This window comes from Taurulus bubalis, assembly GCF_910589615.1.
Source record: "Taurulus bubalis genome assembly, chromosome: 17".
Classification (NCBI taxonomy): domain Eukaryota; kingdom Metazoa; phylum Chordata; class Actinopteri; order Perciformes; family Cottidae; genus Taurulus; species Taurulus bubalis.
In genome coordinates this window covers 16,279,102-16,421,280 of record NC_136605.1, presented here as the reverse complement: position 1 = coordinate 16,421,280, position 142,179 = coordinate 16,279,102, and the positions used below count along the sequence as shown (strand labels likewise).

The following is a 142,179-nucleotide window of genomic DNA, read 5'->3' as shown; positions in this document are numbered from 1 at the left end:
GACTTCAGTTACATACAGACATGTGCATGCATCAACCAGTAATTCAGTAATAAATCACTACAATTGACCAACCAGCAACTACAACCGGGGGAAGAAAAAACATTTACATTGGGAAATCACTTTTGCATAAAGTATTAAAGGTTGTTCTCACCCGTCAACAGTCCAAGCACTGTTGGTACCTGCGCCAGCAGAAGTTTACGCAACTCATCTTTCCTGGCGACACTCAGGTCTTCTCGAGGACACGCAAGTTCTTCCGATGTGGTTTTCAACATCATCAACCCCAATGAAGCCAGAGCTGGGGACTGGATCAACTGTAGTTTACAAGAGATTAACAGACATTAGCTTATCCACTACGAGAGAGAAGCATTTTTGTATTCTTTTTTAAATGCTTTACATGCCACCAAATGAACAATTCTTCACATTATTTTACCAAATTTGCTCTAAACATTCACAATACATTGCAACCATATATACAATAGACATAGAGCTTTCAGACCAACAGAAGCTATGGTTTTGTGATCTTGTTGTTTTAATGTGACATCTGTGTCAACTTTTTTTTTGTATTCAAGAACATACAACCTATTAACTGATGATTGATGCGTACGCTAAACCTTTCAATAGCATACATGACATCAGCAGGGCTTACCTGAAGGGTGTTTGTAAAGAAATCGTGGTAAAACATTGGCCAGTCTTGGCGACCGATGTCCACAATGACTTTGCACAGTTTGTTACGGATGAAATAGGGCACCGATTTGTGCTGAGCAAGTAGGAGTTTGGGCAGACAGCTGCGAATCTCCATCTTGTCTTGTGAAGCAACACCGATCCACATCTTGTTCACCAGGTTCTGAAAGTAAAAGGGAGCAATCAGTGGTCAAAGCTGTGTCTGAAAGAGACTACAAGTTGATACAGACAACATTTTGTTCCAGTTCTTAACAAACTTGTTTTGCAGAATTCAAGAAATGAGGAAACTGGAACAGTGTGAAACAAATTCTGTTCTCAATACCTTTCTTTGTGTACTTTCTTATTTTCAAAGTATAAAAAACTCAAGAGGCCTCTAAGCAGTGCTCAGAGCTAAAAATATGAGTCTCCTATCGCAAGGACTTACTTCAAATACTGTTAGGCTGTACATCATTACGTATTCATTCCGAGTATTGGAGAGAAAGACCAAGCACTGGCGCCACGCTCCAGTCTGCTGTGCAAAGTTATTCAGCAGCTCTTCTGCAGAAAATAGGAAGTAGGCATGACCGAGGTACATGACATTGAAGTAGTTCACTTACAGACAGACCGAAAGTAATGCGCCACAACACAGGAAGTGTATAAAAAGTGACGCAAAAAATACTTTTAATAGAAAGCAAATAACTTCAGGTCACATTAAACACTCTACAGTGACGACGAAACCTATGTATACAGTACATGGTATATGGGGATCAGGACTTGCTCAGGCAAATGTGTGTCAACTTCGAAAAAAAACCTAACTGTATGACAAGGTTTTACGAGGCCACACTTACCTATTTCTCTCTTTCGCTCATTGGTTGTGCAGCTGTGAAAGAACTCAGTCATAAGGCTCTCCAGTGCACGCAGTGATGCCTCCTCTGAAGCCTATCAGATGACAAAACAAAAAAAAAGGACAAAAAGCACATTTAGACAATCTATTTGACAATATGCAAAATCCAAATCTCTGAATGCCTTATTTGTGTCAACATCATCTAGCCATTAGGATTACAAAGTTCTCACGGACCAGTATCTGTCAGTTTGACAGACACATTTTGGTTGTGTGCTTGTCCTTCAGTATACATAAACAAAATAAATAAACAAACAAAATGTATAATACTGTGCGCGCTTGTTCCTGTTATTCCGCTCCTCAATGCTTATGACGGCTCAAGAATAGGGTTCAATTCGCAACAAAAGACCAATCATAAGACACTAAAAACCCCTCTTTATGAACAAGAAATCCATTCTCAGTGAAGAGAACAATGCATTAACATTCAAGTATCCTACATACCTCATATCTATTTATTATGCCTTTAACTTTTGTATAAGTTCTTATCAATTAATGTGTTGATAAATAATGACATGTTGCCAAGTAGGTTGATTTGAAGGGGAAACATTTGTGATGTTAGTGAGATGTCAGTGCTTGCAGCCTTATCCACCATCTTGCTCAAGTGGGTCACTCTTGGATCTAGTGAGTTGGAACCTTATCTTCACATGATGCCATAGTTGGTCATTAAACACGTATCACTGATTGTTGTGTATGTACTGGTATAGTCTCATGAAAGAAATAATTCACACAGATTGGCACAACTGCGATCTGACTTGCTCATATATATTAGTTCAGCATTGAGGAGTGCATGATAATTCCATACAGGTCAAATCTAGTTGTGATTTAAACAATTGCATTATCGTTATATCAAAACCAGGTGTCGACAGGTATAAGTAGAGCCCTGCCTAGCGTAAACAAGATAGCACATTGAGATGTTAAAGAGCAGCTATTGTGACAGGCACGTCTGAATTCCTCAAATAAGCCACAACTTGCCGAGGCTCAACACTACTTCGCTGCAAATGTTCTGTTTTGCAAGATGGGCGTCTTGTACCGTGAAATGGCTTAACGAGCTGTCACATCCCGTGAAATAACGTTACCTGCCCTCACATAAACCGTTATATTGCAGGGAGGACAGCAAATGCATACACGTACAGTTTTAACGACACGGAAAGACAGTTGAACACATTACAAACATAACTTTGGATATTCCTGTTCAAATGTATGAATCAAGCCCTTATGCACCCACGTTAGCTGCTAGCAAGAAAGACAGGACGACAACGTGACTAACTAGCGTAGCTAACCAACACGTTACAAAAAAATGATACTTACCATGTTTAGTTGACCGAGATGCTTTCTTCAGTTTACTTGTTCTCGGATTAATCACAGTAATACGACAACATGAGCTCTCCGGCTCGTCAGTTCTGCCGCTAACGTAAGCTAAGGTGTTGCTGGCTAACGTAACCGCAAAGGGGGCTCATCGTGGTCTGCCCTCCTGCTCGGGTCGACACGCAACACACCAACCGCCAAGCTAGCTTCTCGTTGACTTCACCTACAATAACAACGTTTAACACAGAGTTAATTTACGAATAAAACGCGTTTTTTTTACTAAGTTCGGTTTAAGACTGAATCATCTCGTGTTGGTCAGTTATCTTCATTATTGTTGTTGTGATTCTATCTCCCGTTTAGTTAAACGTGGACCATCTAAACGTTAGCTAAAACCGGGTCCAGCTCGGGAGAAACGTGCAACGTTAATTAGCTTTCTATGTCAAGCGGTCCGGAGTGAAGTTACCCAGCTGCTAACGTTGCAGCGGATGGCTAACTCGCTGCTAGCTCCTCCAGAAGGATGAAGACACACTTCTGTTAGCTAGCTAGCTGTCAAACAGACATCATTCTATGGCCGGTTGTCACGGCCTTTATCGTTTGTACTTTCACAACGGGTGAATATGCACACTTAGCATGTACAGCTGACACGTGATTTTTGAAAAAATACACAAAATGTATAATACTGTGCGCGCTTGTTCCTGTTATTCCGCTCCTCAATGCTTAGGGCGGCTCGAGGATACAGCTAGCTCGCTGGTTGCAGGGTTCGATTCGCAACTTCCTCTTTTGCTGCAAAAAAATAACCAAACCAATCAGCTCGTGTCAAACCGGTCACAATAATAAAAGCACGATCTCCGGTTACAATCTTTTAAAATTGACGCATTGTTTTGTTACCAATACTGACAGCGTTTTTGTAACACTATGCAAATACAAATGAAAAAGTAAGCAGCAGTGGTTTTAAGTTAAATATATTACATATTTACGTTTCTATATTTTTGTTAAATCTTAAAAGCATATACACATAGCTCATATAATATCGTCTATCTGCTAGTAGCGTGGAAACGTTTACTCCCTCAAAACTGATTTATTATTTACAGGACCTTCCAAACATGATTTGATGAAATCTACACCTCTCAGAACATTTATATTTCTCGCCCCTTATTGTCTTTTCTTATACATAACATACATATGATTAATGATGATACTTAGTTATATTCTGGAAGGACGTGGATCGTGTAACGAATGCATAATTTTGTTTAAATTATTTATTGTACACAATATATTACAACAATGAAATGTTTTAGTCAATGTATACAAATATTGAACGTCAGCCAAAGTGGAATTTCTATAATAATAATCATTAAGTAATAATATCTAAAACCAATAAACACTTAAAAAATAAAATAATCTTTAATGTTGTGACACATACTGAACACAGCAGAACAAATACAGGTGATACAACATTGTTAAGCTTGCTCCCTCCAGGTATGTCATTCTTAAAAAAATGACAGTGTTTTTGAGGCTCTGAAGATTCTGGTTCAAACAGGGTTCAAACTTTGCTGATAACAAATTAAAGAATCCAACTGACAGTCAAGTTAGCATAAATGTCCTCAATTTTCCAGGAAAGGGTATTGTCATCGTATAAGGAGTAAGTTAATGAGTTACAGTACGATTTAATGTTACTATTATAGAGTGCAAAAGATGAAGAACATCCATGTTCCAGTGATCCAGATCCAATTCAAATGGATCCTTTGTCCTTGTTTAGTTCATTGTTGAGGTTGCTATCTGTGGGCATGTCATTTTTCTTGAAGGTGTGCTGTCTTTGTGCTTGTATTCTATATGCCCAGGCTCTGTCCACACCGTCTCCCTCAATCCTGCAGGGTGTCCAAGCAGGGAAGGGAAAACGACCAGCTACCACCAAGGCATCATCAGGAAGCTCAGTCTCCAACTTCTGCTGCAGCAAAGAAAGCTAGAAACACAAGAGCACAGTACAAAATTACTGTAGTACGTCAACAGAAATTTACTGAAATTGATCCATAATAATGAATCTGAACCATGTGCTGAAAGATTATTCTTAGATATGTTTTTTTGGAATCAGGAATCTTACATTTTTTAAAGCTTTTAATAAGATACATTTCCTCTTAATTTCTGCATTATTTTATTGTCTGTGTGCTACATCGAGATGGTCTTCATATTTTAGTTTTATCGGTTCTTTTACTCACCACGCTAGGAGCCAAAAATACTGTGATATTCTTGCATTCTGTCAAGTCGACCTGTGATGAAATACAAGGTAAGTAGTTAATAGGCCATTTTATTTACAATTAATCTTTAAAAACACACAAATACAATGATAACATGCAAACCCCCCCTGCTTTTTTGTACTTAATAAATAATAAAGTTAACCCTAAGGGCATCCTATACCACTAGGTACCTGTATGTGTATTATTCACAAAGATGTTTGTTCAATTCACATCCATATTTGCTAATATAAAAAATATTTTTGTCAGCAATTTAGATGGAAAGAGTCTGACTGTGTTGTTCTTGCTAACTTTTTCTTCTCGAAGTGGAGACATTTCCAATCCAACTATAATGTTCAAAGAGTGTTACTAATGCCATAATACAAGTGATGTCAAACCTTCCAGAGATCTTCCCGTCGGTACGACACTTCCTCATGATAGCCTGCTCTCCAGGCATGAAAGCGGGCCATGCGAACAAGCCAAGGGTTGAGCTCATAACCAACCGCAGGAGTGAAACCCTGTCGATGTGCTTCCAAGACCTTGAGGGTTAAAAAGGACCACGGTCAAAAACCATTGCTCACCAGCGCAAAAAAAAAGGCGCCAAAATAACTTGCATATACTTACAATGCGGCCATCACCAGATCCCAAATCCACAAGGCCCCCCTTTCGACCTTTAAACAACGCCATTACATGATTTACTTGAGTTTTACTGGCAGGAATGTACGGGACCTGAAAGGAATTTAAAGGAGCTTCAGATAAAAACAATTGTTGTACAGATTGTACAAGAATAGTTAATACATAGTTATTCAAAGTGTTATTAAGATGTAAACCATACCTGTAGCCTCAAGGGGACTCTTCGGAAGCCAGGCTGGAGGATTCCCACCCACATGGCATATACAGCAAGCCCAGTGCCAGCAGCTATCTGAACCACACCCCATCCTCCTAGGCGCTTTGTCTTGAACTCAGCTAAGGCCTCATCTGGTGCATCATCATCCATTCCTGCATGGAATGTGTAGTTCGGGTTTAAGTTAATATAAAATACTAAAACTTATAGGGAAAGGGTTATAGAATATTTATTATTTTCATTGTAGGACATTGTATATCCTGGAGCAAAGGGGCTTGGCCTTGAACAAATACATACATTTAGTATCATGTATATAATATATGCATTGTATAAATATGATATAATCAAGGCAAACAGTAGTACACATGAAGTGAAGTTAAGTAAATACACACATTTATTGGACTGGCTCTGTGATTGCAGGCTATACCTTGAATTATTACTACATAATATCCCTTTTACTTTTTGCTTCACTAGGTTGATTTTATTAGTTTTACACACACACACACACACACACACACACACACACACACACACACACACACACACAATAAAGTGCCTCTTCTACTACGGATTTGTTGTGATATCTGTCACAGACATGGGTCACGGACGGGTTACGTGCAGCAAATTGAGGGTCACATGCATGCAGTTATTATTTTGTATCCAGACGTTGTCCGAAAACAGTACTGACACATTTATTAGCATCAACACAACATAATGCTGCTGTACTCGGACAAAAACGCAATACGTGACATTAAAGTAATTAACAATAAATATGTCATTGACCTGTAGTGCTTGCGGATCATAGATGTACGAAGAGAACGGTAAAGACGGAGCGGTCCGTCTGCGAAATATTCCGTACATGCAAACCTTCTTACATTGGTTCCGCCGCACACATTTCCTAAGACATAAGACACATTTCCTAACACATTTTAGGCAGTGGCCGACCAGTGCAAAGCATTTTTGGTTGGTAAAAAGATTTAATATACAGCGCTGTGCCATCAGGGTCTGATTTAATATAGAATATACACAATTCAGTTTATTAACATATGTTATTGAATATTTATTAAATAACTATTTTAAAAGTTTTTTTTTAATGAAAGCTCATATTAAATATGTATATTTTTATATCTCACATACCCCCAGAGGTACACATATCCCCATTTGAGAACCACCGTCCTAAGGTAACAATATAAAAGTTGTGTAGCTCAACTCAGAATTACTGAAATCATTGTAATTTGCCATTTTTATCTTTACTAGTGTATTACTTTGCTGCCTGGTACCTGTAATTAATTGTATGTCTTCTCCCTGTTCTATATACCGTTTATTTGACACTATGCTTCGGTTCCCTGGTTAAAAAAAAGTTGTTCCATAAGATCACAATAACTTTATTTGAAATATAACATCGATGTTCATTTAACAATACAATACATTTGACCTAAAACATTTTTTTTCCTTTTTCGAAATACTTTAAAAAAAAAAAAAAAAAAGTACAAAAATAACGGATACACCCAAGATGTACAGAGTAAAGGGAATGTCCATATCCAAATGAAGTCTTGACACAGCACAAGAGGAGGCATCACTGTCAGTTGCTGTCCGCATCGTCACTGATGACCCCCTGCAGGTTGGCCCAGTCGGTTGCTCGCCTCCGCCCTTTGTGTGTATTGCTTTCCTCGTCACTATCAGAGCCGGAGTTAAGGGAGTGCAGATATGTAGAGGGTGGAGGGTTATGTTGTTCCTGCCATGCTGAGGCTCCTCTGCGTTTCGGTCGACCTGGAAGAGGTTTCCACATTAACTTTCTTTATAAATATTTTCACATTATAAATATACTATTTTTCAGTGTGTGGTGAATGCAACATATTTGATATTGCTTTGGATGATGAAGCGTTTTCTATTTGAGAAACCAGTAAACGTCTACAATTCCTCTCAGTGCCAACTATGTTAACGTTCAGTGCGTACTCGTTACATTAACAATGTTATAATTTCCCCCCACCAATATCCTATAATTGCCAAGCCCAATGCATTTTTCAATGTGCTTATCTAGAACTCAAATTGATCCAGACGTAAAATCAACTACGGGGTTTACACTAATTTAGGGGAAACGGAGCTTGGCTACTGAGAAAAACTAATTAAAAAAAAAATGACACTTCCTCCAGAAAACTGAAAAAATAATAATAATCTAATTCACATTGGTAATGGGTGTCAACACTCAAGAAAAGACACAAATAGTTACCTTCGGTGGCAATGATGTTGCTGACATCAAGCTCAGCTAGTTCCTGAGATTCCTCTCTTTTCATTCTGACTTTTTTGCATTTCACAATGGATGGCTGACCTGTGCGCGCACGCACACGCACACGCACACACACACACACACACACAGTTCCGAGTTAAACAAATAAATAGTGTCAAAATATCTTGGCAGCCCGAAGATCTTTTTGTGTACGTTGTGTATGAAGTTGGCTTTCTGGTGACACAACATTAGGATTCCCAAAATATCGCCTTTACTCACCACTGAGAATCAACTAGAAACATGTAGGAACTATACCCAGAATGTGTAGTCTGTTGAAAAGGTGAATGTCCCACTGACCATGGACACCAAGACCTTCAAGCTCCTTCTTCAAAACAGCGACCTGGGAGCGAACAGAGCGACAGCCATCCAGGAGCTTCTTGTAATTCAGCCTCACACCACATAGAGAAATGTACCGCTTGAGCCTCACAACAGCTTTGTCGTCATCCTGCAGGAGGAATCCGAGGAGAGACAGGTAGTGAAGAGAAGATACGTTAACCCTGACTCCATTCAAAAACACGGAGAGGGATCAAATTAATTTAGAGGCACCTTTACTCAATATAAAGATTCTGGAAAAAGGGTTGGACAGACTATATTACATTTATACAAAGCTTGATAACATCACTCATCGGCTCACCTTTTGTCTTTTCGGGCTTTTCTCTTTTTTCTCCTCTTTTTTCGTGGCTTTCTTCTTTTTATCACCGTGTGTTTTTTCTTTTCTACGATGCTGTTCATCATCCAATGAGGGGAGTGACGATGAATCCGAGTCCACTTTGTTGTTTTTGTCTTCCTCCGAGACCTTTTCTTCTGCATAACACAACAAAAACTCATCAAGTCAAACAAAAACATGAACCTAATAAACATTTAAGTACTGGTTATGCAAATATAAAGTTGTAGTCACCCTTTTCACTGTCGTCTGAGGAGTCATTCCCGTTGATTTTGTCACTCTTTTCTGACTTGCTATTCGTGTCCGTTTCATTCTCATCATCGCTCTGTGGGGTTTTCTTTCCTCGACTTGTATTGCTGCTTCTTTTCCCTCCATTCTTTGTCGCATTAGCTCTCTTCATCACCTTTTCTTTTGCGGTGTCTTCACAGTCACTCTTCTCTTCGGATTTATTAATTTCCTCATCGGTTGAGTCTTTACTGCTAATCTGTTGTTTACCGTTTGCATTTGTCTTTTGCTTTTCTTCTGCATAACACAACAACAAAATCAAATCAAGTCAAACAAAAACATGAACTTAATAAACATTTAAGTACTGGATAGGCAAATATAAAGTTGTAGTCACCTTTTTCACTATCGTCTGAAGAGTCATTCCCGTTGATTTTGTCACTCTTTTCTGACTTGCTATCCGTGTCCGTTTCATTCTCTTCATCGCTCTGTGGTGTTTTCTTTCCTCGACTTGTATTGCTGCTTCTTTTCCCTCCATTCTTTGTTGCATTAGCTCTCTTCATCACCTTTTCTTTTGGGTTGTTCTCCTTTTTTTCTTCCGATTTATTAATTTCCTCATCTATTGAGTCCTTACTGCTAATCTGTTGTTTACCGTTTGCATTTGTCTTTCGCTGTGATTGTTTCCCCTCTTGCTCTGCATCCTCAGATTCAGAATTATTTCCCTCTTCTTCCTCACTCTCACTTCCTGTTTTGCAGTCGTCTTTTTCCTCAGATTCTGTCATTAACCGCACAAGAACAGACAATGGTTTACAACGGAGCAACACAACTCACTGAAATTAGAATTACAGCCTCACGGCGGTGTGCTTCTGCCAAACAGTCATGCTGCATCACCTAATTATTTCATCATATTAGACATTTGTGAGAAAGTGTCCTAATTAGCATATTTATTTTTGAGTTATGGCCAAAACATGTTTCGTTAGGCCTCAGTGACCTTTGACCACCTAATTCATATAAACTCAAGGCGTCCCTGAGATATTGCAAATGTCAACTATTTGTTGGTTCTGGCTTCTCACATGAGAGGTTTCTATACATATCTCTTTTTCATTTCACAGTAAACTGGATCTCTGTATGTTTTGGACAGTTGGAGGGACAAAAGAAGACCTTTGATGACATCACCATGGATTGATGGGTTCTTTTTCAGACCAAACAATTATTCAAGAAAAATGATCTAAAGTTTAATCCATAATGAAAATAAAAATGTCTTGCAGACCTGGTCCCGTTGATGACGGCCCAGGACATTTTTTTATTAAGTAACTTTAAGGTAAAACACGCTGTAGATTATTAAAGTTACAGGCATCTAAACTCATAAATAGACCACAGAAACCTACCCGATGACGAGTTTGACTGACGACGTGATTTCTTTGCCGTTGACTCATCATCATCTTCTTCTTCCCCACTAATCACTTCGTCCCTTTCTTTCTCTCTCTTCCTTTTGTTTTGGGGCTTCTTGCTGGTCTCCAACTCACTTCCAGTTTCATCATTGTCCTACCAGGAAAAAACAAATTTGTATATGGTGACAATAATAACTACATAACTATAAATTATCTACAGACAGAAAAATAAAACATTAAAAGAAACAAGCTGTGAAGGAAGAATTCAGATACCTGCATTTCCATCAGTTGCTCTTCAACCGCCAGCTTCATTATACTTCTGGCTTCTGGACTTAATGATTCACAACGCACCTGTGCAAGATATCGCCTTTTTAAAATCCCTAAGGTCAGCGTGCTGCAATAAGACAATAGAAAGATGACATATCGCGAGAGAGAGGAATCAATTACGGTCTTTGGGTTTTTGAACACGGATCAGGATGGGACTGACAATTTACACACCCACACTATACTGATTTGAAATCATATTAAAACAGTAAACGACAAACCATAACAGGTGCCATGTGCGTCAGGTCACGTATTGAGTTGTCTTTATGAGAAACATGGCGCATTAAAGTTATAGCGACTGCAGTGTTAGTGTTATAAATGAGTAACATGCAGCTGGTTAGCTGATAACCCTGGAATCATTCAACGGGTAACCTAACGTTATATGCCCGTGTGCACCAAAGTTAGCAACATTAACTGTCAACAAACACGCAAACAATCGAGGCACAGACCAGTGAACTTAAGTCTCAGTACAAACAGTTGAAAACAACTATACCTGAGGTTCGGCTCACCGCGGAGCTGACCACACACAAACTTGCGGATAGCCGTTGCCTCCTTCTCTGACACCATCATTACTGGCTATGGTGGCTTCTTTTTGGCGCCAGCGGAGACCCCAGGAAGTTACCGGAAGTGACATCAGACCAGACCAGAGCAACGCCCTGTCAAAATAAAATATAAAAACTCACCTCCACACACATACATATAGTGTGTATATATATATATATATATATATACACGCACACATATACTAATATACATATACACTAATACACGTGTGTGGAAGTGGGTTTATATATATATATATTTTTTCTCACTCTCAAACGTTTTTCTCAAGGGCTACCTTTATTTAGTAATTTCTTTAATTATCAACAGTTTTCCTACATTTCTAAAAAGAAAAATGGTATAGCACCAAAGAACATTTCCACATTCATTACATCTTCTGAAGAGATTTATAATTTAGTGTGCCTTAATATTATTGTACATATGTCCATTAATTCAGTGCAGTGACAAATAAATACAATCTTGACTTTTGAGGCCTATACACAGTAATGCTGAATCACATCCAAACAATTCATGCCACTGACTTGAGCAACGGCTTCTAAAGTAATTAAGTCTTTTCAGCAGTTTAAATGAATGAACAGTTTGGGAGCATATCAGGTAAACACAGTAAGAAACATCCTGTGGGTAACATCCATTTATTTTCTGTTAACAATGTATGTTTTTGAGTCAATTTCTTTATTATACTTCAGGTAAAAAGAGAAAGAAAAACCAAGAAGTTAAAGTTTGATTTCACAAGTAATTTATTCAGAACATTCCCATGACCACAATAGGACGGAAGTCATATTAGTGCATATTTGAAGGTATTCAAAAGGTGATATTATTAAGGGTCTGAGATACATATTGTTCTCATTCAATGCTATCCCCCCCCCCAATATTCAGAGAGATCCTGTTTACTCAAGACACTGGTGAATATCGGAAAGAAAATGTGTATCCTCTCCCAGGGGGGAATAACAATAAAAACAAGTATTAATTGCCTTTATCATCACTGTATGGTCAATTACTTGCAGCACATTTCAGTGGTTCAGTATAAAACATAAAGCGAAAGTGAAAGATCATGGCTCAGAATAAAATACAATATCAAAGAAATGATCACGGTTCCTCATGAAACATTAAACTGAAATGTAAGTACACTATTTAGTCATTTACAGGAGTACATTATAAATCTGGTGTGTGCTATAGAGTGCATCATATCATTTCAAAAAATTTAAACTCACTTGAGCACTAGTTAACACAAAGATTGCATACAATACAAAAGTTAAATACCAAACAATAAATTAGGTTCATAAATTAATTAATAAAAACATCTTGAAGCAACAGCAGTAATAATTTAAATAAAGAAAATGGAGCTGCTCAACAATCTCATTCATAGACAACCTTCCTTAAATGGCTACTCAGTTTTATTCCAGTGTTAACATATCTAGGCTAAACTTGACCATCCTCTGTTCATTTCTGCCAGACAGCATATCAGTCCAATTTATGGATTTATGAACTTAGGCCACCGATGTTTCGCAACCTAAATAAAACAGACTGATGGTGTTTCCTATAAGTCAAACAGAGGAGGTGCCAGTGCATATCATTAACACCCACTATAACAGGTGGGGATGGGCTTTTAAGCCCATTCGTTAACATACAGGAAGTTCCTTAACATTTGAAAAGCAATATTTATGCCAGTTTCATGTCCCAGGTAATTTTACACATTTCCTATTTAAATAATGTACACAATTTGTCTTCTTGTAAACAGAAGCATTTTTCATGTCAAAACAGCTCTTACTTCAGTTCCAGATCAGTCATCGACTCCTACATTTCTGTGCAGTGACGCATTAAGATATTTTAATGACATAACTAGCTACCGAGCTATTGCTATGATCAAGGACATCTCTTTCATTCTGGCAGTCAAGAAAAAAATGAACGTATATAAATTCACTCTCCTGAGCCTTATGCTTCACATTATTAGTCCTTATACACAGTTTGCTGACCGGGCCCTCTTTCATCATGCATTATATGCCTCCTTACGTGGATCCGTCTTACTCGCCTGTCGCCTCCCGTAGCACCCTCTTCATCACCTCCCAGTGACGAGCCTGAGCCTCTTGAATCTAAAAGGTGCAAGCCTCCTGGACCAGATCCTCTGCCATTCTCATAGATGAGGATGTTAAGGGTCTCTTCAAAGATTCGAGCCTCAGGAAACTCAACCTAAAAAAAAATAAAAAATTCAGCCTTGGCATTTAATGATATATTTCACATCAAAAGCAGTAATTCATACTAGCTAATAAGGTCCTATCAAATATTCTATTTACTTGTTTTTGTCAAAACAGTTTCAATGACAAAGGGAAATGTTTGATGAATAAATATGTGTAGTATATACACACACACTAATGTTTATGAGTAAATTCAATTTTCCAGGCTGAACACCTATGTGCAGTCCTCTTTGTTCACCTTTTTTTTTTAACGCTTCCATGGTTCCACTGGTAATCCCATGTTTAATGTCACATTGCTATGAATTGTGGGTAATTCCCTGAGGCAATGCCTGCAGAAATGTGAATTTAAAGAGAGGGTTCATAAAAGGCTAGAAATGTCTGCCAGAGAACACGCAAACACTCGATGATTTGACAGTGAGACAGAACTAAACACTCTCAGACTTTGCGGGATTGTGCCTCAAAGTCTGTGAGTAGGCGAGTGTGGAGTTTTGGGAGATTGGGATTGGACACTCAAGCAGGTTAGATCAGCTCAGCATGCAGACTGGTATGTGCCAGATATGCGTTAGTTAGTTATCTTTAGAGGTGCTTCTTATCTTTGTGCTAAAATGTCTAAAAACGATTGCTTTAAGGACTTGGTGTACACAATATGTCCCGCTTACTTTGGTCTGCTTCTTCTCTGTGGCATAGACAATGGAAGTGCAGCATACTTCAGCAATCTTGCGGCCTTCACCATAGAAAGACCAACAGCAGATCTCATCCCCAAGCACATCTTTGACAAACAGGACGCGGCCATTAAAGCGTAGCACGAGTTTGTCAAACAGTTCGATGTTCTTCAGCAGGTTATCATCAGAGTTGCTGGTCACAAGGGAGAGAGAATGAGGAAGTGTCAACTGAAAAGAAGAATAAGCACTTTCCCAACTCCAAATAATGAAGCTAAAAAATCAAGGTCAAGTGAACACATGAACCACTGATAATTTGTTATGGCAGCATCTGGCTCTTCAAATAGTTGTTCATACTCTTTTACAGTCTCTGCAGGACACATGCGCGGTCAGCCGTATTATTTTACCTGGTGTAAGAGTATTTGTTGTTTCCTCTGTTGTTCTGCAATTTTACTACCGGCTGTAGAGACGAGACACAAATACATCCAAGTGATTACATAGACGATAAATGGAACATTGTCTTCACAAATTGTGTGCACACACATATACATAAAGAGACATATTTCCTTGAGACAAAAACAAAGAAGACAACCATTTGTATGGCTCATACGTCTAAATCAATTAAAACCATCTATTATTTTTAATTCTGTACAGAGAAACAGTTTAACTCCTGGTACAAAGGAGCCTGCTGGACAATTAGGCAATTAGCACAGCTGATAATCTGAACACATTTGTCAGTGGTTTATTTGATTGAAATAAAATGTACCTTTCTACAAGTGGCAATCATCTTCTGTTCTTCTTTGGCTGAGGTGATCATGGGGATGCGACACACAGTTTCAAAGACATCCTTTTGTTTCTGAAGGTAAACAGAAAGAAAGTACATTAAAACACAGCTGCAACACTGGTTTGTAAATACTGATTATCCCTCATGGATAACATATGAAACACCTATCACAAAACACCAGGGTCCAAACTAATGTCTTTAAGTTTCTTCTTTAGTCGGCCAAGTAGCTATTTACCTGCAGGGCACTGAGGCAGTGCTGGACTAGTCCCTGCACCTGATAGTACTGGGCCTCCTTTAGAACCTCATCCAGTTCTCTGTGGTCCTCTGGAAGTGGTACTGAGCCATCTCGGAGGAAGTTCAAAACAAGTGCAAAATGTCGGCCACACCTATCCAAAACTACCCAACCTGTGCAAGCAGGGGGAAAAAAAAAGTGTTCAGTTATTGGCAACTTTCAGTAATCTTAATTACTTTTTCTTTGGATAATGGTCCCAGTGTGCACTGAGTCCTTTACTATGGAAACAGCCAACATAGACACACCTTTCGCATATAACCAGTACTAAAGGCCACATAAGATAAAGTTGGTAATAACAGTCACTGCAGACAATCCTGTCGCATGTAAGAGTGAAACATCTTGCCGACAAATCTCTTTTGTGCTGTAAGTTGATTTCTTACAGCACAAAACTGGATGACAACACAAGTGTGATACTTGTTGTCCAAGTTCACAAAGGTTGCACAATGGCCCTCCATTGTATAAATCATGTTTTACATCTGAATAAAATACACACTATGATGAAAAGTTTTTTTAGGAATTTAGAAGTAATACAAATTGAAAACAAGGCACCTGAAATAAGTACATTATTAAAAGGCATACAGAATCATATTGCATACTGTTCAAATTCAAGATATCACTGGCACAACCTTCAAGACATCAACAATAACAATGTCGATCCAGTAAAAATCGTAGTGCTCAGACAACACATCCACTCACCTTCTGAGTCTATGGAAACCTCCGTTCCTCCATTGCATATGCTCCGCAACAGACTCTCTTCCTTGCTTAATGTCTGAACAGTGGTATAATGTAGTGAGCCGCCCACATTTAATTTGACATACTTGCTCCCGAGAAGACCTCGATTTCTAAACTCATCTGTGTTGTTGAAGTCAGGCTGGGAAACAGCAGACTGGGCAGAGTCAGCAGCATGACTGCCTACTGAAGCCTCAGCAGACATGGGGCTGAAGAGTCACTTCCTGACTGTAACACAGAAGAATATGATGACTTGTTAGTGTAGGTTTGGACCAGAACAAGTGATGAAGGATTATATATTAATGTGAAAGTGCCTGATAATTTCTTCAGTTTCCCATGTATAATGGCTGAATCGGAAGTACTCTTTTGAGGATGTGGTTATTTGTATTCACGAAAGCAGTCGACATCAGATGCGGTACAACATCCAGTATGAAATATAATGGCTTAAAAGTTACTTTTAAGTAACTGTAAAGGTTGGGAATATGGAGGTAAAAAGCAAATTGCAGTGAGAACAATATTTGAGCAAGAAATTGAGCGACCACAATATATCCTTTACTATTACAAAAATTGATGGGTCTTTTTTTTAAGATGGGTGTGAAATGATACCCAGAAGCACATATTTTTCAGCTTAACTTTATGGAAATTGAGCTGCCACAAATGACTGAAGAACCCTCTTCAATACAGAGTTTCTACCACACCCATTCAGTGTCCTGTACTTAAAATACATATATTTCGTTCTGTACTAACATGAGAAAAAACAAGGATGTGAAAATAGCATAAATGGACATTCAATGTATTTCCAAACTGAAAAAACAAGTATAATTCAACTAACTAGCAATGACGAGGTCCTTGTGTGTAAAGTGCATCAGTTGTCTGTCGAGCTTTTTACACACAGAACAGCCCCTAATCTTTAATGTAATACACCTCCATAACCAGCTTGCACGTCCTGAAACTGACTGAGGCGTCTGTTGTCTCTCAGTTTGCCGCTGAGCAGTGCGATCAGGTGTCAACATAACACAAGCACCGTTATCTGAAAAACGACTGAGATCTAGTTACTTGTTGAGATAGATGCTAACTGATGAGGCTAATATATTACAATAGTGATAAGTTAACGTTAGCTTATAAAACAAGTGTACTTACCACACTGAACATTCAAGGGAGCTGCAACAGTGAACCTAGCTAACGTTGAGCCAAGATAGCTGGATGTGTAAGCGATAAATTAGCTACCAATCGATACTCAGCTAATACTCGCAGCCCAAAAAACACAACGCAGCTAACGTTTGACAACTCATTTTAATCGCAGCCAGCCTCGCTAGCTGAATCAAAAGGGCTAACGACGGCCCGTCTATTTAGTTGCGATTTAAGCTCGTAATGCTCATTCGTTTTTAATCGCTTCTTGGGGGGAAAAATTTTAAACTTGCCATCAAAAAATGCTAATCGCTATCGTGAGAACGGCCAGTTCCATTGTGGGAGAAACCGATTATTAACTGATGCTAACAGGAGAAGCTAAGTAGGTCACTCGGAAACGAAACTCGCACATCTTCTTCCGCTGCTTTCTTCTTCTGCGTCACAAGCTGCGCGTCAAACAGCAGCGTGTAACGTGCGCTAGCGCCACCTGTTGTAATGGAAACGTTGGTTCATATTCCGGTAAATACTAAGAAAGTGGCCAAATTTAAGCAATCAGAAACCAATTTACATAAATGCTAATGTCATGATCACGGTCGTTGTCCTCTCCTATTCACTGTAGATACAACAGCTCCACATTACTAGAAAGTCTACAGTATCGTTACACTGCTACATAAACAGTATGCCCATATAAACGTTGCCAATATTACTTTTTTTTTATTTTTATTTTTTTTTACAGATGATAGACTGGGACATTGGCATAATTGTAAAAACTTACAGAAATGATCACAACACTCGTATTCAATAACGATTCTTTACTGGCCCCCAATGACCAACTGTGACTATTGGGGTGACATTTGTAATGTTAATATAATACACCTTTTTCTATTGTGCTTACTTAAATGACAATTGTTACATTGTATCAACTGCTTTCTGGTGTAAAGATCAGTCTTTGCTTTTAATAATGTTATTTTAGCAACAAGCGGGATGACATATCCCTGAATTTATTTAGAGTCATAGGTGTTTACTGCTTTCTAGTGGTCATTGTGAAGATCTATCTATATATCTAATTATCAATTGGTTACTGTGGAGACACTTTACTGGACTGTCTTGACAATCATGTGTCTTTACTGCCCTCCAGTGGTCAAAACGAGCAACTGCAAATGTGGTAATGTACCCTAATATCAGTATAAACGTGAGTAATATGTGCAAATGATATAAGTAATAACACAAGTTCCATTTGATCAATCCACACATGTTCTGTGGTGGAGATCAGTCAATCCTTTTAATAATGTTAATTTATCATCAAGCGGGATGAGACTGACCTGCATGCACCTGGAGTCAGGGGTGTGTACTGCCCTCTAGGGGTCACAGTGAGTAACGTCAATATTACATTTGTCAAGGTCTATGACGCAGATGTGAGAGTATGCTACCACTTCTGGCAAATACAAAGATAATGTGGCCAAACTGAAACAACCAGAAACCAATTTACAGAAATGATCGTGAAATGATCATGTTCGTTATCCTTTATTGGTCACTGTAGATACAACATCTCCACATTTTTCAGGGGGAATAACACAGATATGTTTACTCTGATCTATCATTAATCTTTAGGGGTATCAACAATGGTTTTCAAAATCAATCAAAATTATAATTTCAATGTTTGTTAATGTCATGCTCACACTTCCGGTGAATACAAAATAAAGTAACCAAACTAAAGAAATCTAGGTGGAATAATGATACACAAACATTATCATGACTACTTAAAGGTACATTTTCATTTCAATCATATTATCGAGTGTGTATAACCTAAAATATTGGTGTTTTTTTCTCCACTTTGTAATTTTATTTCCTTTCCTTGTCTGTTAGACATGAAGAAAAATGCCAAAGTTCAAAGATAACATCACTTTCCCATTGTGATTATTTTTCTCTCCATTGGACGAGTTGTATATGTATCAATACAGTGCCTGTTTTGTGTGCGCACAGATGTAGGTATAGCATTGTTATTCAGAAAAAAATATTGCTAATCTCTACAAGTTTTACACCATTCAACAGAAACTTTATTTCCAATTCAGCAATTAATTTACTGCCTTCAAAAGAGTTCATATATGAAGCAAAGAAATGCTACTGATGATAAGAGAAGAATTAAGTCTACAAAGCAACAGTCTCCAGGATCCTTCATTTGGCACAGAGAATGAGACTACATTCACTGTTGAAACAATCAGTTGTAAATAAATACATAATGCATCACAGCAAGCAGCCAAGTTTGTTATTTTTCATCAACATAGTGCATACAACATCAAATCTGATAACAATGATAACTGTCAATAACTATAATGATAATGGCAAGATTGAGCAGAAGCAATATAATTTACAATCAGTGCATGCTCTAAGCATAATGACATTCATGTCCTCACCTCTTCCTCGTATGTCATGTGACACTGGGTGACAATACACTCCAGAAACAGCGAAGAATAAAATAAACTGCCTTTGTAAACAGTATTGCAACAACAGATGAAACACGTAGGGACATTAAATTATTTAACATTATATTTTGGCACTGAATTTTCATTACATATATAATGAAAATATATAACCTCCCGCCACCATGTATAATTGTATATATGAGGGTTTTATATATCATTTAGTATATATATCAACCTCAAGCAATATTACGTCAGATATTTACATTCAATTTGTGTGTGTGTGTGTGTGTATTTCACAAAGAGAGAGAGAGAGAGAGAGAGAGAGAGAGACCAAGTGAGGAAAGAGAAAAAAAACTGCTGATTTTAAACTTTGATTGAAATAAAGTATTCTTCCCCTTTTACTTCAACTTTAACTTAGTAAAATGTAACATGAGCCGCTCTTGAAATGACAGAAAAACATTCAGTGAGTACGCTCATGACTGTAACTTTTGATAGTTACAAATAAAGTATTCCCAAATTCTCTAATATTTTGACCTCATAATAATTTAATTAAAAAAATAAATGAATCAATTTCCCTTCACACTTTTCCCCTCCGTTGTTCTTATTCCTCGCACATTGTTAGTTGTAAATTGTTATCAATTTCTTACCCATCATAAGGCACCAGTCCTAGCGATACAGAGAGTTGGACCGTGAAGTAGGACCACCTTTGGCAGACCACTATATCAGTGCAACAAATCAAAATAAAGCACTTCCACAAATTGATAAACAAAAAATACAGTGATGGAAAAATAGAAAGATAAATATAAATGAATGATGAAAGGGGAGTGAAGCCTTATCATACGAAGGAATTTGTCTTCCCAAAGAATTTCATCTTTCTCTGGTTTTCAATTCTCACCGAGACATTTTCTCCTTTAAATGGATACTTCATACTCCCGTGTATCCTGTAGGCAGAGTAAGAAATCAATCACTAAAAAGACTCTTTAGTTTAGATAAAAACACATACATAAAAACAGAAGTCTAAATGAAAACAATTATGAATTACAGAAAAAAGTATCAGCCTTGTACTTACCCCCGCCTCATAAAGAGGGTTGTTAAAGTCGGACTCGACCGTAATGGGACTGTAGGAGTGTGTGTGAGAGAGAGACTTCCAGAAGAGGGGCTTCCATTCTAGTCTGCATATGCTGTGAGGGAGAAAATAAAAGGACATATGACCAGATGGATAACGGCTACAGTTTATACATTATTGTGAACTGAGGTGAAGAAAAGTAAAAGCAGTCTTACAAATTAATTACGGTTTAAAAGGTGCAAACTGGAGGATTTGGGGACACCTTGTGGCGAGGTTGCAGTTTGCAACAAGCTGAAACTAATCCAGAGGGCCGAGTGTGTCGGAGAACTACAGCGACCTACTCGACAACATGAACATGACCCTATGGATAGTCAGCGTTTGGTTTGTCTATTCTGGACTAGTGTAGAAACATCATATATATATATATATATATATATATATATATATATATATATATATATATATATATATATATACTTACCGCTTATTCTAAGGTAATGAAAATGCAACAATTCTTATTTTCAGGTGACTATACACAAAAAAAATACATACTTGTTAATATGATATTCAATATCTGCCAATATGTCCCCCTAAATGTTTCTTTAAATGTCCCTTTGGTTACATAGGATATACTTACTTTGTATAGTACATGTAAATTCCTCCAATCAGGAGGATGACCAGGATGATTGGCAGAATTATTGCCAAAGCAATGTTCTCACTCAGGATCTGATGGGACGGCTCGAATGACTGGGACACTGTGAGACAGCCACAACAACAACAAAAAAGGTTTTTTCATCAACCGTAATGCTTTTCTGTTCATAATGCACTCTGGATTTTGTTCTTAATCTAAAATGTCAACACACATTAAAAAGAGACACCTTCGTAGTACACCAATACATTTCATTTGACTGATTTTTTTTCTGACTTTTTCTGCATGCACATACATTTTTTTGAGGAGCTATTTAACTTTAAACACATCACGAATTGGAAAAGAGTAAAGAAATCACCTTCTAATTTGTGATCATCCAAAAGATCATCATATGCCACTGTGTGAAATGAATAAAAGAGAAAGAGAAGTAAAATAAATGATTTTAAATGATATACCGAAGTCCAAATCTACGTTCTGTTACTAAAATAATGTCAGACAAGAGCAAAATATCTTCATAATCCACAAACGCTGAAATACAACAAGAAAGCTAATCTTAAAAACTTAAAAAAAATAATTCAATTATTAGGTTGTTTATTAGATGTTTCATAAAAATGTTCCTGTTCTGTGTCAGAAGGTCGAGAGACAATGACCCTTTACCTTTGCAAAATGGCGGAGGGCTGTTCCACTGAGAGGGATGGCCGGGAACGCAGCTGATAATGACCTCGCCGATAAGTTCGTAGCCTTCATAGCAGAAGAAACGCAGAGTTTCTCCCGCCTGGTAGCTGTGCTTGTACAATGTCTGGTACCCGTTGTCAGGGACACCCGGGTTTGGGCACGGGTCATACTTCACTGTTCAGAGCACACAGAGAGAGGGCAGTTATGCATTTGAAGTTAATCTCTAAACGTGCAGCCGTAAGCATCGCACAGAAAGGGACTCACAGACACACTTTGGGCTGCGGTCGCTCCATTTGGGGGTGCCGGTGTCTCGACCGTGGCAGGAGATTTGGCTGGGACCTTCCAGTTGATAACCCTGGTTACAAGAGAAACGCACGACTGTTCCAACGGCAAAACCTGCTTCTGGGCGCACAGAGCGCGCTCCGTTGACCACCTCTCCGGGGTCAGTACACTGCTGGACTGTGGGGCACAAAGTGGGACACACAGGACAGCCTTTAGACTTCATCAAATACAGTTAAATACGGGTGCAGACGGCGTTGAATGTTTTTGATCAAAGTGAAAACCTAGATGAAACCCGAATGTGTTTGGTCTAAGAATACAACTAAAAACCTCACAACCAGCTTTTACATCTAACCATCTAATCTTAACTTTACATACAACGGTTATGTTTTAAAAACGGTACAGCTAATACAGTGTGGAGTTAGGATCTTAAGTATGTCCCAATAAAACACCTTTGGCACATGTAGGTGGACTGCTGCTCCAGGAGAGGTCCCACTGGCAAGTGATGATGTCAGAGCCACTGATGTCATATCCCGGTTGGCACTGATAGGTCAGCACACTGCCTCTCACAGGGGAGGAGTGGGACGAGCTGATCCAGCCGAAGTCAATTTGAGGGAGAGTGGGGCAGGTGTCGTTCGGCTCAACCTCTGCACGGGCAGCGAAATAAAGAAATAAAATAGGTTGTTCATGATCTTCTTCAATAATGGCAGCCCTCACATGCCCTGATACATATTTACCAAGTTTGGCTGTAGGTTAAACATTGTTTTCACGTTGAGCCATGAAAGCAGTGATGTAAGATGTGCACTTACCACGATAATGGATGAGGAATCCCTGACTCAGGATGAAACTGGAGTCATCTGGATCGCTCTGAAACTGAATAGTGACTTCTGAGCCCCCAGACACAACCTGGAAACGCTCTCTGGACCCCAGGTATTGTCCGATCACATGGGACATGAGGTCACGTCCGTCAAAAACGGTCAGCACATCGGTGTGGCGGATATTTAAACTTTAAGAGGGAAAGATGAGAATAACAAAGGGACATTTTCCTTCAGACAGATTCTGTTTTTTTCTTAAGATGAGCGGTCTACCCACCTGATGCATTTTATTAGTCAGTACAGGAGAGGCAGAGGATTATATAAAGCTGCAACACGTCATCTTCTTTTCTCTTTTAGGTACAATTTACATGCGTACAAGAAGTTTAGTTTCGTATAAATATACATTTTCCACAATGTAAACATGCTATCAGATTTTGATTGGGAAGAATAAAATAGAATAACAAAACACAAAACTGTTTATATGTGGTGCACACGGGTTGGATTTGACACCATTATGCTGGTATTTATAATATAGATATACATATATATATATATATATATATATATATATATATATATATATATATATATGTATATCTATATTATATATATATATATCTATTATATATATCTCCAGCACTCCCTTGGTATAACTGGCACTGCCCTCTCCTGGTTCACCTCGTATCTCTCAGACCGACATCAATTCATTGCCATATATAACTGCAAATCCTCCACCTCCCCAGTGGCCCACGGTGTCCCCCAAGGTTCTGTGCTTGGTCCCCTTCTCTTCATCATACATCCTCCCCCTTGGACAAATCATTCGTCGTCATGGTCTTGATTTCCATTGCTATGCTGACGACACCCAACTCTATTTCTCCTCTAAGACCATCACCTCAGTCACCCACTCCACTCTCACCTCCTGTCTCACTGATATACAATCCTGGATGCAGCAGAATTTTCTTAAACTCAATTGCAATATATCTGAAATGCTCATCATCGGCCCTAACTCCCTCACCCGCTCAGCCCAGACCTTCTCTCTGAACATTGATGGCTCCATCATCACCCCCTCCACCCAGGTCCGCAACCTCGGCATCATTCTCGACCCCACCCTCTCTTTCCTACCCCACGCCAACCACATCACCAAAACTGCCTTCTTTCACCTCAGGAACATTGCTCGCCTCCGGCCCTCCTTGTCCTCTGCCGCCACTGAAATTCTCCTCCATGCCCTCATAACATCTAGACTTGATTATTGCAACAGCATCCTCTACGGCTCCCCCAACAAAATCATCAACAAACTTCAGTATGTTGAGAACTCTGCCGCTCGACTGCTCACCTCCACCTGCCGCTATGACCACATCACCCCAGTCCTACGCAACCTCCACTGGCTCCCGGTCAAATACAGGATTGACTTTCAAATCTTACTCACCACTTACAAAGCCCTAAACAATCTGGCCCCTCCCTACCTTTCAGACCTCCTCCCCCTTCACAACCCTACCCGCTGCCTCAGGTCTGCCAATTTGAACACTCTGAAGACCATCAAGACCAAGCGTCGGACCTGGGGTGACAGGGCCTTTTCAGCTGCTGCACCTCCCCTCTGGAACGCCCTCCCCATCCACATTCGTCAAGCTCCCACCCTATCGCCATTTAAGCAAGCCCTCAAAACACACCTCTTCAAACTCGCCTTCACCTGCTAACCCCTGCTCCCTACCCTCCACCTGTTAACCCCTGCTCCCTACCCTTCACCTGCTAACCCCTGCTCCCTACCCTCCACCTGTTAACCCCTGCTCCCTACCCTCCACCTGTTAACCCCTGCTCCCTACCCTCCACTGCAGGACTAATTCTGTTGCAGCTTCTCCAGTTTTTTCTTATTTTATTTTTTTGGGATTGTTTGTTTTGTTTCTATATTTTTGTTTTGTTTTGTTCTGTTTTGTCTTTGTCAAGCGTCTTTGAGCATCTGGAAAAGCGCTATATAAATTAAATGTATTATTATTATTATTATTATTGTTATATAATATCCTATCCATGGCATCTCTTGGGCTCAGTGAGAATTGTAAACAACATCTGTGAAGTGAATGGATTTTGCTTCTATATTGAGGAGTACTGTGTTTTTGCACACACACACACACACACACACACACACACACACACACACACACACACACACACACACACACACACACACACACACACACAACAAACACATGGTTGGCTACTTTATATAACCAACAACTTGAATTAGCAATACTCACATCTGGACATCCAGTTCAATGCGTTTCTCTTCGTTGCCATGGATCTGCCACACACAGTCTAGTCCCTTGGAGTAGCTCTGGGGCCAATCAGGAGACAGGATGGTCCCCGCCGGCTCAGTCAACTCTCCTCCACACAGTGCTTGCAGAGCACAAGAGAGGAGAGAACGTGAGGTAAGGAAAAAATTAATTGATAATAAAGGGAGAGAAAACAAATAAAGCCACAGTAAAATAATCAATGAGATATTGTAAAGATTTCAGAGGGCACACAGAGAAAAGAGGTGTGGTGAGTAAAATATGGCAGAGAAAACAATGGGTTACAATTGAACAATTCAGGAATATAAATCATAAATCAACATTGATAAACCTTTCCTTGCAGACATGCAACACAAACAGCTGAAGGCGTGTCATTAGGAAAATATCAGCTGGAGAAAATTGCAGCGATGAGAGCCAAATGCAGAACTTCTAATTCCATGCAAAGCCTTTTGCCTGCGAGGACACGTTCAGTTTAATTGTGTTTGCAGGATGCTCCTCACTTAACATACAATGCGAGGAATCGCTCTCATGCAAGCATGTCCTATTAAAACAGAGGCATGAAACTGTGACGCTAGACACACACACACACACACACACACACACACACACACACACACACACACACACACACACACACACACACACAGTGGCCATCGGTTGTGGAGTGAGGACTGTTCATTTGCATTGCAAAAACACACACTTGCTTAGGGACATTTTAACCACAACATTTGTAAAATATATTTATTTGAGAGCATAACGAGCAGATATGAGAAAAATCAACACTACAAAATATTATACTCAAAGATACAACCGCACCAAACCACAAGTTAATCACTTTCCGCTCTGAGAGACACAAGCTTGGGCCATACAAGACAACCACAGAAAGACCTCTTCGCCTTGCGGACCACTTACTGATATCCCACCATGCACCTCCCTCTTCATCGCTGTATTTAAGCAGAAATACTAGACAGCAAATGGCTTTCAGAATGTCTTTCGCTTGGTTGAAAATAATGTGTGACCCAGTGCAAGGTGTCTGCCAGTTTTATATCTGCCTCCGTCTCTCTGTTTCTTCCACTTTTCACAGCATAAGTTCAGCAGATGACACAGTCATCAGACTGTAGTCTTCAAGCTACAACTACTTGCTGCTTCAGGCATCCATCTCAACACACTACAATTAGAATATTAATGAAACAACTGACTCTCTCACTTCATGTAAAAACGTCAAAAAATCGGAGTGTTTTGGAAATATGGATAAGTAGGAGATTTAGATTTAATTAAATGAAGAAAATGAAGAATATGAAGCACAGAAACAACAGAAGAACAGACAAGGAATAAGAACGTTTTTCATTCTGACTAAAGAAATAAAAAAGCATCCGATTTCATTCTCTTATTTGAAACCCAACCGAAACTCAACCCTGAAACCTACCTTTGCACATGGGCTCGCTGTCATTCCAGTGGGGGTTGCTGGGGTCGACGCACTCAATCGTCCCAGAACCTTGCTCCATGACGAAGCCTGGAGAGCAGGTGAAGGTAACGGTGGTGCCCAGCTGATATGTGATGTCACTGCTGCTGAAATTTCCATGGGGCATGTAGGGCTCCCAGCAGTGTTCATCGTCGAAAGCTAAAACAAAAAGATGCAAAGAAGAAATTAAAATTAGACACAGCCTTTGCATGTTAGCACTGATCAGACAAAAAGCATTTCCCTATTCCCTAGATTGTTTGGGGGGTATTCTTCTAATTGCTCTATTGCTCGACAAAGTTAAGCTCGGCTAGAACAAGCCCAGGTGTATGACGCTAAAGGCTTAAGTTGTGAGCATCTCCAAAGCCTAAAATAAATGCCACAATTGTGTGGGCAGACTGTAAACACTTACTGCATGTGGCTCATTGTGGCCCTCTTTAACACAATGAGAAGAAAGTTTAGATTTTCTAGACTGTCTATTAAACTCTATTCTTACTTCAGATATACTTTATAACATTTTAATATTTAACTAAAGTATCTCTAATTTATCAAGATTTGAACGTTCAACCTTCTGAGAGGTTTTTCGAGATTAAATGTCACCTTTAAGGATTTTTAATTTCTAGTAATGAATCATATTTAACTACATTTGAGGCAGAATACTGATCCATGTATGAACTATTATACAACAATGAGGTCAAGAAGGACACACTGTCTTTGTGTTTTGCTGACTGTGGAAGAGACCTCATGACAGGCTGATATTTGCAACGTCTCTCCGCTCACCCTCGTATCGCAGAGCCAGGAGTAGAGGGATGGAGGAGGAATCAGCTGTGAGCTCCAAGTACAGTGTTGAGCTCTCACTCAGCAACCCACGTTCAGGGACGTCATCCAGGTCTGAGTCAAAGAGCGGCGAAGACAGGGAACTGTTTCCACTGCGCACAATTAACCTGAGAGGAACAAACCAGAGAGATGTAAACTCCAGAAGAGAGGGTCATGTTATGATCAGTGTCTGAATAAGTTCTAAATGAATATGCATGGAGAGCAGATTAAAGGCATCAACATCAGCGTGTCAGCAGTACAAAACAAAACTATTGTATTGTTTTCTTTTGTCATGCTTTAATGAAAGTTGTCATTTAGTTAGAAGATAGAAGTTTGTCAGAAGTTTTCTCCATTTTCATTTTTTCTTTTTGGAGGGATAATGCTTTCCTATCATTAGATGATGATGAATAAAATTGATGACAAATAATAAATAAAAAAAAAAACAAGCAACATCTACCTACATGGGACAGGGGATTATGCAAAAAACACCAATGCATTATGTGTATAAGGTATTACCCCAAATTTCCGCGCAAAAAAAGAAAAAAAGGGAAAGTAAAAGATAGGGAACCAGTGCATGTAAATACAGTATAGGGATGTAAAATGTTTTATTGGTTTAGTTCGCTTTACTAAATCAACAAATAGAACAGGGATTTAAATTTGTTCCAGTTCAACTGCATATTAAATGAAGGTAGGAACAAATAAAGGGAATGTTGTACTGATCGGATTCGAAAAGGAACATACGCTTCTGGAAAGTTACATGAAGAAAACATACAGACCTTTGTTTTTTTTTGTTTTTTTTAAATCAACAGGTGTACTCTCTGCAGTCCTAAACTAGAGTCTAAACTGACGACGTGATACACAAAGTAGTGGAAACACAAACTTACTTATCATCATCTTCATCCAGGGCAATCCTCTCAAAGTGTAGGTGGAGTCTGTGTCCCTCTTTGGCTTCTATTAGCCAGTGACAGCTCAGGTTATTTCCATTACTGTGGTTGCTGACAGGAGGGGGTGGAGACAGTATCCGGCCAACTGTTGCATTACGGATCCATCCTCCACAAGAAACAGCTACGGAAAAATAATATCCCACATGTTATTTTCCATATTCCATCACCGTAACAAGCACACCGTAACCACAGGCAGCGTTGTGTCTAAATGAGTTTACTAACCGACACATTGTGGCTCCGGAGTGCTCCAGTGGGGTTGTGTTGTGTTGACACAAGTAGCCACCTCATGACCGCGGACCTGGAAACCTGGATCGCAGTGGAAGTGTGCCTGACCTCCAGGATGGATATCTGTCACAGTCACTCCACCGCCCTCAGGAGACAGAGGAAACGGGCAAGACAGCAGGAAGGCTGTTGACGGAGATAAAACAGAACAGGAATTAAATTGGTTTTGTTTGGTGGAAGATAACAAGTTGAGGTTTCAAAAAAAAAGTTCCTAAAGGACAATTTCAATCAATTATTTTACTGGTGAATGTTAACTCTGTGCAAGCGGATCATTTTCAGCATCTTACACTTAACTCTGCCGGTCAAAACCCTTTCAATCACTATTTTCATGTGTCTTTATTTCTGACCATTCAGCTTTCCCTCCATATTCAATGAAATAATCAGTTGGATGTTGATCTTTACATATTTAGATCCCTTCATTCTGTCTTTACCTCCACCTCCCCCATCAGTACCATGATCAGGAGATAAGGTGACTCAGCCGGGCAGGTGCCATCTTCCACCAGCAGTCTCTTAACCAATACCAGTATCAGCTATCATCACGGGTCCTCATTTCATGAGTTTAATCAACAAAACCTTTCTCTGTTGCTTTCTTAATTCCTATAAATGTTGAACCGAATCCACAGTATAGAACTCATTGTTCTTTGGCCAAAACCCAAATCTAAAAACGTTCAAAGGTCAAGAGTTGAAAAATGTGAATTATGTCCATTTGCCTCAGATCTGCCATGCTTGTATGCTTTCGAATAGGCAAGTTAGGTTTTCATTTAAACCTTTACGCAAAGAGGAAACTTATCTTAATGTTAAACAAGAAAATAGATCCAAAGAACTGATGAAAAGACCTGCCATTTCTAGTTAATTTATGAAATCAGAGGGGTTCATTTACCTTGGTAGTGGAGGCTGAACACGCCATGGTTGTTCTGCTGGAGACTGCGGTAGTGAATGTACACCTGATTGGTTGTACTGCGGATCACCTGACCCGCTCTCATCAGGGTCTCATTGGCTAAGAGCTCTGGTACCAAACCTCCATGGCCCATGATGGTCAGAGACTCTTTCTTAGAAAGGTTAACTTTCCTCACCTGCCAGGAAAAAAGAGGACATATTGACGTGAAACCTGTTCTGTCAGCTGTTTTGTGCCAGACAATTCAGCAACAAATGAAGTACCCATTACACCTATGATATTGCATCTTTAAGATGAGTAAATGAAAAATATAAATAGATAGCGATCTTTGTGAAATGGTCTAAATGTAATTTAATAATAAGAGGCATTATGTCGCCATCTTTTGAATTGTCTATGTTTTGGCCACAACTAACTAACATTCCACTTGGACCTCATGAGCTTAAAGTTGTAGCTGATAACCATATTGCTGCTGCAGCATTATTACAATTAGAAATAAACTCCACTCCCATGATTACTGTTACATCTTTTTCTCTACAGCCAATTATAGATGATTTACCTTTTCAGAATGCACCAGCAAAAGGTACAAATGTCATTGAAAAAAGTTAAATATTTGAACAAATTATGGATTCATAAGATGATAATGCACATTACCTGAATTTCCACACCATAACCTGCATACACAGTGATGCTGTAGGTGCATTCCAGAGGGGAAAAAGATGAGGACGATGATGCAGGATCTGGTGACTCGACAACATCCTCCATTGTTGACAAAGTTGCATTGCATTGTACTGTGAAAAGAGGGAAAGGGCAGGAGAAGAATGATTGTGTTGAGAAATACAATTAATGCTTATAAAATGACACAGAAACTAGCAGACGAGGCACAATGCGTTTGCATCCCAGTAACCTTATGTCTTTTGGATGAGGATTGGTGGGAGTCACTGTTGTTGTGAGCATTCAGCGATGTGAATATGAGAGATAAATTACAATGTATGTCATTGAAGTGTGTGAACTGTGTGTCCACTGATTCTCAAAGAGGCCTCCTATACTCTCCTGACTATCTACACTGAATAAATGACAAGTTATGAAGAATTACTAGTTATCAGATGTTGTTTGTATATTAGATGTGTGCAGAAGCACAATACTTGGTGCTGGTATATAGATCATCATTTATTCAAGGTTCCGCATCAATTGAAGCATGTGTGCTTGTGCAAGAATTAAATGATTACTTAAATTAGAGGGCGCAGATGGGCCACAAATACCATTCTCGGGCGGAAGGGCGATGCTGTTGTGATTTAGTAAACTGAAGGGAAGATCTTGATCCTGCAAGCATCTGGCTGATGCTGACAATAATTACATGCATAACCGTACAGACTCTGCTATATGAATATAATTAAATGAAAAACTGCACTTGCGGTGTGCATATATAAATGCATTTAATGGCTGGGGAATGTATACAGACAGACAATAATAACGTATATAGAAGAGTTTTTTTTGGTAATTATTTGGTCTACTTGGGTGTGCATCCTTTAACATAAGTGATAAAAGAGTGGTATTGCTCTCTTTCAAGTAGGTCAGTGGACAGAAATGCAAACCATGGTCATTCATGAAACCAAATAAGCTATGCACTGCTGGCTAGCCGGGGTAATTACATCTACATTTGGACAGGTGCTTGAATGGGAATGTAAAAAAAGTGTAAACTGTAAACTGGAGTCTGCAGTTTATGCATGTTTTTGTTAGGTTAAGATGAATGACCAGCAAGGCCTTATGACACATACGTTGGCTGGGCATTGGTATACTGGTCCTTGTGTAATGGGGACCAGTCCCTTAGACTGGATATTGTGGAGCAAAACTCTCTTAGCTCAGCTAATTTGAGAAACATCTAAATTATGATTTGATAAAAAATACTTGTCCCACATATCCACATATTATTTGTGTAAAACGAATATGTTGTTCGTCATAATAAACTACATTATGAAAGCATATTTCATCTCAGGCTAGGTGAAGCAGCTCATTTCTGCCTCGTCTTTGGGCTTAAGGACAGGGAAATACAACCTGAAGCCAATAATAAAAATATCCTGGCTCATCATCACTAAGTGGCAGTATGCAGTTGTCAGTAACAGTACACCAATTAAGTTGGGTAAAATGGAAAGTAATTGCTACCAGTGAGCACTGCTGTGGGTGAAGCTGTGGTGTATTGGATTGCCCTGCACTAAATTATTTTATTGACCGCATGACTGAAACTGCTGCTATGCTTCAGTAGAATCAAATTATTGACCACCCCTTGTAATACAAATGGTTTTTGGAGAGGAAAGGGTTTTACAGTCCATTTGGCTAACAATGAATAGAAAACAAAAAAAGTAAAAGAAGAAGAGAACGGAAAAGCAATCCAACACTTATATGACAGATCTTAAACAGTAAAAGTAATTCAGCTGACAGTGTTAACTGATTATGTCCACAAGTAAGAGTACATGAAAATGGACAGTTTGAGAATTAAGCTCATTTGCATTGTGTAAAGACGGGACACAGCTACTCTCCGAAAGGTACAACATCTGACTAGCAGGAACTCTAAAACTCACTAATTATCAGATTATCTTTTGTGTTTAATACTCTTTACAAAAATGTGGACAAGTTTTTCAGAGATTATGTGCCGGACTATTTATTGGCTACAAGTTACTTCCTGGAGTCTCCCTGCTGGTTGCCTAGCAGCTGGTCAAGCAACCAATAAACAGTCAAGTGCAGAACTCGCCTTAAAACTGTTTCTTGTTGTGTTTAAAATCTGTCTTTTGTATGTTAATAAACATGTTTGAGATATTTAGATATTCACTTCGCCATATCATTAAACACAATGAAAACAATGGAACCATCTCCATGCAAGTCTTGTCCTTTGTGACCGATAAAGATTATTACGGAATAAATTTGTCATCTTCAGTGTCTACTCTCGGTTCTCTGTGTCCCTCCAAACATTTAAAGAATTGTAAGAACAGGAAGCACATTATTCCTGCAGAAATATGACCAGAAACGCAGACAGACGTGTACTTTTGACATTTTCAACAAATTTTGTAACCAAACAGAAATGTTAGAAAAAGCTGTGCAAAGACGAATCTAAAATCAATTCTGGATACTGAAGATGTTATCGAAGGTCACATGACATTATTAGCAGGTATAGCTATGTTGACTAATTAGCTTTCTTAAAAATGAGCATTAAGTCACTAAAGACGAGTTATGTAACAAGGTTGCAATTTTCTAAAAATACAAAAGTATACATACAGCTCTTTCTTTACCAGTAACTCACATTGTACAGCAACCTGTTTATGTTTCATCATTAATATTTTATGACTGTTTCATGTTACGTTGTCTGTCAAGATCTCCTTGTTACTCTTTCTTCAAAGAGAGGCGGAGAAGAGACATGAATGAAGTTGCAACGGGAGCCAAAATAATTCAGTGGGAATTTGCCGTCACTGCTGGCCCCACTAAAATCTGAGCAGCTCGAAAGCAACTGGCTGAATTATTTGCTCAAACATTTTGTGACTTTATGAGCACCATATTAACTGGCGTCATTAAACAACACAGACTCAGGGGAAGCCAAGGAACCTAAGGGAGCTGCACTGGAGCCGGAGACACCAACAGACTTAACAAACTGGTGAAGAAGGCCGGCTCCATCATTGGCTGCAAACTGGACAGTCTGGGAAAGGTGGTGGAGAGGCGGACACATCCATATTAGATATCCCGGACCACCCTCTCCACCACCCACTACAGGCTCAGCGGAGCACTTTTTAACAGGCTCATCCAGCTCCGCTGTCACAAGGACAGATACAGGACATCATTCCTGCCCAGTGCAATAAGACTTTATAATGAATCACCTCCGGCCAAATCAATCACACAACTATAACACCGTTACACTGTTGTTTGTTTGTTTGGTTAGACCTTTGCACTATTGTTTTGTTAGTTAATTTAATACTATTGTAAGAGCCATTTTGTTATGGTTCGGTTTTGTTAAACCTCCCACCACTTTGGGGCGTAGGGCCGCTGTCAATTAGGCAAAAAGGTCAATATAATTAGGAGGATCACTAGACCGGTGTTGCTGTATTGGCAGGAGCAAACAGTTTTTATCCGTGTGGTAACGTGTGCCAATGAATGTTATGATTTATTTTAGTCTATGGTTCAGTAAAAATGAATTATGACGGTGTGTTATGTGGCTGTCTTCTGTTTATGTTGGAAAAGATGCAATTGTAAGGAACAAATTGGACGTTTCGTCATTAATTGCACGCGTCTAAGCGAGCAGCAACCCATAGTGGCCTTTTTTTCATAGGCAATGGGGCCACTACAATTATTCAATTATATTCGTATATATTTGTTATATTGCTTTACCTGTGAGAAAAATGCCCCCTTGCGGGATTAGTAAAGTAAGTATCTATCTATCTATCTATCTATCTATCTATCTATCTATCTATCTATCTATCTTTTGATGGCATGCAGGTACCTGGCATGTGCATTGTGGTTATGGTGGTGGTGGTGATCAGGGTGGTGGTTGTCTCCTCCTCTATGGGCAGCGAGGACATGGTATTCCTTGATCCTCTCTGACTGGCAGCAGAAGAGGAGCTTACAGCTGTGGTGAGTAGTCCTGTTGATATGACCGTTGCTGTGGACTCGGTCTGCCCAAGCCCAGGCACAGCCTGTGTCGGGTTGGTGGTAGTACCTGTAGAGTCCGAAAGTTAAATTCAAAGTGTGTCCTTTCCCGTGATTTGTCACCCATACTGTTCTTCGGGTGCATGAAGCCCCCCACAAAAAGAAGCAATGCAGGCCTGTGTAAATGTACCTGTGCTCGCAGAAGCTTCTCTTAAGTATTCCTTACTCTGCAGGGCAGCATGGATCAGGTCACCCAGTGGGTTAGTGTCTGGTATTGATGTTGGTGGTGTATCAGGCTCAGGAGTCATAACGCTCATACCTGACATAACCAGGAATAATCACGTCTTTTGTTATTTGAATGAACATAAATGACAACAAACATAATTAGCAGGACATGGAAAGCAAATGCATAGCAAATATTGCATTTGTTTTAAAGATGTAAGATAAATACAGTCTGCATTAGTCCATGTGTGTGGTGGAACAACAAAGAAGCATGCTTAGGAAAACACACATACAGTACCTGAAACTAGGTGGATCATGGTGACAGAAAGCATCACAGCAAGGCGTGTGAACCCCATGGCTTTGGATCAAATGTAATGACTAGAGAAGGTAAAGAGAGCAGATGGATTAGCAAACTGTAATGATAGAATGCAAATAGAACAATTACTGTAATTCAATCACTATTACGTCCTTATAATTAATGCAGGGAATAATCAATGCTGACTTAAGTGCTAATTAATAGCACATTATTTGTCATATCCTTTAAAACATTCTCGCAATTCAGGTAGATTACAGAGCACATGTTTACATCACGCAGGCCACAGTTACTGATACGGTTATCATTGCGATGTGATACTGTCAAAGCTCAGCTCATTCAATCTGGTAAATATCCATTACATTCATACAACGAAGAAGACGCGAAAATGACAATACAAGCATGTTTTACAGGTATAAGAAAAAGGGCCAGGTACACATCGCACACGGTGAGAGGTTAAATATTTAGGCTTCCCCCCTGCATTTTCTCACCCAATCTGCAACAACATGCCCGAAAATGCGCTATTCCAAAATTCACCAAAGGAGACCATGCACCCTCAGCCCAGGTATCCTCTAAACATGATTCTAGTATCGACCTGTTATTGGCAACGTGTCAAAAAGCACCTCCGCTGTTATTCGAGGCGTTTCCTCGGTGAAAATGCCAGCCTGGTGTGTGACAAAATGATGGGGCTATACGAGGCAGCAATGCTCGCACCTCCCCCGGCCCTCTTTGTGCGGAGGACGATTTGCTCTCTTTTTTTGGCATCAGTCATCACCACTGTGAGACCAACAACCATCACAGCAACGTTGAAAAGGTGCCTGCTGCTTACCTTTATCTGTCAGGCTGCGTCCTGCACTCCTCTACTTGGACTGTATCCTGTTGCTTTAGGCCCCGAGAACACGGCGGGGTTAGTGCTGGTGAGATGCCCCTAGATGGTTACCGTGTGGTTGACGCATTCGGATATGATGTGAGGGCATTTGCGTTGCAGCTCTAGGTGCGCCCTAGCGGTCGCAGGCGGTAAGTGCAGCGGCGCGCGGGCAATCTCCACATTGAGTCTTGTGAGCGCTGGAGAAGCTGTCCACCAGCACGGTGCTGAAGTGAAGTGCGTCCGACAAAGCGCTGCACGGTAAATCAAGGTAATCAGACAGAGATGTGAGACGCATCCCGCAGTGGGTAAATACTGTATGTTTGCTCATTTAAAGGCCTGCATGTGCCGTATGCATGGCGAACATTTGTGTGCCCCATAATGGGTGTGTGTTTGCGCTAACATGGAATGCGGGCATTAAATATGAGCCAGCTGAGCCGTGGGGGCTGGCGCAGTGCAAAAACAAGATGAATGCTGAAGCGATTGCAAAACAAACGATCCAAATCCACAAATTATGGAACACCTTGCGTAACCGTGCAATCGCCTATAAGTGTTTCTAGTGGGCAGTATCATCACACAGCATGTAATAGATGTAACTACAAAACAAATACGTCAGAATAAGCCTATTAGGAAAGAGCCCTCCCACTTAAAACACACACGTGCACACACTCGAGCTCGCACACATGTTTTGTGTGGGTAACAGTACAAAAAATAGGAAACTCTTTATCTGTCTGTCTGATTCTCTCTCTCTCTCTCTCTCTCTCTCTCTCTCTCCCTCTCTCTCCCACACACACACACACACACACACACACACACACACACACACACACACACACACACACACACACACACACACACACACACGCACACACGCACGTTGATCAAATCTAATTAATTCTCTGGATCAAATGCTCACAGAACAGAACTTGGCCTGCTCTGTTCTACTTTTGTATTGACATTTATCATTTTCTAACATCTGGTCTACTTTGGCAAGGCTGGCAAGGTCGACTAAGTGTCCAAGTGGTTTTCTTAAATTACATTAATTCCCCCAAAAGTCAATATTGTAATTGACATGTTATTTTTTGTCAGCAACAACAGCTAGAAGTAAGTGAACAGAGACACATTTTCAACTAATGAAGGAAAGACAGCACTCAATTCAATTACTTTGTTCATAATATGAGTTATTAAAAAAAAAACAACCTCCAAATGAGTCAAATTCCTCATCTTTGACTTTCCTGATAAAATATAATTAAAGTCTACTCAGTGATTCACAGCTGATTTTATTCAAACAAAATAAGGTACAATGTAATTAATAAATAAACAATATTTCTTGAATTCAGCTTTAGGTAGCCTGTTTACTTTGTAGACCCCACTGTCACAAAAGAAAATAAATAAAAAATTAAACGAATTAAAGGGAATACACAGACATGTTATGAATCAGCAGCCAGGATGGAACAGTATAGAAGCCTTACGACTTCAGAATATCGCCTGTTGTGACATCTTGAGCTACATCCACAGCTATTTGAACGGAGAGGTCAGAGATCAAGACTTGCATATGACCCCACAAAGTCAGTATCAGAATGAATTCTAAACCATTATTTTACTGTAATACTTCAAAATTAGAGAATATTTCATGGCACTTTGCCATATTACACATGTAAGCATTACCATAATCTCTCAATCTTTTTCTGTTTCAGTTTCTTAGCGTCTCACCAATTTAAAGGATGCACTGGTCAATGAACACACTGCTATTGCCTCCATATGTTGAGCTGGGTGTTCATTCACTCAGTGGCCTTCTGTGGACTGTTCTGCTCCTCTTTCTGTGGCACTGTTACCGGATGGGCTCCGACCTGCCAATCCCAGGCCACGCACACGCTGGAAAGCTCAAGTCAGGCTCAAGGCGGTCCATGATGTCCCGTGGCGGTAGCTGTGCTGGAACAAAGTGTAGTGCACGATCCAAGCTGTCGAGAAGTGATCAAATTACTCCTTTTATTTCCATGGAAACAGAGGAGGATGAGGAACAGGGACAGGGCTACCTCAACCCGGTGCTGAGTCATGCCTTGTTCCCAGCCCAGACATCTGCAGAAGCCAAGAAACTGTATGCAGCACTGCAAGAGTATGCCAAGCGCTACAGTTGGGTGGGCATGGGCCGCATTCACAAGGGCCTCCGTGAGCAGGTGCTAGTTTATTCCATGCAGGCCATACACAGAAATACATGATGGCTAATGCTGGTCAATTTTCTGTATCTGATGTATTCAATAATTGAATACCCTAAATTCCATTAGAGTCAACGTTTTGTTTTCATAGCATGTACAACTGCATAATCTTGTGTAAAAGTATCTTAACACCTAATTTGGAACTACTTTTGTTCAAGGGCAAATAGTGGAGGACAGGATTGTCAAGAATGAATCATTCATTTCTCATTGTTCTCTCTTTAGGTCAGACTGAACGACCTCTCTGCCATACAGAAGCCTCATCTCTTCTTCTTGCCAGATGTCCCAAGTGTTCCTTTCTTCCCACGAGATGCTCACCGACATGACATTGAGGTCTTGGAAGCCAACTACTCTGTAATCTTGGCTGAATTTAAGGCTGTTTACCAGAGAGGCATTGATTCAAAACTAGGCTGGACCAGTCTGGGACCAAAGGTACACAATAAAGTCTTTCAAGCCCATCATAAGTCAAGGGACATTTCAAAAAACACTTCTTTATGAAAATCATCACTATCTGTTTTACTGTGAAAAGAAATTGATGCAAGTAGACAACTTTATCAGTATTCATCTAAATTATTATCAAGATATTAAAATAATTAAACCTTTTTTGTTTCAAGTTTCTAAATCACCATGTCATTTTATTTACATGGCATGTCTCACCAGTTTGTGCTGTGGTTCCAGAGACTCTTGTCTTTTATGATTAGTATTATCCACTGTTTCTCCAATAAAAGCCTACCTATGACTCTGATTCTGATGTATGTGTCTCATTTGAGTCATATATAACTGCAGGACATTGTCTCTTTCAGGGCCAGGCAGTGTTTCCTTTGTACAGTGCAGGTGTCTCTGTGGCAGGCAACTGCCGCTCCTGTCCCTGCACCTATCGGACACTTCGCTCTCTACGTACATTCATAAGCAGCAACTCGTTGGGATCTGCTGGATTTTGGCTATTGGGGGCAGGAGCTACGTTGGGGAGCTCATATGGACCCACTAATACACGCCTACGCTGTCACCTCGGTGAGTAAAAGGAGTGGAGGATAATTTATTGTCATTATGCAACACAGTCAACAAATAAAGTCTATTTGTCAAATGTAAAAACCACAAAAATCTAAAAGAGTAGTGCATTTTTTTTATTTGCATCAGGAGGAATGTAAACAACAGCAACAAAACAATTCTCTGGGCAGACAACATTGCCAGTACCTTAACATAAAACATACAACAGGGAAAACATTGTGGTTCATCTGCATTTATCTGCATCTTAGACACATCTGAAAAATGTGTCACTGACTTCTCTGACTATACCAGAAAAAGAAAATGAAAAATGACCCGATAAACACCATTACATAATGTGTTACTTTGTGGGTCAGGGTTGAGGTTAATTTCTTCCTTAGCCCATTTTTTTGTGCAATCCGTCTGGCTATAATCCTGTCTGTTTTAAACACAGACAGGAGTGGAGTGCATGGCCTTCTAAGCTGAGTAAAACCAAAATATTTAATTTGCAAAGTTTAAAAACAGACATCACTTTTGTAGGTCTGCAAACGCCACCTCTGTGTGAACTGGTGGTGGGAGGGGAGCCTCAGTGCTGGTCAGAAGGACACTGCCTCCTGGTTGATGACTCGTTCCTCCACACTGTCTCCCACAAGGGTTAGTGAATAACATACTGTTCTGAAAAACATTTTTACTCTTAATTGTATCATCATTGTTAAACATGCAAACAAATATACAAATGTAATTCAATGCATGATCTCTGTGTATAAAACAAGCTGCAAGTTGATTTTAGATTTTTTACTCAATGTCATGAGTTGGTCCAAACAGTTGAACCCAAATGGTTACCACACTTTTCCCTAAAGTTGTATATGTGTCTATTTCTGAAGGGCCTCCAGATGCAGGGCCCAGAGTCATTTTGAGTGTGGACGTCTGGCATCCAAATGTGGCTGCAGCAGAGAGACAAGCTTTGGACTTCATGTTCAGTCCTGACCTCTGAATTTCTTCCTGCCAATAATACACAACATGGCAGCAGGGATGCCTTACCTTAGCCCTGCTTGTTGTGGGTCATGCATCTTATTCCAGTTGATGAATCACTGTGGGACTCTGCCCTAAGAATTACACAAGCTATTGGCCACAAATTCAAGTGGTGTTGGATTTATGGTCAAGTGCCTCAACAGTGCATTATTATGGATGGTATAAGAATTACATCGGTTACAATGCTAAATGCGAGACAATTTGGCTACGAACTACAAACTGACGTCGCTTAAAAGCACAAGATCAAAGGTAAGAAGAGCAGATCTGGTGTTAACTATTACAAATCTTATCTTGATATCATGTGCTTTTGAATACTATTTGCATGTGAAACCAATCCGTCCTGATTGCTGGACTTTGTTTTAAGCTGCTGATGCATGTGCACAAGCGCACCAGTCAGCCTGGGATGCTTTATTTTAAAATATAGTTTTGATAAGCTTAACCAAAAAACTGTGAAAACATGAAAATCGTATACATATAAATCTCAATTTATTTTTGAATGCCAAACATATAAAAACTTTTGCATTCCGTGATTATTCTGTCTCTTCTTATTACCTTGTATACTTGTATTTTTCTGTTTATAAATCTATACATGTTTTTTCTTTGTTTATTGATATAATTGGTAGTTTGCTTGTGTTTTAAGCATACAAGTTTATGCATCAGGTTATTTGTCAATTCTGTTTTGCTTGGAATCCCAAAAAATAAATAATAATAGATAAATCAGTAGTGGCTCAGTGTATAAAATAGCAGAGTAGACACATGTTTGCACATGTGATACTGTATGCATGCATCAGAACTAGTTGCTTTGTAGGGTTCTCAAATTACGCAATTAATTTGTATAGGATACATTTATCCTAAGCTAATAATTATTATCTTGTTTTTATTGAAGAAAACTAGCCTGACTACGTGGCATGTAAAAAATGAATCTAATAAAATGTTTACGTAATTCACATGGAACTGGCCAGAAAATGGCCAGTGCAATTGTTTGGGGGATAAAAACAGTTGGTAGCCTGCAGTGAATTTGTCTTTTGATTTAATTAAAGAGACTAAAATATCATTCTAAAAACACATTCTGGTTCATTAAGCTCCTTTTTTTTTGTTGGAGGAGGAGTTTTTTTTTTTCAGTCAGTAGATGAGAATTAGAGTGGTGATTTTGTCTTATCTGCCATCTGCTCATCCATGATGAGGATTACAGAGATTGAACTAATCCACCCCGCAGTAACAGATTATTCCTGAGATTCTTTATTTGTAGTTCAACATTTTATTCTGTGAGTTGTTGGGGATTTCACAGGAAGCTAAACATCATTGTAACATTCTCAAGCAAATAATATAACAAATCAAATATTGAGTATTACTGTCAACGGTATTAAGGGATGAAAGTATTGGAATTTTAAAAACTCTCAAAACTTGAATTTGCTAAACCGTCCAGCACATCATGAGAAGGTGAGGTTGCACTTTGCTGTGTCGCTGTGATGTTTTCACACCAGTAGTGGCATTATGCAACTCTTTAACATGATGTGGTATTGAATACACAAATGTTTTTCATGGACAATCTTGACATTAGGCTCCCGCCTCGCACATTTATTTAAAAGATAAAGATAGCGATTGTCACACTCAAACATTCCCATTATGGCCTTTGTGTCATGCAACAGCATTAGCAACCTTAGTGGGATTATTTTCAGTGAAAGTTGCCAAAGGAACAAAGGGGTCGGAAAACCAATCTGTTGGTGTTATTATCAGTGGCAGTATGCCATTCATGAATATCAATCATACTTGTTCAAGTATGAATTAATAGGTTTTTTATATGGAGCATTTTGATTCAGATTTAGTTAAGCCGTATTTTAAGGCCTAGACAAATACAGTACAGTATACAGCCCATGAAAGGACAGATCAATACTTCAGTAACCATTTGTACTCACAAGATTCACATTGATGAAAAGACACACATGCCCTTCAACAAAAGAAAATACACACATGCACTTAATCAGTTTGTGACATTGCTGTCCACACTGCAGACTTGAACAAATATTGTCAAATATTGTCAAATTTTGTCTTTCGATTTTCTCAAAACTCAAACATTGCAAATTTAGGCAGCAAACGTCCAGAAAACACATTACATGCAGTGGTGGAAGAAACACTGACATCTTCAGTCAAATTACCAATACCACAGTGTGAAATTACTACAATTAAAAACAATTAAAAGCTACAATTAAAAGTCAAAATCTCACTTAAGCAAAAGTACATGGCATTAACATATACTGGCATATAGCAGTAAAAGTAGTCGTAGTAGTAGTAGTTAGAATGACATATACCAATGAACTATAAGTAGTGGTGCATTAATTTGGAAGCATCACTGATGTTGTAGCTGATGAAGGTGGGGCAAATCTACAACTATTAATGAAACAATAAAATGTTTTTATTGATAAATATTTTCTATTATTAATCTGATTCTGAAACGTAACATAGTGACATATGTTGTCAAATGAATAAAGTGGAGTAACAACTATAATATTGCCTTCTAAAATGTAGTGGGATAGAGGTACATAAAGTAGCATAAAGTAAAGTAGCATAAAATAAAGTTAAATAAAGTAAGTACAGTACTTGAGTAAATGTACCAAGCCACATTCCACCACATAACATAGTTAAAGAAACTTCAAGCAGATGGTGGGATGTTTTTACCCCCTAGTGAGACAGAAGCATGAGAGGCCAAGAGGTGGCAGTAGAGGAAAGACCCTGCTGAGATCTTGCTCTCCAAGTGTCACTGATTGTATGCCAGGGTCAAGACTGCAGTCACACTAAGGGCAGAGTAAAACATTAATTGTTGGAGGTTTTCGATGAACATTCTCAGGTGATTGATAATGTCTTTTGAATCAGATTCAAATCACTGCAGCAAGCAGGGAGCTGCATTAAGGATTAGCTGTTGTCATTGTCCGCCACCAATAAACACTGATCATGCTTAGGAAAAAGCATGCGCATAGTGCCTTCTCCCACGCTGCCTACACATTGTTCTTGGTGGGGTTTGCCCAATTGTGATTTATAAGGAAAAGCTGGGGATGACAGAAGCAGACTATTCATGACAGATTGGTCCTCAGCCCTGCAACTGTGTCCTTGCAGAAGTCTGGGTCTACTAGCTCTTGTGGGCTAATACTTTCATGTAGCACTGGAGTCAACAGCCAAGTCGTATTTGTGACTGAGACACAGACCTGCCAACACATTGTATGCGTGTCATCAATGAATAGCAACTACATTTGCATACCAATTGGTTTTTACTATAGTTCTCCAAACCCAGTCCACAGTGCAGTACACCCACAGCATCTCCACAACACAGTGACAATTGTTGAAACTGTGGATTTGACACACAGATTTGATGAGACTCTCTGTACTTCAGCTTCCTACTGAGCTGGACATCGCAGACCTCTAATTTCACATGTTTATTTGTTCAAACAGTTGTCAAAGACTCACTGCTCTGTGGGACAGGTCTGGAGACCTGATGACAACACAATTTTCAAATTTGCTGAACTGAGATATCAAAGAACTTAAAGGACCAGTGTGCTGATTTATTGGCATCTAGTGGTGAGGTTGCAGGTTGCAACCAATTTAATACATCTAAGCTCGCCCCTCCCTTCCTAAGCGGTGGCCTTCAGGTAATGTAAAAACTCTTAAGGTCCTCTCTAGAGCCCCTGTTTGGTTTGTCCGTTCTGGGCTACTGTAGGAAAATGACACTGCAACACGTCGGATTCCGTGTAGAGGACTGGCATCCTAGATATGAAGGGCTCATTCTGAGCTAACGAAAACAAACAATCCTTAGTTTAGGTTATTTTACACTAAAGAGAATATAGTTATGAATATACAATTCTATTTCTGCTAATAATTCCCCTGAAATCCTACACACTGGACCTTTAAGAGTGTGGCTGTCTAGACCTACCATTCAATATATTGATATGCATGAATATTAACGTTAAAAGTTAAAATGAATGAGCTCCACGTGATTGTGTATGAGGCAGATGCCACTTAAATAACAGGAAGAAATGTAACATTATTCATAAGAAGTAGGCTATCATCAGCATAATTAGATAAAAGGGCATCCTCTCCATTCACAGTCAACCATTAATTCCGTTGTCCTCATTTCTGCGACATCATCTTCACAAACTCTGTAAAGAGAATAGACAAGCTATTAAACGGCTAAATTCTTTAGGAGGGTTATAGCAAACGAAGAACTAGTACAACTCCTCATACATATTATACTTTCATCTCTGGCATTGAATGTAAATTATGCATAAAGTAATACCAGGTAAATTACACGTGTTTGAGAGAATAAAGAAAATGTGATTACTTCAACTCCTGTGTTAGACAGAGCTACTCAGCGGTCTAGCATTTAGAAAGCAGAGGATAATGCAAGGCTATAAAAAAGTCTACTACTGTTTGTGTGTGCTTGTATATCTCACCCTCAAAGTCAACTGTTCCATCTCCGTTTTGATCAACTTCTCTGACCACTGCACCAATTTCATTTTTGCTAGTTTGTTCTCCTAGTAACTTTGTCATGGCATGTCTCAGCTCCACAGTTGTGATCGTACCATCACCATCTAAATCAAACTGAAGGAGAGGGAAAGATTTCAAAGCTTTTAGCCATTTCAGACTCATTATGCAATCACAACACACTGTTTTGCAATATTTCAGCTTTTATAGTATGTTCATTTAATATCCACCGTGGAGTGCCAAAGACCAAAAAGATGAGATGAGCTCACCTCTCGAAATGCATCTTTAAGTTCCTTCAACCCAATCATCCCTGCAGTTTCAGCCAGGAGCTTGGGCGTCATTAGTTCCACAAAATCGTCAAAATCCACCCGTCCCCCCACTGTAATAATACACATGATGTCACTAATATAACTATAAGCAGGCAGTAGTCGGAGAACACAACTGAAGCAAAGTGTGAGTGCTATAACGCCATTGTGAATTCCTCAAAAGATGACATGCTTTTAGCTTGCTATAATCATTGATACGTTGCGTTCCACTCTGCTGCACCGTGAACAACTTTGACTATGAATTATTTGTCTTCTTGGTTTTAAATATCAGACTTAATTCAAAAGCTCAGTGAAGTGGGATACTTCATAAATGTGCATTGCTTGGTTCACATTCAACTGTCAAATGTGATACATATCCAAGATGATATCTTGCTGTAAAATGAGTGTGACCCACTGACAAATGATAAGCCGGAAGATGAAATATACTTGTGATTATTCCTACCGGCAACTGGTCGGCTAAGTTAGAAAACCAATGTGTAAATATGCTCTGTGTCTCAGGAGACCATTTGTTAAGAAGAGTGTGAAAGACACATTTCCTGCCTGAAACAAAGAAACAAATTAGTCTCGGAGATGTTTTTCCTAATATTTTGAAACACGTTTTGGTAAAAGATAAAAGAAGTACATGTTTGAAACACAGCAGTAGAGAGGTAATGAATTACCTTTTTAAAATTTAATATTTTAAATTCTCCATAACCTGCAAAAAATAATGGCTGAAGAAAGGAAGAAAGCCGTATCCAAAACGATGGATATTACTCACGATTCATATTGATGTTCTGACTCAGTTCTATGAGCTCCATTTCAGTCGGCATGTAACCCATGGTCCTCATCAGGTTACCCAAGTCCTTACAGGTTATGAAACCATCCTTATCTTTATCAAACTCTATAAATGCGTCACGTAACTCTAAAGAGCATACAGACACAAAATATGAGATGACGTTTGACAAAAAATGTATAAAGATGAACAATATTATACAGCACTTTATCAAGCACATCTGAAAGTATGAAAGCCAGTCAGTAAAATTACGTTACCGTCAATCTCATCGTTTGTAAGAATTCTTGTCTGCAAAACAATAAATAAATGGATAAATATGAAATTATTTTAGTATGTTTTATATATAGTACTTTACTACAACATGTACAACTATTATTATAGCCACAATAATCTACATTGTATCAAGGCAATGACCTCCTAAACTCCATATATAAATATAAAGATTTGTATTACATATGAAATATAAAGTCTTTGTGGAATGAGCACACGCAAAACACACTTGTTGAAATATTAAAAGTGCACTTAATTGTACCTTTGTTTATTATGTCACATGGTTTCCCAAAGTGTCTTAATTAATAACATCATAATATGTACCCGCACCATCCACATTATTAACATTTGTTATTTACATTGAATTAAGTTGTTTCATATTTTGAATAGGTTTCAAATTTGTGTGTCCCCGTTTTATTGTTGTGCACATGAATGTATTGTATATAATGTTAGTATATCATAATTGAGAACTATTAAAAAAAACTTGTATTAATTTCTGAAACATATGGGTCGGAATTTACATTTGTAATTAATTTAGAATCTAGGACATTGTGTCGGACATATTATGTTTTAATATTCAAATTAAAGAACAATTCTGAATATCTATGTGGATTAAAACATTTTATCTGCTTTTAGCTGCACAGGATCCTGGACTATTATACGTCATATATATATATATATATATATATATATATATATATATATATATATATATATATATATATATATATATATATATATATATATACATCAATCTGCTGTTTCTGATTTTGCACATTAATGTGCTGTATTGTTTACAATTTTCAGAACACTTGTCTTCTATATAGAGTTTTTTTTCTTCTTATTTCATTGTTGGTCCTCAGTGTTTTTATATACAGTATATATATATACATTTATAAAAAATACTTTCACCTATTTTCTATTACTTTTTACTACGTTGTGTGTATATTCTTTGTCTTTATCACCTCAACTTGTCATTGTCCCCATGCAGGTGGTATTTATATTTACGTGTAAGTACATGAGAGTAGCAAATGTCACATTCCTTGTATGTGCATATTCAGCAAATAAAGCTGATTCTGATCTCTGGTGGGAATATGGTTTGGCAATAGTGCCCTGACACATTACTGTTTGTGTGCCTCTAACATCTGTAAATACGCCATGTTAAAACCTTGCTTACATTTTTTTTATCTTATCTGATTGATCCCAGGTCATATGTACAGTGTATGCACTATGGGATTACAACTACAGCAAAGGTTGTCAAAAAGTGGTAAAAGGTTTACCGCCCCACCTCTATTCCATATTGAGATTATTCTTTTAAGCTTCTTTTGCCATTTATCTAAAATAACATCATATGAGGATGACAAAAGTAACAAACCAATATTTGTTTCATAATTGATCAACAGATGACAGTAGGATTTATGTTCCTGGTAAAGTTAATCATAATATATGAACATACATATATTGTATCATATATTCAGAAAACTCTTAATCAAAACACATGCTGTTAATACAAAATACAAATAAACATTAAATAATAAACTGTCAAACCATAATAATTTTGACTTACGGGTCTTTTCGCTCCACTCCTGAGAAAGATGCAGGCTTGTTTAATGCTCATGATGATGGCTGTCGTCGAGATTGTGGATACTTGTGTTTGAGAAGTTATTTTTTAAAAGATTATATGCCGCTATATTATTCAGCTTCTTGTTTTCTGTGTGAGTCTGTCTGTGTGCGATCAGCAGTGAGCTGCGTATGCCAGAGAGGAGGGATGAGGTCCCATTTGGATTATCTTTGCAGCTTTGGTCTAGAAAAGACAGATAAGCTTAATGCTGTACATATACACAATTTCACATAGAAAGTCAAACATTATTTGTGTTTTTTTTCAAAGCATTTACTAGAATATTATGAAGATGCTAAATGCTGTTAATTTATAATACAACTATTTAGCTCACTTCATCTTTGGATTTCAATCCATATTTATTTGGAAAAAGGAAACCAATGGAGAATAGACTGTGTTTGCTTATTGGTTGCAGTCATTGCATTCTTTCATGTGGTGCAAGTTGAGTAAATGACTGTCTGGATAAAGCTTTCTATCCATTACCACCAAATGAAACAAAACAGAATGCAACAGATGGGAAAGTGAAGAGGGAAAGAAATCCATATTAATAGGATTGTGAACCACATGTCTATACATGCAATTGCTATTATTGTATGTTGTTTATTAATCCTAGCATTATCTGATTATTAACAAATGACAAATGAAATGCTCTCAGAATGCTTGTTCACTGTATTTTCATATCCTTCCTCTTGTGTTAGGGTCGGCACCGACCCGTTTTAGGTTTTAAATGCATAAAAGAAGCACATACAATTTGTTTATTGCATCAAGGCTTTTTGACGTTGTCAGGAACCTCTATTTCAAAAAATAAAACAATTTTCACTAAATTATAAAATGCTCTGGTTGAAATTATGACCTTTGTGTTGTTAGGGTCGGTTTCGACCCAGTTATAAAAACAAGATTTGCTTGATTGGTTGTTGTTTTTTTGACCTTGCAAATCTATATTTTGAATATTTTGTTCTGCTTTTCATTTTGTGTTTGTATTTAAAGTTCTATTGCTGGAAAACATACTTTTTAGCCTTTTTCTTGAAATAAATATACATGGGTCGAAATTGATTAAAATGAAAAAATAAATAAAACAAATGTATTTAAGAGATGTGTTCTAATACCCCTCAGTAATAGTCAGGTAACACACCAACCTTTTATTTATTTATATGATTCTTATGAGGTCCATTTTACCATTTTTTAAATGGAAATCGAGGGATATACTGGCAAAGAAAAGGCCCAGAGGCCCACACCAAACATATTAAAACATACAACAATATTTTCATGGATAAGGAAGCCTAACAAGGAAACCAAGAGATGAGAAACAAATTGGATGATAGACAATTGTTTTTAGTGTATTTTACAGCTGATTTAAGACATGGTTCAAAACCGACCCGTTAACACAAGAGATGGTAACAAAAAGCTAACACAAGAGGAAGGTTAAGAGAATAAACATCAGCCTATTGCATAACCATATATGCATTGGTCAAATTAAAGCTCCTGTGCAATTTAAGAAGATATTCTAAATCTATACACGCAATGATCACATTTAAAGCTGAATTGTTTGTTGCATTGCATGAGAAGCCGATGATTAAAATAAATGAGCACACAAGCAATTTGATCAGACAACATGACAACAACGTCTGTATACTAGCAGGATCAGTATTATCTGACATCACAAGCAGGACACAGACTGGATTTATCTTGCTATGTAAGTTATATCATTCATTGTTAATGAAAGTGGCATTTCACTCCGAGTTATATCATCCTTATGCTTGAAATATTCAAAGAGTAAAGTGTTGAATAGGCCTAGTCCCTTTAAAGAAACCATGTCACATATAACCCAGCACAATTACATTTTACAAACCTTTAATGTCTGTTGAGGTGCTGGTTATAGTATATTTGTTGATTATAAACATAATTTACTAAGCTCACAGGGGTGCTGTTGGATTGATTACGGTATTTTCGAAGTGTTCCTGTAGTTCTTGTCAACCACCTGTCTCCTTCGTGTTGCAAATACTGTTTCAGACAAGAGGTTGCGGTTTGTGACTTCCTCTTTTCCCTGGTTTCTACCAACATGTGCTGCTCTACAACAATGTAGGCTACCGGTTAATACTATTCCCATCTGTTATTTTGTAAGGCAGATGTGAGGCATTTTATACTACGTTATACTATATTTAAACTGTAGAAAAATAACAAATTGTAACAGCTAAATAATGATTGAAAGGACACAAAATGAAAGAAGATAACATGTGTTAAAGCTACGCAGGAATTCTCTAAAAAACAAAGTGCATATAAAAAAGGTTTCCCTCTTAATCATCGCTGATGACCCACTAGGTGTGTGGCGGTGTCTGTGTCTGCCAACACAGCATCATGGCAGTTCAGGAAATACTCACGAATTGCAATGTATTGGTTTGTACAGTGGCATAAATTATGTTTTTTGTGTGTGTTGCTCATCAAGAACATAATGCCAATGAAAAGTAAATTAGGAGCCTTATTTGGGGTGGACACACAAATCAAAATGCATTCACGTGACTAAACAACAACAATCAGAGTAAGTGACGTACTTTACAATATCCAAAAAGTTGGTGGGCGGGAGTGGAGGCAGATGGGTCCCACAAACAGGACTTTTTACCAGAAGACCTCTGGCGGAAATTACAGTTGGGTCAGGGGCACAGAGAAAACCAGGTGGGCATCGACTTTCCTAAACCAATCATATGCTACTTAATAAGTAAAAATAGGTCATCACCACTGTACTTGCCTAAATGCACCACAGTTGAATCATACAAGGCTTATACATCTTCATCAGAAGTTATAGGCATCAAAAAGAGATACATGAGCAGCATTACATAGCCTGGCAGCAGCACACACGCACACGCACACACACACATGTTATATTAAATTACATTTCATTTAGCTGACTTACAATAAGTGCATTCAACCTGGAGTACAAACTCACAATATGTCACACACACACACACACACACACACACACACACACGTCTCGCATGCACGCATGCATGCAGACACGCACGCACAGTTGGCAGCCGTAGCAAAATCAGCAGAAAAATCCAAGCGATAATATTGAAATAGGTCACTACAGTCCGAAATTATTCATTAATTTACTTGTGATAATTACAGCAGGGCTTTGTTGAACACTGAAATGATTTAAAGCTTCTTTCAAAGGAGAGTGGGGACAAAGAGTATGTTTCTATTTGAACTGAGCAGCTTGTAATGGGTGACGAGGGGCCACACACCTGATGTTTGGTGCATAAGAAGGTCTTGAGAATGATGGCTGAGCTTGATTCCCCTTTTCCTGCTCCTCAAACATCCTTTTGTCACAAACTACTATTTTTTTTATCTTAACCCACATTAAAAGTGGAATGTAGGCTTCTGGTATTGGATGCGTTGGTGTTTTGGTGGCCGTGTGGCGACTTACAGCCAAATGCATCCGTGCAGCGGCCAGCTGATGGCATAGAAACTCCACGGAGAATTTTTTGAAAACTACTTTTGAATTACCTCGCAATATGTTCTGCATTCTCCTGCAAGACATTTAGAATTATTTTGCGAGGTAATGCAAAAGAAGTTCTCACAAAAAATGACAATAATATAATTGTTATTGTTATTATATAACTGATGATATAGCTGGAAACTCGAAATTTTGAGCTTTTACAAACACAAACAGCTGACGACTGTTTTGTTTAGTCTTTTTTACTTGTGATATTACATTACATTTCATTTAGCTGACGCTTTTATCCAAAGCGACTTACAATAAGTGCAATTCCAACATGAGTAGAAACTCAGAACAAGAAGAATCAAGAAAGTACAATTTCTTCAACAGAGTTAAACTACAAAGTGCCATCTAAGTGCTACTAAAGTGCTACTACGGTGCTACCTTCCCTATTCAAGGTATAGTCGAAAAAGACGTGTTTTTAGTTTGCACCGGAAAATGTAGAGACTTTCTGCTGTCCTGATGTCAATGGGGAGCTCATTCCACCATTGAGGAGCCAGGACAGCAAACAGTCGTGACTTTGAGTGTTTAGCTCGCAGTGACGGAGCTACAAGCCGATTATACTTGTGGTATGAAAGAGCACTTTCATATATATTATTTGACACATGGCAGCAGATGTTTTCCTGTATACTACTGCGAAGAGTTTTTTTTTTGCATACTGTATCTCAGGTTTCACTTCCAAAGTAGTTTACTTTCTTCTGGAGGCTCCACGCTTCTCAATATGTCTGTGGTTTCAAACAGCGGAAATTTAAATTCTGAAACCTTTAAAAGTAAAAAAAAACAGCCGCAGCTAATTCAAATATTCATTTTGATTATCTTGCTTTCACTTCACTCATGTAAATGCAAGAACAATAGCATCCAAATCCGCTACAAGCACAATTGATCTCAAAATATATGAAAAAAAGATATGAAATCAACCTCACTAAACTCTTCAAATATAGATTTTATTTATGTTTGTATTTATAATGAATATTTGATATGGAATCGAGGCTTTGACAAGAATATTACAAAACAGCATTTTTTGCTAAATAAATAAATTGATTCAAGACTCTAAGCTGATCAACAGCAGCTCATCTTAAGCCACTGAGGTGCAGACACACCTTTATTTACAAACTAACTAGCTATTTGTCCTTCAATCATAAAAACATCCCTTGAGTCTGTCAGGGAAGGCATCAGAAGCTCATATCTTTTCAGTTTCAGCATAATCCATGTGAGTTTCTCTTGATTTATCAATGTCAGCTGTTTTTATTTTACAGTATAACTTAATGATTAGTGACCAAAAAATACATGTTAACAGTAAAACGTGAACAGTTGACACAGCCAGCCTCTGCACTGTTTATACACTGCTAAACATTAAAGTTTGCAAGCAATGAAATCAATTCATCTTATTTTAGAAGCTTCAAGACAAAAGATAATTGAAACATATTGGCATTTTCCTTGAAACTAAATTATGATCATGAATGTAATACCATCCTCTCTTTAAAATTCAGTAGAAATTACAAGATCATGTTCATAAGAATGACAGCTATGCAATACTTCCGTTACACCAAAGAAACATTTCTGATCTTCCTCTAGATCCTCAAATCTCTGGCTTTATTCATCCCCCGCTCCGACTGTAAAACAAAAGGCGATCGCGCCTTTGCTGTTTTATCCCCAACCCTCTGGAATCATCTTCCCCAAACGATCAAAGCGGAGAGTTTTAAAAGGCTTCTAAAACACAACTTTATAGGCAAGCCTTTTATAGATCTAATCCCTGTTTTTGTTCCTTCCAGTTTAGTTTGATTCTCATTGAGCTGTGTTTAAAATCTCAATCTATTTTTACATAATTATTTGACAGTGTATCTAAAACAAGCTATACAAATAAAGTATTACATACTTACTTAGATCAGATTAACAATTTAAACACATTAGAGAGTCATCATATGAAATAAGCTCTGAGGAGAGATTGAACAGAAGAGATCAATCAAAAAGGAGGAGTCAATGCAAAGCTCAGATGTCTTCCACCTCTTATCTGGGTGCAGAGAGGAGGACAGAGAACAGTGGACACACAGTTCAACATGATGGACTGTAGGACAGGAATGCTGATTCTAGCTATCTGCTGTGCAGGTGTAAATATCTACAGTTACTGAGTTAAATCTTTCTTGAAAAAATTACTAACTTATAATAAGTGACTAATTTTTGGTTTGTCTTGACAGGTGTTGATGGTCAGACTCTGACAGAATCTGAACCAGTGGTTAAAAGGCCTGGAGAATCCCCCAGTTTGACCTGTACAGCATCTGGATTTTCCCTCAGCAGCTACTATATGCACTGGGTCAGGCAGGCTCCTGGTTCACCATCTCCAGACACAACAGCAGAGAGCAGCTGTATCTGCAGATGAACAGTCTGAAGACGGAAGATTCTGCTGTTTATTATTGTGCTCGACAGTCACAGTGACTGGAGCTGGTTGAGCAGCTGTATAAAATCCTAGAGAACACACATGATTCATAATTAGTCCTCACTTACTAAAGTAAATACAGTAACAGCAACTATGTTGTGAGAACCACTAATGTTTGAATAAACAATTCTAAACAGAGATAAGAATGTAGAAATACTAAATAGGCAAGTCTTACTTATAGCATAACAGAGCTTCATTAAAAAGACGCCCTACAGTAGCAGGTGTAGTGAACTGGTTTAGATAATGGTTCACCCTGACATTTACAAGCCTTCTTTACTGGTATTAGTTTGCATGACTTTGGGAAGGAGTTAAAATATCAATACACACAGAGTACTGTAAAGACTGTGGATTGAGAGAATACATAAATGTTCAAACTTTTTTGACTGTACACTCACTGAACTGTCCAAGTTTACCATTTTGTTTACTCTTCTTCATTGTGATATAAAAGCTTATATACATTATTTGACACATAAGCAGACCATTTCCGGTTCACTAAAGTCATGAGTATTTTGCATATCATCACACAGTTTCAGTTCCTAAGTCGTCCATTCATTCTAGAGACTTCATGTTTCTCTGTGGCCTAAAACAGCCACAACCTGAAACTGAAAGCTGGAAAAAGCTTCAACCAACTGCAACAAATTTAAATATTAATTGTATTAAATTAATACAATCATTTTATAGCCATTCAAATTCTTCACACTCATCACATTAATCACAAACCTTTATTTTTTTACATAAAATAAACTATTCAGCACAAACTTAAAGACATTATTTGAACTGGTTTATTTAAGGAAATGGACGTCCCTAAAGTGGTACTGCACACTTAAATATGTTCTTGAGCTGTAAGCTAAATGATAAGACTCTACTGTATTGAAACAGTTATCTGTTAACAGTTAACTGTTATCAATGCTGGAGTCAATATTTACATTTCTTACTAAATCTATAAAAATAGGCATTTCAAGGATTGAAAATAGCTAAACACAATGTGCACTGTTTTAAATCAGCCATGAACCTATAGAACCAATGGACCGATTGACTAATGTATGAATGTATTACAACACACTTTAGTGTATTTAGTATATTTATGTACTTCACTCTCCCAAAATTGCTGACAATTTAAAACTCACACTATATCATTAGAAAGGTAAAAATGTTTAATGAGCTATAGATTTAGCATAGCAGTGTGTAACCGGTTCAAGCAGAATCATTTTATATGAACAATCTGTGTGCCATACGCTGACAAAATTGGGTTTTTAAAATGATTGTATAGTTTTGAGAGAAGTGCATTGTTTAGCAACAGGTTGGATGTGCACTGCCACTTGTGTGTGTGGTTGTGTGAAGTGTTCTGTTACAATGCCCTGTTTTTAAAATTGTGCTTAAGCAATTGTAAAAGACTGGAATCACAAAACAGCAGTTTTTGCAAAACAAACCCAATGAAGTCGATTCAAAACTCCAAGCTGAACAACAGCAGCTCAGTTTAACAAAATGAGGAGTTTTTATTCTGTAAATTGTAATAATGATGATTAAAATAGTAATGATAATCATAACAAGTGCCTCTACTTTGCTCCAGTCTAATCCACATATGCCATGTATGCAAATTAAGTAACTTCCTTGTGATGCAGTTTCAGTATAAAGACATCACATGAGACTCTCAGTGGAGGTTGAGGAGCATCAGACGCTCACATCTCTTCACTTTCAACTTACACCATGTTCTCTGCAGCTCTGCTGCTGCTGTTAGCAGCTGGATGTGAGTCTTTATTGATTTGTCAAAGTCAGTTGTTCTTATTTCACAGTATAATTTAATCACTTGTTTATTAACTTTATTAACAGGTGTGAAGTGTGAACAGTTGACACAGCCAGCCTCTGTGACTGTGCAGCCAGGTCAACGTCTGACCATCACCTGTCAGGTCTCTTATTCTCTTAGCAGCTACTACACAGCTTGGATCAGACAGCCAGCAGGGAAAGGACTGGAGTGGATTGGATGGAAATATACTGGAGATGCACACTACAAAGATTCACTGAAGAACAAGTTCAGTATCGACTTAGACACTTCCAGCAAAACAGTGACTCTAAACGGACAGAATGTGCAGCCTGAAGACACTGCTGTGTATTACTGTGCCAGAGACTCACAATAACACAAACCATCAGTAGAGCTGAACAAAAACCTCTCAGGGCCTGAACACTTGTAACATGAAGCCACCAGAGGAGGAGCCCTCGGACCGCTCATGATATTATCACCAGCTCACTGTCACATCAGTTCAAATACTTAAAGGTTACTAATTTGCATTATATTTCCACTACTAAAACTGAATTACACGTTCATTATTTGCTAAAAACTGAACTTTACAAGCAATGAATTCAATTCCGCTGAATTGTCTTCAGGTATTGAGGTAGAAGCTACATTCCAAAACTCAGCTCAGCTAAAAGGTGTTGTCAGAGTTTCCCCTGAAACAAAAGCATGACATTCTATTCCATCACACTGAATCTCAATTTGGGAAAAAATTAAAAAATAACTTTTGGAGACATGGGATGTTGTTTGTCTCTTTTTACACTACATGAACTGAAACAATGAAATGAATAAACTGTATTTATTAAGAGTATCAATATTCCATTATGCCCCGAGTTACATTTCTAATGCCATTGTTATTTTTTTTTTAAACAATCAAACGACATGAAGTTATCATCTGACTCATCAATGCATTAGTGACTGAATCAGTATATTTAGCCAACTTCATGTAAAGTTAATTAGTACGAAAACGTTTGTTTTCCAAACAAATTTAAAGTGTGTTTTCAGAGATTCAAGTTCCACCTTTGTTCTGTGAGAAGTGAAGAACATAACCTTTCATCTTAATTTTGAATTATTTAAATATATGTTAGTCAGCTGATTTACTATAATCAATATGCAAATCTGCCTCCTAGTGTGTTGCCTCATAAAGAAGTGAAGTGTGTGTGTGTGTGTGTGTCAGTGAGAGGACAGAAGAGCTCTCATCACTTCAGCTTCAACATCAACATGTTCTCTGTAGCTGTGACTCTGCTGCTGGCAGCTGGATCCTGTGAGGAGCTTTCAGTGGATTCACACTAATAAACACATGAGAAACTCTGAATAGTCAGATGTCTGATGGAGATCATGTTGATTTGTGTTTCTACAGGTGTGAACAGTCTGGATCTCATCCAGCCAGACTCAGTGGTTGTGCAGCCTGGACAGTCTGTGACCGTCACCTGTCAGGTCTCTGGTTATTCTTTGACTGATAACAGCTATGCAACAGGTTGGATCAGACACTGTGGAGGAAAACCAATGGACTGGATTTTACATCGGTGGGGTGGAGGAAATTTTCACCAAAACAATGCTCTGAAGAACAAGTTCCTTTACTACACACACACTAGCTCAGTAACATTAACAGGACAGAATCTGCAGCCTGAGGACACAGCTGTGTATTACTGTGTACGTCTGAGCTCCACAGTGATAAAACCACCAACAGACATGCACAATAACCAGCAACCGTGTGACTCAATCACACACACATTCAAAATGTGAACAATACCAAAACTCTGGTGAAGTCAATAACATTTAATGTTCAGGTCTCATTTGACTTCCACTGCAGCCGGCATCAGTATAGAAGAGACAAAGAGAAGCTTCATTTTCACATATAAAAGAAAACGTTTCTTTTATTTATTTGTATGTATTAGGGTGACTAAAAAAATATGGGGACAACATTTGTCCTGTTTTTATGCAATGGGATAGAAAATAAAGTTGAATGTAACTATAACTTAAATATCTATATGTCCCATTATTTTCCATCAGTGCATAAATGAGATGATTGATATCTTACAGTTTCCTCTGCTGTTGTAGAGATTCTCTATGGAAATGTATCAGTGTCACATCCCCTTTTAAACCTGTAGTAGGAGGTCTATGCAAACTCTTCCTCTCTTATAAAAACATCAGCAACTTGTGGCAGAACACCGTTGCAGTTTTATATATTTCTGAAACACTCAGATAAGAAATAGTCTGAACTACAGTATTTATCCCAGAATGAAAAATACAATAATTTTGAGTTTATTACTTGTAGTTACTATTCAAGGTGAGGGGGGAAAGAATTGTCTTTATTGCTTCTGTAAATGTCTGACCTGTGATATATTAGTGTGATGGATGATGATCACAATGTACTTACAGGAGTTTGCAGTGAGATCAAACTGGACCAGTCTCCCTCTGAGATGAAAAGACCTGGAGAGACAGTGAAGATGTCATGTCTCATATCTGGTTTTGACATGACAAGCTACTATATTCACTGGATACGACAGAGGCCCGGGGAAGCTCTGGAGTGGATTGGGAGGATGGACGCAGGCAGCAACTCTGCTACTTATGGCAGCTCCTTTCAAAGCCGTTTCATCATGACTGAAGATGTGCCCAGCAGCACTCAGTACCTTGGGGCCACGGGCCTGAGAGCAGAAGACTCTGCTGTTTACTTCTGTGCTCGACAGACACAGTGACTGAAGAGAGGGGAGCAGCTGCACAAAAACATCCACAGACAACAAACAGCAATGTGAACTTAATGAAATCTGGGTTTTCTCACAACCTGCAAAAGTGCTTTGATACATCCATATTATATCTCTATATATTTTACTGTAAATTCACAAGTACATATGTATTCTCCTTGTGATGTTACATCACTCACAGTTATAGAAAGAATGGAGTTCTCTCAGTTGCTAAAGCGAAGAGGATCAGAACATAATAATAAAGGTGAAATGTCCACAATCTAAAATATGTTCAAAACATTAGTAAATTGTAGAACACAGTGAGATGATAATGAATACATGTTCATGAAAGCCAGTAGATGTTGGTGATCTGAATGAAACTGTAGATTATTAATATTATTGTTAACACTCTTATGTGCTGCCCATTATGCTTAAAGTGACTGGTGAGTAACCTTGCTCACAAGATGAACTTTAAATTAACACATTTGGATAAACCTTAATGTACTAGATGTCTGAACTAAAATTAACATTTCCGTATGATCAGAATAATATGGATGTAGTGTTACTGATGATGAACATTGTCAGACATTAAACTGCTGACTTGCAGGACTGACTCTTGGAGATTAATTCCACAGTTTTATTAAATAATCCAGTCGTCTCCTCCCTGTGAGGAGGAGTCAATGCAAAACTCAGATGTCTTCCAGCTCTACTTATCTGACTGCAGAGAGGAGGACAGAGAACAGTGGACACACAGTTCAACATGATGGACTGTAGGACAGGACTGCTGCTTCTAGCTATCTGCTTTGCAGGTGAAGATTTTCTCTGATCTTTATCTTTCATAGATTTTATTTGTGCCACCACCTTATTTCACATATTCTATTCTCTTGACAGGTGTTGATGGTCAGACTCTGACAGAATCTGAACCAGTGATTAAAAGACCTGGAGAATCTCACAGATTGACCTGTACAGCCTCTGGATTAAGCTTCGGCAGCTCTTGGATGGCCTGGGTCAGACAGGCTCCTGGAAAAGGACTGGAGTGGATGGCGACTATCGAATATGACAGTGACCGTATCTTCTACTCTCAGTCAGTTCAAGGCCGGTTTACCATCTCCAGAGACAACAGCAGAGAGCAGCTGTATCTGCAGATGAACAGTCTGAAGACGGAAGATGCTGCTGTTTATTATTGTGCTCGACAGCCACAGTGACTGGATCTGGTTGAGCAGCTGTACAAAATCCTACAATCTACTCATTCATATTGGGACGGTAGAGAATAACCATGAAATGTCTTTGGCCCTTGTTCATAAAAGGGCCAAAGACAGCATAACAATCTGGGTGCTGAAAATAAACTTCTGCAAATACTTTTACATTTCTACAAATATTGTATTCTTATCTAATTTAAAATAATAAAACACTCAAACGTTCGAGTACCACTATTGAATGACTGGCGTTTAAGTTACATTTCATGAATAAATTACTGTGAAAAAGATTCATATTGCTCTAAAATACAAACCAACTTAAAAGTATGAGCATTTCACTCTTTTCATCACATATTGTACTAAACTGTTATGTAAACCATTTCTGACACAAGACAGCAGTGATCTCTAAAGTGAAGGAGAAGTTGAATAATGACAGAATTCTATGAATACTTATTTTAGCACGTTTGGTCATCTTTAGGAGGGTATAACATAGGATGGGTAGAGAATAATGACTGTTTTATGAAATAAAGTTATCTGAATAAAAAGAAAAAGTACCCAATCTCCCTATTGGCAGAAATAAACCTGATCTTTCAAATCTATTTCCATTTTTGCCAACATTTCTATTTGATTTGGCCCTAATAGAAATAATATAATAATACTGAATTGTGTGTATGTCTGACACAACCACATACATGAAAGCAAAACTATTTTTATCATTACATAATGTCATGGAAGCACTGAACAGCTGTTTTCCTCCAAAGGCTCCATGTTTCTCTGGATGTGTCTTCAAACATCTGCAAACACTGAAACCATCAGAAGTCGTTTCTTCAAACCTGCAAACCAGCATCAGACTTAACTTTTCATCCTAAACTATTCAGATGATCCTGGCTGCTGTCACTGTATTTCTGTTTCCAGCAAATACAGTCAGGAAGTACAGGAAGTGATCAAAAAAATGAAAAATTAAGGACTTCCAAAAAAGCTAAACTCATAATTTATACACTTAAAAAGCAAAGTTAACGGTGGTTAGATTCTGTAAACACAGAGACATTTTCAAAATGTTACAATTTAGTGTGTAGTTAAATATCAAATTTAAAGCAGAGGTGATTTTCAGGCATGAAAACTATGTTTTCACTTTGCAGATATTAACACTGAACAGACTCTTCTATTGGCTGCAGTGTTGATGCTTCATATATTTGATTATATGTAAACTCAGTGACCTCCCTAGTTGCTCAGCTATAAAAACATCACATCAGTCTGAACTTCATCTCTCTTCAGTTTCAACATCAACCATGTTCTCCGTAGCTCTGCTGCTGCTGTTGGCAGCTGGATGTGAGTCTCTCTGGATTTATCAAAGTCAACTTAATGCTTCAAGTGTATTTTGTTAAAAACATTTCCTTTATTTAACAGGTGTGAAGTGTGAACAGTTGACACAGCCAGCCTCTGTGACTGTGCAGCCAGGTCAACGTCTGACCATCACCTGTCAGGTCTCTTATGCTCTTAGCAGCTACAGAACAGCGTGGATCAGACAGCCTGCAGGGAAAGGACTGGAGTGGATTGGAATGAAATATACTGGAGATTCATACTACAAAGATTCACTGAAGAACAAGTTCAGTATCGACTTAGACACTTCCAGTAAAACAGTGACTCTAAACGGACAGAACGTGCAGCCTGAAGACACTGCTGTGTATTACTGTGCCAGAGAGCCACAATAACACAAACCATCAGTAGAGCTGAACAAAAACCTCTCAGGGCCTGAACACTTGTAACATGAAGCCACCAGAGGAGGAGCCCTCGGACCACTCATGATATTATCACCAGCTCACTGTCACGTCAGTTTTAATACTTAAAGGTACACCATTGTATATATTTCCACAACAGACAACTGATTTGCACATTTATTAATTGTGAAACACTGAACTTTACAAGCAATTAAATATGTTAAACTGTATTATCTTCAGGTATTGAGGTAAAAACTACAAGCTCAAACACAGCACAGCTAAAAGGTGGTGGATGTTGAAGTTTCCCTCAAAACGAATGCATGACATTCTGTTCCTATTATCAACCTTGAAATCTCAACTTGGACAAAAAAAAGACTTTAGGAGACATGGGATGTTGTTTGTCTCTCAAACCAAATCTGCAATGTGGTTTTTACACGGCATGAATTTACCCATGATAATGAAATGAATAACTTTTATTAACAGTATCAATATTCCATTATTTGTAAGTTGCATTGAACCAAAGCATCTGACGAGTAAATAAATGGGGTAAAATGTCACACGTGGCGTTTCAGTGGATTCACGCTAATAAACACATGAGAAACTCTGAATAGTCAGATGTCTGATGGAGATCATGTTGATTTGTGTTTCTACAGGTGTGAACAGTCTGGATCTCATCCAGCCAGACTCAGTGGTTGTGCAGCCTGGACAGTCTGTGACCGTCACCTGTCAGGTCTCTGGTTATTCTTTGACTGATGACAGCTATGCAACAGGTTGGATCAGACACTGTGGAGGAAAACCAATGGACTGGATTTTACATCGGTGTGGTGGAGGAGACTTTCACCAAGATAATGCTCTCAAGAACAAGTTATTTTAAAACACACACACTAGCTCGGTTACTTTAACAGGACAGAATCTGCAGCCTGAAGACACGTGTGTATCACTGTGTACGTCTAAGCTACATACTGACAAAACCACCAACAGCTCGGCACAAATACTCAGCAACTATGTGACTCAACCACTAATTTTACATGATATTCTACATACATGATATGTCATTCTTTCTATTTGTTTTTGTTATACGATAAGACAAAAAAAAAAATAATTGCCCATGTCTCTGGGTGTAATATTGTAATCCACATCGAAGGACAAGCGACAAAAAATAAATAAATTAGAACTATAACAGAGTTCAGGAGCCACTCCTCCTCATGACACCCTGATGCAAATCTCCAGTGGGTGCAGAGTACTTATGTCCTGACTGCTCTTGTACTTTGTGCGGAGCATCAGAGGTCACATCTCCAGCCTGAGGATGATTAACGCTCTCACTCTTCTTCTGGTGGCTCTCTCTCTGCCCTGTGAGTTCTCCTGTTTGAGCTTTTATCAGACAACATCCACTGATGATCAGTCAGTGATACCAGAAAACGTCCCTGATGACTGTTTGACTTTCTTCTGTGGTTTCTCCCTCCTCTCATCTCACCAGGTTGTTCAGGTCAGAGTATGGAGTCCATTCCTTCCAGTGCTGTAGTGCAAAAGCCTGGGGAGACTCTCAGTCTCTCCTGCCGGGGATCTGGCTTCACATTTAACTGCTGTACAATGAGCTGGATAAGACAACCTGCAGGAAAAGCACTGGAATGGATAGGGGTTGGCTATTCTAGTGCTAGTAGCAACACTTATGCCAGCAGTGTGCAAGGACGTGTAGCAATCAGTAGAGATGATAGCAACAGCATGGTGCATCTGAGACTGTCCAATTTGAAGCCAGAGGACTCTGCTGTGTATTACTGTGCCAAAGATACACACTGGTTAAAGGAAGCAGAGAGGCTTTACCAAAACCTCAACTATATATTTTCACAAGTACCTACAGGTGGCAGTAGAACATGTGAAGTCAGATGACACTAAGAAGAGTAACTGTGGTGGAATAAAATCAGTTCACAACTCAGTTTTAAAAGCTTGTGATATAACTCCAGGAGAAATGAATCTTCAACAATTAGTTTGTCTTACACTACAATGTGAATAAAACATCAACAACAACAACAAGCATCTGAATCCCAGAGGCTGTTGTTTAGTCAAAATACAGAATAATTTGTGCTAATTAACAATCCAAAATGTTTGTCAGAGATTCAAATTTCCACCTTCTCTTTTTGTGAGATGAAGAGCACAAGAGGTGCAACGCATTGTTCAAAATACAATCCCGGAACCTGCTGGCTATCGTCTGACGATGATTTAGCTTTTTATTGGTTTAAAACTTTACTTTTAAAACAATCTGGTTGTAAGGCGTCACTCAACTCCAACTCCAGTCTTGATTCTGAATTTGCTAATCAGACTGTAAACAATAAGCAGCGCATAGAAATGGAAGTCTTTGAGTCATAACTGCGAGCTACAATGGAAAATATACCTGATGGGTTCCGAGATTGACATTAAATATGAAATATGAAATAAAGCCAGCACTCTGATGACTTGATCAAAATGTATGTTTAAGTCTCATCATCTTGTGATGTGACTTAAACACTATTTTGTTAGGTTGCCATACATTGTGAGAAGTTTATTATTGTGAGTTACTCCTAATGGTGAGAAATAAACTCTGCTTCATTGCTTCTGTAAAAGTCCAACCTGTCATATACAAGTGTGATGGATGATGATCACAATGTCCTTACTTACAGGAGTGTGGAGTGAGATCATCCTGGACCAGATTCCAACAAAGAGCAAAGTGATCTTAATAAAATCTGGGTTTTCTCATTACCTGCTAAAGTTGTTTTATCGATCCACATGTCTACATATTCTAATGATGTTTCATCCCTCAGTTATTGACAGTTATTTAAAGCACACTGAATGTTCACTGTGAATACACGTCTGCCTGCAGAGGAAGGAATCGTGTGGATTTGAATACAATATAGTAAAGATTTATACTAGAAAGATTCCTTAACAAGTTCAATATCGGCCATTCTTCATCTTTTTCTTATTACATAGGAGGCAGAAGCCTTGCAAAGAACCACGATATGTCAAATGACATGAACACTACTACACAACTGATGATGCTGTATTTGTCCAAGTCAAATCCCAGTTACTTTTTTGACCTAATCTAATGATCCAACCATCGATCCATATAAAAAGTTGATCTAGATATGCTCTGGGAAAAGTAAAATCTGAAATTTGTTAAAATAACATATCATAAAACATCTGAAAAGACTGAACTATAGTACCGAATTGTGGAGCGAGACAGTTTAACAGTTTTTCATGATTTTTGTACAATAAAAAAAAAACTGAATTTACTACTTGCTGGTTTTTTTGGATCATTCAAATATGGCGAGCTGGTTAATAATACATACTGTGATGTTACAAACTCAGAACGCCAACCTTGAAATGTCCCTCTTTAGTTACTTGATTGTGACTTGTATCAACATATTACAACTCAAATGTATTCATAAATTATAGGAAAAGATCCAAGTCCGATCCAGTCGTATTCCGTCCAGCTGATTCAGACTGTAGTAAATAATGAAAGGCAAAACAAACGTAATTTTGTGTTTGTCAACATGCATTTTAGTGAAAGAAGCAACCATTCATTCTCCAGTTTCACCAATTAGTTACTCAAATCAAAGTCAAATCCAGTTCCTCCATGTGAGGAGGAGTCAATGCAAAACTCAGATGTCTTCCAGCTCTACTTATCTGACTGCAGAGAGGAGGACAGAGAACAGTGGACACACAGTTCAACATGATGGACTGTAGGACAGGACTGCTGCTTCTAGCTATCTGCTTTGCAGGTGGAGACTTTCACTATTGTTCTATCAATGCTAATTTAGTTATAGAAATATGTCAACTTTGTGTGGTTGGCTCGGTTCTGATTAAACTGCTTTTCTCTCCAGGTGTTTCCAGTCAGACTCTGACTGAGTCTGAATCGGTGGTAAAGCGCCCTGGAGAATCCCACAAACTGACCTGTACATATGCAGGAATATCAGATGACGATGCTGCTATCAGCTGGATCAGACAAGCTGAAGGAAAAGGACTGGAGTGGGTTGCACACATTTCTGCTCCGAGTGGAAGCAATAAAGCTTATTCCACGTCCGTCCAGAATCGCTTCACCATTTCCAGAGACAACAACGTGGACCAGGTGTCTCTGCAGATGAACAGTCTGACGACTGAAGACTCCGCTGTTTATTATTGCGCTCGAGAGCCACAGTGATACAGGAAGTCACAGAACTGTACACAAACTACTGCATCAGTCACTGATATGAATTCTGAATGTATTTTAAAATACCCCCTATATTAGAATATATCTTGCATATCTTGTGTTTCTTATCTTTATTTCAAGCTTGTTTCAATCTATTGAAAATTGATGTATAACTCATTTCTAATTGAATTACTGATGAAAAAAAAATAGATACAAAATATTGAGTTATATTATCTATGAGATAAGATAATGATAACTGACCACAAATAAAATGATGAAAGTACAAAATCAACACATAAAACATTGGGTTTTGAAGAGGATTTTTGCAACTGTATATATGCTTTCTATATCATTATATTTAATACAATTTATTTGTAAAGTCCAAAATTACAAATTTGCCTCAGGGTGCTTTAGCAGCATACGACATCTTCTGTCCCAGGACCCTCACATCAGAACAAGTAAAACGTCTCAAAAAACACTCTAACATGGGAAAAAGAGGAGGAACGGGGAAATGGCAGGACGAACTCATTCAACTTAGTTGTTACTTGACAGCAACCATCACTTAGCCATGTGAAAACGATTGTGTGCTCGTGTTCAACAGAAAAGCTTCTGAAGATGTTGTCGTTACAGATCAACACACATTTTTTCAGTTTCCTGGTATTTCTAAACATGTCATCTTTAGACAGTCACTTTCTCCCTCTCTGCCCCTCTGGGACCACACCGGAAACTTTTTAGAAACTGTCAGAACTACAAACAATCTTCCTTGAAGCAAGAGACACATTTTCCCGTGTATATTGTAAAGCTCTCCGAGGCAAATTTGTATTCGTTGAAATGATCGCGTGAAGTGCAATATACTGATAATGACCATGATGAACATGATATTTTATGATATCGTGTAAATAATCCAGCGCTTCTTAAAGCATTTTATAAATACAGTTACAGGTTACAGACTATCATATTTAAGCATATTTTGAGGATAATTCATTTGTAACAAAAAGAGACAATATGCAGAATAAATAAATTTAAAATGTTCTATAGATCCTAATATTTAAGTTATCTCGAAATCTTTTGGTCACGATAATCGAGTAATTAATAACTGGTATAATGACAGCCCTACGTGAAGCTATGCATTATGGTACGTTTGGTTTACATAGTATTCTTACATGGATGTACATTATTAACTAGATTGACAGCATGTGTTGTTTTCTTACACAGCGCTTGTTGGTATATTATTGGCAATGAATCACTAGCAAAGTCAATAATAAAAGTTCACATCTTCTCTATTTTCTTTTAATTCATCAATTTTACAACAACATTAACAAATGTCAGTAATTATATTATTGATAGTTTATTTCATTTATGTGTTTGGTTCAAAGTCTAAGCTGTGAGTGTAACAGCTCCTATTATTTCTCAAATATCTTAAAAACATATTAAGTATTTTGAAAAGAAAATGTTTTTTTTTAACCAAAATAGAACTATTATAGCAGATTATGATGCTACAGGTGTATCCAACATTATGATCTGAATACAGGATTTTGAACGTCATTCAGTGGGTTGGTGTATCAATATACACTATACAAAGTGTTGTTATGTTTCCTTTTTCAGATATATACATAAACCATGTCATGGTATATTAATGAAATATATATATATATATATATATATAAAATTGGCTTTAAAAACAATGACAAACTGATTAAAATATATGTAAAATGACAGCCATGAATATAGTTTTGTTGTATTCTTACCCACTGCAATACTCCAATACATCTCCAGTGCAGGAAACTGTTTGGTTTTTGTAGCAATGTTTATCACAGTGATGGCGTGGGGTGGGGCACTGCGATATAGAGCCATACAAAAACCTAAGAGCAAAAACTTTACACTCGTCCATTTTCATAATGATAAAAGAAACAGAAGAGAACATTTTTCATTGGAATATGAAGTAACTACAGTGTTTATCACTTTAATAAAAGGAGATTTGTAATTAAAGTTGGTTAATACGTAGATTAAAGTCCCAGTCAGTGCGCAGACGTAAAAGTCATCTTCCAGTAAACTAACTTTCACAACTGATTAAAAATCAGCGAAGAAATACAAAACTAAGAGGATACAATACTGGCATTATTTTGACCAGGATTTCTGTGTATTTCAGTCACTTAATGAGGTTTTAATGCATTTTTCTGCTACATCAAGTTTTTGTTCAAGCAGTGAGTGGAGATGCAACACTGTGATGCTTTTGACTACTGGGGACAGGGGACTGAAGTCACAGTATCGTCAGGTAAGTCACCTTCAAACATTATATTTTGAGTGAAAAGTACATTTGTATTATTTAAATTGGATTATTAGTGATTAGAGAAGTTTACCTCACAGTCTTATTTAGGTTTACATTGATGTTGGACAAACTAGAAAGCAGAGCAGGGAGATGTTTGTAACACAGCTGTTTCTTAGAAAGCATTTAAAAAAGTAATTATTTGGCATTACCACTTAATGATGGACTCTAGTTACGGCTCATGAATGTTTGCGTCATTGTATTCACATTATTATCCAATGTATTTTTAATTACTATTTTGTACTATTAATTATACTTTACATTTTTGAAATAGGATTATATAATATTTACATTTATATTTATTTGTTCCTTCAAAATGGTTTGTGAAATGCTCAAATCCATCAACAATAAGCTGCATTTGAATTATTTACTGATACATGTCTGATTTTGTAGTTGCAAGCTTTACACGGTTATAACGATAACCAAAAGCATTTTCAATATTATACTCAAAGTATTAAATTAATGAATAGGCCATAATAAGAATAGGTTGCAATAATTGAATAATATAAAAAGTATGACATAATATTTCATAACAATGAGCTCTGTAGTTATATAACATATTTCGTTATTTGAATGATTATTTATCTTATATCGTCTTTTAACACCAAACACTTTGGGTCCCACTAACTTTGTTTGCTTTTGTCCGGTGCGACTGAAGATAAATGGTTGGAAACGACTTGTATCCAAAGAGTATCGGACCAATACAAGACATGGCAATATTTTTTTAATTGATTAATTGTGTTACAAAACAGTGCAGTAATACATATAAGTGCCGTTGTAGAAACTCATATCCAGTATATGCATAGCTGTGTGCTAAACAGATATGCAGAAAAATGCAGAAATATGTGCAGAAATATATGCAGAAATAACTAGTATTATTTATTTAACATATTTCTCTGTCTTCAGCTTCATCATATAATAATGTGCAATAGTTTGATAATTCACTTCTAGACAAGGAATTAGTCATCTCTGTTTATTTATTCAACCTATATTGGAATAAAATGTTTTGACACTTCCACAGAAACTGCTGCATCACCAACTCTGTTCCCTTTGGTCAAGTGCAAACTTGACAATGCAGAAACAATCACTGTTGGTTGCCTTGCACGCGACTTCTACCCAAAGAGTCTTACTTTCCAGTGGACCACTACCAATGGGACCACATTGACTTCTGTGCAATATCCTGCAACTGAGCAAAACAACAGATATACAGGAGTCAGTTTGCTCCAAGTGTCAACGTCTGCCTGGAATTCAAGGGAGCCTTTTATTTGTTCTGTGACTCACCCTGGTGGCTCCGAAAGCGTGACAGTGGGAAAAAGTATGGGTATTTTTTTTACTTACCATCATTACTGTATGTCTGAGAGTACACATGCATCATCTTGTTAATCTTATTTTTTTCAGAAAATGTTCTGTAAATATTTCTGTTTCTCCTATTTAACCTAATCTGTCCGCTTTTTTACATGTTAAAGGAATTATTACAGCCTGATCTCTATTTCTGCTCTTTCCCCACGTGCTTAGAGGCATTAGAGGCCTCCTGTCCTCCAACGTCGGAAGCTCCTATCACAGTGACACTGAAACGACCAATTCCCAAAGATATTTTCATCAACAACCAGGCAAAGTTGGAGTGTATCATTACTGGACAGGCCCAGATCGATCTAAATAGCATTCGTATCACTTGGCAAATTAATGGACACAAAGTGCTTGACAACATCACTGAATCAACAAATTCCGGAAACAGCAAAATTAGCAGGTTGACCCGTAGTCGCTCTGAGTGGGAGCGAGTCAGCAAGGTGCGCTGTTCTGCCGATAGTGACGACATGACACCAGTTATTCAAGATCTGAGTATTCCCAAAGGAGGTATGTTACTAAGTGATGGAGACTGATTAGTAGAACAGTAATATGCAAGTCTGGGGAGACAATTTCCACACACAATCCTGTCATTATCTGCAAAATTTAAATGTGAACCTTTTCGGTAAACAGAGTTTCTCTTTCAGATGGAAGAAAGCCAAAAGTGATTGTCCACATCCTCCCAGAGGAAGACATCAGCAGAGCAGCTGAGGTCACTCTGGTGTGTCTGGTCACTGGTCTCTCTGATGTGCTGCAGGATTACTACGTCACTTGGTCAGAACACGATGGACAACATGTCAGCGTCTATTCTGATGGCGTTAACTTCCCCCCTCAGAAGACCAAACACGGCTTCTCAGTTACAAGTATTTACACCACCACCAAGGAAAAGTGGAACAAGTCCAACATGTTCTCCTGCAACCTCTGGCATGCTGGTAGCGAAAAGTCGATGAAATCCAGAGACGTGTCAAAGGCTCTCAATAGCTCTACTGAATGTGAGAAATAGTAGATTCAGCTTTAAATGTGGCATTTTGTGCTAATGTGATGTTATGTCTGCGTGTACTCTCTGTCATGTGAACCCGTCTCTGTCACGTAAAAAATATTGTCAATTGTCAATTTACTTTTGTTTGTTGTCATATTGTGTTTTAATCTGTCTTTGTCACATTGTCTAACAGCTTGATATGTGTGCTGACTGTTTCAAATAAATGTTGCATCTAAACATCACTTTTGTTACATGTCAATCAATAATTCAAAACAAACGTATGAGTTTTCAGTGATGGTTAGTATACTGCTGTGTTCCACTGTTCAGATGGATTAACGTTTGCATGGCATATGATGAAAGTGAATAATGCTGAAACTGATTCCAGTTTATGAGCTCTAAAAAAGAGAAAAAGGGCATCTACCTGTTATCTTAATGAAACACCTTTGTTAACATACACACAGACACACACACTTAACCTGCCTATACCTTCCTCTTCTTAGGTGGTATTCAAGATCTGCTTCTTGCTATGAGCTGCACAGATGATGCCATTGAGGAGGATGAGTACAGCAGCCTGTGGTCCACAACCTCCTCCTTCATATTCCTCTTCATATCCTCTCTCGTTTATTGCATGATAGTCAGCCTGGTCAAGGTAAACATGCAGGTTTTCTCTGCATTTCAGCTGCATGAAGACTTAAGATTAAATTATATATATTATAGGATGCTTACATTCACTGAAAATGAGCTTAACCAAGTTTGTCGCAAGTTATAAAGTAAAGCACAGTCATGTCAATAATAAAAAATGCCACACATAAAGGTAACAACATTTTGACCTAGTGATCTTTAAATAGTTTATCTGTGGGTGCGACTGCTTCTTCCCATCTTCACAAACAAGAATGTGGAAGAAGAAGAGAAGACTCTAAATTTCCCAGATTTAAATGTGAAAGTTAGTCTAGTCCACATGATCCCGAAAAGGGAGACCATTGTAATGCAAATGACTGCGTCCATTATGCCTAATAAAATTAGACAAACAAATATGTAATTGATTATCAGCAATATCTGAATTGACACCAAATAATTCTTTCTAACTTGCGATTGCTCTATCTGAAAATAACAAACGCTTGATTTTACAGGTTTGTTGCCCTTTCAGTGAACAGTTTCACTGAAAGTGAACATAAACATACATTATATGCATATCCAAGCAACAGCAGGGTGAAGAGCCTCACCAGAACATGTGGTGGTTTATATGTTTTAAATGCCGCAACATACTATACAGATGCCATCTTTAAGTACAGTTATTATAATTATTACAGAACAGACTTGCCCTGCAGAAAATGTGTTGTCCAAAGCTGTAGTGAAGACAAAGAGATCAGCTGAGGGTCAATTCTACAGCTGGGTGAATCTCTAGATTGAAGTAATCAGTCCAACGTTACCACTGTTTAATAATCTGTATTTGAGCAGTCAATATCATATAAAATAACATCCTTTTTGTTTTTATTTGTTTGTTTTTTTTCCAGATGAAGAGACCATAAGAGGATTCGGATGCAAAGCAGGTTTTCTGACTTTTATACCTAGTTTTAAAAACATTTACATAAGCAATATGTGTTAAATTAATGATCGTTATATATAATGATTAACTAAGATTTCTCTGTAACCTGAAGGGAAATACAAATACTGTTATAATTCTTAATAATTTAGATGAATAGATTTCCCTGCAATGGCTACAGTTGTTACATTATGAATAGAGAAGTTATTGATTACTTTTCTTGAAGACCTTTAGTTTCAATAAAGTGGGTTGTTAAAGTATTATTACTTTTCATTGACACATACATATCAAATTGCACTGTTGTTGAGATGGATATATATTGTATTTTTTGTTCTCCTCATCTTAATATAAATCTTAACATGTTTGGTCATTGTGTTGATCATATTTGCTTTCATCTTTGATTCAATTGATATTTACAATAATAAGGACAGCCACATAATTCAATAATTTAAAGAGAGTAAGAATATGAGCGATAGTGTGCTTGTGATAAACATCAAATGCTTCTGAGGATTTTGTCAAAACACTTGGCTAATGTAAGAACATAATAAAATAACACCACATCAAGCCAGCACACCCAAAACTTCTGTTATCAGTTAGCTCTGAAGGTCTGTCAGTTTCCTGGCATTTCTAAACATATCATCTTTAGAGTCACTTCACCCTCTTTCTGCACCTCAGGGACCACACCTGCAGTAGTGAAACTATGTGGAAACTGTCAGAGCTACAAATAAACTTCCTCGAAACAAGAGAACCATCTTTCACTGCATATACTTGCATATCATCAGATAGGCATGCATGAAGTGGCCAACATGCATCCTGCAGACACGTCACAGGCAAAGGCAATGTGGAAAATCTGTGAAATACCATGTAGCAGGATACATTGACAGAGATATCACATAAAACAGCTTGAACTACTTGGGGCTGGTAGATGACCAACTTCTTCTAAACTATTTATTCATTCTTTTTAGTTATTTATTAGGTTATTTGTCAGTTAATAATTCAACATGTATAGCATCTGTTCCTCAGACCTGAGTCATAGCTTCAACTGTTGTTGAAAGTGTTTCAAAATGTCAGCGTGTTGATGTGCTGGAGGGACAATATATGTTCAGGCCAGCTGGTTAACAGAAGTCAGATGAGGGAAGACTGCCATCTTGTGAAGAGATGTTGTAAGGACATGGAAATGATGTGTTTGGGAACACATCACACTTCCACTATAATCTCTATGCTTCAATTATGTTACGATAAATACAAGTACTATATATAGAGCAATAACAAAAAAGATACAAAGTTTAGTTTTCTTCTATTTGTAAAACAATCTGTCTCTTTCTCCTTTTTTAAACCTATTCAGTAGGAAACTAAGTTTTCCTGAAAAAACAACATGCAGATGTGGTAAGGTTTTGGTAGGTGCTGGTGTCACCGTGGTTACTGCTAGCTGGAGTTATGGCACAGTGTGACGCACCATAACAAAAACAGAGACTCGTCTGTCTTCTTAATGCCAGCTCTTCATTTACCAAACTGAGTCAGTGTATACAATGGTTATATAACTCATAATATAGTTAATGAAAGACTTTTTTTATCATCGACACATGTCATGTATAAAACATGCCATTGAACAAAGGTAATGCATAATAACAACTATATGCTATGGTAATTATAATCCCTCATAAACTGGCATTACGTTTTACTTGAGGTTTTTGCATTGTGATGTTTCATTGTGTACTGGAGTGGCCACAGTGATTCACACTGTTACAAAAACCTCTAAAGAGATGCGAAGTCTGGACACAAATGAAAGCTGCATGTAAACTCGTAGGAAGCTGTGGCTTCATTATAATATACAGTGAGGCCAAGCAACTGAAATTCTATATGCTGAATTTTCTAGACTTAATAAATGACAGGGCAGTGCTTTTATATCACTAACACAGTACTACATCGTAGCACCCAACCTATGATATGACTGAGAAAAATGTTATGCATCATCCTGTCGGAGCCTTTTGTCATTTGTCCATTTTTGCAGTTTTTCAACACAATGTATACAACTGTATAAATGTACTTGTTTTATTCCTGTAAAATTGCCACTCCTAATTATATATATATATATATATATATATATATATATATATATATATATATATATATATATATATATATATATATATATATTAGGCAATCATCAGGAAACCTTTGCAGAGTGGATTCCTTCCACATTAGACATTTTTAAAAACTCCTCTAGTTTAGGGTAAAAGCATGTATTTGTGTGCCGTGACAGCCAGTGGGCAGGGTGGAGTTGTTGTCTTGAGTTACATCACAGTGCACTATAACAACCACAGTGATGCATCGTGTGACAAAAAACTACTTCTGCTGAGAAAGAGACGTAGTGCTCATACGATAAACAAGTAGGTGAGACAAGTGTCAAACAAAATGTTCGAATAAAAAAGCAGAGATGGAGAAATATTGACCATAATTTGATTTTACACAAATGGATGTATCAGGCAACAGGGGCTGAAAAACAAATAAAGGTTCAATACAAAAAGCTAAACATGCACTGGATCAGTTTTTTGTAGGAGCATGTGGCACTGTGGATGGAATGGCAACCACAGTGATATGTGGTGATACAAAAACCTGTCCTGGATTAAAGGCCAAAGTCACTGTGCTTCAAAAAAGACAACACCAGATAATTTCCCAAAATCATTAGACCCTGAAAAAAAGCTATACTCAATGGACTAGTGGGCGGGTAACTTACATTTTTGTAGGAAAAGGTTGAATTAACCCATGATTTTAAATGTAGGCCTGTAGATTACTCAAATGAGTAAACACACTACATTTAAAGTACAGTAGCATCATTAGTGTGTTAAGATAGCCAGCGTCCTAGTTGGAGTTTTTGCATGCCGTTATATCACAGTGCAGTATATTATAGCAGCTATAGCAGCATTTATATTACAGTGCAGTATATTATAGCAGCTATAGAAGCATTCATATTACAGTGCAGTATATAATAGCAGCTTCCTTTCACAAGATTACACCATAACATGTATTGTTAAACAAATATATAAAAACACACTATAGATAATGTAACAGCATTTGTGTGTTGCCACAGCCAGTGTGCAGCGTGGAGTTTTTGTATAGAGTTTTATCACAGTGCAGTATATAGCAACTACGGCACACAGTGATGTATCGTGTGACAAAAACCTCCTTCCACTGAGAAGGAAACGCTGTGTTTGGTGCCAAAACAGAAAACAAGTCAGAAAGTGAGATTGTTTCTCTTGCCTTTACGCATCCCATCAAACTCTTTTTGGGAAAAATACAATATTTAAAGGCTGAGAATAATTTAATATCATGAGCATAACAATGATTCCACAAGAGATCAGGTTAATATTCACAAAGTATAAAAAAAAACAATGATTAGGTACTTTAAAATACATTTGGTAAAATTACAAATTCAAATGGATCAAAAGTGGGATGTTCTTTGATACTTTCATAGTTTTACTGTTGAAAGTTAACTAAACTGAAACTGAAGTAACTGAAGTATAGTGAATAGTCCTGCTGAGTACAAAGAGTATACAACATTCTGACCATGAACCATGTCAGGCAGAGGTTTTTGTTCGTGTATCTAGCACTGTGTACTCCGGGGGTGGCACATTGATATATGGCAATACAAAAACCTGTCCTGGATTAAAGGCCAAAGTCACTGTGCTTCAAAAAAGACAACACCAGATAATTTCCCAAAATCATTAGACCCTGAAAAAAAGCTATACTCAATGGACTAGTGGGCGGGTAACTTACATTTTTGTCGGAAAAGGTTGAATTAACTCATGATTTTAAATGTAGGCCTGTAGATTACTCAAATGAGTAAACATTAGTATTACTTGTTCAACTGATATAAAACACACTACATTTATAGTACAGTAGCATCATTAGTGTGTTAAGATAGCCAGCGTCCTAGTTGGAGTTTTTGCATGCCGTTATATTACAGTGCAGTATATTATAGCAGCTATAGCAGCATTTATATCACAGTGCAGTATATTATAGCAGCTATAGCAGCATTTATATCACAGTGCAGTATATTATAGCAGCTATAGCAGGCACAGTGATACACCGAGTGACAAAGGCCTCCTTCCGCTATAAAGAAAAGCTTTGCATGGTGCTGATACAGAAAACAAGTCAGAAGGTGAGACTGCTTTCGACTGCCTGTTTGCAACTCTTGTGAGGAAAAACAGTTTCCTGATTGCCCCGCTGAGTACAAAAACAAGTTACGGTTTTTGTATGAGTGTGTGGCACAGTGTATGGGGGCAGCCACAGTGATATAGGGTAATACAAAAACCTGACCTGGACTGACAGCACAAAGTCACTGTGAAAAAGATCCGACTACTTTTAAAACTCTAAAGAAAGGTTTATATTCTATTAAGTGGACTGGTGGAAGGGTAAACATTCATTCTTTTTTTTCTTCCAGTTTTAGCCTGAACATCACAGCACCTCAGAAAATATGTTATGTCAGCTTTTGTATCAACAAGGATAATATATTTTACTTACTGAAAATAAAGGACTACTTACAGTTAATTTGATGTCATTAAGTATTCAATAAATATTAAATTATTAAAATAACTACTGTTGCCACACTTTTTTTAACACATTATATGTATATACACTAATATAAATATGATAAATGAGTTTGTTAAGATAGCCATTGCGCAGGGTGGAGTTTTTGTATGGAGTTCTATCACAGTGCAATATGGGAGCCACAGTGATACATCATGTGACAAAAACCTCCTTCCACTGAGAAGGAACTGCTGTTAATGAGGCTGATGCAGATAGGTGCCGATCTCCATCAAGTGTGTCTGCAATGACCACGTTTGATTGAAAAAATATATTTTTTTTTACGCTGCAAAAAACAGACTTCATTCAAAACTCAAACAAGCAACAATGTATGCAACCGATTGGCTCAAAGATGCTGTACAATACACTTCATAAAATCTTACCAAAAATAAAATTAAGCCCATCGCTTAGGAGTAGCCACGTTGCAGCGATGTACAGCAGTGTGTGGACTGGTAGTTCTGTTCGTCCACGCACCAAAACAAAGCAATAAAAGTGAGCCAACTGTTTTCCTCCACTGTGTCTCTGGCTGCAGAGTTACGCGTTCTGTTAGCCGTCCACAACAATCAAAACGAAAACTGTTTTGGGCCGGTTAAGAGCAGTGAGTGAGGCATCGGCTGACGGTCAATGTCAGTATAAACAGGTAATACAATGTGTTTTGAGAAACTGTGCATCACCTCAACCACGAGAGGTCCTTGATATTAAAGATTATGCAGTTTGCTGCAGCAGCAAGCTGCACTGTGGACAGACACAGAGTTGCCCAGTCACTCACACACACACACACACACACACACACACACACACACACACACACACACACACACACACACACACACACACACACACACACACACACACACACACACAAGCAATCGTATGATTGTCCTGGCGGAGATAATAATAGCAATAATGAATATGAATATTAATTATTTTTATGTTTTTTTAACTTTTGCACTGCAGCTTACTTTCACATGATTACACCTTAACATGTATTGTTAAACCAATATATAAAAACACACTATAGATAATGTAACAGCATTTGTGTGTTGCCACAGCCAGTGTGCAGCGTGGAGTTTTTGTATAGAGTTTTATCACAGTGCAGTATATAGCAACTACGGCACACAGTGATGTATCGTGTGACAAAAACCTCCTTCCACTGAGAAGGAAACGCTGTGTTTGGTGCCAAAACAGAAAACAAGTCAGAAAGTGAGATTGTTTCTCTTGCCTTTACGCATCCCATCAAACTCTTTTTGGGAAAAATACAATATTTAAAGGCTGAGAATAATTTAATATCATGAGCATAACAATGATTCCACAAGAGATCAGGTTAATATTCACAAAGTATAAAAAAAACAATGATTAGGTACTTTAAAATACATTTGGTAAAATTACAAATTCAAATGGATCAAAAGTGGGATGTTCTTTGATACTTTCATAGTTTTACTGTTGAAAGTTAACTAAACTGAAACTGAAGTAACTGAAGTATAGTGAATAGTCCTGCTGAGTACAAAGAGTATACAACATTCTGACCATGAACCATGCCAGGCAGAGGTTTTTGTTCGTGTATCTAGCACTGTGTACACGGGGGGTGGCACATTGATATATGGCAATACAAAAACCTGTCCTGAACTGAGCCACAAAGTCACTGTGCCTCAAGAAAAGAGGAAATACAAACAAAACCAAGCCATTTCCCAAACATATTAGACACAGAATAAATGTAGTATCCAATGGAATAGTGGACTGATAAATGTTGTTTTCAGTTGTATCGCGGAAACCTCAGAAAAGCTTTTTAATCAGCAAAGATAATTTCACATACTAAAGAAACAGTAAGGTGTCTCATTCACATCAAGTCGATGTCATTGGTATAGTTGTACTGCACAATGTATAGCAATAACAATTTGTGTGGAAGAATAAATTAATGGGGAATTGTATGTTTTTCAGTTTGACCCGTCTGCACTGTCATAACAACACAGATTTGTGACGACTTTGATGTAAGGCAAATTAAATTAATTAAAGTATGTTTTAAATGTGAAATATTGGTCACAGGTTAAGGATTTGCTACCCATACCTTTGTGCATACTAACACATATTGTCAAATTCAAATACAGTTAGACTTTAATTAGAGATGCTATCAAAAGAGAAATGAAAATGTCTGCACATTTTGAGTTGTGGTTATCAACATCCTTGCTGGATAATATTTATGTAACACAGAGGAAACAATCTTCACCACAACAGGTGCTTCCGCATCCCGCTAACAAACTGAAACGTTAGACTAAGAGCTTTCAGGCTCGGACACCAGCACTGACAATAGCCTACATGGTAATACGTGACACAAAGTAAGGCCGGAGAAAAGAATTTGTATGTTTTCAAAATGAAAATAATTGATACCATTTGTTCACACCACATCTTAGTTTGAACCAATACCATTGAGCAATAACAATTTAAAATGTACCAGATCATACTTTCATGTCATAATAACATCACTTTTAATTCTTTTTGAGATACCATTTCATTTAAACAATAACTTATTTTTGCACGTCTTTTTATATGACAATAGCCTTCTAATTTTTAGTGACCAATAAAGCAGAGTGTACTGTTTTGTATGGCGATGTCTTCAGGGCCATGCTACCGCTACTGCAGTTTCACAAGCGTGTCGGAAAGCTACAGTAGCCTTCAGGTAATGTCAAATAGCCAAAGGCTCTCGCTAGAGCCAGTGTTTGGTTTGTCCGCTCTGGACTACTGTAGAAGAAACGTGGTGCAACACAGACATCGACTGTATATAACAAGTGCGGAGTCAGCTAGTCGTCACACTTTGGTTGATGGACTACTGTTTGAAGCCTTGAGTTCAGCATTTTCGCAATCTTGATTTTTGGCCGTTGCTATCTTTTTGCAACCAAGTTTGATGGTTGACGGCAGCTGAGAGTGTTGGGAGTTACATTCGTGTTGCGGGTCGTTTGGGATGAACCACAGCATCAATGACTCCACAAAAACATTTTCCCATGCACACAACATTTTGTGGTAGCACTATATCAGGGGTGTCAAACTCATTTTAGTGAAGGGGCCGCATGCTGCCCATTTTGATCTCAAGTGGGCCGAACCAGTAAAATCACAGCACATTAACGCTTACATAATGACAATATTTCTCTATGTTTAAATCATTGGTGAAGGTTTTTGGATGATAAACCCTATTTTAAGGTATTTCTACAATAAACTAGAAACATAAAGACCAAAAATTCAGACATCAGCCCACTGTTTACCTGCCTGGGCTCTCTTCTGCAGATTCCCTCGGAGTTTAGCAATAGTTCTAGTAATATCATTGTGGTAATCAATTGTGACTCTGGGTCAATGGATAGCGTCCCCGTTTTGGATCAATCAGTGGTTCAAGCGCCAGCTCAGGTTTTTTTTTTCCTGCAATTCCAACAATTATCCCGCGGGCCGGACTGGACCCCCTGGTGGGCCGGATCCGGCCCGCGGGCCGTATATTTGACACCCCTGCACTATATAATAACCTATATAATAACCACTATTTAGCATTAGAAAAGCATGAGTAAACACTTTTATACTTTTCACTGTAGATGGGCTCACACAAAATACTTAACTAATACTTTAAACCTTTTAAGCCCCGCTCACCCTATGTAGGGTCTTTTTTTCAAGGTTCAAGTAGTTCAAGTAGTCGTATGAATTTTATTATTTTATATCATTTTTTTTAGAATTTATTTGTAAAAAAAAATGTATATTTTAAAACATATAACATATTTTGATCATAACTATGAATAACCAGCATGATCTAAGCAAGATTGGCCGAAAATGCTTTTCGAGCGATTTCCGACATGTTCAAAATGTGTGCTTTCAGACCACAACGTTTTGGAAAGAAGGCAAGGCAAGGCAAGGCAAGGCAAGGCAAGGCAAGGCAAGGCAAGGCAAGGCAAGGCAAGTTTATTTGTATAGCACATTTCAACAACAAGGCGATTCAAAGTGCTTCACATAAAACCATTAAAAGCATCAAAACATAATGCAGATTTAAAACAGTTAAGAAAACATTAAAACAGTCAAAAAGCAAAATAAAAAATAAAAGTTGAAAAAGCAAAATAAAAAATAAAAGTTGAATAAAAGTTGCAGTGCAGTTTAAGAAATAAAATGCAGTAGTGAGATGCAGTAATTGAATCTAGTTCAATTAAAGGCAGCAGCAAACAGAAAAGTCTTCAATGTGGACTTAAAGGAGCTGAGGGTCTCAGCAGACCTGCAGCTTTCAGGGACTTTGTTCCAGATGTGTGGAGCAGAAAAGCTGAACGCTGCTTCTCCATGTTTAGTTCTGACTCTTGGAACAGAAAGTGGACTCGTCCCATACGACCTGAGGGGTCGGGATGGTTCATAAGGTAGCAGCAGATCACAAACATACTTAGGCCCTAAACCATTCAGTGCTTTATAAACCAGCAGCAGGATTTTACAGTCAATTCTTTGTTTGACAGGGAGCCAGTGCAAAGACCTCAGAACTGGAGTGATGTGATCCACTTTCCTGGTCTTAGTGAGGACAGGCCCTAAAGAACCAAGCTCTGCAAAATCTCTAAAAACCACAGAAAAATAAAGTGTTGGGGTGATTCGAAGGTTTTATAGAAAAAAAAACTGTGTAAATCAGTTCAGAAATGGAAAAGTTAAAAGATTTATGAGAAAACTACATTCCCCATAGGCATGCCCGGATGTGTTCTCTTCAGTAAAAAGTTAAAAGGTTAACTAATGACTAGTAACTACCTGAATGAATCATGGATTGCAGCATTGTCTCGACCCGCTCTAGGGCCACGACACAGACGGGAGACACACAGGGTTTTAAACAAAGAACATTTATTAATTACACACAGCAGGCACTGGAGAGACAAGCCTCAAATACACCCCGGGAATCTGGCCATGTGATCCCAGGTAGGTGTACGCCCTGCAAGACCAGCAACACACACACACACACACACACACACACACACACACACACACACTCACTCACTCCAGGGTAGACGCACACAGCGGCCCTGCCTAATCAGAGGCCGTCACACGCGCCCGCTCGGACAACGGAACCTGCCAATACCCTTTCCGTAAGTCAAACTTACTAACAAACTTGGCATGGCCTACCTGGTCAATACAATCCTCCATATGCGGGAGCGGGAAAGAATCTGGCTTCGTCACCGCGTTCACCTTCCGAAAATCGGTAGAAAACCTGGGAGTGTTGTCAGGTTTAGGGACACATGTTCTTACAGCACATGTTAACCATTAGTGCATCATCTTTATGTCCTTAATAATTGGTTTGCCACATATATTACTTAATTGGTTTGCAATATACAGTATATTACTTAATTTACAAATGGGGAATCCCTATAAAGTATGAAAACCCAATCATGAAACGCATAATACTCAAGCTTATAAATCAAGAATAAAACATTTACAACTGTGTTTATGATTTGCATGAGTTACTAATGAGTGTTCATGTTAGAACAACACTTTAAAAATGATGAATTAAGTGTTTACTCACGCTTTAATAATGCTAAATAGTATGTAATTAATATAAAGTGCTCCCAACTTTGTTAGCATTATATGTAAATGGTTACAAAATCCACACATAACATTCACAAATATATTTCCGCTGCATACACAAATATTTCTTTAATGTTTTTCCATTTTCAATCAATCACAAGTTTACCCTCAAGAGAAGAATTGGTTTTCAACCGGGTCTCACTCCCAACTTGTCAAATACCGAGGCTTGGTTCGTGGCCCTCGGCGTCTGATAGACACGCCGCAATTTCAACCAACGCTCTGAGCAACTGACGTGGTACAAAGAGCAAGGTGTCCCGTGCGGGATTAAAAGTCAATGTCAACATTTTGCCACGCCAGCCATTAGTGGCCGATTTGTGACAGCACTGCACATCATAGCCTCAAATTTGCAGGTCGTTTGCTTCCTCAGAAAATATTGCCAGAAAATATTTATTTAGTCAGCATTGGAACATAACGGAAATAAATACCAACTGCCAAATTATATTATGAATATAACCTGTTATCAGGCTTCCTTTATGCAATCTTTGTGATGACATGGCAAATCTATCAGTTTAGCTAGGACTTAAGTAAAGGTGTGCATCGTTAAAATTGATTTAAATCAGATTGTTTTTTCACCTTTCATGCAGTCAGGCGTAGGTTAATGCAGCACACTTGAAATCATGTTAAGATATGTTCACTTTCATAGTTGTGTTCTGTACATCAAAACTTAGGGAATCAATCCTAAAACATGTGAAATGTTCAGCACTAAAATATACTCAAGGTTTGTAGGCTAGTTAATAGGTTAATAGTAATGTAACTGAATAAATGAACATGCAGCAGGAACTGGAGCTGATGGGGGGGTCTGATACAGAGGAAGTGTTCACTAACTGTTGGCAACTCGCACTTCATTTTATGTAACCTAGACCACAGGAAAAAAAGACATCTCAAGGGATGTGGTTTATAAATAGAACAGTGGGAACTGCTTTGCCAGAAGAAAAAAATGCTTTCTCTGGTTTAAATGACATTGTCAGTATTTGTATTAGAAGCACTTTGTAATATACCACTGTGATTACTACTTTGACTACTGGGGGAAAGGAACACAAGTCACAGTGACTTCTGGTGAGTAATAATCTAATATCTTTTGAGTGACGACGATTCTATATTTTTTCTGGTTCATTATAAAAATGTATGTTGATTTAACTGCACTTAAACTTGGATGTAATAGACATAGTAAGAAAAGTAACAGCAAATAGGATAGCTAAACAATATGGGTAAATGGTAAGTATATGCACTAGTTTACTGAATAAAAACAATAACTTATTAGATGATAGAAGCGGTTTAATATGTTTGCACTAAAGAGCTACTTATTGGGGAAAAGGAACATTGATGACCATCTCAGGTAAACAGGTCAAATAAGCCTTCATATTGACAATTTAATTGCACTGTGTAATATAACATATTTAGATCTGAGTGGCATCAACAGTATCTTCAAGTGCTTGTTTTTGTACGTTGGATGTGGTGATATATTACACTGTGACGGTGCTTTTGACTACTGGGGGAAAGGAACGATGGTTACAGTCACATCAGGTAAGCTCCTCTTGTTTTTCTTTCTCTAACATAGACATTTAGGTTTATAAACAGTATTGGTGTTTTTCTAAGAACTTAAGTTGTCTTTTCTTCTCTGTCCTTTCTGGGATGAATCCGTTATAAATTGGTCGAATCAATTTAAACTTTGGTGGTGAAAATCATGTTTAGTTTAGGTTGTCATGAGAAAACGAACCATGGAAAGGGTAGATATCTGGGAACAGGTTTTTGTATGCAGTGTTGAATCATTTGTTGAACTGTGACTACGGTTTTGACTACTGGGGAAAAGGCACCATGGTCACCGTCACCTCAGGTATGGAATCTTTATATTTCTGATTGGAGAATGAAATTCCTGATCACGTTTCTTAATCAATTATGTATTATTATTTTCATGTAGGCTTAAAACTGTTTAGTTGAGTTGGAACGCAAGTCTATCAAGAACTGCATATTATAGTTTGAACTGTTGCCACAACCAGACTTTATGACATAGGTAAAGATTATTAAAGTGATGCGTTTTTGTGAGAGGTGTGAATTGAGTCTCTTAACTGTGATAACTGGGCTTTCGACTACTGGGGAAAAGGCACTATGGTAACGGTGTCATCAGGTAAGATTTGTTCCATTTAAAAACCATGTCAGAGTATGTTTAAGTGTCATATTTAAGTTAACTTCTTAACATGTCAATTCTCACTTCAAAAGTAAAGTGTTTTAATACAGTACATCCTCTGTAACAAGTCGGAAAGCAATATTTTCAGTGTCGGACAGAATGGTGGATATTTGCAGATCGTAGACTTTGCTTTTATTTTATTTTTCTATATTATATTTTTAGTTTAGAAGTGGATTTTATTACATAGTGGGATTAATTAAATATAAAGGCTGACTTTTGCGCTCGCTATTAGATGTAGCCTTTTCATAATATCAGCCAAGTAGATTCAGCACTGTGCTACTACAATGCCTTTGACTATTGGGGAAAGGGTACAACAGTAACTGTTTCATCAGGTAAGAATGCTCTTTAATTTCATACATAATTGCTGAATTTGACATGAAGTAATATGTTTAACAATATGACAGCCATCAATAATGGCAGCATAATGGATGGTAACTTTTTACTGACTTAACGCTTCGATTCCTTCAATTTAATTATTAACTATTGAGTATTGTCAAAGTTGTGCATTTAAAGTAATTTACCTATTTATATATAGAGTAACATGAATAAAATACCACAAATAGTATCGTTGAGGGAGGTTAAACTTGGTGCAAAAAAATTATCTAAATATGACATATGGAAACATAGCGGTCCGCGTATCGAGAGCACTTAATGTCCACATTCCACATGTTCAGTGGCAACAATACGGCGCCTTGTTACACTATTGACTCGATCAACTCGATTGTCTTCTCTCTGTTTCCACTAATACTTGGTGAAAATGTATTTAATCTTGAATTTTGTTTTTGAAATATAATTGCACATTTGTGTTTTCCTTTCTTAGCCACTGCAACCAGACCAGCTGTGTTTCCTCTGATGCAATGCGGTGGTGGGACTGGCGCGACAGTCACTCTGGGCTGCTTGGCCACCGGCTTCACACCCTCCTCACTGACCTTTGCGTGGAACAAAGGAGATGGGGAGGCTTTGACCGACTTCATACAGTACCCTCCAGTACAAAAGGGAAACGTTTACACGGGAATCAGTCAAATCCGAGTGAGCAGAGAGGACTGGGTCGCAAAGAATACTTTCCGATGTGCCGTGACACATGCAGCAGGAAATGCAGAGGTCACCATCAAAGACAAGCCAAGTAAGACTTATGCTACGTCATATATAAATGCCTTTTTAGTCGATCATTTGGAATCTAGTTATTATTATATAATAATATATATATTAATATATATATATATATATATATATATATATATATTAACACATTTGATAATTGCAACAATTTAATGAAATTTATAAATTACAAAAAACTGTTTAAATTTGGTAATTACTGATAAATGATATACTTAATCGGCTTAATTGTGTGAGTATTGCCAGTACATTGAGGCTTATACTAATTTACCAATAAGTATTTTTATATCATACTATTAATGCAATAAATGCAGATGTTTGTAACAAAACACAAGAGAAAAAACGGGAACTGAATTAAATTAGTGGAATCAAAAAAATGATATACTAACAATAATGAATTAAGTCAGTTGTAAATAACCAAAGCATTATAAGTCTAAGTTGATCTTTATTATTTGGTGCTGGAAGGAACATTAACAGAGAAGAGCATGAAAACAAAATGTTTCTAGATTAAATAGCTTGACCTGTCCTTAGATATTTTTAATTTCATAATAGACCTCACAGACAAACCAAAGAGTGAGGTGGAACAAGAAGGCTGAAGCTCTGCTGCTGATACTTTTCTTTAATTCTTTGCTTATATACTGACTGTCCTCTGCATCTGTCTCAGACGGAGTATTGCAATGTGATCTGCTTCTTTCCATCTATCCGCATAATCCTAGTTCTTCTTGACGTCAGTCTGACCCCACTTCCACTGTTTGTTTATTATTAACATTAAATCTGTGTTTGCTTGCCAAAACAGTCAATGTATATGCAGAAGCAAGCATTAAAGCTCTGCTGTTCTTTTATGTTTGTTTTTTTTTACTATAAAAATCTTTATTTTTTGTTTTTTATCTGCACAATTTAGTAACAATGACAGTAAGTGTTAATCTGAGGAGCGTAATCACAATGTGCATGTGTGCAAATTGCACACATTAGTACAGAAAAAGCATAGTTTATAGTAATTCTAGCTTACATGAGCATTTTAGCACATTTTTTAACATTGCTTCTGCATATATATAAATTAATTACTGCTTCTGCATACATATATATTTTGTGTATATGTTTGTTTTTCAGCTGTGGTTTATAAGCTGCCAACTCTTAAAGTTGTGGCCTTCACTGAAGAGGAAACCGAGGCTTACTTCTCCTGCGTTGCCAAAGATTTTTCACCAAAAGATTTTGAGATCAAATGGCTGGAAAATGACAAGGAAATCACCAACAAAATATATGAAATCCAAACACTTACTCCTGACGAAAGAAAGGACGAGAACGGAACTACGCTGTACAGTGTAGCAAGTTTTCTCACACTGCCACTCAGTGAGAGGGCTTACACCAAGATGACATGCAGGTTTAAGGGAAAAGGTGACTTGGCTCCAACATTCAGAAATGAATCTGTGATTTACAACAAAGTTATAGAAACTGAATGTGAGTAAATTCCTACTTTTTCTTTTAAAAAAATGATGTGAATGTTATTGCATTGTCTGATTTTAGCGACTATTTCTACTCAATAATTCTTCATTAATTCCTTACTTGGCAGTGGTGGGCTGTCGTAAAGCAGATGTGGAGGTAACGATTGAAGGCCCCAAAATGGAGGACATGTTTTTATCCAAAAAAGGATCTCTAATATGTAATGTCAAGGTAAACAAACAATCCATCTATAACATTTCGTGGGAGAACCAGGATGCAGAGACAATAGTTGGAACCCAAAAATCCTCCCGTCCAGGAACTAAAGGTGTAATACGCGTTCCACTTGACATTGAGTATGACGAATGGAGCCAGGGGACAAAGTTCAACTGCGTTGTTGAAAATAACGATTGGTATGAACCACTTAAGACACCCTACAAAAGGACTATTGGTAAGAAAATGAACCAGCAAACTGTGCATAAAACTCTGTGTTTAATTCCTCTCGTTATGCCTTCAAACATGTTATTAGTGCCATTTCAAAGTGTATTTTGTAACACAGATTTTCTACAGTAGTGTTGGTACTTTTATTTGTGGCAGGAGCTCTAAATGTTCTCTCACACTTGCAGGAGGAATGACTCAACGACCTTCAGTGTTTATGCTACCTCCACTAGAACAAACTAGAAAAGAAATGGTGACCCTGACTTGCTATGTGAAAGACTTCTTCCCTCGGGACATTTTTGTGTCTTGGCTTGTTGATGACGAAAAAGCAGACTCAACATACGAGTTCCATACCACAAACCCTGTAGAAACCAGTGGATCCTATTCTGCTTATGGCCAGCTATCTCTCAGCCTGGCTGATTGGAAAAACAACGACTTGGTGTTTAGCTGTGTAGTTCACCACGAGTCTGTGGCTAACACAACTAAAGCTATTGTCAGGTCCATTGGGCACAGAACATTTGAAAACACCAACCTGGTCAACCTCAACATGAACATCCCTGAAGTGTGCAAGGCTTAGTAGATGCTATTATGTGTCGCTGTGTCTTCTGCTATTTGTTGTTTGATGTTTGTTGCTTGTGATATGACATTGTTATTGTCTTTTTAATGCTTATCAAAAATCAAAATAAAAAAGCTCTTTGCAACTCTGTTGATGTATGTCGCATGCTGTTCAAGTCTTTATTTAACAAATATTTCGAGCTACATGTTTATCGTAGGTGTCCCAGTGCTATCCTAATGCAACACAAATTAGGTGTAGCTATTACCATGTTTGATAACATATCACACTTATCACATTATATTGTATTAACAAGAAAAACACCACCACAACCCACTAACTTTAGGCAACAATTTAACTAAATACATCTTATTTGTTCATTGTTATTTGTAGACGGCGCATTGTTTGTGTGACTTGTCTTTGTGTGTGTGTGTTTCCTCCACTGGGTCTTGCACCCCCTTCACAAGAAATGTGATTGTTTGAGGTCTAACTCCAGCTCTTGGGTCTTTCCATCAAACGATTAATAGATTAATTCACAAGCCAAGTCATGCCTGCCACACCATTAATGGAGACTTTCAAAAGCAATTTAGGATCATTGTAGCACGACTTAAACCAACATAATCAACATTTTACAAGGACATGCAAAAACAATTAGGCCTTATGATACACTAATAAAGTAACAAGACGTATGCCAATATGATTATTTTAATTTTAAAATTGTCTATTTTAAACTTTGACTAAACTGATTGGTTTAATGATAAGATCCACTCTGACCTGCTAGGTGATAAAATAAATTACCCTACTGCAAATAGAATTTGGTCTTTGATATAATTTGGTCTTTGTCTCGAGAGCTACTTGCTGCGTTTGTCAAAAGTGTTAACTGAATAATTATTGTACAGTACATCCAGACGTCAACCAATGGAACAGTGAAATGGTGGAAGATAACATGGGAAGCACAGCCCTCACCTTCATCCTTCTCTTCCTCATCACTCTGCTGTTCACCATTGGAACCACTGCTTTCAAGGTAACGATGAGTTTTTATGTTAGAGTTGTACACAGATTTTAATTTTACCAGAAAGAGGCAACTGAGTAAATAGTTGTATGTATTCAATCAACACAGATGTATTGACAGAAAACTCCTCAAACATGAAGAGTGACCACAGGTTCATACCGGGTATCGCCGTGATGATAATAATTTACATTAGTAAATAATGTTTGACCATAAATTGTTGCTGTAATAACTACTTTATTTAATGTGGCAATCTCAAAGATTTTCATTTAAATAAATGTATTTTAAGTCACTATTGCCAAAGGGGGTAACACAATGGTGATTGAGCCTATGGCCCACTGAGGAAAGTATTGGAATATTTAGATGTTTACAATATTACAAAAACTTGTGTTGCTATACTAATTTACCAATAAGTATTTTTATATAATACTATGAATGCAATAAATGCAGATGTTTGTAACAAAACACAAGAGACAAAACGGGAACTGAATTAAATTAGTGGAATCAAAAAAATTATATACTAACAATAATGAATTAAGTCAGTTGTAAATAGTCAAAGCATTATAAGTCTAAGTTGATCTTTTTTATTTGGTGTTGTGCATTTTCCTGTGAAATAAGTAAGACTTATGCTACGTCATATATAAATGCATTTTTAGTCGATCATTTGGAATCTAGTTATTATTATATAATAATATATATATATTAATATATATATATATATATATATATATTAACACATTCGATAATTGCAACATTTTAATTTTTTTTTTTTAATGAAATTTATAAATTAAAAAAAACTGTTTAAATTTGGTAATTACTGATAAATGATATACTTAATCGGCTTAATTGTGTGAGTATTGCCAGTACATTGAGGCCTATACTAATTTACCAATAAGTATTTTTATATCATACTATTAATGCAATAAATGCAGATGTTTGTAACAAAACACAAGAGAAAAAACGGGAACTGAATTAAATTAGTGGAATCAAAAAAATGATATACTAACAATAATGAATTAAGTCAGTTGTAAATAGCCAAAGCATTATAAGTCTAAGTTGATCTTTATTATTTGGTGTTGTGCATTTTCCTGTGAAATGTTATGAGAGGAGCCGTTATGGAAGGAACATTAACAGAGAAGAGTATGAAAACAAAAATGTTTCTAAATTAAATAGCTTGACCTGTCCTTAGATATTTTTAATTTCATAATAGACCTCACAGACAAACCAAAGAGTGAGGTGGAACAAGAAGGCTGAAGCTCTGCTGCTGATACTTTTCTTTAATTCTTTGCTTATATACTGACTGTCCTCTGCATCCGTCTCAGACGGAGTATTGCAATGTGATCTGCTTCTTTCCATCTATCCGCATAATCCTAGTTCTTCTTCACATCAGTCTGACCCCACCCAGCATTAAAGCTCTGCTGTTCTTTTATGTTTGTTTTTTTTACTATAAAAATCTATACATATATATATATATTTATTTTTTTTATCTGCACAATTTAGTAACAATAACAGTAAGTGTTAATCTGAGGAGCGTAATCAAAGCGTAAAGCAAATTGCACACATTAGTACAGAAAAAGCATAGTTTATAGTAATTCTAGCTTAAATGAGCATTTTAGCACATATTTTATTACAAACTGGGTGTTAGTGGCGCCATTTCTATCTACGTCTAAAACTTCTAAAACTTGAAGCTTTGCCACTTTAACACTGACCAATAATTAAAATTACTATATTGCTATATTTTTACATATCACATTTGTATACTCAATTCTAAAAGTGTCTGCAACAAAAGCTCAACTATCAATGAATAATACATGCATGTTAAGGGGGTGCACACAATAACAGCAGTGCTTTTGCAATTTAATGCTTTGCAATATTATAAACTAAATGTCACCTTTTAAAGCATAACGTGTTTTACAGACTATATGACAGAGGTGGTGAATCAACTCTTTGGTAACCTGTCGTATACTGAGTTGACAACAAGTTCAAATTTTGAGCCCAAAATACATTTTAAATGTCACCGCTATTATATTGAATTGAATAATATGTATTTGTTATGTTATATTCATCCTGTAATTGTCGGTTAAATAAGCTACATTAATTGATCAAATAAGTACAACAAACTGCAACAGAAGGCAGTTGTAACATTTAATTGATTCCATATGTTGATACTTTTATTTTACAATATTAATCCATACATTTGTTTCTCTCTTTTCAGGTGAAATGAAACATGGTGAAACTTTTGTTTAACTTTTTTTTTTATTACATTTCTTCTCATAAACTCATAGTATGTAAGTAATCACATTTGTCCATTTTCATTTTAATTACAAGAGCTTTCTGTCTTTTTTGAAAATAAATTGTTAAATGAAGATAACCATTGACGTTGCTCCTACTTCTTTTCTTTCATCATTTTCAAAGTGTTCATACTGCCTGTAGTTTCACGATAAAAAGTTAATAATACTCACAACACTACTTTTTTTTCAAGCATTTTGTCTTTCAAGAAATCACTTTATTATGCAACGTGTTCTTATGTTCATCACCTCCCTAGCACCTGGAATCATCAGCCCATGTTCAACTTAATATGAAAATGTGGAGATTTGCAGTTGGTAAGTTCTCGGGTCTAATATTAACAGAGTCGAGAACTGAAACCTGCTAATGTCATGAGAAGTAAAATCATTCTGAAAACATGTAAAGTGATATGAGACATTTAAATGTGCACTCTGTTTCTCTAACTGACACAGCCAACCCTCACACCTGGTGTCAGTGATGCACCATTGCTCTTTGCATTGTTTCACTTCTGTATTTTGGTACGTTTTTGGGTCCTGGGTGTTACTCAATGCTTCCGCTTGCTGCTAGCCTTGATCACTCTCTCCTGCCATGCTGCAACATCTGCGCAACAGCCCCCAGCCCTGTCTCCACCTGACTATAAGAAACTAGACACTGTGAAAGTACAACTCTGCCATCTAGCCTAAATACAAATATATTATATTTAAAACTGAGAGAAAACCGTTCTCTACTTGACCAAGATCTGAAGGTATGTATAACTGAAGAGATGAAATCTGTTAATATATAAAAAAATGTGTCCATCCAACATTTACAATTAGGCAAATAAAGAAGTAACTATCTCCTCTTTATTTCAGAGCAACGGGTTGTCTCTCCAAACATCACATTACACCCAGTTTGGGAGGGTGAATTCGGGACCTCACCAGTCAGACTCATCTGCACCATTATAGACTTCTTTCCAGACAAACTGAGTGTGGAGTGGAAGCAGGACAACGAACCTTTAAACATTGTGCAAATCCAAAGGAAGGTGCAGAGTGTGGAGGGAATGGAGAAAACCTTCAGTCTAAGCAATGAGATTGAGCCAAATATGACTGAGTGGTCACAGGCCTCAAATTTCACGTGCAAGTCCATTCACAAAGATCAGGAATTTAGAAAAACAATAGATATTTGTCAATGTAAGTATGAATGTCTACTTTCTCACAGCATATTATGGAAATTACTTGATGTATCATGAATGTTTTAGGACAAAAATGCATGCATTATTTGAATGGTTTGAATTAGATTCACGCTTTTTTCTCTCCTGCAGATCATGCAAGGGCTCCTCCTTCCATCCAGGTGGAGATTCCCAGCTTCAAGACAGTAATGACAGCAGACTCCACTGTAAAAGCAACATGTCTTGTCCGCACTCTTCTTGATGCCAAAGTGACCTGGCTGATGAATGAGAGAGAGACACCGGGTAGCACAGTGAGAGAGGACAAAAACACAACTAATGTAGTCAGTGAACTGACGGTTTCTTCAAGTCAATGGAAACAACTCAAGTCTATAACATGTAAAGCTGAACACAAGTGCTTCTCATCCACAAAGAGGACTGTGAATATTACAGGTAAGACAACTATACACCATGAAAAGCAGATGTTTTGTAAAGACAAAGTGCAGAACAGAGTGAACTCTATTTGATATTCTTTCTGCATCACCCAGGGCCTGCAGTTACAGCTCCATTGGTTGAGATCAGGAGATCTCTCAAAGATTTGCTGAAAGGAGACAGTGCTGTGCTGGAGTGTGATGTCACAGCACTCTCATCACTTGACCTGGCCATCACCTTTCAAGCCAACAGTGTTGACATCTCTGGCAAACTGTATGTTGAACTTCCTGAAGCCCCAGGCCTCCTTTCAACTAGTAGACGTTTCTCTGTTCCTTCAAGTCATTGGGAGAAAAACGCAAATTTCACCTGTAAAGTGGACCAAGGATTCTCCAGCAGCTTTGAGTCAAACTCCACAGGCAATTTATTTGGTGAGAAGAGTAACTGTTATTTATCTTTGTGGCAGTTGATTTCATATTTCACTCTTAATCTATCTGTAATAGATACTTCATTAATTAATAAATGCACTGATTCATTTCTCATTTAGCTGACACATCAATGGAACTTCTCCTGGCCCCCAGTGAAGAGTTAGGGCCACAGAGACTACTATGCTTTGCCTGGGGCTTCAACCCTCAAATTAAATGGTCTTCTGAGTCCCAGCACAGATCTTCATCAACCGATGACATCAGCATGGGTGAAGATGGACGGGTGGCAGTAACCAGTCAACTCAATGTCCCTCACACAGAGTGGAAAACAGGGAGCGTCTTCACGTGTGAAGTATCTGACAAGTCTCTGAACACACATGAGAGAAAGGAAATCAGCCTCTGCTCAGGTAAAATGAAGACATAATTGCTTGAGAATAAATAAATGTTTTTTTTCTCATACCCATTACTTGATGGGTTTAATTTGTTACCACTTCAATGTCAAATTCTTTTCTCAGTAACTCCGGCATCATCTCAGAAAGTTGGCGTATATGTTCAGGGACCACGACTCGAGGAGCTTCAGAACAAGGGACAAGTGACTATCACCTGCCTTCTGGTCGGCCCTTCTCTTAATGATTTCTCCGTCACCTGGAAAGTAGGTGGGAAGCATTATTCCCCAAATGTCCATAAGGAGTCTCCAGTGAGTCACAGCAATGGGACAGAAACTTTGCAGAGCTCCCTCAATGTGTCAGCGGAGGATTGGCACACATTTAAAGCAGTGTCTTGTGAGGCCAAGCACCGATGCTCCAACCAGGGCTATGAGGACCATATAAACAAAAGCAGAGGTAGTGTTATGCAGAAAAAGCATGAATTTCATTTCATGTTCAACATCAGCAAGAGTGTATCAGAAACTCTACATTACAAAATATATATACTGTCCATGATGTTTGTGGATGTTGTGATTGAATAAATGATTAGATTAAAATGTAAAAAATATAAAGCTTAATTTACTTTTGTCTTCTTTTTGTGTTTCTCAAGAGCTGTATCCACCAGCAGTGAAGATAATAGAACCAACTGCCTCTGACCTTTCTACCTCAGACGTCCTCACACTTATTTGCCTCGTCTCTGGATTTTCCCCATCTACCATCATAGTGTACTGGAAGGAGAATGGCCAGAGACTCCCTTCAACTCACTTCACCAACAGTCCAACATGGAAATACACAGGGACGGCCACATATTCAATGAGCAGCAGACTAAACACATCAAAAACTGCGGACAATGAGTCTACGTATTCTTGTGTCGTCAGACATGAGTCATCTGAAATGCCTTTTGAAAGCACTATAAAGGATGTGTTTGGTGAGCTGTCAATTGACATTAAGTAAATTGATTGATGTAGTTCATTTCGTAGATAGAGATCAATATAGAATCAGGGCCATTACAGATTTATTTGATTGATTGCGTCAGCTAAAATAAAGACAATCAAAATCCTAACCAATACTGTATACTACTGCGTTTCATCCACCTTAGCCTGCCCTCAATGTTAGTAGCTCAATAGCAGTAGTGTAAGCACAAAGATAAAGGAGAAAAGAAATGTAAGAACATTTGCTCTCACTTGATTCAACTGATTTCAATTTGAGATGAAAGCATTTAAATACAAATGTTTCTTGTTTTTCTTGCTCCATGACTTTTGGCAAAACAAATTAACTGACAAAAACCTTTTATGACTATTTTCCCCAGCCACAGTGACCCACAGCAAACCTTCAGCGACCTTACTCCAGGGCTCTGGTGAACTTGTGTGCCTGGTCTTTGGCTTCAGCCCTGCATCCATTGACATCACTTGGTTTCTTGATGGCACCAAGGAACTGTTGGACTACAACACTAGTGAACCCCACAGAGGCCCAAATGGAAAGTTCAGCATTCAAAGTCACCTGTGTCTGTCCCAAGTCATCTGGTTACCTGGTGCAACGATAACCTGCAGGATGACACATGCAAACATCACCCTATCCGTGGATACATCTAAACCAGGTGCTGGTTTGTCCATTGATCCAAATATGTAATACACTCTACAGATTGCATAATATGTTAACCACCTATTTCACACATTTCTGAGTACGTTTGGGAACTGCATTGATTACGTTATTAATATGTCTTCCCAGCTCCCCTTCCAGTGTAACAAAGTCTAGTTAGCTAACACAACTTACAGGCTCTATTTAATTTACAGACTCCTTGGAGAACTGTGATTTTGTAGATGACATCATGCATGCTGAAGGGATCCAGGACACCGGTGTGGACAGCTGGTATATGGCTCTCATATTCCTAATTTGTTTCCTCATCTCCATTATCTATGGTGTCTTTGCTACCATGATGAAGGTAAAATACAACAGTATTGTATTTGAAAGTAATCATCCAGTAACTCAATTGTAATCTCTGTTATGTTCAATATTATTATTCTGGAATTAAAATATTTTGGGTGGTTTGAATGTAATTTACACATATAAATACACACTATTCAAATGCATATTTGTTATACTAATACAAAATGTCACCAGATCCTGACACATTCCTTATGTTTTCTCCTTTTAGACTAAATGACGATGATCTCAGGACAGATTGATGATCCAAATGTGGACTTTTTAAGTTTTTTATGGCATTTGGCTTTTATTGTTTTAAAGTGTAATCGATTATGTGTTATGGAACTGGTTTGTTTCTTTCTTCAGTTTCAGTTATATGTATTCGGTGTGGCATGTACGTAGTGCATCTGTGTATCTGTGTAAGATGAAAAATGACAATAAATAAATGAAAATGAAATTAAAAAATGACAGTTTAAATTCTGACTTTGAGATTCAAATACCAATGTAATGAAGATATATATATAAAGAGACACATATACATAATATACAAATTATGACACAAACAGTAGTTATCATCTGGGAAAGGCTGAGCACTACAGTATACCACGTCACAATATCAGCACCACGGTATTACTCAGGTTGACCACTAGAGTGAGACAAAGCTCCACAAACAGCAGTGGTGATTTGCCACCTCTATGTGAAACAGTAGTTGTGTAGCAATTTGAAGATACTGGAAGGTCTGAACTGGACTTTCTAAAAGGTATGGTACAGAGGTGCATTCAGTTGACAGCACAAACAGAGACTGTTTATATATCTTCTCCTTTCCACACACACACACACACACACACACACACACACACACACACACACACACACACACACACACACACACACACACACACACACACACACACACACAGTCTTTGGGTTGGAGCTGCATGTGTCTGCATTTGTGTACCTTGTGGGTTTAAAGGAATTCACATCTGGGAGGGACGATACTAAGCACATCCAGGCTTACAATTGGCTACATCTGGAGGGATCTGGCACTGTGTGTGCCCTGATTGGCTGGGGACCCTTTGGCAGCCAGCCCAAATCTGTGACGCTGTTGCTGGGATGGAGTCACAGCATGCTGCTGCCAGTCTAAGTGCCAAGGCACCAGCAACAGAGAAGCAGGGCGTCATGCCCAGCAGGCTGCCTGAGAGCGTCTCCCTGTCTGACACCCCATACCCTCCCATCCTCTTATGCCAAGCCTCCCTTCCCCTGGGTCCTTGCTCGACCTCTTAGGTGTGACCATATGAACCAAGGACAAGTAACAACCAAACATCTTCACACATATAGGATAACTATTATCTTGTTACAACTACTATTGAAGCGCCACTGGTGGAGGTACACAGTGGCCAACAGTAGACGGATGTGGTTATACCGAGCAACTCCCAACGTGTTGAACTGAATGTGAAGTAATGCAGGGCTGAAAAGAGAATACATGCTTAGGCAGCTTTACCTGGGATATAACAATTTATCTTTACCGCAAGGTCAATTTAAATCATATCTTATCCTTTCCTTAGAGTTGTCAAGAGAGAACCTGTCTGTTGGGCATTTAGACCTTTCTGGAATTTCTTCAACCACATCAGTTTAAAGATTTAAAATAAAATAAAAATATGGGAGCAGTGTTATTACATTTATCATGTCATGATCAGCATAATAATAATGCCACCTTCAAAGCTCAGACAGACAGACAGAGACACACACACACACACCTAGTTGCAGACATGGTCCACAGTGGGCGTTATTGATCAGATAGAAGTTACTCTCTACATCTCTATTCTCTACATCTCTATTCACATAAACAGCCAATTTACACCACTTTACTGCCACTATGCATATTCAGATAATGTATGAAATTAACAATAATATTAATATAAGCTGCTATTTAATTAATGCTAACATGTCTAGAGGTGCTACTGCCAACCAAATATGCAAAGGCAAAAAAAAGACATTAGGCATTGCCTAAGCACTTTACCCCAAAGACATAAAGAAAACCTCTGAAGCAAAGTTTCCTAACTGTAAAGAGTTATGATCAACGGGACATGACATTTCACAATCACACACAAATTGTTTAGATTACCCATTCGGTATGTAGGGCAATGCAATACGAGGCGTGCTATCCCACCACATATAAATATGCAGGCAAGCAGTTTCAATCAGTAAACCACAACACAAACACACCATTGCACTGCTAGTTTGAATTTGTATGATTCTATGGTGTCATCATTGTCGAGCAACCAGCGAGTATAGTTCATATGAGGGCCTGTTTAGATATCAAGTGTAGGTACTCCTCAGTAAATATTGAAATCCCAGTTGGAACAAAACAAAAGTAAGACTTTCAAATTATATTGAAAGTCATTTGCATTTTCGTTATAAACACTTCCAGCAGATGGCAATATTCTACTAACCATGTTGACCTATAATGTAATGTCACCAGTGGGCCTTATTCACATGAGACATCTTTACATGTCACAGTTAAAGCACACGTGTGAATGATCAAGTGAATGATGGCTGATTAGCGTGAATAAAACACAGTACAGGAAAGAGTCAAGCCACTGCAAACAATAACAGCTTAATGTTGCAGCTCTTACCAAAACGTGGCATGTTAGAAACCGTCACATGAACAGAGACAGAGAAAACACCAGCTAAAACAACCCAAACGAGAAATAAGAGTGACGACTGGGAAATAACTGCAGCGTCAATTTGAAATTGAAACTCGCCATTTTTTTTCCAGATGCAAGAAAAAAACGGGGACAGAAGTGACTAACTCCTCAACGAGCACACCCCAAACGGCGGAATTTCCAGAGATAAACTATTCTAAAATCCCTGTAAACCACGGCCTCTTGAGGCTTATTGTTTCATTATACTGTAACCTTATCTAAATAATGTATTGGGCAAGCCGTTACCTGTTGGACGTCATTCACCTGCGTGGACTGTGGACAGTGGACAGGACAGGACAGGAAGGGGCGTGGTCAAGAATGATGTCCTGTTCTGTAACTAATATATGTACATTTACTCACATATACATTTGAGGTATCTAGTATATACTATCCTTGATAATTTTCTTTTCATGCCAATCTCTACTTCTACTCCACTATATTTCAGAGGGAAATTCACTATTTATCTGACAGATTTTTTAATACAGTGCCAAAGTTCTGAATATTCATAAGCTGAGAAAAGCATAATTGTCTATGGCAGATAATATGCTATGCTGGTATGTCATTCCAGCCTTAATAATGTAAGATGGAAAAGGAAACACTGTATTCAAAATGTGTATTACGTTATACCGCACATTAAAAAGAAACTGTCATTATTACATATGACCAAACTGAACAGATATACCACACTGAACAACTTGTGTGTTCTATGATCTTTTTTCAAAATCCTTTTAATAAATGTGTATTTAATGCAGTAAAGAAAGGTTGATTACAGCCCAATGACTTAATGAGGCGCTTAAAAAGAACAAAGCCATTGCTATTATTGTTAGTAACATCTGTTCATTTCCTGCTATGATAAGTCAAAGTCTGCTGTGAAGAAATGCCCATTGGATAGCAGTTGGACCAGGATCACTTTTCACAGGTATTTTCCATTTAACTTGTGACTTCTAAAAAACTAAGGGGCTCCACCAGTGACAACGTTGATGTGACACAGTAAAGGGTAAAGGATGTTTATCTTTTGATCATGCTTGTATCATCTTAAATCCTATACTGGGAAGGCGTCCTTCTGTACCAAACACAAATGAGATGTAGTCAACATGTAAAAACAGAACATTTTGTGATTTCAATGGATGGATGGTCATACTTTCACATTAATTAAAATGTGCATAATTTTAAAGGAGAGACTATGAGAGTATAATTTCTCCAGATTAAGAGTTGTGTGAGTTGAATCACCAGTATTTTGACCACAGAATGGATATAACAGACAGGGATAGAGACATATGTATGGGACAAACAATCAAGTAAGATTTACCCAAACTACAAACTGTAGTTTGAGATGTTGGGTTCTGTGACATAAGGCCAGAAAATGACGTGTGACGTGACAAACAGTAACAGTTTCCAGTGGCAAATGTATCGTCACATGGATGTTTATTGTCACCGAGGTTTGGTTTCTGGTTCATTCTTCTCAAAGAAAGTCACAGGTAACTTCCAGACATTGCTGCCATGTGGGATGCTGTGCTATTGTGAAGTCATTTATTCAGGAATCCATACTAATGTGAAATTATGTGTATATTGTTGACACATGAAACATTATGGTATATCTGTTGTGGCAGCAGCTTCACAATACATGCATGGGCCTATATCAGAACGGATAAGGCATAGAAAAGCATTATTGAATAGCGTGGTGAAGCAGAGGTTTAAATATAAATAGTTATAACTATAACTATAGGCTGTATCAGTTGAATACAGGTACCTGCAGGTATGATTGCCAGGTGTAATAGCACCCTGTATTTTGCGAATACGGTTTTACTGGTTTACAGGCAACAAGGGCGCGGTTTTATCCCTATACTATTTATATGCGCGCGCCTTCACCCAAGTTAAACAGGTACAGGCACACGCACGGCCTACTTTTCCCCAATTCTATCGCTCATATGCGGAGAGAGAGGCGGGAGATGCTTTCCCCTTCCAGGCTGCTGTGCCAATGCGCAAACAGTCCACGCCGTGGGATCGTCCTCCCCAAATCGAGGCAGCAGCGCTCGAAACGATCATGCGATTGAATGACGAAGCGCGTCATGCTCGTCTTCCTCCTCTGCTGCTCCGCGCGATCAGTGGCTCTGTGTTCCGCAATCCCCTGGGATACTGTACCGCCCTCAATGGCTCTGATATCGGCGCTTCGCTCGCACTGAATGGCTGCCTGGAGCAAGGAACAGCGGGGAGAGAGAGCGCTGCGTGTCTCCTCCTTTGAACCGACGCTGTGAGTCTGCATCAACATCCCGGCGTGGGGGTGAGTGTGTTGCCTGCCGTTGTGTGAGGCGACCTGCCGGGGTCATCCGAGGATTCACCGGCGGCGGCGAGGCGGTGGCGGAAGGGAGGGCGGAGGGGAGAGAGGGGTCTATGCCGGGTGTCCTCAGTTAGCGCCGTGGATTTGGGTTGATGATGAACGGTCCAGTAGATACGGGACAATTAAAGTTTGGGATAAGGGTCGAGGTTGGCACGGTCCTTAACTTTTTTTTTAAGCCGTCCCCAGCTCAAACAGTGACATTTGCACCCTGTCATCAAGTTAGAGTGGCACTATTTGTAGTTAAATTCTATAATTTAATGTAGCCTAGCACTTCTCTCAAGTATGCGAGAAACCCGATGGCAGTCAAGTTTTTTTTTTGGCACGGCAACACCGTTTGTAAAGAAGAACTGAGCCTTGTTGTGCTCCCACCCCCCGCTCCGTGCCGCACTGGTTCCGTCTGGCTCGCCCTCAGCTGCTGCGTGTCCTGGGATGACCTGTTGATGTCGGTAGAATGGAGAATGGCAGGGGGAGCGATTTCCCCCATCACGAAAATATTTAAATAAGCAACATTTGGGCTTGACAACCGGCGTCGCAGCGCAGCTCCCTCGTCCGCACAGGCAGTAAGTGTCTTGTTTATACATTTGAGTGCGGACTCTCCGCGGAAATGCTTGACATTGTGCAGCTGGGCTTGAGTGTGCATGAGGTGGATGGTGCGCCGGGGCGAACCCAAAATATTTAACAGTGGTGTTAGCTTAGCCATTAGCCACCTCTATAGGCCTGCTGCGGATGGGAGGTGGCATCAAACATGTCACCGCTGTCAGCCCCAGTGGAGAGGGAGACTTATTGGGACCGCTTAGTCCGCTTTGGGGAGACATTTAGATTGATATACTTGAATGTCATTTGACGGCACGTAAACGGGAACACACCGTCGCCCTCACCCGGGTATCACCGAGGCTCGCTGCCATCATGTGTCTCCCCCTCCCTCCCTCCCTCCCCCGGCTCCGGTGCCAGCAGACAGTGGAGCACTCCCGGCGTGTAGACTGGCACACGGCGCGGTGTGTTAACGAGCTCCGTATCTGTTCCCCATTACCCGGCATCCTTCCCCCGCGGACACATGTCTGTACAGAGCCAGAATTTGTAGTCGGGAACACTCATACGGGGTTCCACGGGCACAGCACATGAAGTTCAGAAGTTGTGAAGCTCATGATGTCTGTGCTGCCCCCCCCAGGTTATATAAGAATAACCACGAATCGGGCCTGGTACACATGTCTTGATTTGCAGGCACATCGGAACCAGGAAATGCCTATAGAGGGGATGCATTGTGTGCCAGCTGCACCAATGACTCCACAGTAATCGTCCACACAGCAGTGTCAGAGCCCACGCTGCTTCCCAAGGTAAAACTGGATGAACTGGAAAGTAGTCGGACAGTATAAGTTTTGAAATATGTTGACAGCCGTCCTACCATAACATAACATGAGCCCGTTGAATGTGGGCAAAACATTCTTCAAGCTTACCATGAAAAGTCTAAGATCTTAAGTATGTTGTGAGTATGTATGACCTACTTTCCCCACCAGGCTGGTTGGTATAAGCCACAGGGTGAGTTTGGGTGAATTTCATTCGTTCACATTGCTGTGCTCTATATATTTAATGGAATAAGGACCTGCTATGCTCCCTCTCATCTCTGCAGGCCTCACTGCCCCTCCTTGGTGCATACATACACACATGCACACTCACACACACACACACACACACACACACACACACACACACACACACACACACACACACGGTCACATTCTCTCTCACTGTCGGGGCAAACTGTGCAAACACACCCTGCTCTCAGCCCCGTGTTTGTGTGTCTTTATGTGCACGCATGTGTGCTTACTGCGGCTCGCCAAACTGTAAACAAGCCGTATTGTCTAATGTCTGTGTGTGACTCAGTGTGCCTTTTGTGGGTTTGTTTGAGTTTGTGTGTGCGCATCTGTGTTTTAGTATGAGGGAGATGGAGCTTGAGTGAGACAGAGACAAAGAGAGCATTTCTCTTTACCCTGGAGCTTGGCAAGGTCCCAAATGAAAGGCTTTGGATATGATGGGGCGGCTCACTCCAGCCCTCATCAGTCAGTCACACCAAAGTTGGTTGTATGCCTCTTACAGGGTGGGCTTCAATCAGTCTGTTCTCGCAGTATCAGAGATTGCCTTTGTTTGGTATGTATCTTCATGTGAGTATTTGTGTGTGTGTGTGTGTTTGTGTGTGTGTGTGTGTGTGTGTGTGTGTGTGTGTGTGTGTGTGTGTCAGTGCATGCAGCTTGTAGCCATGCAACATTTTAAAGTGGTAAAGCATCCGTGAGAAAAGCAGCTTTATTTAGGCCTGTACAATCATCTGTGTATATCTGTGAGAACCTTTACGGCTGGTTGCTTTAAGTAAAGGTTTATGGCCAATGAAATGCCACCACGTGGGCTTATCAATGGATCTGTTGTCTTAGCTGTGATTGTGGAGGTAATATGGTGCTTGTGGGTACAGAGGGCATATAATGCTTATACATGTGAATCCCTTAACTGAAGGGTAGAATTCTCCTCATGCTATTGTGTGAGGTCATGTATACAAATTCTGAAACATAAAAGAAAATATCTTGTGTCTTTTAAATATCCTGACACTGAGCTTGGTCTCACAGAATCGAGCTGTACCACAGTCTGTTCAAATGTGCATGTCCTCAGCAGAGCAGTCTTTGGTCCACTTTAATTTAATATTGACATTCATAATATAGGAATCTACGTGAGGGTGCAGGGCAAGGGGGTATGTTTGCCTTCGACTTTTTAGAGAAGTGAAGTGAAACGTGCTATGTGGAGTTTGTTTAGGCATATAGAATAACAGCCCAGTTATCTAAGGACACAAGGTTTTATAGCTCATAGAGGACAGAAAATGAAAAGGCTTTTACTGAGACTGCTCCTGGCAATAACAACTACTGCAAGGCTGAAGTGACGTATAGGATTAATGCAATGTAGAATATCCCTGGCAGCTTGAACAAAACTTTGTTTCAAATATCAACGTCCTGTGAGCCTGCCAAAAGCCTTCACTAGGACTGTGTGAAGAAATATTTGTGGTCTATGTCAGTTGGATGTGCCAAGGGAAAGAATGCTTAATCGGGACTTTTTCTTCTCTGGAATAGAGGTGTTTCGTTGTGAATAATTTGGCCCAGTAGTAATAGTAACAATAAAAGTAAACTTCCTTTGGATTTAGTGTATGTTTGGTATTACTTTGTCCGAGAGGTTTTATTGTGTCTATTAATGTAAGGGTCTGACATTCTTCACCTGTTTTGTTTTAGGTCCTTTCTCCCTGAGCTTTCCTTCCTAACACAGCCATGTTACATTACACCTCCTCCTTGCGGTGCCTCCTGCTTCTTACACAAAAGACACAGCACAGGATAAAGCAGTGTTTGTCATTGTTGTGAATGGGCATGCTCAGCTTATCCCACCTGGAAACATGACCCTGCTCATGGCCATACAGCAGTGTAAACACTCAAATCAAAACCCTGTTGAGCAGTAATGTGTATGACCTGCATGTCCTGACTCGAGGTATGAACAGCAACTGAAACTGACACACTATGTTTAATAACCAGGGGTTTATAACATGTATATTAGAGTGTCGCTAATTGTAATTGTGTCGTTTCTCACACTTTTCAATCTTTTCTGTTTTTCTTTCTCCCCCGACTAGACCCTTCGGTGGTGTGCGTCGGCGCACCATGGCCCAGACCCTCCAGATGGCGATCCCAAACTTTGGCAACAATGTCTTAGAGTGTCTGAATGAGCAGCGGCTGCAGGGCCTCTACTGCGATGTCTCCGTGGTGGTTAAGGGCCATGCCTTCAAGGTACTGATGGGACAGCGAGGAATTATTGTTTTAAAATGGAAATTACACTTGTATTGAAAGTCCAGGCTATATGTAGAGAAACTAAGGCTGGGGTGTAAACAATTAGTCCGGTGGCTCCATGGCAGCCTGGCTGTGTGGAGGATGGAATGCCAATATACTTCAAAAGAAGTGTTGTTTGGACAGTCTGAAAACAGGTGGCGGTCATGGTAACTTTTGTAACGTGTGACTTTTTTCGTGTAACTTTGTAACTGGATAGTCCAACTTGGAATGATGATACACTTTCACAGAGAGCAGCTTTTCATCTCAGTACGAATTTTAAGAGAGGTTTTACTGAATTGTTCCTCTCCAGCTGAAGGTTTGACGATAAGTTAAATCACCCGTTGTAGTCTTCACTTGGAATGACAACTGGACCGCTTTAATTGCATGTCATTTCCTACTCCGTCTGCAAAGACAATGGGTTAGATTGCCCCCAATTGCATTGCCCCGAGTCACAGCTGGATGTCATTCCTCACTCTTATCTTGGCAGATTTTCTTAACCGTGTCCGCCCTGTAATCTTGTTTTTAGGTCCCTAAATGACCCCAAAACTAAGAGAGCTGTCACTTTGATTGTGGTTTTCTTTGGGGATAGCTTCCACTCAGTATTTTAGGATTCATATTATGTTAAAGACTTATTGAATAAATGCATAAATAAATAGTTGGGAATAAAACAACCATACTTGAATACTGATTACATTTACCAATACTTGGCGTCAAATGCTTGCTCAATGGTTAATATCTTAGTCTGTTATTACATAATGTAATTTATACTCAAGTGTATTTCCAAAAAAAATGTTTAGGCAAAGTCTAGTTTTGTTCTGGTACTAAAACTTAGTTCTGATATTGTCAAATTGGAATGATATCCAGCCAATTCAGTAAATTTGTCTCTTGCGATGTCCTGCAAGGAACTCTTTCGGATTTAAAATCATGAAGTGAAAAGAAGAGTACATACCTAAAATCTGAAATCTGGCATTTAATATCTTTCCTAAGTTCTAATGGGACAATTTATATATCTGTTTTTTTTTTTCTTTCTCAGGCCCATCGAGCTGTGCTGGCTGCTAGCAGTTCTTATTTCCGGGACCTTTTCAGCAACAGCAGCAGCAATAGTGGAGGTGGTAGCAGCAATGAGACGAGCCCAACCGTAGTGGAGCTCCCATCGGCTGTGCAGCCCCAGAGCTTCCAGCAGATTTTGTCTTTCTGCTACACAGGCCGTCTCAGCATGACGGTGGGGGACCAGTTTTTGCTCATGTATACCGCCGGCTTCCTGCAGATACAACAGATAATGGAGAAGGGCACTGAGTTCTTCCTCAAGGTAAGGCTGAAATAGTTTTCAGTTGAAACTTTTCAAATAACACAGTGTCTGAGACACATATACTCCGGAAAAGGGGCCATTCACATTTAGGTGTCAGTAAAAGTCTTTGTGGCAGAGATCCCAATGGGTCAAATCAAAAGAAAGCTATATTACCAAAATGTATGTTTAGTGTTAATTGAGATTTGTTCTATTTGTGTGAATTGGCTTCTTCAGATGAAGTTTATATTTCAGTTGGAATGTTTCTGAAATAGTCAATATCGGACTTTTGATAATGTATGTATATATATATATTGGCTGAAGAGTTCGGAAAGGCAAAAACGAGAGATTATCATCTGCAATGGAGCATCAATATCACGGTCCGATATTGACTCGGATAGCTGGATTGGGTGTTGGTGACAATGCGCTAATCTGGTATTGGATACTGTTATTTAATTGACTAATAGTTCTGTACATTTACATATTATTTATACTTTTTTAGTATGTTTTTTTTTTATTTATGTTAGGAAAAGCAATGTTTAAGTCAAGCTTATTGTTTCCGTATACATAAAATAATGATCCCCTTTCTTCCACAAGCTGTATTTCTCTTCTTGAAATACAGCGTAGTAATGAAACACTGATATCAGATCAGTCCTCGGGATTGGTCGATACCAAAGCCCAGGCAAAGGTACCAGGACTGAAAAAGTTGGATTGGTGCGTCCCAAGTGAAGTGCTGGTGGAAATAAAGTTATAGTGTGATGATGGTTCTAGATCATAAAGGGGAGCACTTAATCATTTATTAAAAAACATAAATAATAATCATACAAAATATACAGGGGATCTGGCCAACGGTTGTTGAGATGCCTAGCTGTTGGACAGACAGACTGACCATCCTTTGCATGGCAAAACCCTACAAGCAAACACAGATCTGTTGGTACATTGGTGTGTTCATGTATGCTGACACAAAGTTGATGTATATTCATTTCTAGGTGTCCTCTCCAAGCTGCGACTCACAGGGCCTTCACGTCGAGGAGGCCCCGCCTTCGGAGCCCCAGAGCCCCGTGACGCAGACCAGTAACGGCACAGGCCGGCCCGCCTCATGCCTGACGCCGCTTCCGCTGGTATCACGAGTGAAGACGGAGCAGCCCTCTAGCCAGCCGGAAGCATCTAATCCTTACTCGGTGGTCTGCACTCCCGTAGCCAAGCGGCTGTGGGAGGGTGGCAGCAGCCGAGATGGAAGTGGGACCGGCTCAGGGGGAGGAGGTGGGGCCAGGAAGGCAGCCCGTTATTCCCAGGAGGCGCTGCGGGGCAGTGCCATTCAGAGCCCCGGAGCCCTCGGACTGGCCATGGGTATGGGTGCCAACGTAACCAGCCTGGTGGGCATGGTGGCCAGTGCCGGCACCAATGGGAGCTCTGCTGCAGGCCTCGGCATGTCAGAGGGCGCCAGCCCCGGCACCCTGAGCACCTACGCCAGTGACTCACCGATCAGCTACCATGATGATGAAGAAGAAGAAGAGGTTACAGATGAATGCGCCGAAGAGCAGTACAGGCAAATCTGCAACATGTATACCATGTACAGCATGCTCAATATGGGAGCTGCAGGTAATGGACACGAGACTGAGTAGGGTGTATCTTTGCACCTGAAAGACAGAGAATATGTATCATTTGGTGTAAGGTTTACACCCACTTATATCTTCGATGGTAGATAATCTTTGCCTTCACTACTGAGATTCCCTGTTTGATTTGTATTGCTTTAATAGTAATCTGACTCTATTTTCTCTGTGTTAAAGGGATTTGGTTTTATTCTGCAACCTTGTTTTTCTCCAGCAGCTGGTGAGCGTGTTGAGGCTCTACCAGACCACACAGAGACACGGGGTCGCATGCGAGGCAGAGACCTCACATGCCTCCCCGTAGAACTCATTGCTCAGATCGGCAACCGCTGTCATCCCAAACTGTACGAGGAAGGAGACCCTGCTGAGAAACTAGAGTTAGTCTCAGGTATGGTTTGTGTGTGGTCAAAGAAACTGGTCTTTATGAAAACAGAGTTTTAGAGGAGCTGATATTATAATATGCATTCACTTATTCAGAGGAAGCTGTCCTCCAATTACTGGATTAGGCATTGGAATGCCAATCACGATGCAGTACTACACATTTGACTTGGCGTGAATAATAATAATATGAAGATTATACCCAGTATGAAACCTGTGACACAGATATGTATAGAGAGAGCAAGAGAGCAATTAGCAGAACAAAGAAAAAAAGAAGAAAAAGGACCGCCTCCTCACTCCTAACCGACAGCTGCAGTGTTGGATATGAATCAGACTTGCCACTAGATAAACAGATGATCAATGCCAGTAAATCAAAGTGAAGACTTGTATCATTACTTTATATGATCCATAAAATCGGTTTCTTTGTTGTAAAGCGACACAATAAATAAGTCACAAATGGTGATACGTACTGATGCTGTTTGGTGGTTCCTTTGTTGTTTTTCATTGCATGTGCATTCTTTGCAGGTACTTCTGTGTTTATATCGCGAGCCCAGCTAATGAACTGTCATGTGAGCGCAGGGACCAGACACAAGGTGCTGCTTAGGAGGCTGCTGGCTGCCTTCTTTGACAGGTCTGTGTCTATTTCTGCAAGTGTTTCATGTAAAGTAAGCAAGAGCTTTGTTTTAATATAGAGATTAATGTATTGTTTTATACAGGGACACTTTTGGCATCTGTTCTGTGTTTTCTTATTCTTATTTTTGATGCCTCAGGAATACTCTGGCTAACAGCTGTGGAACAGGCATCCGTTCATCCACCAATGACCCGAGCCGGAAGCCCCTGGACAACAGAGTTCTGCATGCGGTCAAATGTGAGCAACGTTTTTCTGTCCACAGGCATGCAAACTATTTCCACATTTGCTACATGCATTTGTATTGTACATAAACATACATGCATATTGAAGCTGAATTTAATGAATGGCTGTTATATGTCTTTATTTAACAGTAAAACATGCCTGTTTTTAGGCTAATTTTGGATTAAAGTACAAATGGCACCCTGTGATTAGCATTAGGTAATAACCCACAGTGACCACTAGATAGCAACATCCACCTATGTTCACATACGTATGTGTGCATGTACATATTCACAATGTGCTCAGGGTAACTTGTGTACCTCCTCTTGATAGCTCAGTGAAGTCTGGGTTCACTTTGTGAAGATGAAAACAAATTTAGCGACATTTCGTGAGTGAAATGAGAGAGGCTGCCGGACATGTTTAAGAGATCTGCAGCACCATGTCAATCAGAAGACTCATTAGAATTTGAATTTATTACACATGCATACAATTTGAATAGTGCTAAGTCTTTGGCCATTGGACTGCATCCTAAAGTAGCATAATCGAGGGGTAGTGATGCTGAGGTCAGATAAGGTGGAATCCCCCCCTGGAGTCCAGACACTGGTGGTGGTGAAGGAAGTTGCTGCAGTCCGATGATGAATGAGGAGCGTGACTGTGATGCCGACTGAAAGTTTGACGGCAACGATGTGATTGGCTTAAGGAATTGTTCCGATTCTGGTTGGTTGGCTAATTTAAAGTGAATTCCCACAATCAGCTGATAGAGTAATCACAGGGAGAGAGACTTGAGAGTGTATGAATGAATGGAGTATAAAGAGAGTCTTCCTGACTGATCTTCCGCTGAAGCTTCATTTAGAAATTTCCACTTACAAATACGAGTGAGGCCCTATGTGATCTTTAGGACTCCTGCAAAGAGGATCTCTCTTTAAATGTTCTAACTTAGGGAGATGTTTACAGTATTTGCCAACATCAACTAAAGTGCCGATGAAAGTTGGACATTTTTGATGTCGTTCAGATCCTTTTTTGATTTGACATATACAGTAGAATCTTGGGATGTCGTCCCAGATTGACCAGATGCAGTATCAATACTATATGTGTGAGGAAGAGGAGGAGCTCTGACACTTCAGGCTGCTTAGATTATCCATGCACCTTGCAAGTAGGGGAGGTTGTGCCCAGTGGAGAAAAACATTTTAAAAAAGGACAGAATTAATGAGTAGCATAACACACATTACTCATTAAGTAATGTGCGTTCCACGTACTTTCCCCTGACTACTGTTTCTGTTGTTTAGCTTCCTGTCTGCTTCACGACATTAGTTCTTCGTGTTTTTTTGCTGTAGTTCCCAGCATCAAGTACAATCAGCCTAACATTTGTCTTTTCTTTTCCATTCCAGTTTATTGCCAGAACTTTGCCACCACTTTCAAAGAGAGTGAGATGAACGCCATCGCGGCTGACATGTGCACCAACGCCAGACGCGTAGTCCGTAAGAGCTGGATCCCCAAGCTGAAGCTGCTGATGGCTGAGAGCGATGCCTACACTGCTTTCCTTCCTGACGGTGTCAAGATTGAGGATGACACCCTGGGGGCGCATCCAGCCTTCGACCCCGCCTCTCTGGAGGCCACCGGCGGTGCCGGCATGGAGTCAGGTGGCTCTTCAGGTGAATCGTTACCAGGTGTGGGCGGGGACGGAGGACCGCTATTTTGAACATTGTGTCCCGGGGAAGTTTGAAATTTGGTGACCCACACACACACACACACACACACACACACACACACACACACACACACACACCAGTATTCCCCAGTTCTGCTTGCCTCTACACTTTTTGGCCCACGCTGATCTCTCACATCTGACTATCTATACTACACTGCTAGGGTCAACAGTTGTTGTTACCCTGATGTAACCAGGACATGAAAACTTACATTTTTTTGCTTTATGACTGTACAATGGAGTTAGTCGAGTAAAGGGAGTGAGTGAGAGGGTTTCCTCCTAACTGCCCTCTGCCTCCCCTTGTCTTTTTAATGTGTGTAAGTGCATCCACTGTTACATATTAAATACATTCCCTTAAATGCAGGTGATGGAGTGAGTTGCCAGTGTAGCCTGAGGAGGAATCTATGGCTTGATAGACAGGCTTGCAGTTTAGGTGCTGAATTTAAGTGCCAGTGGCATTTCATTCTATGCAACCCTGACAACTTGTATTCCAGCCTAGGAAAAGGAATTTAAAATAGATACAATAGTAAGCATTAACACTACCTGTTCTTCCTCCCCTCGCATCTTCCACTCACCACCCTGCAACTATTCTTCACCACATCTTCTTTCTCTCGACCAGAGAATTGCACCTGAGTGTTTCACTGTGTCTTATAGAAATGTATCTCATCTTTCTCTGTTTTCTAAAATGTTAGCATGTTTCTCCCATCTATGAACTGAAAAAGAGATCCAGAATGAAGGGGGAAAGCTTTTTTCTGAGATGATTGTAATGAAAATTTAAAGGGCAACAGGTAATCAAAGATGGTCATATTTTTAGAAGACAAACTATATTTATACAAGTGCCCATGCCTAGAACGGTCTGAGCAAAGAGAGTGAAAGGGATTGTTTTAAAATCTCGATCTTCATGTTCTATTGAAAGAGGTCTTGTCAAATATGGAAACGTGCTATTTTTGCATTAAAAAGGAGTTTAATAAAGCAGTCTTATCACAAGACCCATAGCCATTTATTTTTATCTTAATTTGAAAGTGCAGAGTGATGGAATGAGCAGTTGAACTGCTAAATTTGAAGCATTTCATCTTCTGTTCACTAGCATAGAAGGAATAATAAGACTGATTCAGCTGGCTTGACTGTTGTCTATGATATCTGTTTCTTGTTAGGTTGTGAACCTGCAACGTTTAGCCTCCTCCAATAAAACATTGGCCCACGATTTCAAAGATTATTGGTAGAAACATAACAGTTATATTGATCCGACAACTCCAATAGTTTCTTCTATGTACTGAAATTGTTAAAAATAAACTGCAAAATCCACGGGAAATAATTATGGAATATTGGATTGTGCCTTTTTAATTGAATAAGCGCCTGGTGGGTACAATGATGTTATGAGGAGGCCATATTGCTTGAAGCAAATGGATTTTATGGTACTATCCATGTGTGTGCAAAGCAGTTCTTTGGTAAAGGAGAGACTTTTTGCGCAGATGTGTCTTTTTAGTATGTAGTTTATTCATGTGTCTAATAAGGAAATAAAAGATGGCTGACAGTTTTATTTTAAAAGTTTGACATAACATGATTTTGCACCTTCCATGGGAGTGGAGGTTTCTGCACCTTAATGAACCTGCACCTTTGAGATTTGTGTAGCAATTGAACCTCTTTAGGTGGAATTTGTCTTCTTTTTTTTCCCATGTCTGCATGTGTTTCTTGTTTCGAAGTGGCACAAATTCCTACTGTAAATAATCAAGATGACTGTTGAGTTAAATCCCAAGTGTTCTTCCTTTCTGTTGCTGGATGCATCTGATTATGAAAGGTCAAAGACTGACCTTTTTTATGTGAAAGTTGGTGTTTGCTAGAAGCTCCTTGAATGACCTTTTAGGAGTTTAGCACAGGGGATTCGTCATTCCTTGTGCAGATGGAAAGAAGTGAAAATGGTCCGGGTGTGACTTAGAAATGTGAAATGCTCCCACAGACAGATTACTTTCTCCTTCTGGAGGGGCATTTCAAACAAGGTTTGATTATCTGAAGACGGTACAGTGTAAAAAACGGGAAGAAATTGATATGTCTTATTTAAGGCAGTTGAGTAAATCTTATTGAAGAAATAACATTATAGTTGAAGCTCAGCCTATTTTCATTATTGATTCAAATTATGATACTGAGTGTACTGAAATGGTTTGGCCTGATGATTTATGGACAGAACAAAAATGCAGTACTTTGTAAGTATTCTTTAAAGGGTAATGACAACAAAACCTCAGCAAGCTCTACTTTTGACTGTTGATGCCACATGAGCACCCCTCCCCCACATACCTCTCCAGTGTCTTTGAAGACTGTTGTGCTTCCTGTCCTTCATGCGGCTGGTGTCATGTTTCACTTCCACAAGTTTATTCATGTGTTTCAGAGTGAGGCGAAGCAGCGGCTTTAGGTGGTTAAATCCAAATTATAATATGTACATTTAATTGGCTGTTTACTTGGCCAGGTTTATGATTCAGCTCAGATTACACCTTCATGTTCTTCCCCGAAATTTTTATAAATTATGCCACGACTTTAGTGCATTTAAATCGGTATAGTTTGCTGGGATATCACATGTTATACAATATTTTAACATGTCATTTCAGACTTTAACTATATCAAACTAAAGGTTTTTTAAATAAATCCACTATAATACATGCACATTCAGTCTAGCTATGAAAATCAATGATATCTTATTTTTAAATCTATCAATGTTTCTGCCTAAAAATACCAGGTATGACAATTGCCAAATTACTGTTAAAAAGTCTGAATTGTGTTCCATTATTACAGGGCTGTTATTGATTGTGTCCTTTACAGAGGTATTTGGAAAATCTGAGTACAATTGCCATTGATACCCTTAGAAAAATGTAGTTTCCAATAGAAAAGAAAAAAAACATTGGAAACGTTAAGTTGCAAATTTAAACAACAAAAAAGCTTTTAAAGCGAGGAACAACTTAACTTAGTTTCTAAGAGTAACCATATTACACAGTGACCTACTGAATGACTTGTACTCTGTTCTGAGCCTCTGACTGAAATATCAGTGAATCAGAATTGATTTTAATGTGTGCCATGTTGGTCTGCTGTCAAAACACAGCAGAGCAGCACAGATGCAGAAATGTCCTTAGCATTGACCTAATCATAATATTGCGTCTAATGAGCCTCGAGTAAAATAACGATTGGATATTGTACCAGTCAATGTTAAGTTCTCTGGTCTCTAAAAGTAACTTCACTCACAACCTTCTTGCACCTGCAATAGTGTGGTTGTGTTACACTTTGTGTGCATTTGAGAATAGAATGATGTCATGCTTATTTTGTTCAGTATGTTCTTAGCACATTGCAATTTCTGTACCTTTTAACATATGTGTTTACAAAACACGTAGACCTACACACTTGAATAGATAAGGTGTGGCACGGCATGGGGAACCTTTTGTCACTAAACAGTACATATATAAATATGATTATACACATGTATAGATAAATACTGTATATTATATATAGACGCACACATAGAGGTCAGATTGTTTGTTGTGCACTCGCAGCATGAGGTATATATTTACCCAGAAATGGCGCTTCTTCACAACCTGTGCAGTAATTGGTCTGCCCATGTCTTTGCCCCTGCTCCTTGCCCTCCGTAACCCTGTAGCGCCAGTGGACATCCTGTACTGCTCATCCTATTTCTATCTGTGTTCCAAGTGCCAATAACTTTGTGAAAGCCCTGTAACTGTGACCCAACATTATCAAAGGTAATTGCACATTAACAACTGTAAAATAAATAAATACAAATCATAGAGAAAATGTCAAAATGGATTAAATAATGAATATCTTAATAAAAGATTTGTAACAATTTCTCTTTGACTCCTTTTTTATTATCCTTTTTTTTACTGGCTGTTACTGTTGAGCTGCTTGTTGGATGTCTGTTTGTTTTTATACACTTCATATGAAAACAAATGTGTAGAAAAGTGTTATGTAGTGATTCATTCATTTATCTGGAAATGTATTATTAAATTGACTATTGCCTTGAAAAACAAGCATTCGTTTTCTTTTCTGAAATAGCTAAATGCAGTTTTCTGCAATCCCTTTTCATAAACCGACAGTTAAAAGTTTAAACATGCAAGCTCGTTGTTTTATGGACCTCCTCATGCACACTTCAGTTCTCACACCTGGAGGCTGCCACGTGTGACCGGTTTCTTTCATGCTTCATGAATATATCCCCTCACACAGTTGTTCCGGCCTTCATTTAGCTATAGTTAGGCTTTCACACTTGATATACAGAACTTTACTTGAAGAGACACTGTCTCATGAGGCCAGTATTCACTGACTCTGTAACAGAGCAAACTCTTGTGAGAAAATAACACAACTAAACTTTGAGTAAAGATTGTGAAATAAGGCTTTATTTTGGCTCTAAATGCACTTTGTTATGTATCTAAACAGTGATTCTACCTTCTCTAAAGTAAAGACATGTTATTATATAACTAAGTTTGACATACATAACTAATTGTCAATAACTTTAGCACCACTTCAAGGCAGCTTTGCAATTATACTGGCACTCTTCTTCTTCTTTGCATGTATGACCTCCTTAAACCAGACAACCAACACTGCGTCGCCCAGAGCAGAATCAAGTCGTCTTTCTGATTTCCATTCTTATGTGTGTGGGGTGGGGCCCCACCCTGTGTTGAAAGGCTGACAGGACAAGTGACTGCAGGACATCTAGTGGATACGACTGCACAAAGCAGCTGGGCAGTTCAAACGTAAAGCTGTTATGGTGTTGCTTAAATGGCACTGAAGGGGTCACGATAACATGCGACAACACATGTATCCATTGTGTGCAAGGCTGAACGGTGCACTGTGAATGTATCCATCAAAGGAGACCGATGTACAACTCACCGAAATATGTACTATTCAGCTCTGTTTACTTTGTTGCCGTATAATTAACTGTACTGTAACCAAGAAGCAGCATTTGAGATGTAGTACTTCTAATCTAAGGTGTGCTTCAAACCTGTAATAATCTATATTTTTGTGATTGCAACACGTTTCTCCTTTAATGTGTGGTTGAATCGGATCTGTTTTCAGTTCGGCTTACCTTGCAGGATCAGCATGTAAATAAAAGAAACACTTTTAGAAACCCAATGCACTGTATACCCAGTAACAAACGGCACATAGACAAATTGGAAAATAGAGTTTGTGCAGACGACAACAGAGCTAATATGAAATATGAAGTGATGATCCTGTGTTTTCGTCTCACTAGTGGAAATACATTGATTAACATATTTTGAAGGCGTACTGGAATTCATTACAATTCAATGCAGTTGTTACATAATGGTCCTGGGTGTATCCTGACGTTGATGTCATGTCTGAGGAATATTTTGTAATAATTTAGGTGGGGACAGACGGGTAATGTATTGCCTGATAGGTGAAATGCTCCTAGGCCATACGTACAGAACACACAATATACTATTCAGATTGGATTAATAAAACCGTTATATATTTATTTAATTTCCCAGTCTTGACAATTTTGCTTCAATACTATTGCAGGACCAGAAGAGGGCACTCTTCAATCTATAATTGCACTGAAATGTCCCTCCACCTCTAATAATGATTTGAAACATAACTATGAGCTGGGCTGAGTTTACAAACATCCGTAGGAGGAGATGTTTGTCTTTGGTATTGTCACTGTAACACAATCAAATTAAAACCGATCAATTAAAAATTAAGTCAGGATTGCCGATAAATTATGTTAGTTTCATTTGCTTTTTTCTTTTCCTTCCATGTGCCGCTTCTAGATTTTGATGCATTACAACAGAGAAAGGTATGTATTTTCTGAGTCAGACCTTTAGCAAATAAAATGTAAAAAAGCAAACGCCAGGCTGTTATCGTCTGCAACTGAGGTGTTGTTGACCTGCAGCGCGACCAAAAACAATCACTTGCATACCACAAATTCCTCTGGAAGTAAAAGAGCAGCTTGGAAACAATGATCACCCTCTTTCTGTTTCTCTACAAATCTGCTGCACACTTTCAATCTGATGCCCGAGGGTAAAATGTATAGTTGTATGCTGTCATATTGATGTGATATTCAGTTTATCCAGTTCGAACTGTAAATTAAGCTTAAGAGTACATTGCAGTGTCTGATAAAAATCTGTAGGAATGGATTCCTTTGCCCAAATATGGTCTTAGGGAAGTAGCAAGCCCTGACGCAATCGTACTGTTACTTTAAATGGCTTCAGGAAGCAAGGGCTCCCACGCACGTCATGGGTTTTCCTCTGCATGTGCCACAGGGGCAGGATGCGCTTAATATGGGCATCTCTTCTCTCAAAAAGGAAGTAACACACACGCTGGGGGATGGGTGAGAGTGAACGAGCGCACAGACTGTTATAGACAGGCTTTCTTCCCTGTCTCAGTCTAGAGCAGTGGAATGGTATTCATCCCTGGTGTGAGAAAGACTAAAAATAGATGTTTTCCTGATCCAGGTTTTGCAAATCAAACCAATAGATTGTAGTCATTTTTTTAGTATTTAGTTATTTTTGAAACATGTCCTTAAACATTTAGAACTGACTGACATGCATTTTACTATCTGGATTAATTCAACAGCAGCCTTAACCAAATGAATTTGGGATTTGTTTGGTTAATTTTCGGTGTGGGTTCAGTGACGTAACACCATTTATGTGGGCTAGATTCAATAAATGAAAACGTATTGGCAAAATGTTCCTCTGAGATCTTTCATTTGTTTAACCATCAATATGTGCAATGTATGCCTATTTGAGCTTTGATTATTAAAGCAACAGCCAAATACATTTGCCATCAAAACAGTCTGGACTGATTGGATCTGCAGCCTATCCAGTGCAAAGATATAGGTGCATGTTTGGTCTGGCTTTGGAAAACTATGGTGGGCACTGCTAGTCCACAATTGTAACGTGTAAAATACCTTAAAACTAAAGAGGTTAGTTTAACATGCAAGTTGAAGATTCATTAAGAAATGTGCTCATAAAATAAAGCCAAAAATAGATAAACCATAAATTGCCATAATAATTTCAGTTTTTCCTCCTGTTTTTAGTATTTGTTTTATGGATTTGAGCAGAGTGTTGCAGATATTTTGGGGAGTGTTTACCTTGTTTGTTGTAACATCACAAGACCGGTTTTCTTATCACATCGAAGTTTGCACTTGAACATATTTTGATAGATTAAAATAGCCACAGTTGCTCTACCAGTTGTTGCATCCTGGGCTGTTTGAAATAGCAGACTGGCATGAGGCCGAAAGGCGGGGCTCTTTCTTATGACGCGGGGGGAGTGACGTCAACGAGGTGATAAGTAGTTGTCCTGCACCCGGTCTGTATTGTGTCTGTGTGTGAAGTCAGCGGGTGGAGACTGAATTCACAAACATTAACTTGTGATTGTTTGTCCTGGACTAATTTCAAAACAAGCTGTGACATGGAGGTCACCACAGAGGCCAAGAGGATCATGGTCGTGGCTTTGGGGAAGCTGTACAGCTCCCGCACCCAGAGAGGGGGTCTCCGCCTCCACCGGAGCCTCCTCCTGACTCTGGTAATGAAATCCGCCCGGGACATGTACCATGCGGCTCAGGCGACGGCGGAAGGTGTTGCATATATGGGATACGAGGAACAACAGCCCGCGGCTGAGGGGACCGCGGAGCCTACAGGCGCCCAAACCGAGCTCCTGGGTGCCGCCTCGCTCGCAGCCGGGAAGCCTCAGACCCTAACCCGAGAGGAGGTCGCAGGCTCCCCCACCGAGGTCCGTCGTGACGCAGAAAACAAGGAGAATATGTGCCCTTCCGGCCCGGCACAGCACTCGAGGAAAAGACGGAGCAAAGCGGCCATGGAGCCGGACTTTCTACCTTGCAAAAAGGCAAAACTTGAGCAGGCAATCTGCCCTCAGCAGCTCAGTGTAAATTCAGTTTTGCTGGACTATGTGAACTGCAGCAGTAAACTGGCAGCACCCCCACCCCCCATGCTTCTACCGAGAGCCATTGCAGCGTGTTGAAACCCGGCGCAGATTAAAGGCAATGAACTTTACGACACGGCCTGGGAGCGTGAACGCGCCTTGGAGAGGGCCTCTTCGCGGGTGGTTTGGGTGAACACCCGGGTGTGGTGTGCTCTCAGCGTCCCGAGCATGACTCTGAACAAGCCCGGGCATGTTACAGGAAACGCGGAAGCAGCCTAGTGGTGTGTAGTAGCCCCGGTGACTTTTGGCCTAATTACTGGCCGCGGCTCACTATAACTGGCTTCAACTGGGAAGGGCGGAACTAAGGACATTGGTTCACCCGGATGGCCTTGAGCTCTCTGATGAACATGTACAGCTCAACAAATGTAATATGTTGTGAGTGTGGGGACCAGTGCAGAATGAAGACTGGAAATGTGTTGAAGAATGTAAATTTAAAACATTCAATGACTACCTCAGTATTTATTAAACATTTTTGTACTCAATCTGGAGTGATGTGTGTTATTTAACAGAAACCCACAGGGGAGAGAGAGATAGATCATGACAGCAATGAGTGTTAAATGTATTATGTCTGAGCCACGGCATTTAAAAAAAAAAAAAAGAAGATTGAATTAGTTGGATTTGCTTTGGGTGCAAGAGGTGTGTGTGTGTGTGTGTGTGTGTGTGTGTGTGTGTGTGTGTGATAGGAAACTGGCTAGGGTGTGAAGAGGTTTGCTTCCTTTCCCCACAACTTCACATCCCCCACTCTAGATTTACAGAACAAAAGCAGGGACAATTCAGGAGATTGTGGTCCAAAGAGTGAGGGGGAGGTCGCAGAACCATTGTCTAAGCATACACTTGAGAACAACCGGGGTCCTGTGGCTCTTCCAGAAGTGTTTTGGCCCAAATATGGTCTTGAAAATAGTTGTTGGTTAAGGGCCAAAAGGTTAGGTACAAAATTCAATAAATAAAACTGATTCTGATTATATTATTTGTTAAATGGAGTTGACAAATGACAACGTGTGGGTAATAATCAGTAATCCACTACAACAAATGTAAAAAGCAAGATAAGGGAGTCCTAAAGATGACAGAACTGTAGTTCAATCTCAAATGGACTCGTTCTGCACTGGAGCTGAAGAGGTTTTTATCAATACTCCCATCATACAAATTAATTGATTAGTAATTATGGTGAAGTTTAAAATGTGTCTGCATCTATTAAAATACTATTATGCTTTTAAATACTTTCATATTAAAGCAGGCTGTAAATTTTGGGACGCAAAGCCCCCATAGACTTTAACGTGGGCACTACAGGGATTCACCGTCGTTGGGAAGGAGGAGGGGGGTTAGCCCAGGAAAACAGAGGAAGGAATGTGGGGGGAAGTGCCTGTGTGAGCCCCGTGAGGCCCCGACTGAGCAGCTTATTCTTCCGGCTGAAACCAGAGCACCCTGTCTATGTACACAGGGCCGGGAGGAGTGGCCGGAACCGTCTGGACATGTCTGTGAAAACACACTCACTTGTGTGCCTTCTCATATTTACTGTTCTGAACACTCACACTCTTTCTTTACTCCCGTTTCCCTTCCCTCTGGCCTTTTCTCACAAGTAAGCTCACTGTGAAGGAATATGCTGCCACATTTATGCCTCCTGCATAACTAAGCGTGCATACAGTGTTTTTTTTTCTTCTTGAGGATATTTGGTATTTTCCAAACTTGCTCTTATTCAAGCATCACAGAAACATATGAGCTGAACTCACAGCAACCGGGGTGATGTAGAACGCTGTTCCCTTGCCAACCCGTTAGGTTTGTTTACTTAAGGCTGAGTTAATGATTGTTTTTTTTAGGCAAATTATAACTCAACTCTACAGTTCTTCTCATGTCATCGTGTTTTCAGCACAAAAAAAGCCCACAGTACATGACGCTACTGGCCAGCACCAAACAGGCAGACACAATTTCCAACAAAAAAAGCACGTTTCCATCAGGAGCTCGTGAAAAGCCAAACAGAGCTAAACGAATGAATATGGACTTTTCAACATTTAAAAAAGGTAATAATATGTCACTGTTATATTCACAGCTCGTTCTGCTGCCCTCAAGTGGCCACAATAACAAATCAATGCCGCTCTAAAGCTACTCTGGAGTTTTTTTTAACGAGTGGGATCGTATTTTGTTTGTCGTGTGCAATGCAGATTCCTGCCAACAGGTGGCTGTAATGCACTCAGAAATGACACAGAAAAGAGCAAGCAAAGACAGAAGAAGACCGCCAGCTAGTGAACAGATGTAAACAATGTTCCTTTTAAAACGTTGCATTTTGGTGAGTAACAGTAAACATCTCTTTTGTTTGTTTCCAAGAAAACCCCACGGGACACCTTTGAAGCACACACTGAGTCATGCACACCCACAACACACACCGTCACAGTTAAAAAGACTGAAGCAACAACGTGGACAAGAAAGAGGCAAAGCGGTTTGCATTCTCTCTGGATTTTATTCTTTAGGAAGAGTTCTGTTTGGAATTACAAAATGCACTGGTAGAAATAGCGGTGAGACAGCTTGAGAGTGCGACAGATAAGAGTGTGAGAGAGACAGAGTTAGAGAGAGAGAAAAAGAGAGGGAGTGAGTGAGAGATCAAAGGTTCCACAGCCAGTTATAATGAGCACATCATCAGAATTGGCTAGCTCCTGCACCCTCTGATCCCCACAAAAAGTAGAAGGAAGAATACACCATCTGAACTGTACTTACTTTTCTTTGTATGTATATTTTTTTTAAACAGTTCTTTTTGTGGTGTCCCGAACATGGTTGTGTTGTGCCTCAACCCCATGTAACAGAAGAAAACAAACTCTCACCAAAGTCTCTTTTGTGTTTTTATTCTTTAGACATTTTTTTGGTAATTTTTAACCTTTTTTGTTCTCAAAAATAGAAGAAAAAAAGGAAACGTTGCTTTTTAAAAACATCTATCTACCTATATATCTTTTTTTTTGTTTTAATTCCTCTGAATTCATTAATCTGCTTTTTCTTTTATGTCCTGAAGATGACTGTTAACCCACGGTGTGGCATGCACATAGCACATGCATTTCTGGAACTAGATATTTTTTCCTTGTTTTTTTTAATCTTTTGTACTTAAAAAAAAAAAAAATCATTTTTTTCTCTTCTCAGTAGCGGCTTTACATTGCTTTTTGAAGACTTTGTGTGGTTAATCAGCGTGTTAGTGGTTTTCACTGCAGCATAGACACAAAGATGGATGGTGAATGTTTGGGGCTTTGCATGTTTCATTCAGGGGGTTATTGACATCTCTCACACACACACACACACACACACACACACACACACACACACACACACACACACAACACACACACACACACACACAAACACACGCACACACACACACACACAAACACACACACACACACACACACACAAACACAAACACACACTCAAAAAGATTGTTACAGTGACTTATTTAAATCAACTTAAAGATTTCAAAAGGATTTCTGGAGACAAAAAATTGAAAGCAAAGTAAGCAGAAAAACAAAACACCAAAAATGTATCTGAAAAGCAATTACCCATGTACATACGCACACACACGCATACGCAAAAGCCCCACTAACACACACGCACCACAACCAGGAGCTACATACTTAGTGTGCTTTCTGATCTGAAAAAATACTTGTCTGTGACATTCCACTGAGGTTGGAAAGACACTAATAGGCAGTTTTTTTTCTTTACTATTTTTTCGGTGCATTCTCTGGTCAACATGTGATAGGCCTCCAGGTAAAACGTAGGCCAAATAAATAAAATAATAATAATGTTGGGGCTGACAGTGGTGTGCGTTAGTGACAAGTGTTAGATTGAGGCACACAGAGAAACACACAGAAATAAATACAAGATATACTGGAGTGATACACACAGAACATAGATGTTTTCCAGGACCATGACGAGTCCCAGACATCTTTTCTCCAACCCATCTGAGCTGTGTTTACACGAGGTGAGCACAGACGAGGTGGTCTACAAGTGAGAGAATGAGCTAAGCTGTGTTCTTGGTGCGCTGATAGAACAACTCTGAATCACAAGTGAAGCAAAAGGAGTGCTACAAAAACTAGGAGGGACACTGTTTGTCATACAGTGCCACTGGAAGGTCACAAGCGGTGGTGGAACTCTGCTTTCGCATCTGCAGGAGAGAAGATGCATCCATTTAAATGCAGAAACCGGTCGGAAACTGCTGTGTTTGACACATTTTTAAAGGGGACTCACAATAAAATTCCCCCACTGTCTAAATTCTATATAAGCTTTGAAAAAGAGTGACAAGAAAGACAGAGCTATTGGCCGCTAAGGATGATCTCTGACTCATGCTTGACCTCCCGCTCATTCTCCCACAATGCAACTGTGGGCTAGAGCTCCACCTCAGGGTTGGAAAAAGGATTAGCTGAGCTCAAAAGAAAACAAACATACAGAACAGAATATCAAACCAAATATGGAGAATCTGTCTCAATATCAAGATCATCATGATCATTAGAAGTTATTATATTATCTGTTAATCCATCATTACGGTCAATAACAAAGAAAACAACGATGAAGAGTTTCTCTCCTTTTTCCGCCTTTCTATTGGTCTCTCTCTCTCTCTCTCAGATGTCTCTGTTTTAACCCCAAACCCTGGAAGACTTTGAGATGTTACTGATTTGTCGGACTTCGCCACCAATATGGACACCACATCTTTTATCCACTTTACCCTGCTTCCCGGTATATCGTTGTTCCACTGTAATTACAAAAAGTTCACTCCACAAAAAATATGTGCAATTCCAGCTGTATCAGTGGCAGGCATCTCGCACAGAACATACAGACAAGCAAGCAAAAAGTAATCATTTTGTCCCTTCGAGATATACATATATAACTAACCAATCTCCTGTGGCCTTCTGTCACTTGATTTCAGTGTAAATGAAGGTACAATGAGAGGAATGTCATAGAGACAGAGAGAAACAGAAAGGCATTTTCATTTAAAAAGAGAGAAACCCTGCAGACCACAACAGAAAGGACCAATAAGATTTCCCCCCACATACAGTAGATTCTCATTGATGCTATTATTATTATTATTTTTTTGTATCATTCATGCAGGATTCCACAGGGTGTACAACTCCGCAAGTCTAAAAAACGAAGCTGTGTGGGGTGCAACAGAAGATTCAAGCTTCAATGTTTTGAAGAAGTAATAGAGAAGGAGGAAGAAGAGGCAGGAATAGAAGAAGAAATACTGCAGAAAACAGTTATTGGTTTGTTTTTTGTTTCTGAAACCCATCTCCACATTTTTGTTTTTCTTCTCTCATAGGTCGTGGGTTGAGGTTGGTTACATTGTTTGTTTCGGGGAGGAGGGTGTTCTTCGGGAACAACGTTAAACACCCCAAACACGCCCAACCTGTCCTTTGACCAAGAGACTCGTCAACCCCATGCAACACTCCCCAACTCTCTCACCCACTTAGCCTCCTCACCTCATACAGGTGGAGGGCTCATTGTCAGTTTTGTTCTTATTTAAAAACACAGATGATAAAACTCATCAATATTCAACTGGTGTCTGGTTGGGTTGGATTTGATTCTTTTTGCAGCTAACTTAACTGAAGTTAGCTTTGAGATGCACAAAAAAAACAGTGGTCTTTCTTTTGTCTCTGACAAGTGTCTTTTGTCGAGTCGCAACTCTTGACATCTTGTAAGTGGCTGTAGCTCGTTGCCAGAGGCGTATTTAAGACACACAACGACTAGTGTCCATCACCCCTCCTACTTGCATCCTTAAACACTGCAGTTTGAGGTTGGTCTTATTTGGCATCAAGATATGAATGCAACAACAATGCAAGCAGAACATGGAGGTGGTTTCCCCTGACACCAATTGTTTCTCCAGATCCTGCCTCAGCATTCTTGTTCCACCCCTTCATCCTGAAACCTATCCCTTTATCTATCCCACCATCACTAGGACATGCCAAGCAGTGGGGGAGAGGAAAACATTGAACAGGCAAGACAGAAAGATTCATGGTTTCCCTTGGCAGTCAGAGCTCAGGCTCAGAGCCTCCCATCTTCATCTTTTGGTCCATCTATCAATTCCTTTTCCTCCTTATGCCCCTCCCCATCCCCAGAGGCTAGCACCAGTCGTCGTCCTCCGTCTCGCTGTAGGGTTCATGCAGGCCCTTGCGGGGACCTTTGGGATGCCCAGCTGGAGGGGGGACCTTGTGAGGCCCAGTATGTGGGGGTCCATGGAGATGTGTGGATGGTGAAGAAGAGCGGTAGCCATTGGGTAAGCGGCGCTGGGCAGCAGGCTGCATCTGGCCCTGTACAGGCCCAGTCAGGGCGGTGGTGGGAGGGGGCGCATGGCCGACAGTCCTAGGTGAGGTGCGACTGGGCTGTGGATGAGGGTGGGGGTTGTTTACAGGGTGTGGCTGTGGTGGAGGAAGGGGATGAGGGTTATGTGGCTGTGGCTGTGCTTGTGGGGGAGGCGGCAGTGGGTGGTTGGCCAGAGAATGGGGGTGGGGGTTGCCACCTTGCATGGGGTTCTGCTCATAGGCAGGTGGTTCATGATGGGGTTCATAGTCCTGGTTGTAGAAGCCGCCATCCCCTTCCACGGAGCCGCCTCCTCCACCTGTGTCACCCCAGCGAGGTGGGGGATGATGTCCTTGGCGGGATGTGCCATGGTGGGCCATTGGGGGTCCAACGGGAGGAGGACCCTGGCCTTGGGGAGGCTCCGGAGAAAAGTGGCGGGGAGCTGGGGCTGGGGGTCGGCCTTGTGGCCCCCCAGGTGGGGCGGGCATGGCCTTACGGACAACAGGGGAGTAGGTAACATGCGGCCGGGGTGTTGCAGGGGTCTGAGGCAACTGTCGGCGCCCCCGACGTGGCGTACTGGTCCCCGAGGTTGAGGGGACGGGACTTCCGCTGACCGAACTACTGCCCTACACAAAAAGTGAAATAAAGCAAATAAAAAGAACGAACCACAAATTCAACGACAGAACATGTAGAATAAAGAGCATGGGAAAGATAGAGTATAAAACAAATACAGAGGGAAAGAAAGAGAAAGATAGAGAAGAAGAGAGAAAGCAATAGTCCAGATAAAAGAGCAAGACAAGAACAAGACCCACAGCAAGAACAAGAATAAAAGCACCAGTCATAATGTGTGTGGAGTGGAGGAGAAAAAGGCAGAAATGACCAGAGGATGTGGACAAAAAAGATGAGATTCCAAACAGCACCATACACAGAGAAGCAAAATGTCACGCAGAGGAAAGAAAATAAAAGAGGACAGGAGAAAAGAAGGGTAAAGGGTTGATTTCCGGAGCAACAAATGAGGAACAGAGTAAATATGAGGACTAAACATACATCAAATGTGTTTTAATGTATTGTTTGTGAGCTGGTGGACATGTATGCATCACGTTCTAGAAACTAATTATTTACAACACAAAGGCAAAAGTAAATTTGGGGGGGAAAAAAAATCCCCCAATTCATCTGCTTTTGCAAAACAAGTTATAATACAATTCAATATATAAGGCTAAACGGTGTGCACCACAGAAGTTTCTCAGCAAAAGGGAGATACTCTTCTTGTTACCTATTCTCATAGGAAATGTTTAGATGTGTGTGTTTGGAGAAGATGCTATAAAAGGAAAGGTAGTGGAGGGAAGATGAGAGGCAGTTCAAACACGTTAAGGAAGGGCAATAAGGACAGCAGTTAGGGACTCAAATATACATTTATATGCATATTTGTTTGGTTGTTAGAACAGTGATTTGACAACAGAGACTTCATTTAACAAACATTTACTTGGATTCACATGATTATAATCACAATAATGAATATGTTTGTGTGCATGTAGTCAAAAAAGCCAGAAAATACCACCAAGGCATTATAGGTTAATTGCACCAGTTAACCACCAACCAACTAGAGGCCCTTGTTTGATATGTTTCAGCATAACACAGAAAATGTGGTCATAACACTTCTTTTTTATGATGGACACCACATGCACACAAGTACCCAGAAGCCCACCTGTCTGTGCGCCATGCATTCGCGACCCTCGCTGGGCGATCGTGACCAGCGCCGGTCCCGCTCTCTCTCCCTCTCTCTGTCGTGTTCTCTCTCGTGTTCTCTGTCGTGCTCTCTCTCGTGTTCTCTCTCGTGCTCTCTCTCGTGTTCTCTCTCGTGCTCTCTCTCGTGTTCTCTGTCGCGGGAAGGCCTGTGTCCGTACTCGCCCCCTCGCTCTGCTACATAGCGCTCCTTGTCCACAGAGCTGTGGTGGTGGTGATGGTGGTGGTGGTGCTTACGGTCTTTGGACCGGCCGCGATCTCTGTCGCGATCCTTGTCTTTGGACGTGAGGTCGCCCGACTGGGTGGTTGTGCTCAGGTCCGTGCCCAGGCCTGATGGTGGAGTTTAATGAAGTTATTATTGGTGTGTGGCGAATATAAAAATACGACATCACACTGAAGCAACACTCAAAAGTGGCACAAAACCCTATGTGTTCTTAGTCAATACATTCTAATAATTGTTGTTGTCATGTTGCTTCTACTCACAGCATCTGTCTATACATGTGGTTACTTGTGTGTGTTTGTGGTCTTCCCCACCTGTGTCCGCCTCGGTGTAGCGGCAGAGGGACCTCTCAGATGCACGATGATTCCGGTCTTTTCGCCGGTGTCCATGTCTGGAAGTTCTCCCCTCCTCAGGTACACTCTCCATGTTGTAGTCGTCCGCACCTCCTTTGTCTCTGTGGCCCCGCCCGGACCTGCTGTGGCCCAGCGATGAGGCGGAGCGCTTCATGAGACCGCTGTCGTTGATGGTCTGAGAGAGAAAGCGAGAACCCACGAGGAAGCGAGGGAGAGAGAGAGAGAGAGGGAGAGATGCAGGGTACAGATGTTTCCTTTGATTGTTGAGTTGGTGTTGTCCATGAGGGTTAAGAGACATTGTGTGTATGTGTGTATATGTATGTGTGTGAATGGCGTCAGTTTCTTGAACCCTAATGAAAGCCCACCAGCCGTCCTCCCACATCGCCCTCTCCCACATTAGTAACATTTTTCCAATCATGCTACTTAAAATATTTATACAGATTATTGGGCGGGGGTCGGCAAAAAGCAGCCCATGGGCCAGATCTGGGACTCCATCAGAATTATTTGTCTCCTTCAGTATATGTCAGCATATGATCTTAATTATCCATCTAATATTTATGACTATCTGTCATTCTGCACCAAGTTACTGAACAGGATTTCATGTGAAGAGATCCTGTTGCTGAAATTAAGTCTAATGGAATTCAATGAGTAATATCCCATTTTTAAAATGAAACTATTTATTATTGTTATGGATCTTGTACTTCCAGATTAATAAAATAATGTATATTTTAAGCATTCACATCATATGTCTCCATTGCACCCGTGGTAACCACCAAAGTGTCAGGGCTGAAACTGTAGTAATTGCCGACCCCTAATACAGAGAAATAATAAAGTATATAAGAAAAAAGAATAACAAGAAATAAAGTAAAAGAGATGATGGCAAACGGCCATGCCTTCCATGCTTCTTTAACTTGCTTTGTAAAATAATAAAGGAGATAGAAATGTTAGTACGACTTGCAACAGTCCTCCATCCTCACCACCCATAAACCCCAGAACATGACACATTCCAGGCTGCACAAAACTCCTCTATTTCCTCTACTTTCCTCCAGCCATGCAGGTGCATAGGGGGTGTCCTGAGTCCTCTACCACATGAGAACATCCTCTGCAGGGCAGAGGCTTCATACTCTGAGGGGGAAAGCAGGACAGTCTATGTCTGTGAGCTTATGGTGTCTGACCTGGACCATATCAGGTTTCTTCAGTGCTGGATCCTTTTGGCTGCTGAGCCGGACAGTTTTCCAGTTATTGTGTATTAGACAACTCAACCGACAGGTGACAGGTTGGCAGATGTATATTTAACACTAGTTTATCTGGCCTCATAGGAGTAGCACTGAGAATCCCAACGACACATCAATTTCCACGCACACATCCCAAAATCCCAAATTCCTCTTTTTGTCTCTCATCTCACACACACTTACACACAAATACAGTCCCACTTCAACGCATTTCAACACATTTCTTGCATGCAGGTGTGAATGGAGACTCGAACACAGGCGGGGGAAACATCGACAACATCGTTAAAGACGAGCACACGGGCATGAGGACAGAGCGCAACAGAGCACTAGCAGCAGCTGAGAGAAGAGAGACAGAGACACAGAGGCCACGGGACAGTGTGGCATGACTGTTGATGATGACAGGGACGTGCAGCGTTCAGTCCAATTCCAGACCCAGTGCACCCACGCGCACTTAGGTGCACGAGAGAGAAGTAGCTAAGAATGCTGGGTTCAGTTTGGAAGCTGGGCTGGCATCGGATTTGGTCATGCCAGAAAAGATATTCCCGAATCAATTTGAAAGAAAATCCCTGCCATGATAAAGAGACAACATGGATAAATGACAAATGAGGGGGAAACAAAGAAGTTCCAAGAGAGTGTGAAAGGTAGAGAAAAAAGAGGAAGAGAGAGACAAGACAGGGAAGACAGGGTACATACACTGAGGTTACTGCTACGTGGTCGCCCTTTCCTCCGCTGCTGTATGAGCACAGAGAAGACACACACATACACACAAAGAGCCACAAATACACCAAAAGTGTGGTCACACGTAGAGCATACACACAGAACCAAGAAGGGAGGAAGAGAAGTAAGGGAGACAGGGATGGATTGATACACAATGAAAGAGAAATGGGGTACAGTGGAGTACAATTGTTAGGTGGAGGTTCAACCCAAAAAGAGATGGGGTGCCACAGTGGAGAGAGGAAAGAGAAAGACAGGAAGAGAAGGAGGGACAGAGAAAGAGAGTCTGATTAGACACCAAAGCAGAAGTGAAGGTGGAAGAGAAACACTTACCACAGAGACTGCGGGTGTGTGGAGCCAAAACAGGGTCATATAGACATGGTAACCATGAAAATGCTCAAACAACAGCACTACGATCACAACAGCAATGACGACAATCAGCAAAGTACACGCACAAATGGTGTCCACACACACACACACACACACACACACACACACACACACACACACACACACACACACGGCAGACAACAGTGTGACAGCAACAGTGTGAGTTTCAGGGCACAGAAAGAACAGCGGAACACACACAAACACACACATATGTGACACACCCACACCCACGCACACATGTGTGGCACACCCACACCCACGCACACATGTAACACGCATTATCATGCTGGTTCCAGTCCTTGTTGAAAACAGAAAAACAACAAAAGCTCCCAAAATTCAAAGAGTTCGGCAGAGGCAAAACCTTTGACAGGAAGGAAGAGACAGTTTAGTACAAAAACCTGAAGAAAAGAGAAGTAAATCAGGGTCTCGACAAAAGAGGAAATAATGGCGGGCAGAGAAGTGCGTATGTATGTATAGTGTATGTGTGTGTGTGCACATTTGTAGTTATAAATATGATGTGCGCATATGACAACCAGAGCACTCACCAAGGTATGAAACAAGATAAAATGGATGAGTGTGTTAGATGGAAACGGGACACCCACGGATAAAAATCTCCATGCAGGAGGCAGGATGAGAGGAAGGGATAAGAGCAGAAGGTCTCACTTTGCCTTGCTGTGGTCCTTTGGAATTCAAGATTGGAGGTCAACATTTCAGCAAAACACTTCCATGTTTTAGCCAGAAATATTGTAACAATAGCAGATCTTGTTTATTGTTAAAAAAAAATATATAGCCTTTGCTTTGGACCACACCTAATAGGAATTTATCAGTAACGCCATCATTTAGCAGAAACCCCGTCTGACCCTGAGCCAAAGTTTCTCCAGCATGGATTCCAGTAACCACAGCAATAAATCTTTGAGCAACGAGCCAGACCTTTGAGAATTTGATCTTTTCAAACAAAAGGAGATGAGGAACAGAGACAATGGGGGAAATAGAAAGAGAGTGGAAAGGTGAGAATGCTGCTCACTTGGTTGTCGCCTGGGAGGCGGGGCATGGAAGCGGCCCTGCCATGGCCTTCCATTGGTGGAAAGTGCTCAGTATCCGAGTAACCATCCTGCCCCATCTCTCTCATCTCTACCGTCTGAAAACAGAGCAGGAGAGCAGGAGATGGTGTGACGGCTGCCATGAAAACTGACAGGGAGTATGGGGGATAGGTGGGGAAAGTTTGTTATCCAAAGAAAGCGAGAAAGAGAATTGAGGGTCTCAGAGAGGTAAAAGTAGTCAGTTGGAGAATTTGGTGAGTGTGTGAGTGTGAGGAGGGACTTTTTTTTCTCTGTTAGACGTGTTTGTTTTAAATTGTAAGATTAATGAAAAAAGGAATCAACTGCTTGGGTCTTAAGTTCATGAGTATACTCCAAATAAAATACAATTTTGTGTTTGCAAAGGCTGCTGTCAAAAGCAAATGCAAATGTAAAGCAAATGCAAAGATTCTTTGTTTGATGGCATCGGAGCTTTTGAGTCAGAGCAGGAATGGATTTGAAGGGAATCCCGTTTGCAGCCCAAAGGACATGTGAGAAACCAAACTGATCACATGCCAGTGTTGGTCAGGTGCAGGCGCTGATGCAATGGAGGCAGAGCACGGGTTGCGTATAAACTACTTTGTTTGGCTGGTTTACACAAACTGCAGTCATCAAGTCTAAATTCTGCATTTTTTCCCCAGGTAATACCGAGCAAATATGCCAAATTCTTTTTTATTTGGAGGATACTTCGACAACTGGAGCTGAATCTGTCAGCAGAGGTGTGGCACTTTTTTAATGTTGTTTATGTTGACAATATATATATATATATATATATATATATATATATATATATATATATATATATATATATATATATATATATACACAATTAGCAGAGATGGAGTGCCAGCTATTTCATTATTAGAAAATTGTGTAATACCAGAAAAATGCAAAACCACTTGGTTTCTCATTGGCTCCGTCTGCCTTCTCATTACATTCAAGTGTTTGGGTGGTGTTTTTCCTCTAAAGGCATTTGTTGTCTAATATATCATGTTGTTGCTTGTACTGTATCCTTTCATGTGCCTCATCTAACTGTAGGTAATCATTCAGTTTGAATGAAGCCGACAGCTACTCTGTTCTATCCAACTCCTGAGTGTAAACCTCTCCAGACCTCTATGGATTGATATGGAGAAGTGTCTATGCTATAGGGATACAGAGACCTGTCAGGCCCTCCAGGAGGTCTACAAGCAGAGAGGTTTATGATGACAGGGACATGAACCACTCTCAAGGTAGAGGCCAGGTAGACTCTGAATGAAATGTGGAAATGTACGGTAAGATAACACATTGTGTGAAGAGACAGGTTTGAGAGATGGAACTAGTCAAAGAAAGGTTTAATGGCATGTCAATGCTAACTGAAAAACCAAGAAAGGAGAGATCATAGGACATGGAAATGACCTACTGAGTAGAAACAATAAAGGCAACAAGGCAGCAAAGATGGGACAATATGAGCTCTGAGCTTCTCTCGTTTGTGCCAAGGTGACTTCAGATTACACAGTACTGCAGTAGAATGTTGTTTATTTTCTCAACTACTGGCAAGAGTACCCTTAACCATAAGCATACGTTCATACTGCTGATACTATTTTCACTAGAGTGGAGAGTAAAAACATCAAGTCCCTGCCCTGCTGTATTTCTACTTTGACCTCAGTTATAAGGAAGGGGAAACACAAACCTGATGTCCTTATGTCTCCATCTAATTAATGTAACACACAGAGGTTATGAATAAAGAAGACACATCTTTCAATGCAGATGCATTTGCAATCTGTAACTACATGAAGGTCATAGTTCATTTTACCATTCAAGCGTCCTCAATGTTTCTTTGGGAGTTCATTTGATAGCAATGATATGAAAGTAAAACACAAATGTAGAATGGCTCGAGTGTTTGAGTACTTGTCGACACAAACTTGGTGTACGACAAAGATGTATTTAATTTGTATCGTGTTTAAGTGCTGGTCGATGTGATCCTGGTGTGTGCATGTATGAGCTTTCTACCTGAGAGTTGCTCATGCTTCCCAGGCCGTCCACAGGGTGTCCCTCAGGGCTCCAGCTGCCGACCTTCTGGGACATCTCCTGAGCACGAGTCGTAATCCATGATTGGCTCTCCGGGACCCCTCCCTCCACCGGCCTGTGACACACACAAACACACCATCCCAAACACATTTTCCTTCATTGGTCTGCTTTGCACAAACCCCCTCCTGTAAAGTAAAACACGACAGCCAAACCCCACTCACAGGCTGTTGACAGTCTCCGTTGTCTCAGGCGGAGGGAGGGAGTTGTTAAGTCCCGGACCCCCATCCTGGGTGGGGGAAGGAGGCTCCACACGCTGAAACAGTAATGGCGTTCGATTCTGTGTGAGATATACAACATGGCCGTCGCCAGCTATCAGGCAGACTGACAGGGAAATGGAGGGAGAGAGGGCAGAGCAGGGAACATAGGGCAGGTAGAGAGAGGGCTGGCGGCTGAAGCGAGGCCAGGCAATAGAGGTAATGAGGTAAAAGTGGAATAAATGCGAGCAACGGAGTCTTGAGCAACTGATGCCCAGCAGTTAACAGGACAGAGGCATGGACTAAAGAGGGCATTCTGGGACCTGCCAACCCTTTGAGGCCTCCAGGTCCAGAACTCTAACCATTAGAATGCTTTGTAAGGTCCAATTAGGATGTGGAATTCACCCACTCGGTCTGTGGCTCAAAGATAATGATCAGTAATCATTTCATCTGATGATGGCTCTAAATACTCTTACGTTGAAAAACAGAAGACCGATATAAAAGGGGAGAAATAATCGAGTGGGCCTCATGGACATCATGGCAGATAAACACTGCAACAATCCTGTGGAGGGGAACATAGCAGGTGAAATGAATGCTACGTTATTAATTATAACTTGTTATTAATTTACTAGTCATCTACTTCAAAAAATTCTTAACAGTACTACCTATATAACCACCACTTACATGTTTTGGATGAAATAAACTCCAGTGCATTTCAAAAGTTATCTCTCGCATTAAACGTTTACATTTTTTAGTTTTGTCATTTTAAAATGAGGTGTTCTTCAGTTCTTCCTACCTTTATTCAAATCCAAACTGTGGCAAACTTCCCATCAATGAGTGCAAACACTACATATAATATTATGTACAACATGTAGAACACACATAACACTTTTATTTTGTTGTGGGAAGGTATCTGCACTAAAGACATTTCTATGTATGGTGGGCTGTCCTGCTGCCCCGGTCAAGACAGGCTGCAGCCTACAATGCAGCAGGTGTATGTGTGGAAAGGAGCCGGGAGAGAAGTGCAGTAAGTAAAACAATGGGTTGAGGGATGTTTGAGAGACATTGGAACTGTCTTTACACGTGCAATGCAATATCAGGTTGGTGAGCGTCCTCAGAAGCATGCAGCTCTTGAAATGTTTATGCTCCATGCTGGCTGCATAAACCTGTTTGGGGTTATTACATTTTAGTTCTGATAAGATATCATCTCATGATCTGAATCACTAAGATGAAATACAGCAAAAATGTGTAGGGTGGTCCCCTTTGTCACTGACAGGGCAGGGTGCAGTAATATCATAATGCACACCTTCAAGTCAGGTTACGATCATATGGGATGACACAGTACAGTATCTTTAAAAGCAGTCCACACACAGAAGAATCGAGCTCAGCAGAAGGAGCCATGATGTGGGCTCCTATGTTGTTCAGGCATGGGCACCTTCAGGGCTCTGACAACACTTCAGCGTGCATAAATCCAAACTCAGCTTTCTCTCGAAAACTTGCTTAATAACTGCTACACTTTGATATAAATCATCTCTTAAATTAGCATTTTAAATCTTGTGAACTGTACTTGAATCATGAATTATGTTAGCTGTTTGTTTTTTTGTTTTACTGCTAATACTAAAGTGATTGTAAAAGCAAAGAGTGATAATCTTTGCCCAGCAGATGGCAGCACTGTTTTGGCTGTTCGTGAAGGAGCGTTGCATATAGGAGAGCATTAGATTTGTGTCTAAGCCCCTTTATGTGACTGTCCACATGCTTATGTCAGTCCTTTTTCAGAGGTTGTCACAGCCCAGGCTTATATGAAAGGGACTACAGCCCTGCAGCCTGGATTTCAGTGCAGTCAGTCTGCCTTTGACTTTAAAGGGTCGGATGCAGGTAGAGTGGCGTGCTATTCCCCTTGAGACAGCAGTACCTGCTCATCCCGAAGAGCCTGCGAGCGCTTGATCTTGCTCTGCCGGTAGTACTCCATGATCATCATAGCTGCGTAGATTTTCCCCACTGTCAGGTCTGTGGCTGCTGAGAGAATGACAAGTTACCCTGCAAGATTAGACCTTTTGGTATGGACCCTGAGCGCGAGGAATGGTAGAAAGGGGTGAGGCATGCACACAAACAGAGAAACATCTCACACACAACATTGAGCATATAGTCTTTTCACAGACAGATCTTTTTTTTGTCTTCTTTTTTTTTTTTTACTGGATCTTACTTTATATTTGTCACAGATAAAACCGTGTAGTCAAAGCATCTCATTGTGATATAGATCATACCGAACTCAGTCGCTTCAGGAATCTGCAATCATTTAACCAAGTCGTCAACAAAAATAAAATAAATAAATCTGTGATATCTTGGTTGCAAATGTAATGCTAAATGCACAATACATTCTGATAGCAAATCTCATGCATTTCACAAACTAAAGCAACTATATTCTCATGCAACGAGTGCGTTAGCACCTGTGCAGTTGTTCTCAGTGTAATAAGACTACAAATATACACTATATTCTATCACGCACAGCCAGCCTAGGGCACACAGCTGACTGCCCCTGAAGTGAAAAGACGTCTATAGAGGGTTGATCTATAGTGAGGCACCCTCTGATCTGAGGCACGGAGAGGATTTAGAAGGGTTGGGATCTGAGACTAGTGGTGGGTGCGTTCTAGCGAGTGTGGTTTCTGTGGCTAAATGAAAGGACAGGAGTGAGGGTATTGAATGTCTAGTAGTTCTGTGTCTACCGTGCAGCCCGAGCTTTCTCCGATGCTTCTGTTTATGTCTTCATAGGTCTGAGGTTTATAGGTGTGGATGTGCGGGGTGATGTGCCAGCTGTATCAGAGGGTGCAGCAGTAAGAGAGAGACTGGCTGAGAGAAGCGGTCCTTCAGGTGGCGTGAAGAGAAACAACGTTGGAGCACTGAGCGGCACACAGGCTGGCTGCATCCAAGCCACATTGCTGCGCCTGCACAACACTCTGCAACTTACACTTGTGTGGCGTAACCAGCAAATCCAGAGTCTTCTGGGAGAGGTTGGGCCAGATCGCCATCATCTCTTTCCTCAGCTCTGCGTCCATCTGGTGCTTGTCAATACCACCTAAGCAGATTCATCAATCACGCACATGCACATATATACAGATACATACGCACATATATAGATACATAGACATTCATGCCCAAGTACATCGATTACAGTACACCAATTCAGGCATGTGCAGAAATGTATACAAAAATCAGTTTATCCATAGATACAACACATTCATACCCATTCAGATTGATACAAAAATGTATAAGGGATGACATACAAACATGAAAACAAAGAAAAACAAACAACACAAGATTTTTATTAGTACGGTTTTGATAATTGCGATGATCAAATCCTAACTGCACTGGAAAAGGTACACAAGTGATTCTGTTTTTAAGCGGACTTGAAAGAACCTCGATTCCAAAGGACCTCCGCCTCACACACAACATGCTACGCAGGATCTACTGCCATAGGAATCACGCTGCACTTATGCTCCTGTAGGAGAAGCATCAGGAAGAGCTGAAGGTTTCAGGGTTCAGCACAGAAATAGCAGACCGCACTGCACTACAGGGGAAATAAGAAAAAAGGAGAAGAAAGAATGTGAAAATTGGACTAAAGGAGGAAAGAGGGATTCCAAACCTTCCGCACCCTTGGCAATCTTGATGTCCAGTGCTGTGCGGATCAACGCCATGAGGGTGGAGTTGAAGTGGACCGTGTTGTCATCGGCCACAGGCAGATCCATACGGAGCAGTCTCTGTGGGAGAGCCAATCAGGGTGAGTGGTGAGACAATGGGGAAGCAAGTGGAGTGGTATGTATGTGGAACCTCCAGGTGACAAGGGGGAGTGGGGAGAAGATTGGGGTTTGGGGAAAGGAGGTTGAGGGAGCTTTGCATAGAATCTGTGTGTAGCAGGCTCTGACTCGGTCTGTCTACCTTTAACAAAGGCTCAGACTCAGCCCTTGTCAAATTAACCATATTATAAAATGCAATTTTCAGGGATTCACAGATTTTAATCTGTTTTGTCATATGAGAGAACCTGTGAGTGCAAAAGTAGAATATTTATTTTTACAGATTCTTCCCTCAACTCGGATATAAATTTATCGTCCAACCATAATGTCATCTATGTATGTTTGTTGAAATCCAAAAGACCTCACAGGTTGGTTAAACTGGTGATCTTGAGCCTTCAACAAAGAAATAGGAGGACAGGCTGAGTGGCAGCTACTATTATCCAGAGCTCCCCCTAGGGGTTTGGAGGTTCACAGTGAGAATAACAGAGACCAGATGACAAGCCAATAAACAAAAAACAACCAAGGGACCAATCTAAGGAAGGGGAACACTTTGTTTTTTGTTTATTGTTTGATCCTTTATAGGTCTTGTTGGTCTATAATTGAAACAGACAGTACAAAGACACCCACCAACTCACAGATGACAGTGACGTTTGTGTGTGTTTGGTGACAGAAGACGGCGACAACCCAAACATGCAGCATATCATGCCTCCCCCATATCCCGATTAAATGTCTCTCCTTTAATCCTTTCATCAAAAATGTCTTTAAATCTCTATTCCCCCAAACCTTTCTTGCACATCCCGCCCTCATGCAGCATGCGATGCACACGCAATATGCCTCTCAGGACAAGCAGCTGCACAGCCGTACACAGAAAGCATCCTCTGTTGGCGACATTAAAATGAGTTTGTGAGTTGTATTAACGTGACTGTTATTGAAGGGAATAAGAAAATTTGCAGAAGACGGGGCTCGGCTAAAATAATAGAGCATTTAGCTCGATCGCGAATTATCTGATGTCTAATGTGTGGGAAATGGGCACAGACTTGGAGGGTTAATAGGTGAGAGAGAGCAGCATTCTGTGGAAAAAGAAAGAAGAGGAAACGAAAAATGTGGCACCACCATTGAAGTACTGTTTTGGTGCTAAGATGCAAAATGGTTGTTTTAGGCGAAAATAATATGAGGTGAAAAGAAATATCTGTTCTGCCAGAGAAATATATATAATAAGAGCTGATAGGGAAAGCCTAAGGGACAGAGATGATAGAGAAATAAAAAAGCAATAGGTTAATAGGCTATGAGCTGGAGCGTGTAAAGAGAAAATGTGACCAAAAATAGACAAAAAAAAGAAAGAGTTAAAAAGGATAAAAAAGAAAGAAACATCGCCAGACTTATTTGGCGGTCCTGGCTGAAGGCTCTGCTGTCTCTCTTCAGGACAGAGAGGATCGGAGGTTTAAAGCAGTGGAGCTAGATGGGTCATTGTTCTGTGGACTGGTTGGAAGGTCAAAGGTAAGGTTTGGATTTCTCTCATTGGCAAGGTGCTTAGGGAAAGTGGTACGAGAGGGTAAGGCATACACACAAAGATGGCGGCCTTCTGGAAAATCCTTCCAGTGGTAATTATCAAGGGTCAGGGATGGTAGGGACGCCACAACCATGCATTTAAAGCATGTTAGGTTGTTGGGCAGGGGGATAGAGTGTCTACCTTTTAATTCGGGGAGGAAGATTTTAGGAACGATATTTGAGGGTAAAACCAAAGGATGAGGAGAAAAGAAAAGCATCAAATGTAAAGTTGGGAGAAAAAGGACTAGGCAAGAAGAGGTGCACAAAACCTGGGTCAAATAATACATTTGAGTCCACATAGGTAACAACTTCTTTTTTTCTATTAGTGTAATTAAGTGGACATCATATGTGGACCTAACCCTTTATTTACAAAATTAACCTACAAATACGTTTGGTGTACCTTCCTTGACTGGCAACCTCTTGGACACATTACAAATTGCACTCTAATTTTTAAGCCTGATCCATATGGAACCATAAACAGTTTAAAATATCAGCACTATTTGCCCCAGGTCCGCTGGAGAAAAAGAAGGGAGTTGGATGAAGCGATGGTTAGCGATGGAGTGATCTCTGTGCCTACAGGCTGTTTGGCCGGCTGCCCCCTGAGGCTCACAGTGATCTGCCAATGATGTCTCATGAGACTGTCACGTCGAGGTGTTACAGGAACATGTGGTAACATGGAGGTTAATTTGTTATCATTCCGTATGTTTCTATTCTGATAACAACTAGTCTAAGATTAATTGTGTCTGTGCTGATTATGTGACAGACAGGAGTCTGTGCATGGGGTTGGTGGTGGTGGTGGTTATCGGCCATGCAGAAGGCAGGTGAGGGAGTGTATATGTGTGGGGAGGGGAGCGATATGCAGAGATGAGGGGGGCTGGAAACAGAATAGAACTGCATTGACGACAGAACCAAAGGACAAAGAGAAGATTGGACTTGCAGATAGAAAAGGCTGCTTGGGGGCTTGGAGCTGCTACATGAAGGGTGACAGAAAAAGAACTGCTTCTGTATGGCAGCCAAAGGCTCTCTGAAGAAAACACATCACTGAGACAAGCCCTTCTGCTCTCTCTACCATTAGAAAATAACAGATCATATCTATGTGTAGGTTGATATGGCTTCATCCTGTGTGTGTGTGTGTGTGTGTGTGTGTGTGTGTGTGTGTGTGTGTGTGTGTGTGTGTGTGTGTGTGTGTGTGTGTGTCTGCCCCATCCACAGGACGAAACGAGTCAGAGGACGTAAGTCTAGCGGACCTTCCAAGCCCTGCTGCACACGCATGTTTCTGTGTCACATTATGTGTGTCTACATGAGTGAAATGTTTGCCTAATTAATTATTATCTTTGATGTTTGCTGTCCCTAGATGTGTAAATAACTGCATTGATGTGTACGCTTATAAAAAAATGGCACTATGCATTTTAATGTGCGTGGCTTTTGCTTGTGTGTGTAAGTGAGCGTGTGTGTCCATCGTACACGGCGCAAACGAGCTGAGAAGGTCCCTCTTTTCGTCCCCTCCTGTGGATACACACCCCGCCTAACCTTTCACCCTAATTGTCCCCCACCAGTCCCACACCACCACACAACGCCACAACACCGACCAGCCCACCCCCGCTTTCCACCAAAAGAAACAGAAACAGAACTAAAGAAACAACGACACTAAATGTTACACCACGTTGAGCGCTTAAATCCCTGGCCCCTCCCTCCTGCCCCCCCCAGCCCCTCCCCTCCACGACACCCATAGGAGACTCGGGTGAAGATGGGGTCCTTTCTGACCTTGTAGGCCACCCGTGCTGGACACCTCTTCCCGAGGCCTAGTGGAGGACACATGTGCCTCAGCATGTCATACATTTCCCTGCAACTGATCCTGCCACTGCATCATCAGCCAGTGCCATCACCCCGTTAACAAAAGCACAAAAAAAGGGAGAGATGGAGATATTGAGATATTGAGAGAGGGAGAGAGACAAGAGTGGAGGAATCGGGAGAAAAAAGATGCAGCGAGAGAGAGAGAGAGATTGAGGAGACGATTGACGAGAGGGTAGAGTTGAAAAGAGAGAAGAGGATCACAGCGTCAGAGATTGAGAGAGAAAAAGAGAGAAAGAGAGAAAAAGACCAAAACAAAGTAGAAGAACAACAGAAAGACAAGGTTATTGGACTGATTGGGAGAGACTGTGGCCGTGTGGCTTCTCTATGAGCTACAGTACTCTCTAACAGTTTGTCAAGTCAAAAAAGAGAGGGAGTAAATGACAGAGGGAGGGGAGACAACAAGAGGATTTGAATTTGAGAATGAAATGTTCTCTTGTAGTATCAGAAGACAATAAAGGTGTGTGTGTGTGTGTGTGTGTGTGTGTGTGTGTGTGTGTTGCACGACAGCAAGCACCAAGCTGCCGCTGCTCGAACGAGGAGAGAGGGGAGGAGGAGGAAGGGGTGTCAATGCAGTTTCTGTCTTTCCCCCAACCCCCAAAAACCAAGAACAATGCAACACTACAGTGAGCAACCGTAGCTTGCTTCATTATAGCCATAGCTCCAAGCAAAAGAAAAGAATATTCAGGAAAAGAATATATCTATATCTTAAAAACTAAATTTACAAAGTGGAAAAGCTTCTTAATGTGGATTTGTTTTCCTAGTTCGCTTAATGCATTTCACATGCTTCCCTGGGTGTCTGCATTGTCCCGCACATTCTCACAGCAGTTTAGAATGCATGTCGATAATGGTGGAAAACAAGTTGTAAAATTGAAATGAAAAAGAAAGCGGCATTCACTCCATTCCTGGATGCTGTGGCTAGCAAGTGTGGTTGAGAGATTTTGTTTGAATGGAAGTCAAACCTTGCAGGCCACCCTATGGGGGCATTTCTTGCCTAAGCCGAGAGGCGGGTCGATAACTCGTAATAAACTGTACATGTCCTTATAATGAATGCGCCCGCTGCAAGAAGAATACAGGGGAGTTAAGAAACACACACATACACACAGGAAAAAACACACACACACACATCCAGAAAGAAGAAAGAACATTGGGAGGAAGAGCACAAGATTGACAAGTACACAGTATTTGAAAATACTTTACAACATGTTTACTGTAAATAGCAGTCTCTGTAGACACATCTGCACCTGAATGAACCTATGCAAACTCTACACACACTCTACGCACTTCCCTGCATGCCACACATTAGTAAATGTGGACACGTTTCAAAAATCTTCCTCCTTCTCTGATGTGTTGTCTCCGTCTTACTCCTTAGTTTGACAGGCCTTTCCTTCCTCTCTCTAGTCCAACCCCTAACTGGATGTGTGCACATGTAATTAAGGAATTGCAAACAGAGTATAAAAAAGCATGTGCTTGGTAAACAGCTAAATGCTTAATAGCCGCTTGTGATGTGCGGATCCCCTCCCTCTTAAATATGTGTTCAATGTCAGCCAACTGATTCCTGTGCAGTGGCGTCCATATCATAGTAAGGTCGGGCTGAAAAGAGCATGATAGTTTCAAGGAAGGGAACATTCTCACATTTTTGTGGAAACACAGATACTATTTTATACATTTTTAAAGAATGTCTACTGATTTCTAAGGCATACAAACCATGTAGTTTGGCCTTTGACAACCTGCAATTAACTATTTAAACCTCTCCTTAATTCATTCGGATGACTTTTCTTATTTTAATATTTTATCTAGCTTACCTGTAAAATTGAGCAAGCCTCCCATTCTCTTATTTCGTCTTCCTTTAACACTTTCCCTGTTTGGAACAATCTATGTGCAGTCTACAGGACAGCATGAGGGCAACACACAGGCACTGGAATACAGATACCATGAAACATAGCATGTCTACAGTCGACATTTAGACTGCAGAGTTGGACCAGGCATGAAAACGGGTGAAAAAGGTGAGAAGGATATTACCCCTCTAGGGGCGTCCGGGGGCATGCTCCCCCATAAGAAAAATTTAAATATTCCATATTTTAAAGCATCAATCTGATGCATTTTGAGATGTTTTGGCAGTGACGGTCAAGTCAGTACCGAACAGCGTCACTCGTCGAGAAGCTGACAAACTATGATCATTATGGGTTTTAATTCTTCTTTTGTCAATACCCAAGTGTACATATATATATGTATGTATGTATGTGTATATATATACACATACATACACACACACACACACACACACAGACAAATGTTCAGTTTCTTCGCAATTTCTCGCATGGAATAGCCTTCATTTCTAAGAACAAGAAGAGACTGGCGAGTTTCACATGAAAGTTCTCTTTTTCTGGCCATTTTGAGGTTATAATGGAACCCACACATGTGATGCTATGCATAGGAAGGCCAGTTGTAAAGCTTCTCTCACCAGCATAACTGTTTTAAGTTGTGCTAACATAATTGCACAAGGGTTTTCTAATCCTCCATTAGTCTTCTATGCAATGAGCAAACACAATTTACCATTAGAACACTGGAGTGATAGTTGCTGGAAATGGGCCTCTATACACCTATGTAGATATTTCATTAAAAACCAGACGTTTCCACCTAGAATAGTCATTTACCACATTAACAATGTATAGTGTATTACTGATTAATTTAATGTTATCTTCATTGAAAAAAACAGTGTTTTTCTTTGAAAAATAAGGACATTTCTAAGTGACCCGAAACTTTTGAACGGTAGTGTGTGTGTGTATATATATATTTTGTAGACTTAATACTTACAATATGCAATACTGCTGTACTATACTGAATATTGTTTTGCTACTACTACATTTCACTTCATAATATTACACTTATATGCCATAATATGTATAATGTACCAGCCTTTTTATTTGACCATATTATGTCATACTGTTATACCACTTTACTTTGAGGAGACGTCACTGTTAGTCTAGAACACTGAATAATGTTTCCACCAGTAAACCTGAACATGCACACCTCTCTGTGTGTGACAGCGATTATAACCGCATAACTATACAGATTATAATTAACTGGAGGATACACTTTTTCCTACACGTAGATCTTAAACCCTTAAATATAAACAGTAGCCCGGCCACCCTACGGAGGAAACTCATTTCGTTTTTATTAAAATAAAAGTTGGATAACATCTCCATTGTCCTCTCCTTATATGTAGTGAGGTGTCGGTAGGTAGAACTGCAGTGCCGCTGACTCGCCGCTCTCCTGTCTGACGTCACACGCTGCCACGGACTCTCCGCTGCCAGTAATCTCACTCGCTGTCTCTCCAACAACGTTAGCTACCGTGATAGCAAGTTGACTAGCTTGCCATTAAAAAACTGGTGGGGGGGAAATGAAGC

General features: G+C 39.5%; 9 protein-coding genes and 4 gene segments (V, D, J or C); 7 read left to right on the top strand and 6 right to left on the bottom strand.

The window, feature by feature from the left end:
* Nucleotides 1–1,593, bottom strand: part of xpo6 (exportin 6) — a 12,737-nt gene extending 11,144 nt beyond the window's left edge. Inside the window, exons 1-4 of the mRNA XM_079233699.1 lie at nt 1,509–1,593; nt 1,106–1,218; nt 647–844; nt 152–311 (exon numbers count right to left, since the gene is read on the bottom strand). Of these exons, the coding sequence (XP_079089825.1) occupies nt 152–311; nt 647–844; nt 1,106–1,218; nt 1,509–1,560 (523 nt within the window). The 5' untranslated portion in view covers nt 1,561–1,593. The remainder of the gene's footprint in view (nt 1–151; nt 312–646; nt 845–1,105; nt 1,219–1,508) is intronic.
* A 2,603-nt stretch (nt 1,594–4,196) lies between these two features.
* LOC306749480 (uncharacterized protein) lies at nt 4,197–11,396 on the bottom strand (the record flags this gene model as incomplete). The annotated part of the gene is made up of 13 exons (XM_079232784.1): nt 4,197–4,829; nt 5,083–5,133; nt 5,496–5,636; nt 5,722–5,826; nt 5,933–6,063; nt 8,172–8,270; nt 8,526–8,673; nt 8,863–9,032; nt 9,127–9,414; nt 9,512–9,889; nt 10,503–10,659; nt 10,779–10,899; nt 11,323–11,396. The coding sequence occupies 13 exons, from the start codon at nt 11,394–11,396 to the stop codon at nt 4,599–4,601; spliced, it is 2,094 nt and encodes a 697-aa protein (XP_079088910.1). The 3' UTR covers nt 4,197–4,598.
* Nucleotides 11,397–12,166: 770 nt separating this feature from the next.
* On the bottom strand, nt 12,167–17,226 carry kctd13 (potassium channel tetramerization domain containing 13). The gene is made up of 7 exons (XM_079232788.1): nt 17,187–17,226; nt 16,014–16,274; nt 15,261–15,430; nt 15,008–15,097; nt 14,649–14,701; nt 14,242–14,437; nt 12,167–13,577 (listed from the first exon to the last, which is right to left on the bottom strand). Exons 2-7 carry the CDS (start codon nt 16,249–16,251, stop codon nt 13,338–13,340), a joined length of 987 nt encoding a protein of 328 aa, XP_079088914.1. The 5' UTR covers nt 16,252–16,274; nt 17,187–17,226; the 3' UTR covers nt 12,167–13,337.
* A 3,282-nt stretch (nt 17,227–20,508) lies between these two features.
* Nucleotides 20,509–34,963, bottom strand: sez6l2 (seizure related 6 homolog (mouse)-like 2; the record flags this gene model as incomplete). Its single annotated transcript, XM_079233317.1, has 18 exons — nt 20,509–20,538; nt 20,667–20,778; nt 21,301–21,418; nt 21,671–21,709; nt 21,970–22,161; nt 22,252–22,446; nt 22,719–22,913; nt 23,076–23,272; nt 25,331–25,469; nt 26,790–26,984; nt 27,603–27,766; nt 28,523–28,703; nt 28,805–28,990; nt 29,745–29,937; nt 30,411–30,547; nt 34,240–34,455; nt 34,576–34,704; nt 34,906–34,963. 18 exons carry the CDS (start codon nt 34,961–34,963, stop codon nt 20,509–20,511), a joined length of 2,676 nt encoding a protein of 891 aa, XP_079089443.1.
* Nucleotides 34,964–37,509: 2,546 nt separating this feature from the next.
* Nucleotides 37,510–40,093, top strand: asphd1 (aspartate beta-hydroxylase domain containing 1; the record flags this gene model as incomplete). The annotated part of the gene is made up of 5 exons (XM_079232742.1): nt 37,510–37,962; nt 38,224–38,430; nt 38,802–39,009; nt 39,523–39,636; nt 39,867–40,093. The coding sequence occupies 5 exons, from the start codon at nt 37,510–37,512 to the stop codon at nt 39,974–39,976; spliced, it is 1,092 nt and encodes a 363-aa protein (XP_079088868.1). The 3' UTR covers nt 39,977–40,093.
* A 4,040-nt stretch (nt 40,094–44,133) lies between these two features.
* cabp5b (calcium binding protein 5b) lies at nt 44,134–47,473 on the bottom strand (the record flags this gene model as incomplete). Its single annotated transcript, XM_079232681.1, has 6 exons — nt 44,134–44,162; nt 44,457–44,604; nt 44,757–44,866; nt 45,571–45,714; nt 45,843–45,873; nt 47,423–47,473. The coding sequence occupies 6 exons, from the start codon at nt 47,471–47,473 to the stop codon at nt 44,134–44,136; spliced, it is 513 nt and encodes a 170-aa protein (XP_079088807.1).
* A 7,634-nt stretch (nt 47,474–55,107) lies between these two features.
* On the top strand, nt 55,108–55,535 carry LOC306749559 (immunoglobulin heavy variable 4-59-like). The segment is given in 2 exons: nt 55,108–55,147; nt 55,231–55,535.
* An 875-nt stretch (nt 55,536–56,410) lies between these two features.
* On the top strand, nt 56,411–57,888 carry LOC306749558 (Ig heavy chain V region 1-62-3-like). The segment is given in 3 exons: nt 56,411–56,453; nt 56,550–56,666; nt 57,572–57,888.
* A 745-nt stretch (nt 57,889–58,633) lies between these two features.
* Nucleotides 58,634–59,078, top strand: LOC306749557 (immunoglobulin heavy variable 3-30-3-like). The segment is given in 2 exons: nt 58,634–58,682; nt 58,765–59,078.
* A 1,280-nt stretch (nt 59,079–60,358) lies between these two features.
* LOC306749556 (immunoglobulin mu heavy chain-like) lies at nt 60,359–87,052 on the top strand. The segment is given in 7 exons: nt 60,359–60,398; nt 60,477–60,761; nt 83,748–83,816; nt 84,305–84,607; nt 85,711–85,995; nt 86,171–86,488; nt 86,664–87,052.
* A 16,340-nt stretch (nt 87,053–103,392) lies between these two features.
* Nucleotides 103,393–110,746, top strand: nacc1a (nucleus accumbens associated 1, BEN and BTB (POZ) domain containing a; the record flags this gene model as incomplete). The annotated part of the gene is made up of 7 exons (XM_079233449.1): nt 103,393–103,518; nt 104,591–104,866; nt 105,832–106,444; nt 106,673–106,840; nt 107,356–107,461; nt 107,601–107,698; nt 109,069–110,746. 7 exons carry the CDS (start codon nt 103,393–103,395, stop codon nt 109,377–109,379), a joined length of 1,698 nt encoding a protein of 565 aa, XP_079089575.1. The 3' UTR covers nt 109,380–110,746.
* Nucleotides 110,747–116,727: 5,981 nt separating this feature from the next.
* Nucleotides 116,728–117,799, top strand: ier2a (immediate early response 2a). The gene has a single exon (XM_079233671.1). It carries the CDS (start codon nt 116,802–116,804, stop codon nt 117,369–117,371), a length of 570 nt encoding a protein of 189 aa, XP_079089797.1. The 5' UTR covers nt 116,728–116,801; the 3' UTR covers nt 117,372–117,799.
* A 5,616-nt stretch (nt 117,800–123,415) lies between these two features.
* The window catches only part of cacna1aa (calcium channel, voltage-dependent, P/Q type, alpha 1A subunit, a), a gene marked incomplete at both ends in the record, with an annotated part of 72,084 nt that continues 53,320 nt past the window's right edge, over nt 123,416–142,179 (bottom strand). Inside the window, 11 exons of the mRNA XM_079233090.1 lie at nt 123,416–124,219; nt 125,299–125,666; nt 125,871–126,084; nt 127,835–127,873; nt 129,270–129,383; nt 131,311–131,443; nt 131,550–131,665; nt 133,495–133,598; nt 134,548–134,655; nt 135,223–135,337; nt 139,732–139,828. Of these exons, the coding sequence (XP_079089216.1) occupies nt 123,416–124,219; nt 125,299–125,666; nt 125,871–126,084; nt 127,835–127,873; nt 129,270–129,383; nt 131,311–131,443; nt 131,550–131,665; nt 133,495–133,598; nt 134,548–134,655; nt 135,223–135,337; nt 139,732–139,828 (2,212 nt within the window). The remainder of the gene's footprint in view (nt 124,220–125,298; nt 125,667–125,870; nt 126,085–127,834; nt 127,874–129,269; nt 129,384–131,310; nt 131,444–131,549; nt 131,666–133,494; nt 133,599–134,547; nt 134,656–135,222; nt 135,338–139,731; nt 139,829–142,179) is intronic.

What these genes read in the sequence shown, in the direction of transcription:
- ier2a (XM_079233671.1), top strand. Translation starts at nt 116,802, where the DNA reads ATGGAGGTCACCACAGAGGCCAAGAGGATCATGGTCGTGGCTTTGGGG.
- kctd13 (XM_079232788.1), bottom strand. Translation starts at nt 16,251, where the DNA reads ATGTCTGCTGAGGCTTCAGTAGGCAGTCATGCTGCTGACTCTGCCCAG. An exon ending in TGATTGCCACTTGTAGAAAG is followed by an intron (nt 14,702 to 15,007) that starts GTACATTTTATT and finishes TCGTCTCTACAG; the next exon opens with CCGGTAGTAAAATTGCAGAA. An exon ending in AACAAATACTCTTACACCAG is followed by an intron (nt 14,438 to 14,648) that starts GTAAAATAATAC and finishes CCTTGTGACCAG; the next exon opens with CAACTCTGATGATAACCTGC.